This window comes from Thamnophis elegans, chromosome 1 (assembly GCF_009769535.1).
Source record: "Thamnophis elegans isolate rThaEle1 chromosome 1, rThaEle1.pri, whole genome shotgun sequence".
Taxonomy (NCBI): Eukaryota; Metazoa; Chordata; class Lepidosauria; order Squamata; family Colubridae; genus Thamnophis; species Thamnophis elegans.
In genome coordinates, this window is record NC_045541.1 from 69,175,455 (window position 1) to 69,319,633 (window position 144,179).

Consider the following 144,179-nt stretch of genomic DNA (forward strand, 5'->3'; position numbering starts at 1 on the left):
TAAGACATCCAAGACAGAGAACATACCTAATATTCCTTGTTCCTCCTACTTTTCCCACAACAGCAATTCTGTGAGACATGGTAGGTTAGGCTGAGAAAGAATAACTGGCCCTTAGTCTCCCAGCTATTTCACACCTAAGGTTGGACTAGAACTCACAATCTACTGGTTCCTAGGTCAACACCTTAACCACTGCACCAAATTTGTCATTGGAATTTAGAAAATTGCTGCATGTTGCAGTTGGGCTGTCTCTGTGTTAAAGCCTTTTCTGTTTTGTTTTGTTTGTAATATTTTAATTGTTATATTTAGCTTTAAATTGAAACTTTAGATGAAGCCATTTAGCGTTATAGTTAAAATCATGGAATACAGAGTAGAGTTACATGTATGGATGAAAGGGTACCTTAATGTTTGATTTAGGGATGTGTGGAATTGAAGCACCCTTATAAAGAAAAATACAATCAGGGAAATAGTGTCAAGTTTGCTTGTTTGTTTATTTATATCCCATCCATCTCCCCCACAAGGTGATTCTGGTTACATGTTGACTTGAGGAAGCTCATGAAAATAAGAGGTTAGTCATGAGATTCATGACTAATATATGCTCCATTGGTTTTCTGGGCTCTGTTTTTACCTTAATGAACCCCCCCCCCCAAATAAAATGTTTTTCACACAACTAAAATTATAACCAAATAGAGAAGCAAGGGATAATACATCAATAATGACTGCATCAAATATGTCATTAGATTCCATGAACTTATTCCATACACTTTTCCATTCTGTTCCCCCACCCCCAAGTAGCCTGTCATTGCTTTTCAATCCCAAGATGGCAAAAGAAATCCAGAGTAAAAATTGCCTGAAGGAGAGACACCAAAGAAGTTTACTTCTTCATCCTGTGTTTGCTATTTTTTTTGTCATTTCATTCCTTTATTCCTATCTACATTAAAATAAATAAAGCCTGCTTAGACATGTGAAGTTGCCATGTCAGAAGCTGGAGTTTTTTCTGCAGAGATTCCCCCAGGGACATCCCACATTATTTGGGGTAAGCACTAGACATGAGACTTTTAGAGGTTCAAGGACACACAAGTTCTTCCTCATACAACTTATCAGTATTATATGTCCTTGTCCAAATTTCCTGGGTGCAGCTAATACAAAAGTGTTCTTTGTGAATGACCTTGTTCAGTGAGCATCCCATTCCCTACCCACCTTCTGGTATAAGTTGTTATTCTTCTCCATGTTTTCTCTATACATGGAAAATTAAAAAAACCCACTATGTTTATCTTTTGCTTTGCAGGCTCCTCCAATCAGCTTTTGGAACCATCTTATTCCTGTCCCCTTGTGCTTATAGGGATGAGCTGGGCACGCATTTCAATTCAGCTGCAGTGGTGAGTCACCAGCCTCTGCTTCTCCTGCTCTTTGCAGTCTCTGAATCAGCAACAATGCTGTACGTTTTCCATGACCTTACTTCAACAACTTTATCTTTCAAACCCCACAAAGCTGGCCAAACGGTTCCACCACAAAATCGCGGAGGACAAAATCGCGCTCGACGAAAGCGCGCATTTGACGTCATCACAGCGCGACAAAAACATCGCGCTGTGATCGAAAAATGTAAAAATAAAGCTAAAACCTTACCCTAACCCCCCCAAACCTAACCCTAAACCTAACCCTTAACCTAACCCTAAATCTAACCCTAAACCTAACCGTTAACGTAACGCTAAACCTAACGCTAACCCTTAACCTAACGCTAAACCTAACGCTAACGCTCTAAACCTAACCCTAACCCTTAACCTAACCCTAACTCTAACCCTAAACCTAACCCTTACCTTTATGTGAATCGGCTTGCTTTAATTTTAATTTTATTTCAATTTTTAATTTTTTTCATCGTGCTGTGATGATGTCACATGCGCGCTTTCGTCGAGCGCGATTTTGTCCTCCGCGCTTTTGACGGGTCACGAACTTTGACAGCCTCCCATTTGGCTTTTCTACAATTTTTCATCTATGCATCATGTAAAACAGGGGTCCCCAACACCCCCCTCCCTGGGTCTGGGAACAATGCATGAAACTTCATTTGCCCATGCATGGGATTTACGCTGCACTCAAAACCATTCCCACCTCAACCACCAAAACCACTGAAGCTGCCACCGCAACCACCGGTCCACAGTACCAAAAAGGTTGGGGGGCCCTGATGTAAAACACATGCAAACATATTTCAATTTATGAGAGTAGAGACAGACAGCTGGGGTCTTGCAGTCCAACCAGGATGGTCCTCAATTCATTCTTCTCCCCCATAACATTTGCCAGCCAAAGGCCCCATTTTCAATCCTGCTGCCCCAGGAAACAGTTCAGGTAGCACATGATGAGAAAGACTCCTGAGACTTTGGCCAGCAAGCAGAGGGGATAGTATCGAATTAGCCGGACAATTGTTTTACAACTATGATGCAGTAACTTCTCTTGTTTCTACTCTTCCAAGGGGAGGGAATAATTCACAGGACTGCATTTGGACATGATAAATAAATACATAAGTATGCTTGTGACATTAATATCCACAATAACAAGCATTTCCCAACCTTGGCAATATTAAGACTACTGTACTTTAACTCCCATGGCTGGCTAGGGAATTCTGGGAGTTGAAGTCCACCCATCTTAAAGTTGCCAAGGTTGGGAAATTCTATCTTAAGGTATCTAAATAACAGAATTATAAGAATCCTTATAATATTACATAAATGTAGATCATATTTATTATTGTCAGGTGCAAGAAGTCATGGACCAAGATAAGAGTTCAAAAGTACTACACGTTTATTTCATGCTATTTATACACAAGATTCTGATCTACTCATGGTCAAGGGGAATTGGAGGCAGATAAGGTTCAGTGGACTTCAAGGTGGGGGACTGAACTTAGGTCTCTTATGGATTCCAAACTGATGATGCATTTGACCTTGGGCTCAGCCTGATTGTCTCCTAAAATTATTTTATATATGTAATACAGAGTATGTATACATTATAAATATAATCATTATGCTAAAATAATATATTGAATTAAAACTGAGAAAAGGGATAGCGTAATAGATCATCTAAATGACTAGATTTAATAATATGTTAAAGGCTGAACTAGCTGGGTATCAATACTCTATAGGTGTATCTTTTATTTCTTCAAATCTCTCTCATTTAATTACTATTTTGCACGTTATTTTTTATTACATTAGCAACATTATATTTTGGGGTGTGTTTCACTTTATCTTATAATTGTTATACTTAACCAAGAAAATATGTACATGTAAACCACAACTACGATTTATTATGTTACCTACCACTCTTCCTCCTCAACGAGTGTGCAAATAAATGCAATATAAATAAGTAGCTAATCATAACAGTGAAATGCCAAGCTGTTCAGGAATGAAGAACAGCTGTCTGGTTTTATGTGCTCACCCGCTGAACTGCTTGAAGCCTTTCAACTTCCTATCTCCGTAATGGGAGGGGACTCTAACTCCCAGGCTGCTGTTTTTATTTCCTAAGTTTTTGGATTTACTTTCCAAATAGTGTGTCACTGTTCTTCCTGAACAGGAACCTGAACATTCTGAGATCATGACAAGAACCAGACCAGCTCAGCCTTCCTTCCAGGGTGACAACTGCAAAAATTTGCTTCCATGCTCCGGTGTTCTGGTCAAAAAAAATGGCAACTTGGCAGGTCTTTGATTCTACTGTGGTAACCGCCATCTTGATTTTTTTGGGGATCAGAATTTGCAGATATCCTGATACATCAGTTCTCTGCTCAGACCCCTGTCTGTACTTAAGGTTTCATGTACTTCTTCAAGGATTATTTTTTTTAAAAAACGGGCATCCCCAGGAATTGGGAGGAATGGTAAGAAGAGAATTCTTAACCATGTGTCCTGCCTTCTCCCCAAACTCCAGTATTCCACCCCATCTGCATTTTTTATTTTATTTTCTTCTTTTAAAGTGCTAGAAATTGTTGGGAAGTTGTCACCAGGATTGTCCAGCCATATAAATGTATGGTAAGAAGATTTTTTTTTTAAAAAAAAAATCTGTTTAATCATGTCTGATTCTCAAAGACCACCTGGACAGGTTCCCCCAGTTTTCTTGGTGAATGTTTTTTCAGACATCGTTGGCCATTCCCTCCTTCCTAGAACTGAGAGTGAATGACTGGTCTTCATACCCTAGGTGGGACTAGAACTGACAATCTCCCAGTGTCTAGCCTGATGCCTTAACTATTATACCAAACTGGCTGTCCTAATAAGAAGATAGATGTTCTCATTTAGATCTTTGAATAGCAACTTGTCAGCTATTCTGAAGTCAGTGTTCGATTTTGCATAGGGGTCTTGAATCAATCACATTCTTATTCTTTTCATTCTTTGTCTCCAGCTGATTCTGGCAGGTATCCTCACCCTTGCTGCAGACAAAGCCAAAAGCATGAACTTGGTAAGTAAGTGAGGAGTAAGTATGTGAGAAGGCAAGGGAGGCCAATACCAGTCATATTGATCAAAACCTATTGGCCTTGTTCATTGAAGGTTACAGGGTAATCAGCCATTGTTTTCCAATAGCCCTTCAAGATATTTCATGTTATCTTCTCTCTGTTCTTACTATGTCTCGGTAACTTCATTAAAGAAGAGAAGAACAGTACAATGTCTTTTGACTGGACATTATCCAATCACCTATAAGTCCCCTTTGCTCCTCCTTAGAGAGTGGGGATTTTCAGATACATTGATAGTTCTCATGATACTGAAATGGTTCCACCTCCTATGTGATTCATATTTCCCCCTCCTGTCACATTATCAATTTCTTTGGAGGGAGATATTGCTGGCTGCTGTTCAGAAGCTCCCATGGTAGTTCTGCAGCCTGTCTACAGATCTATTTTCACATTTTATCTCAATTCCCTTTCTAATCTCAGTCAGCCAAATAGCATGATGTTTCTTCCTTGGCCTTGCAATACAAATTTAGTCGATGTGTATTCCTCCAGTCCTTGAGTCAGCCAACAAGTATGCCAGCATAATTTATGCTGTTCTGACAGCAAAGCTCTATTTTGCTTCAATTACAGGACAGCCAGAGGAATTCTCTGGAGAAATCTAACATGAGACATTTTAAGGAAAATGATGGGTGGATTACTCTCTTTAAGGTGTGCTGGCAGAGGTGGGAACATTCAGGCAAAGAAAGTTGTCCAGCTGAATTTATGCCTAGCACAGAGAGTTTGCCAGGACTCAGGACTCAGTTTGCCTCAGGAAAAGGCTGCTGGAAAAGGGTACAGGGTGAAGTGAGGGAGGGATCTCCACTGCATTCTCCAGAGGCCACTAGTTGTTTTCCTAAACATTGGTTTAAAAAAGAAGTCTAGCAAAACTATTTCTGTATACGTAAGAAAGCTATGTTTAGCACTTGGCAAAGGGTAGTAAAATCTTACTCAAGCAGAAGCCTCTGTTGCATCTAGGAATCTGGTCTCCCCTGCTGTCAGAGCCGAAATACCACTGCAGGGCGGTGTCCCCAAAGTTAGGAAGGGGCTTGCTTGCAACAGCATCCAGAGTTGAACTGTTCTCAGCTCCCAGATGCCCCATCACCGACTGGTCCGTGTGTTAGTCATAAAATGAGACTTGTATCAAGAGAAGATGGAAGTCATTGCTTTAAAAGGGCAACAGTTAATATGAACTTGGGCTGAGCCCAGAGTTCAGGCTAGGGATGAGAGAAAGGTGACATAATGAGGACGTGAGCTTAATATAAAAGTTAGAGAAGCATGTGGTACTGAACCATAGTAGGGTGAATACTGGTAGTCCTCAACCTACAGCCACAATTGAGCCCCAAACCTTTGTTGGTAAGTGAGACTGCTGGTAAGTGAATTTTGCTGCAGTTATTCAGTTAGTAACACGGTTAATTGAATCTGTCTCCCCCATCGACTTCTCTTGTCAAAACTTCACCAAAGGCGACCATGTGACCCCAATTGTCATAAATATGAGTGAATTGCCAAGCATCTGAATTTCGATGACATGATCATTGTGATGCCGCAGTATGAAAAACAATCATAAGTCACTATTTCAGTGCTGTTGTAACCTTGAAAGCTCATTAAACATGATCATGTTGTAGGTCGAGGAGTACCTGCAGGAGCATTAGCATTTAATATTTTTTTCTAAAGAGTTCCCTGTGCTATTTCACTTCACTTTTCCCCTAAAGGTGTCAGCATAAATTCTTTTCTTTCAGATGAAAGCATGCCTTGTCATCTACATTATCTGCATTGTGGTAGTAGCTATGGTCAGCATTTTCTATTTGATTGATTTGTTGTACAACTCCCGTTTCCAATGCACTCAATGCAATACTAGTGATGATTTTTGTCAACTGCTGCGGCAGATTGCGGTGAGTTCTCCTTGGGGCCAAGTTTCTGTTTTCTTTGTGAAGAATATCTGAATATCCAGGGCTAATACAACTGGCAGAAATTGAATTGAGTACTGGGTTGGTTGTTTTCACTGGTAGAATATTGAATGTCCTCATGGAGGATATTAATATCGAATTTATACATGGCGCACACACCAATTCTATAAGAAGAATATCCATCTATGGAAAGGACATACTATGGATTTTATTTTTTTATTTTTTTAGTGGAGCATTTCTAATTAGAACCAACCCAAGCTTAATAGACTCTGGCTACTGTGAAATCATTCTTCACATTTTCTGTGGTATCCATTTTATTTATTTATTTGTTTGTTTGTTCATTTATTTATTTATTTATAAAATGTATATTCCGCCCAATCCCAAAGGACTCCGGGCGGCTTACAAAAAAGAGAAAAAAAAGAAACATAACAAACACATAACGAAAAAAAAAACGGTTTAAAATAGCAACACCTCATACATTCATTCTAATCGGGGCTGGACCTCAACAGTGAGGTCAACAGCCACAGGCCTGCTGGAACAGCCAGGGTTTTACAGCTTGCCTGAAGGCCATGAGAGTGGGTATGGTCCAGATCTCTGGGGGTAGCTGATTCCAAAGGGTCGGAGCAGCCACAGAGAAGGCTCTCCTCCGGGGGCCTGCCAGCCGACACTGTCTGGCTGACGGCATCTGAAGGAGGCCCAATCTGTGGGATCTTACTGGCCGCTGGGAGGTGTGTGGCAGTAGGCGGTCTCGAAGGTATGCTGGCCCTAAGTCATGTAGGGCTTTAAAGGTAATAACCAACACCTTGAATTGCGTCCGGAGACCAGTTTTATGACTTTGTCACTAAGTACAACCTTATTCACATCACAGATCTTGTTCCCCAAAGCAGTTAAAGCCTGAACTAAACCAAAATGTGATTAAATTAAAGATAATAGGACAGTTAATAGGATTACTGCTTGTGTATTGGGGGGGGGCGGTAATCTGAGAGCTAGGGCCCTAGAAGTTGCATGCATAATTGCAACACTCTCTGTCCACTCCAGCCCTAAGTAGTCTAGAGATTTCCGGCAGAGATTGTTAACCCCGCTCAATAGATTTATATTTCTCAATCTTGTGAGAAGTTCTGTTTTGTGGAAAGATGGAATAAATGCTGAACTGCTTAATCATAATGTCAAGTGCCAGGGAAATCAGGAGATCCAGGCAGTTCAAATGGGTATAAACAGAGGTGTGCTACTGCCATTTCAGACCAGTTCGTCAGAACCAGTGATTCCGATACTGCGCTGTTCGGAGAACCAACAAATCAGACCACTGGCTGGCCCCGCCCCGCCTGTTTTTCAGGGTGTTTTCGATCATTTGTCGGGTAAAAAATGGCCTGAAAATGCCCAAAAAGCAGGCTGTTTTTTGGGTTGTTCTCAGGCTGTTCTTCAGGCCATTTTCTGACCAAAATCTCCACCACTTATATTTATTTACCTCTCCTCCTGATTCTTTCTATTTCAAATTCTGCAAGGGGAAAGCTTCCTCGATAGCCTCGAATCTCCTAGTTCAGACAAAATGAATGGACATGAAATTAAGAAATAGCTTGTCAATTTCTTCTCCAACAATGGACAAGAGGAAAATAGTAGGCTAGCAATGTGAGGGCTCTTTTTGGGGGGAACAGATTTCTATTGCTGCAGGAACGTTTGGCAAGCAGTAATCCTCACCCAGAAGTGAAGAAAACCACAGAACACCTGCACTATATTTTTGAAGCTTTCCCAGAATCTTCTTTTATCTCTCACTTGGTTCCCTCTCCAACGTCTCAAAGTTAACTTGAAAATGATCTGTGATCATTTTTCAAACCTGCTTGCTTTACAGTGGTGAGAATTGAGAGTTAAAGTGTAACCCTCCCCAATCTTCCCTAACATCCCATGATGGAAACATGTCTAATTACTTTTCCTCTTCTTACAACAATCTTCACTCGGGTTCTGTGGAACTACAGTATTAGAAACCACACACACAAATCATTCTAATCTAGGGCACTCCCACATGCACTTTGCAATTTATATCAGGATCATCTCTGAATATCTTTAATCCCATGACAGCTTCTCTGCTTAGTAGTTGAGCCTATTGATGCCTGGCTTTATAAATCTAAATTTACTTCCCTTGAACATATTGTTCCTTCAGGACTTAGGGCAGCTGGAACAGGAGAACAATTTTCATTCCTTGTTCTCAGAATATCTGTTTCAGCATCTATCAAGCCAATGGCAGGTCATCTAGCAATAGGGAAGGAAAAGCCAAAGTTGTGGTTCCTGGAAAAGGAAAGAGCTTTTGACTTAGCAAAAACCACTTTGTTTCAGTACTAATTAAACTCTGCTGTCAGTAAGGGGGCCTTCCTAAAATTTGTATTGTTTGCGACAGGGAAGGTTAAAGTACGATTAAAGGAAGAAAATATCTGCTTTGGGGATCAAACATTTCACTTAAGCAGATAAAAAGGGTTGAATTTGTAGTTAAATAGAAGGTAGAAAAATGGAAAGAAAAGTGTTGGGCAGGTTGAACCTAGAATAGAAAAAGGAAAGAGATGATTACTGATTGCCAGAATGCCTCCAGTTTGTTGAGAAATGCATACACATTAAGATTAGGAATCTTGGAAATATTTAAACCTTTGCTTTATTTCAAATGTACTGCAGCTGAGTTGGAAATAATAAAACTGAGTTCTCCTGAGCCAGTTTGATAGGATCTGCTTTTCAACTGCGGCAGAGTCCTCATGAGAAAGTGGCCAGAAGGTCATTTTTTCATATCCTGCCTTTGGGGATAGTAAAGAACAAGTCACATCCTTCTTCTATATATCCTCCACCCTCCTTCTTGGAACTAAAAAAGCATTGATAACTCCTCCAAATTCAGATATTTTTTTTCTCTTTGGCGCAACAACCAGTTTTTCAATCTTTCTTTGGAAGACTTTGTTCTCAACCCCTTGTGAAACTTCCTCTGAACCTTCCATATGTGTTTGAGTCCTTCTTAGGCCTAAAACCATGTTAAATCTGCACTCCGGCCCTTCATCTAAGTGGTAATTTATACTCAAAACAGGACTGGTAAGATCAGTTTTTTGGATTGGGTGTTTCCAGGTTTCACGTTAAAATGCTGTCCTCAGTCTCTACACCTTACAAGAAAAAGAGAGAATTTCCTTCTCACTGCTATTCCCTTTCATCTTGTTTGCTGGAGAGGCAACAGAAGACCACTCACAATGGGGCTAAAAAGAGAAAGCAGCAACAGCATTGTCTGCAAGCTCCAAAACTGATTTTTGGAAATGTTTAGGCCTTATGCAAATGCATAACCTCTGCAATTTATTAAAGTAGTCTGATTTTTTCCCAGGCTCTCACATAAACCTAGAAAATAAAGTGCTTTTGCTTTAAGAATTAAATTAACTTTAAAAAGCAGATTCTCTGAATAAGATTTCAACAACCCCAGGGAGATTTATGGCATCTTAAATGTAAACAACTTTATTGCCACAAAGACCTTGCTCATGTCATCATGCCTCTGGCCACCTGGGGTTTCCAGGTAGCCGTTGGAAACAAAATCAAGCTGTTGCCTGATTTTGTGCCATTTCTTGTTTGAGGAAAGCACAACAGCACACAATACATAGCAAAAGAAATTTATCAGCTTACTGTTTTGAACCATGTTCTTAAATCATGCCATTACAGCTTGAAAGAAAGGAAAGGAAAGGAAATATATATACTGAAGCTCAACTCTTCATGTATTTCTTTTCAGGGTAGCAACTTTTTGTCTAGGTGGTCACCCCCTTTTCTTGGAGGTTTGTTTCAAACATGAGATGATTGAGTAATAAATTAACTCATGGTTTACAGAACAAATACAGCTGCCTGGGCTGGCACTGCAGCATCTTAAATCATCAGGTAACTGCACTGAGCCATAAACTAACCCAACTACAGTATATTTAGTGTAGTGTTTATAGAACCCACCCACATAATAAGCAAGGATGAGGTCACTAGCACTTTCAAACCAGTTGTTATATTTTAGCCTGATCTATCTTACAGGTTTGCTGTGAGAATAAAATGGGCAAAGCAGCAAACTGGGTCTATTGAATCAGATGAAGGACAAAATAGTAGAATGATACAAAGTATATTACCCAATCAGTCTCCACAGTGTAGGAAACCAGCAGGTTTAGACTGTAGTCTTAAGTCTACAGAAATAAACCCTATCAAACTAGAACTTAATTTAAAAACAAATATACCGGGAGTCTGACACTATTACACAGATCTCTCCACTGCAACACTGCGAATATACTACCTGCCTACATTATTGGCCTACAACCAATGTCACATTTGTGTTTTATATATGTAGTCTTTATATATCAGCAGATTCATCCAACTATCATCTCATATAAGCAGATTTAGTCAAGTTTCCGAATGGTTGCATTACCCCAAGCGATAGGCAAACAACATAACATATACACAGTTGGCTAGGACCTCAGCCACTTCAGCATTTTTAGCAACTGCTTGTTGCTTTATGACAAGAAGGTGTTTTCAGCACTCACAGAATAATTGGAATAGCAGACATGTAGCTTAAATGGAAAGTACTAAAGGAGTTATTTAGAATGCATTAGACCTACAGGAATGTGTGATTCCAACAGGGTGATGAAGGCGTAACTAGGAAAGTCTGCAACTTGAGCACTAACTAAAACTGGGCAGTTTATTTGCCTTGGCTTCAGTCTCTATCTCCTTGAGCAGGAACGGAGTCAGTTCAGTTCAGTTCACTTTATTTGTATGCCGCCCTTTTCCCTGGGGGGGACTCAGGGCGGCTCACAGTTCAAAAGGGGTGGGGGAAGGACAAACAATTTACAACATAAAAACATTACATCATTTAAGAACTCAACAGTCATACAATTCGAGTAGGGGTTAGAATCTTTAACCCCAGGCCAGCCGGGATAGCCAGATTTTAAGTGTGGCGCTGAAGGTCTGGAGGGTGGTGAGTCTAAGAGAATTGTAACACCATTGCAAATCAACCTCAGAAATGGAACTGGGTCAGGGTGATCCTTTACAAAATGTAATTTTGTACCAGGATTTAATTTAAACACAAACTGTTTGACGCATACTGTCCTTGAATGGATAGAGTAGCAAGAATGGGAGAGGAAATGCTGCAAGGGACAAATTGCAATGCATTGCAGGCAATCATTCTGATGATCTTTATTGGAAAACCCTGCTGGAATATGTGGAGCCTAATTCTGAATAGACATTTGGTTCACTTACCACAGCTACCCTTAATTAGTCTGCTCCAAAAATCTACAGCATTCTATAGTCAGAGGAAAGGGTTTTCTAGTTACTCAAACATTAGTACTCTTAAGGATGGGGAAGAAGAGTGATAAAAGAAAGGAACTCTAATAAAGGTTTAAATATTTCCAAGATTCCCAATCTTAATGTGTATGCACTTTTCAACAAACTGGAGGTATTCTGGCAATCTATAATCGTCTCTTTCCTTTTTCTATTCTAGATTCAACCTGCCCAACACTTTTCTTTCTATTTTTCTACCTTCTATTTAACTACAAAGTCAACCCTTTTTATCTGCTTAAATGAAATGTTTGATCCCCAAAGCAGATATTTTCTTCCTTTAATCGTACTTTAACCTTCCCTGTCGCAAACAATACAAATTTTAGGAAGGCCCTCAGTTAGTGCTGAAACAAAGTGGTTTTTGTTAAGTCAAGAGCTCTTTCATTTTCCAGGAACCACAATTTTGGCTTTTCCTTCCCTATTGCTAAAAACTGAAACTTGTTTCTGGCAGGCAAGAGAAATGATTTGGAAAGGATGTAGTGGCTAACCCCATAATGTAGCATGTACCTCATTTTTGTGTGCCCAAGGAAGAAAATGTTGCTATCACAAATGCAGACCATTGAGTACCCAAGAGTCAGAAGTCCTACCCATGGAGACTTGGACCAGTTTTTATCCAGCATGAGAAAACTCAAATTTATTGGGGTGGCAGTTATACAGCAACTAAGACAGCTGGGTGGATTTTTTCAATCCACTGGCTGGATTGAGCAATGTAGTTGGTAAATCATGGTTTATGGTTTTGCTTATTGGGAAAATGCAGCCATAAAATATTACAATGCAATGGAATAATTAAATAGCCAGTTGGCGCAGAGTTCCTAAAAATGCTTAAAGATATTTTGATCCACATTACACCAAAACGCCAACAAATTATGGTACTACAATTAAGTTTATTAGTGCAAGCGCAAAGGTGTCCTGTGACCTCTTGATTCTTGACCATAATTTTGCTTTAGAGAATAAGCAAAACTGCAGTCAAACCCAAAGTGCAATCTCGCACCATGGGACAGATCATATGAGACTAAACAAGTCAGGAGGTTATCTACTTTCCAGTTCCCCAGAGTTTAGGCAGACTTGTCTTCTGCTGTCAGCTGAAGCTGTCAGGAATTTTGCCAGAAAAAGACAGCAGGAAAAGAATATTCCTCACCAAGAAGCAATGACACTAGCTGGGATTGAAACAATCATTTGATTACTGTAGCCCAGTGTTTCAGAGGTACTTAAAATCAAATTTATTTGTCAGCCTATGTTGACAATTAATAGAATATTAAAATCCCATTAAATAACCACAAGAAGCAGTAGTGGCAGAAAACACACCAATTTTAATTTTAATATTGTAAATGTTATCCGTAGAAGCAAAAACTCTTTTGGGGGCCTCCATAATTTTTAAAGCTTGGAAGGCATCCTGAGAGGAAAATATGTTTAAGAGCCACTGCTGTAGGGAAACAAATAGCTGATTAAGAAAAGAAATATAGTTCCCCCCCCCCCCCAGCATGGTTCAGTTTCTTCCTATATTTAATGTAAAAAATAAACTTCATTCTCTATCTCAGCGGTCCCCAGCCTTTCTGGCTTGGCTGTTAATTTAAGGAGTAGGATACTACCTGTGGTCTTTAAAAAAAAGCCAAGAAAACAAAACAATGGATCATCAAACAAATCAATGCAAAGTTCTTATGTGGCTTAGCTGCCCTAATTTGATTCAGTTTGGAGACCTGAGGTTCAAAAGACATGATTCAATTCCGGTTTGTGTTTTAAAATTCAAACCTAACCATTCAAGCCACTAAGATTCAATCCATAAAGTCTAATGAAGAAACACCAAATGCCTGGTTTATTTTTTTGATAGCATGAGATAAAAATAATAGGGATAAAAAGGCTCTTTACAGCCTGTTATTTCTATTGAGGATACCTTCAATTGTTTCATTGCAAGAAAGTTCAGAGGTAGCAGGAAAGTTAAAAAGACAGTATAACATTCTTCAAATTATCCAGCAAGGAGCCTCCTGTGCTATTTGAATTTCAATTGTTTAACTCTGCAACCCAAACTTCTATTTTTATAGTCACATCGGTTGTTGGAAAACACCTATTATCCAGAATTTAATTTTGGATGAAAGCATCGGCCTGGGTGCACAACAGAGATTTAGTTGATGGGGGGAAGGGGGAGGTTAAGCTCTTTCAATTCTGCTAGCTGGATTACTCCGAGATGCAGCAGGCTTGGGTGGAAGGTCAAGTTAAGAGATTGCTGCACTCAGTAGGAATTCCACCAGCAAAGGTTCTTTCAACAGTCTGCAATTATGTTTGCTGGTTGTACAAGTCTCTCTCCCTCAGCTAACTGGGATAAGAGCCACAGAGGCAATGAATGACCATGGGCGTTTTGTCTTGAAGCACCCCAAAAACTAGAAGGTTCCACTCAACCCAAGTGTCTCAGGGTCTCCAGCTTAACGTATTGGTCATAGACCTGTCCTTAATTTGTATCTTGCAACAGGCCTCTTTAAGTCTTCTGAGACAGATCACCCTTTGGTGGATTTTACACTAATAACTGCTGTAAACCTCTGGTAGGAGGGGAAACAAGCTAAAATGATCCAACCCAGGCACTTGATACAACTGGTTTCCTGTAGGCACTGGGGAGAATATTTTACCTCATTTGTCACTGGTGTTGTTGAAATCTTGGGTGATCAGTGAAACTTTGAAAGTCCCACATAGGCAAATTTCGCTGCAGCACAGCTCACTTGGCTCAACTAGTGGACCAAGTCCATTTCTTCCTTAAAAAGAAAAAAGAGAGGCAGAGGACTGCCTCTGAATATTAATGATGACTGCTATATATTAAATCCCATGTGTAGTAGAAACATAATTTCAGACAACCTTGGTGTCCTGATCCTCTTGTTACTTCTTTTTGTCATCGCTTTCACTTCTCCTTTGTGTAAATAAAATAATCAGGAGAAGCTGTATTCTGAACAAAAATGACAAAAAATATGGGTGACAGAGACAGGGAAAAAGGAACTGAGAACATGCAAAAATCACATTGGCCACCCATGTGATAACAGAACTAGTTAGTCACAAACTCTGTGATTCTTAGATTTCTATCCCCTTTCCACTCATGGCAGCTAGTAATTTTAATACAGAACACAAGGTTTAATAATTAAATAAAATATATTAAAATTAGTAGATACACATTTGACAATAACTGAACAGCGTTTATAATCTCTAAATCTATAGAAATTCAGACCAAATGCATTCTGTAGCCTGTCACTGAAAGTATAAGACATATTGACCCAAAAGTGCCTTTTAACAAAAAGGCAAGTGGACTTTTTATTTTTGGATGTTTCATTTTTCAACCAAGAAACTTCTTTAGTTCAGAACTGAAGAGGATTCTTGGATGAAAAGTGAAATGTTTTCAAAGAAACCCCCTCCCCCCCCCAAAAAATCCAGGTTCCCTTTTGGAAAAAAGCACCTTTGGGAACACTGTGACCTGAATGATTGCAAATCTCCCTAGAAATAAAGGCTATATTCTATGCTGTTTTATACTGATACCTGCCCATACTTCAGAGATTATTTGTGGAAAAGAATATTTTGCTAAAAGATTAGATGTTCTCTCTTTCTATGCCCCAGGACTGCAAGTTGTCTATTAATAATGTTTCAACTGCATTCTTCTCTTCATGGTAACAAAATTCATATACAGGATGTGAATTATAAGGCTGGAATCCATCATCCTAAACTGCACTTTTCAGTGACTCCACCAGAAATCCACTTAAACCACTATATAGTACAATTAAGCATCTTTATGCCAAATTTAATACTTTTAATGGGAAACAGTTTTAAAGATTTAAAATAAAATAATGAATATGCCTGGTGCAGAAGCCTGGCACCTCTGTTTGGTCAGCTCTTTTTATTACCTTCTTTAGCAGAAATAACAGCTTCCAGAAATTTTCTATAGCCGCATGAGCTAATTTAGTTTACTTGGGAAAAATTGGAAATGGCTCTTCTGAGATTCCGGAGAATGATGAACCTGCCCGTCCTTTCCCAGAGACAGAGAACATAGGATTGTTTTCAGAGACAATTACTGTGAAGAAAGTAGGATACCTGCTTAATCTCCAAAAATGTCAGGATTGGAATGAACTTTTGCTTGTTCTAGTATTAGCTCAAGCTTTAGAAATAGATTAGTAGTGCAGCAAATGTTGTGACGAGGACTTATCCCTTATTTTACCTTCCAATAAGGGGCTCATCTAATTGCAAATCATGGTTATAGGCTTGAATCATGGCTTCTTGGCTTTAATTTCTGAGGGTTTTTTATTTTTTATTTTCTGAAAGTTGTGCCAACAAAACTATTTGACCTCTGGAAGATCGTATCATGCAATGCTGCAGAGACTCAGAGCCCAAATGGTTGAATATCAGAAACCACAATGAGGGACTGGCAGGCAGGCAGTGAAGTAGAAAAGGTGAGTCACAGTGTTCCCTTCCCCCTCAAAAACCTTTTACATTTTATTTCATGGAGACTGGCTACATATTTTCTTCCCAGGTAACAGGTCTTTACCTGAGAATTGGTACAGAATGCTAGGGAAAGGTATGCAGAGGTATAGTGGGTCCAAGTAGCATGTCAAAAAGCAAACAACACAAGCTAAAGTGGACTGTTTCAAAGGGGGAAACAATTAACCTTGCTTGAAACTGAAACATTTAAATGAATCTCATGCTGAGTAAACAGAGAAATTATTTCAGATTGTACTAAAATTGGAAATTCTTTATATGAAACCTCATGGCACGCTTTCCTAACAAAGAAGCAGACGTTAGAATATGAGAAAGCAAACCAAGCACATAAAAACAAAGGCCATATGTTGCCAGACATTCTGCCAAGAAATGTTATTTTTATTGTTGAATGTGCTGACAGTCAATATTGCATTATTGATCCATGCATATTTTATACATGGATTTTATGTGTCATGATACAGCACTTTATGTGCATGAATGTGTGTGTGTACTGGCAACTGCACCTACTTCAGTTAGCATTCATCCCATCTTAGCGGTACCTAAATTCATTGGTTGAGATTTTTTTGAGTTTCTCATTTAATTTCTACGAATTTATATCTCAGCTTCCTTTAAAAAAAGGGGGGGGATATATTTTACATTTTGCTAATAATTTTCCCCAATACAGCTTTTGCAATACCACAACAATCATACATTTGCTATATGTTTGTATATTTCATTGGAAAATTGGGACTTCACTACTTAAACCTATCTTTTCTTTTTCATATTCCAGTTGGAGAACTGCAAAACAGATTATAGATAAGCACTTTTCCACCACACCCAGTTAAGCAGCTACCAGGTTGGGCAAAGTTTAGATATGCTTTGATAGAGGAAAGTCCCTCCTTTTCTCAGTATGCATGGGGAGGCTGGGAATGGTTGTTACCTTTCCCATTTCAGTGGAGAATGAAAGAGAAGTGAAAGTGAGTTCCTCCTTAAATTCCAGTCTTTTGCTATTGCTTTAATGTTTTACACACAAACACACAGAGACTTAAATCAGTGGGGCAGAATTTAGTTTCCTATTTTGGAACATTCATCTCTACCTAAAATAATGTTGAACTAGAAATCCCAACTGCTTCAAGACATTTACAATGTTTAATTCTTAAATTTTATTGTTTTGTGAACACATTGAAAGAACGCAAAACTCCCATTAAGTCCTCCAAAGCAGGGTTCTTCTTTCCGCACCTCTACTTCTCATCAATTCGGATACTGTGAAGCAAATCCCCCCCCCCCCGCCCACCCACCCAAAATGTCCAGAAAGGAAGTACAGATTCATCCTTAAACCTGACTCTCCTGTGCTCTCATTCCGGACACAATACATGCACAGAAAGGCAGTATCATGCAGATATCCAATGACCAACAAGGTATAGGCAGGATGAGGTAGAGGCTGGAGCAAGGCGCTCAGCCTCAGAAGTGAAATGGCCATGCTGGAATCCATATATGGAGATATATAGATATATAGATATAGGCAATTTTTCTGAACCATCCACCCTACCTTAAACTGGACAGGATTGTGGGAAGACTTGAGAAATTATGGGGGCCACTGCCTCACCTATGAACAGGCTGGGAGAATGGATATAACCCAGTCTTAACAGGCCTCACATTCTGAAAAAAAAAGGAATTCACGAACAACATAGCACGGTTTAAATAAGGGGAGAATATGAATGGATTCCCATTGCGCCCTTCCCCTCCACCCATCCCTAGGGGGCATGAGTTCAGGAACACTGGCTGCACTGTAGGTCAGTGAAGACCACAAACAGAAGCCAAGAACCGGGACCAATGGGAATGGAAAACTCTTTGGGATTGTACAGAAGCTCTCTCCTCATCGTCCTAGCGGCACTGTCTGCCAGCTTCTGGCCTCGACAAGGCAGAGCCTCTCTCTCTCTCTCTCTCTCCCTCCCTCTCTCTCTATCTGCATGGTGTTTTTAGCTTCTTTCTCTCCCATCTGTGGCCTCTACAGGCCCAATCAGAGCATCAGCTGCTGCAAGTAAGAAAATGCAGAGACTTTTCCTCTTGGGTTTACTCCTCACTCTCCAGCTTCAGACTGACACTCCGGATTTTGGCTCGGGGCTGGGCACTTCCGGTTCCCTCTCGTTCCACCTGGCTTTGTCCCCGGGAGCGCAACAGCTGGCTCTGCTTGCGCAGGAAGTCAACAGGAGCGGGGCAGCCATAACTGCCTTTGCCCAAGGTGGGCCTTGTGGTTCCCTTCGGTGAGTGAGCGAGGGATGCCGCTTCCAGCTGGGCTAGATGGGCAACATAGCCATCTGAAAGGAACTGCAAGGGAAAAAGATTAAGGCAGTTAATGCCTGCTTTTACCCGGCCCACCCATTTCTGAATGAGCCACAGCCTCTGCGCGGGGGCGGGTGGGGAAGAGCTTATCAAAATGTGGCACTTGCACATTTCAGTCCCTCTGTTAGTTGGGAAGGGCAGTAGCTGAGCCAACTCCATACCTGGCATTGGCTTTGCAGTTTCTTCACAGCCCGACCCACAATGTAGATCTGGGATGAAGGAAGCCCTAAAGAGCTATAAACTGAGATGTCCTTGGTGGAACCATATGCAGCTACAATAGTGACCTCTGCCTACAAGAAATAAACAAAGACATTTTAGAATTAATGTTAGGCCCTTCCTATTCAAATATACAAGTGCAATAATAATTAAAATACGTAAAGTACCAAATCCATAAATTAAAATGAATATTAACAGTAATTAGCCACTCAAGACCTGGTGAAATTAATGCACTGTTACACAGACGTTACACGTTACACTTAACATGCTTCAGATCTATTATGAACCAACCCACCTCCAGAGTTACACAGCCTGACTTGTGTATGTGAGAAAAGTCTCCCTCCCATATGCCATCCAGATAAGCAAGGCCATGAGGCCTCTTCCGCAGAATGTTATAGCAAAACCAGGGAAAGCTGTTCCTCTGAGAGTTGGGCTTTACTATGCCACTTCAGCACCATTGTTCCCTAACTTCCCTTTCTCCTGCTTCCACTTCTCCAGCTTCTTCCACAAGACCACTCAGTTACACCAGAGTAGAATCTCCATTGTATGCCTCTCCTGGTTGTGCAAGAACACAAGCGGCTACGTACCTCTTGTTGAAGGCCCTGTAGAAAGGCAGCTTTCTGGCGAAGAGGGTCATGTGTGAGGCCATCACAGAAAGAGACAATGCCATGTGGGAAATTATGCTGGGTAAGCCAAGCCACCACTCTGTGCTTCTGCATGTCTGGACGCCCTGTCACGTAGATGATCATGAAACCAGAATCTTGCCAATGCCTACAAAAGCAGAGGGAAAGATAAATTATCTCTGGAAAACAAACTAAAAATCTATTGTTCTCCAAATATTTCAGGTTACTTCTCCTTAGCACCGTCAACCCTAGTCATTCCCATAACCCTAGCAAAGTGTTTATAACATCTAAATTGCCTGCCCCTATCCAGAGTATGAAGATAGAACTAATTATGACAAAGCTTAAGAAAAGGGCATGCTGTGTTTATAGCATTTTTTGCATCTTAGTTCCTTAAAGAACGCACTGTTGAGTCACCAGACCACGGGCCCATCAATGCATGTTCAAAGAATACTGGTGAGACTGATGATAAATATGCGTTGCCTCTGGAAAAGTCACAACAGGTCAGGGAGGGAATAGTTATCACTAGAACCTTCCTTCAGGCTCCACTGACACTGAACAACAGAAGTTTCTGTGAGATGAAGAGTTACTGAGTGGCCCATCTTCCTCCCACTGTGAGTCTGCACAAATCCCCTCAAAGGCCACTAGCCATATCTTATAGCAAGCATGGGCAACTACAGGTACACTTCTCAACTTACAACCACAACTGAGCCCCAAATTTCTGTTGCTACCATAAACAAGACAGTTGTTAAAGTGAGTTTTGGTCTATTTTATGATTTTTCTTGACACTGTTGTTAAATGAATCATTGCAATTGTTAAGTGAATCTGGCTTCCCCGTTGACTGTGCTTGTCAGAAGGTGACTCTGAACCATCATAAATATGACTCACTTGCCAAATGTCCAAATTTTGATCATGTGATCTTGAGGATGCTACAATGCAGTGGTGATTCAAAAAACTACCAGTTCTGTGGGCGTGGCTTGGTGGGCGTGGCAGGGGAAGGTTATTGCAAAATCCCTATTCCCTCCCGATCAGCTGGGACTTGGGAGGCAGAGAATAGATGCGGGTTAACTACAATGATATTGAAAACAATAACAAGAATCTGCATTCTGTAACCAATGCTTATATTGTTGGTATGAATCCAGTCTGATTCATAGAAAACACTATCTATATTCAACTACCAGACTGTTTATTAAAGCTGAGAAAGTGAGCAGACATGCTTATCTCTTCCCTTTTCATAAAAAGAACAGGGATGGTTAGAATGCTACTTTAAAGTGGAAAAAAACATCCAGTTGCTTTTACAAAAGCTTCTTCCAAGAAATCCATTTTGACAGCATGTTGGCAAGGACAAATATGGAAGCTGGCAAGTGTGAAGGAAAACAGCAGAACTATTTCCAATTGGTGCTTTAAATAGCTTTTCTGTTACTGTGTTAACTTATTAAAAATATTTTCACTTAATAGAAAAAATTAATTAGGCTAAATATTGGGAGAAAAAGATTTACAGAATGTGGAAACATACTAGAGAGTATTTCAGTTGAGGAATGTAACGTATATAAGAATTTCTCTATAGTCCTGGGACAGATTTTGGAGGCCTTAAGAAAGAGAAACAGTCGATCAGTTGGTTCAAAGAAATACAAGGAGTCTCTAAGGAGGGGTCTTCACTTACCTTACCACATCAACAGCACCTGCTCGCACCTTGGGGTCACTGCCCATAATGGAGACACTAGCTGTGAAGGAGCCATCAATACTAAAGACGACACAAGGTGTGCCCTTAGCTACCACTGTCAGAAAGCATTCAGCATAGGTGTGATCACCTCTGTGGAGAGACAGAAAAGTGTCAGCCCAAAAGCAAATATTCCTACACAGTCAGAATCAGAAATGCTCAACTTCTGCATTCAAACAAGCCATGAAGATAGAAGCAAGTGAGGTTGTTTTTCCCCCCTATAGTGTAGAAAACCAAAGAAGGAAAAAGCCAAGCAGTTCAACTATTAACTATAAACCTGCAGAGATCCTGTGGTGAAGTACACCTCCAAGCATCCCCCACATCGGCCATGCTGATCGGGGCTGCTGGGAATTGCAGTTCAGCAACATCTAAAGAGCCACCAGTTGCTTACTTTCACTGGCAGGCAATTGGATTGTAACAATTGAACCTGTGCGCTAAATAGTTGTCAAGGCCAAATTTGAACCATTCTGGTCCAGAGGATCACATCCCACAATCAAGTGCTGCAACCAATATAATATCTGGCTCAGAGGCAGCTGCTCAAAAGATCAAGCACAGGAAAGGATCTACCATGCATTCACCTCACCACCATACGGATAGGGTACATGCCAATGCCCAGCATCTTCTCTTCAGGAAGGGTATAAGAAAGCCTCCCGCTACCACTTGTCACTTCTGTGCCATAATGTACCCATTTCCCTGACAATGGCTGTGCCATGATGTAGATATCGACCTGTAAAGAAAGATCAAGGTGGTGTTCACCTCATTGCATGTACTGTTATACTGCATTGCTAGCCACAAATAACACCTTGAAATTGCTAAATTACAGCTGTCAGAACACAAACCCTTCCTTCACTCCCACATTAAGTTGGTTTTTAAAAAATCCATATTCTTATAAGCTTTTCATATTCATTTCTCTGAAGGAGATAGGCAAAATTCTATTTTTTTTAAACTTTTACTTAATTTCTACTACCTTTTTCTTGTACTTCTGTCCTTCTGGAAAACATCTGTTCTTTGCCTTCTCCAGGGTCTGTGGCCTTTTCATATTACAACTCCAACTACATCTACTCCATTTTGCCTGCAAGTTATTTCCTGCTCTTAGGATACACTTGCTGTCTACCACAGTTTCAATGTGAATGGCTTCCTTCAAACAACCCCCACCCCCTTTGATTTTAGACTGCTAGCTCATATTATGGATGAGCTCCAGGCTCATATCATTAACGGCCTCAACACAGCTCTAACCCTGGAGAAATGAGGAATTCGCATTAAGATGATCTGAAAACTGGTTCTACGGTAGGTCTGACAACCAGGCAACTGTCTGGGTTACCTAAACAAAAGAACTAGGGAGGTTTTCCCAAAAAACCTAAGAATCCCTCTGGCGGCCACATTCTATCCCATGGTCTTGGCTCAGCTTTAAATATGCAGTCATTTGTCCTAGTAAATCAACCCTAGAATTAAAACCTTGGTTACCTTCTCTCCAGTGAGAGTTACCACATCAAGTGGACCATACATGAAGCGCCCACTAAGAACTTGGGGTCGCCCCTCACACACAACCGCATCACTGGCACGATGGTTTGCTGTAACATTCTGAGAAACAAAAAGCTAGACGTTATTATTAACCTCATCATTGCAAAACTGGGCAAAGGGAGAATTTCTCAAGATATGGATGACTGCAGTGAGATTGCAACAGAGCTGGTTGGAGAATTTAAATACCTTGAATTACAACTCATGAACGGAACTCATGCAACAATGAAGAGTTATTTAGAGCGGGCAGGAGAATCTTACTATATAATAGCTATCTGTTTTTCTAACTGCCTTAGAAGGACGTTTGTGGGACTGAACGGGTCTCCTTTTTCTTGGTTGTGTGCCAATTTGATTAACAATGTAATGCTATCTTTAATAATAAAATCAGCTGCCATAGGATTGATAGGGATATCTTGTATTGAGTTTTCCTTACTAACAAAATAACCATTATATTCCACTAGAGAAGGCAGCTTATCACCTTTTATGTACTATGAGTAAATTAATTTTCATCCTACATTTAGCAATATGACCCTACATTTAATTTGCCAAGAGCTCGTGTTTTGGGTGCCAGTGCTCATAACCATTACATCCCATACAGCTTGCTGAGGGGCCGAAACCTGAATTTAGAAAAATTCAAGATGTTATGAAAGTGAAATAACTCTCCCATTCAATAACAAAAACCTAATATATTATACAAATAATATTATCTAAGTAAAATCAGATTTTGAACTGCAACAACAGTATGTCTGTCATTCCTGCAGAATCAAAATGATTATTCTAAAGTTTAGGGGAGTTAAAGACAAACAATGTGAGGTCAACACTGGTGATGGATTCAGGAACATTATCAGCAGAAAATAAATAGGATCAGATTGTGTATCTTCCTACAAAGCCAGTAGAGCAACCTCAGCCAGACCTCAACACATGCCCTGAAAACTACAAAAAACAAAAACAAAAAAGACCAAAAAAAGCTGAGGGAAGCCACATCAGGTTCGTACCCGGATCTTCACTTGTGTGCGTTTACGCTGCCACTTTTCACGGGGAAATGCTGGGCTGTAGATCGAACTCTCCTCATTCTCGGTCACTTGATGCTGCTCCGTCTCAATTACCTGCAATCAAAGACTGTAATTTCTAGGCCTCGAAAAATATCAGGCAAAAAGACAGATTCGCCCTCCATTAATATGTGGCCATTATTTAAAAGGAATAATTCCTTAACTTTCGGCACCTAGATTGCTGCAAATGCGGACAAAGCAAGCACTTTTGCCATGCTTCTGCTAGCCTTGGAAGAATAGTGCTGGGATCCCTATTATCTCTGAGGCACTGCTTCCTGGTATTTTTCCAAATGCAATTTTTGCTGACTTGGCACTTGTTAATGAATGTGGCATTTAATCTATAAGGGGTAATACAAAATTAAGGGCCACATAGCAATGTACAAAATTGAAATTTTGGGAGAAGCAGCCAAAGTTTTAAAGGTCATTGATGTTTTATTATACCCAACGATGCCAAAAGGCACAGCATAATGGAGTACGTAGAGGGGTTGTTGTTGCAATGTATAGCTGCATGAACACCTGTAGAGTTATAAACAAATGTTGGCTTCAAAATAAAGCCAAGTAAAATGCTATAATTCTGTGAGCCGTGGGAGATTGTGCAGCAGTTTTATGCCCTATAACAGACTGTGCAATTACTGTATATAATACACCTACAATTATACACAGCAGAATCTAACTTTAAACATAAAATTGCATGCATATTGAAACCAACACAACTGTGTGGGTGTATGCAGAAAAGCAGCAAAACAGGGGTCCTCCTCCTCCCTGTAAGCGTTTTCCTGCCTGCAATTTTTTCCCCATTTGTGATTCAAGAAAAGAGGAAATACTAAAGGCATTATGATTTTTAAAAGATTTCCACTGATAATTATAATTTTATTAAATTAGAAAACAGGAAGGAGGAATAGAAATTCTGGTAGCAGGACGGAGTGGAATGTGTATCGTGTGTCTTATGAAGGGGGCACTGGAATAAAACCTAGGGCAGTTGGGCCATGGTTATTCTCTACAGATGATACTTAACTTAGGACCACAATTGAGCCCAAAATTTCTGTTGCTAAGCAAAATATTTGTTAAGTGAATTTTGCCTCATTGTAGGACTTTTCTTGCCACAGTTAAGTGAATCACTGCAGTTAGTAACACAGTTGTTAAGTGGCTTCCCCTTGTGGCTTGTCGGAAGGTCACAAAAGAGATCGATCACATGGCCCCAGGACACTGCAAAGTGTTATAAATACATGCCATCTGTCAAACGGCTGAATGTTGATCACGTGATGATGGTGATGCTGCAACAGTCATTAAGGGTGAAAAACGGTCATAAGCCACTTTTTTCAGTGCCACTGACTGCTTTGAACAGTCACTAAATGAATTGTTTTAAGTAGAGGACTACCTGTACGACTGTGCTGTTTCAGTTCTCCAGGAATTCAAACAAAAGTCTTTCTCTTTTGGATGGAGATGCTAAGAATTAAGTGTAGGACATTTGGAAATCTAAGCACATCATTTAGCAGCTAAACTCTGAGTCTCAGAACTCATCTAGACCTGACCTGTACAGATAAAATTTAGCCACCAAAGTACACTAGATTTCTATGCCTTCTACCTTAGACCGCTTCAAAAAGGATCCTGCATCATTTCAAAGGAAGTTTCAGGTTTCTATGATCCTATGATGACAGACATGGTCAAGAGATGAGCCCATATATTTCCAACTCAATAATGGGGTGTTTAAAAACTGAAAGAAAATTCCTTCCTTTATTTTTTCATGAGAAATACTCTTCCCCTTTTTGCATTTAACAAGGCATTACAGAGGCATCTAGGTGCATATGCATGCAAGCAATCTATTTCATTCTCCTTTTTGCCCAGAGAGGCGGGCGATGCGAGTTCTTTTCTTGCAATACCTATAGCAGTCTGGCAGTGGGGCAGTGATTCTTTGATTGATGGCCTGAAAGACAATCCCAGATCATCTTTAAGCTGCTTTTGAGGGAAGCTCCCTTAGTTGCCTCTGGTCAAATCAAGCCATTAAAGGAACCAGTTCCACAGGACATACACATGTAAATTTCTACCTTGCTTGCAAAACCCCACCTGGCGTAAGATGAAGGCAGCCACATCAGCACTTTCCCAATAGCTGGCATGGAAAAGGTGAGGCAGGGTGATGGTGGGAAAGGCCGTGAGTGCCTCGGGGCAGTAGAGAGAGTAGTCGATGCGTTTTGAACCCCACCAACGATCCAGAACTAGACCAAAGGGAAGGAGAAATCATATTAGCACAATCCCCTGAAGATGTCCCTATTTTTTTTTTCCTTTCTCCTCTAGAATAGATAACAAGGTCCTTGGCAGGTTTGGCTGCTTTTATTGGTCATCCTTTTCTTATATTTCTCTATATTTTACCCTTCAAAAACTAATGTAAATTTTTCCTTTTATGCCATGGCAAAGCAATGAATTGGCAAAGCAATTCAAAATTCTATTCTTCCACTTCAATGGAAACTATAGCCTTGTTTTTAATGATTAAATTCTGATACACGTCTCTCCCTACCTCCAACTAATGACTGGGGTTTAAAAGAAACACACAGACCTCACATGCTTAATACAAATATTCTTTTAACATCATATCTAGTTTGATGATAGTTATCAAAACGTCCGCAGAAACGTTTAAAGCTGTTTTATAACACTCTGTTCCTGCCAGAAATTGAAGTGGCCCCGGTCTGCCCAGAACTACATTCTTAATCACCATAATGGCCCTTGGATGTTTCTGAGCACTCCAGAAGTGACATAAAGTGGCCCAGTGTGGGCAAGCTATGGCAACACTGTGGAATTTGGGTTTTCCACTCAATGAACAAGTATTTTCTTGGCACCACAGTAAATTGCAATCTTTGCAAAATGTACTCGTTTGCTTCTCAGAAACAAGAACCTTTGTTCAGATTTCTGTTTGAATCGTCAATGAATCTATTCAAGGAACATTCTGAACGGCTGACATGAAAGAACAGCTTTATACACCAGCCTCAGGGATACAAGAGAGACACAGTAAAGATACATAGCTTTCCAGCACTTCAACTAAATAACTAGATGACACATTTTCTAATATTTATTGTTTGTAACACCTAAAGCAATCAGAACAGGACTCAACCTGCCAAAAATAAGAATATCTAAAAGAAAATAATGCTTTTTAAACGTAGAAAACTCATGGTAGCCTTTCCTATCAGCAAATGGATTCATAATACCAAATGGCCCACTAAGCTGACAAAAATGAACAATAGATGCATAGTCAAATCTGGTTTTGAGGAAATTAGTATAAAAAGGCAGCAAGTAACTCACTCTTGACAACTTCATTGGTGCTGGTTGCAGTGCTGTCACTTGCAGCTCCCTCATTTCCTTTCCAGAAGCCCCCAAATGCACCTGTTGGAGTGGGTGGTGTCACAAGGTCGAGCTCACTCACAAAGAGGGAAGAATGACTCTGCAAGGCGTCAGCTAGTTCAAGGAGAAACATAAGCAGAGGTGAACACAATGATGGCATATTTCCAACCCTCCATTACTGTACTGCAGCACCAGCCTTTCCTAAACTCATTGTTTCCAGCTGTATTGGAACTGTAATTCTCGTAATTTCTTTTGCGGAATTAACTTAGCAAGATGGCACAAGGTTGCCACTCCTTAAAAGGAAATCGGTACGTGTACACTACACACACCCCTCATACACACACAATATATCAGTAGTTTCAGTCATGACATGGATCCTGCGATGTAGTGGGGGAGAAAACTGGATTAGGATCAGAGAAACTCAGTTCTAGTCCACTCCCAAGCTCATCGGATGACTTTGGCCCAGTCATTCACCTCTCAGCCCAACCCTTTCAATGGGTTATTTGAAGGAAAACAAGAGAAGGGAGTGTCTTGAGCTGGTGAATGACCTGTTAATATAATATATGTATAATATTATGCAATATGTAAATATAATAAACACTCTAATGTTTCTATGGACTTTCTCCTACAATAGCACTCTCTCTCTCTCTCTCTAGGCTCCAATTCCTCAAGAAATACTCCTTGCTCAGCTTCCTCTCCGCAGTTGTCTCAATGCAACAGAGCATGGCATCAGAATGCATGACAGGCAAATGTGACAGGCTCCTTAGCATGGCAGATGAATGTAGAGGATTCCTCAGGAGCACTGGGGTCACCAGTCAAAAGCACATCTGCAGTTCCTCTTACTTTATGCAGCATTCTAAAAGTTCTCCCACACACATACACTTCCTTTCACGTGCATATTCCATCTACCTCTATTCAATTACACAGGAAAGTAATTAAAACATTAGTTCTAAAAAGAAAAAACATGGAATAAAATTAAAATAAATTACGCATTTCTACTCAGAAGTTTCAAATTTATACTGCTGACAGCTAAAAAAAGAAACAGAAAGGAAATTCCCCTCCTATCATTATAAATGACTCAATATACATTCTGAGAAAGGAAGTAAACTTCCTCCTTGGGCCTGACAGATAAAACCTTTCAAAAGTTGCTGGTTGATCATTTGCATACGGAAGAATTGTAGAAGAAGCTCCCACTGAACAGATCTGGCATAAAAGGAAAAACACTTCTTTGACATGAGTCTAGCTAAAAGGGCTTAACACTCCCTCACTCGTGGGCTGGGGTCCAAAGCAGGCAATGTCATGAGGACATTAAAAGCAATACAGATTCTGTCACAACATGTTTCTGTCTCGGTTAGCCTCAAGTGCAGAGAAGCCCCGCATATCAATCAGCACATGCAGCAGAATTTAGTGGTGGTTATCACATCAGACCAGAGATGAGAACTTTTATGTCCTTCCCTATAACATTCCCTAAAAATAGAAATCTATTATTCAGAGATGTCTACTTCACACCATTGCCATCAGTTCCATGCTGATTTTCAATGTAAGGATAAAATATTTTATTATATCCCTGCTGCAGGATAATAATAGGAAGCAAGGCTAATTAATGACTAAGTGATGAAAGACCAGCTCCATCGGGCTCCTTCTCTTCCTAAGCTGTTTCCCTCCCAAACAGTCAAGCACTTTCCAGTTGTAATTTCAAATGTGGTTGACCTTTTGCTTGCTTTCCTCTTTGTCCCTCTCTGTTCCCTTTTTCCATGTCAGCTTAAATAAACCACCCTGGGAGCCTTTCCACTTAGGAATAGAAATACAGCGGCTACAAATAAATAATATAAACATGTGACATCCTCCCAGCAAAGGGGTAAAGGGACACGGCTGCTCTATCAAACGCCTCTATTGAATTATGAGACTGACTCCAGAGAATTCCTCTTTATATATCAGAGTTCTGAAACTCCTGGATGCATCATGCGCTGGCCATGCCCATGCCCGGTTTAGCAAAGGCGGAAAAAAGTCCCGATACGTCACATGACACCACAGTGGCAATGTAAGTTTGACACTGTTCTGCAGTTCCCGAAGTGCAGAACCACATCTCAAACATCCTCCATCCCTTACGCTGCAGCCCCAGCCTTCCACTTTCATATTTCCAAAAGAAAAGAAGCAACAGAGCCCTACCAGGTCAGGCCAAAGCTCTTTCCAGTCCATTATTTAGTGCCTGGACTTCACCATTTTTCCTCACCTAATAAAGTGGACGAGCCATCTCCCAGGGGATACTTCTGATAGCGGGGGACCCCAAAAGGAGGCACAGCATGAAACTGTTGAGCTAGCAGAGGTTCCAGGCGGGAGGCACAGGGGTCAGCAGCATGAAACAAGTTATAGATCTGTTCGCAGGACGGTCGCATCTGAGCCACTGAAAGACACAAACAACTGTGTAGATTGCTGCTGTCTACAATGGATGAGAAAAGCAGAAAATGTGATGAAATGCAGAAAGATGGAAGAAGTAAACATTTCCGTACCATCGAGGGCGGGCATTACTGTTTTACGAAGTGCAAGTACCAATCCCAGAGGGGAGCCAAATAAGAAAAAGCCAGACACTTTAAATTCCAGCTTCCCAACCATGTTAGGGCCTTCAAAAGTCTCCACCATCGAAGATGAAGAGTTACTGCTCCGTCGAGGGTCTCCTTCTGTTTCTGAGGCAGGCAGACTAAAGACAAGAGGAGGGTAAAATCATGTCCCTGACAGAAAATACAAACAGCCCCCAACCAAGTCCAAATAGTCCACAAATTACATTTGTCCATTTATTTTAATTTCTAAAGAAACTAAGAATGCATGATGGTAAACAGAAAATCAATAACAATTAGTAAAAAGAAAGTGAAGAAATTTAATAAGTACAGCACTTATAGGGTGGAAATTAAAATTAATGACAGAAATGTTGCATTCCGAAGAAGCTTCTTCTCCAGCCCAATTGATTCAGAGTTACTGAACTACAATTTCCAGCATCCTTCTTATTGTTAACTATAGACATACAGCATTTGGATCTGAAGTGAGAAACAATACTGGGAAGCCAGGAGGGTCACACTTACTGTAGTGTTGTGTGAATGAGCTGTGTAAGCCCTAAAAATGCATGACTTTAAGGAACAGCCACCCAGCACAGCAAGAGCATCTGTGTTGGATCCAAAGCACCTCTCCTAGATCTGTACATTGCACAACTCCAGTGATCTTTACATTATTATTACCACAGCAACGTCTTACACAACCAAGGAATAACAATAGCTGTCTTCCAAAATTCTACCTTTCCAGGGAGAAAGGTAGCATGTATTATAAGTCTTCACGTGTTGCTGAATTACCACTCTCGGTTTTTCTTAATTACATGCCATCAAGTCAGTATCAATTCCTAATGATCAAATAAACAGATTTTTCTCAGGATGATCCTCCCCTAACCCGAAACCTTCGGGTCTTGCAATGGTGCAGCCATTGCCGCTGTACTTGAACCCATTCATCTTGCTCCTGGTCATCCTCTTCTTCTCTTTATTTCCACCTTTGTCAGCATTACAGAATATAACGCTTCTGGAGTTGGGATTCAGCAACTTCTTGAGGATTCTAGATTGTGCACCCATGATTTTACTACATTTACTCTAAGTGCGAAAAGTTTAACAGACCCCTTACAGTATGCTACTTAAGGTTAGAGAAATTCTTTAGAAGACTGAGAGCAATTCAGCTGACCTCCTGTTCTCATCTGGCAAACAAGCAGCTCAGATTACTGAAAAACAATATCTAATAAGTCATCTTGGCTTTATAGCCTTGGATTCCTTAATCTCTCACCTGGACAAGATTTGCTGCTGTTGTAAAGAGTCACTCTCTGGAGCGACACTATCGCAATATTTCAGAGTAGGAGGAAGTACTCCTGGCTCAGGACTGACACGGCCAATTCCCCCCGATGGTTCCGGCTTTTTGAGCAGTGGATCTCGTACCATAGAAGTCTCTGGAGAAAGGAGATCAGCATTCTGGAAAGAAACATGGAAGGTTGAGAAGTTTCTCTTTTGCTCAGACAATTAGAATGCCTTTTCTTTAGGCAAAAAGGGTAAATTGTGACCACAGGAAAATTACCCAGAATTTTATTTTTCCAGAATTTAATAGCAAGCTGCTGAACCATGATTGGTGGTGAAATAGTCACTAAAACAAGCAGCATAAAACTCCAACAGCCACACGATGCCTCTTTTAGCAAATCAAACTGTAACCATGACAAAGTATTGCCCCTCACTCTCTTATCAGCCCTCAGAATTTGAAACAGCTGTGCCTCCTGGCTACAAAAAAAATATTACCCACCCCTGCAGTTGATCTCAGCAAAAAGAAACAGGATGCTTGACTGATGTACTACATTGCATTCTAGAGCAGACATACGTGAGCAGTTCATCTCTAAAATGAAGTCGGAAGAAAAGATTTCTCCTCTTCATCTATTTTCAGTTCACCTCGTCAGTATGTAATCCCTCTGCCCATTTTACAATTCGGAAGGATAACATCGTCACAGGTAAGGAGAACTATCCCAGGGCTTGGGAACTGACCATGCTGCCACGACGGCTGCTCCCATGACTTCCTGATCCACCAGCACGACTGTGGCAAAGAGCATCAAAGGCCAGGATACCCCCAACACAGTCTCCAATCAGCAGCACCTGTTGGGAGAGATGAAGATGAATTGCTAATAGAAGAAACTCAAGGCATCAGCATTCTTTCTTGCTAAATTTTCAAGAAAACTAGAAAGGATCCAAAATATATATTCTACCTCTTTTCTATAATGGTTATGACTGGAGTAGCAGGAAAATATACTGCATATTAGAGCAGCATTTCCCAAACTTGTCAACTTTAAGATGTGTGAACTTCAACTCCAAGAAGTCCCTAGCCAGTCGTGGCATTAGAAAATTACTAATTTACTAATTACTAAATTATAAATTTTCTAATTTCTAACAGTAGAAAATAAATTTTCTAATTCTGCATAGTGCACAACCATTGCATGGTTATATGGGAATAGGCTCCAATCCTTATGGTTATAGGGAAATACATAACCTTGAAATCATAAGTGATTTGAAGACCTCAAGTGCTATGATTTTTATGGTGGACTCAATCATCATCAATTAACATTTGCAAATGTTAATGTTGCAAAAAGAATAGATCTCTGTAATGTATTATCTCAGTGTTTTCTGAATTACTTTTCCAATAAACATCACAGCTCTATTTCAAAAGAAAAAAAAAATGAACAGGATGCAGATCTAAATGTCTTTTCCACTGCATCATGTGGGCACATAGGAATTAAAGATCTTTCTTCCTCTGTTCTAGATTTCTGCCTTCAACTTCTTATGCAAGCTCTAAAAATTGCCAGCAATCTAACCTGGCCACAGAAGCCCAAGCCGTCAGGGGAATGGATGAAACTGGCATAAGCCTGGTTGGTGCGGGAAATGACCTTTGCCACGGCGCTCTGATAACTGCCCGAGGAGGTTGCAAGCAGAGGCAAAGCAGCGAGTGGGATGTGATCTTGGCTACTGGACAGACTGTCACCATCATGGCTGTAGGGGCTGAGTCTAGGAAAGACGAGTTGAAAGGAATATCAAGACACAATCTAAAACACAGGCATGTCTTTGTAGAGAGCTATGAAACTACCTCCCATGTATAATCACGCAATGACGCTTTTTAAAAAAATATACATGCTTGGGGACTAAAAGACCAATCATCTACCACGTCAATGACAAAAGAAGGCATTCTCCACATACAGCTTAAGAAATGGCCACGGGCCAGTTCATTTGAAATTAAGACCTGTAGTAAGAGTTTAGCCCAATATCCAGAGCTATGAGCACCTGAAGAAAGAGAGACTAATTCTAAAAAGATGAAACATAATTTTCTTGGAAAGTCCTGCCCAGAAGTCTCAAGTGTTGGCCCAAAGCACAGTTCACCTTCTTGGGTCTTCATTCTGAGTGGTACATCACATACTTCAAGTACTTTACCATACCCAAGCTAGTACAAAGATCAGGTCTCATATTTTTTTCTAGATCCCAGAACAAAAATAATATGGATGAAGCAGGTACCACTGCCCTCATTAAGCCCCTTCATACTCCTGGTGCCTGCAATTCTTGTTTTCTCAGGCAGACAGCCAAATAGCACTACTCGCATCAAGTCTTTAGCAACTCAAAAAAAAAAAACATGCTTCCTACTTGGAGACCATGACATAGGCAGCAGAGCAGATCGGTGGACAGGGCACTAGGCGTAATGCTATGTGCCCCAATGCTTCAGGAAAGTGCAGTCGGGTGACTGAGTCCAAGGTAGCAGTGAGTGTATGCACATCAGCCTGTTTGGAGCCTGGTTCTCCCACACCCTGGTCTAGGATGTTGCCACTGTGGAGGATCAGGAAAAGGGCATGAATACGGCAGGTCCCAGAGAGCCCTTCTGAGCCAACCTATGGAAACAAGGCAACAAGGCACTATGAGGATGAGATCTACTGATGGAGGTAGTGCGCATCATCCCAGGCCGGGGGGGGGGGGGGTTGTTAAATGTGGCCATGTATTGCAGCCAAGGATATGAAAAATTGGCTAAGGATATGGCAACAGTGATCCTGTAATCATCACAAATCCTCTCCGATTGCTTGGGGCCACAATAACTTAAGGCCATGAAATAGGAATGTTGTGTTGCAGGCATGGGTTTCCTCACCTCTGGTGGGCCAGGTACAGGGGCACCATCACTATCTGACTTGGTTGCTCCAGTCGCATCAACTGCAAAGGAAATTTATATTGCACTCAGTGCAAGGTGACAAAAGGCAAAAGACCAATAACAGACTCTAGAGGTCAGAAAGGGCAGAAGTCATAGAAGTCATGGAAATGTATTTCTCTCACCTAGAACCTCATCCCGTTCATTGGGTCGCTCCAGAGTATCAAGGAAGTCATTTGAATTCCACTTAGTGATTTCCTTTGCAAACACATCATCACTGTCAGACAAATCCTCTAAAATGAAAAAGGGTTACATGCAGTCTAGTCACTGCAAATACACTGAAATGCCCACCATGGTTAAAAATCTGAGTTAAGAAAGAAAGGATAATTTTTAAAGGAAGGCACATTAGATGAATGTCTCTAACAGTCCTCCAGATTCATAGGAAGAATTCTTTTCTAGCTTTGCAATCTATCATCTATGGAGACCTTGGTGCTCTCTGAGCTTGGTTATTTGCTTGCAGACATTCCATTACCCAACTAGGTAATAATATCAGTGAGAGTACTGTAGGTCATGCTCCCTACGTGTATACAGTAGTTTGCCTTGCCAGTTTTACTGAGGTATGGTATTCTCCTTAGTAATTCCTTGATTGTATTCTGCCTGATTGTCTGATGTTAATCTGCCCTACACAGTAGCAATCATAGTGCTTGTATTGAAGCTTGTAGATGACTCATTTTTAATTCTTGGGCTATTGCGTCTTTTTGTTTTCTTAAGATGTTTTGGAGGGCTCACAGGTAGTCCTAGGTAAAGAACTACTTGTTTAACAATGAAAGTTACAATGGCACTGAATGAGAGGTGATAACAATCAGTACTCAAAGTTCTGGCCATCTAAGCAATCCCACAGTCATATGATTGCCATATGGGCACTTGGAAACTGGCTCACTTTTATGACAGTTGGAAATGTTCCACAATTACATGATTACAATTTGCAACCTTCCCGGCTGGATGCCCACAAAGTGAATGTGGAAGATGGAAAGGAATGTTGCAATTTGCCTAGATACGCCTCCCCACCCTGCATATCCTGCCTCAGCCTCCTGTGCTCATGTCAGCTTACCCACACACCCTCCCTAAGCTTGTGGTGCATCTCCCTTTCATGCACCGTTCCCAAGCCTTCTTGTACTCATGCAGCACCTCCCCAGCCACCCTTCTCAACCAACAGCCATCCCAAGCCCCACAGCATTTGCGCTGTGCCTCCCTGCTACTTGCATACACTCCCCAAGCTTCGCTGCCTCAGAACAAACCCTGGCAACCTCCTTCCTGGCAGCAGCTGCAGCCATCCCAAACCCCATCATACTCAGGCCTCCTCGGCTATCCATACATCTCCTTGCTCCCTTTCTCACCTGGCATCAACCACTTATCTACTGGCTGGGCTGCTTGCAAGCCACCTGACAACTTTCTGCTGGGTTCCTCACTGAGTTTGCTTGGAAGATGGTAGGAAGTTGAGAGGTGGTGCCTGCTTAACAACCCACTATCCTCCCTTAACAATGGCAATGGGAACTACAGAGATTGCTTCTGCTTAGTGATGCACTCACTCTGTATGGGGTTTTAAAACCATATTGCTTAGTGATGGAAATTCCAGTAAAAATTACTGTCCCAACCTAAGGGCTACCTGTAGTTGGGCCATATGCTACAGAAGGTTGTCAGGTGGTTATTTCTGAGATGGTTTTGATGTATGCTAATGCTCCCCATTTTTGAAGCTTCTGCTGGTTATGCTATAGTGGGCTAAGTGGTCAGGCACCTTTAAACAAAGTTATGTGACTATTTTGATGTAAAGGCGGTTTGTTTCTTTTTTTTTGGTGTTGCTGCAATGCATTTACATCTGAAATAATATTCTTATATAGCTCCTCCTGTGAGATATTTTTGTACTGGAGAACTTGGGTTACTGTGGGTTGCTGTACAAAGATTATAACAGCTATTACGTAGGACAAACAGACAGAAGATTAGCAGAGTGCTTGATATTCAGATAACACAGCTACCAATAGATACATAGTGATAAACCACATTTACATTCAAAAGGGGCACTATAAATGCTAAGAAGAAAACAAAACGACTAGAATACTTCCTCTCCAGCAGCCAAAATCCAGATAAGGATTAACACCAGGCAAACAGGCAGAAAACAATACCCTAATCAAGGAATTACCAAGGAAAAAACACACACAACTGAACTGGCAGGGCAAGCTACTATATGTAAACAAAGAGCAACCCCCACAGACATTGTTAATGATACCTCGGTAGGTAATGAAATGTCTGCAAGCAAACAACTAAGCTTAGAGAGCACCAAGAACTCCACAGTTCAATATATGTGCTTATACATATATGTACACCTATACATATTCTACTAGAATCCATGATCTGTAAGTAGAAATTTTAAACGCTGGAATTAACCTTTGGGATTCACAAAATAGAAGTCAAAAAGATTTCTATCTAAAATTATTAAAAGTTATTGATCTACCTGTTGATAATAATGGATTGGGCACGTGTTGGTTTGATGGAAGGTAGTTTCCTATATTTCCTATGACACTTGATCACATATGCACACATAAAAAAGACCCCCTTGTACCTTTAACAACTAAGCTACGAACCGTCTTTTCATGTATGGACATGCTACCTCTTTTCAAAGAGTAAGGATAAGAGATTTTGACCATTCCCTCACCATATAAATCCATATAAACCCAACTCTCAATATATACACAAAGAATTAGTTCTTACAGGTTTGCTTCTGCATAACTGGAATCCCAAGTCTTGGAACCAAAAGTAGCTACTTGTCATCTATAAATGAGTCTGAACTCAAGTCTTCTCAGAAACAAAATACAATGTAGAATCATGTTACTCTATTCAGTATTACGAACCATGAGCATCAAAGAATTCCTCTTCGGAACTGTTCTCAGAGTCCCGTGCAATATTTTGCATCCGCCATTCTGATAAACTGTGTGGAGACACCACAACTGCAGTGGAGACATATCAAGTGAAATCATAATGACCAAGACAGCTGGGTAAAGACAAGTCATTCTCAGCAGCAACAGGAACACTGCTATGATCACTGGAATCAATAGTATCTTATTATGAAGTTTGTTTTACTATCTCAATTTTCTGAATTTGCAGAAAATTGCAGGAAGTCCTTAATTTTTTACAGACAAGAAAAGAGTAGGAAAAGGAAATAGGTCAGATTACAATTATTAATAGAACCAATTTCACAAAAAACTATTCTGCAACAGAACTTTCTTCCCTGTATATCAATATCTATTTTCACCTTTTCCTCAATTCTTTTCCTTCTTTAAGTTCCAAACACAAGAAAAAAAGTACAAAAGAAAACAAAAACAATGGTTGCTATAATTGATACTCTAATACACACCCTAACTAATCTTTATGTGTATCAATATTCATAATGCCATGCCTTTGCACAATGCAAATAAAGTAAAGTATTTCAAATGAGTCAAAAATCAAATGAGTCAAGAACTAGTAAGCGAAGAGACAAAAATCATTTGTAAAAAAAAACCTAAGCCAACATTACCATCAATACAGGAGTAGTTAGTCCTTGATTATAACCTAGAATGAAATGTTACTGAATTTCATCCTTTCTTACAACTATCGTTCCGCTGCAGCGAGAGTGTATTTTCATCAGTATATTATGTTCTATTCTTATAAAAGTTCCTTTCCATTTGTTGCAGTGGTCACTCACCAGCATGTTGAGAAGAGTACGAGGACCGAGAAGAAGATGACCACTGCTTTGCAAATGGGTCATCGGGAGAGGAATCGGGAGCCCTCAGGCTATCCACTCTGTCCTGTGTCTCATGGCCACCTAACTCAGCTGGACACTCAGGGCTGGGCACACCAGGATCTAATTCAGGTTCCACGCATGTAGCCATCTTCTGAGCCAGCATACGAGCTGTTTCCTCCTCCAACCTTCGAATGTCATCCATTGTGAGATCTATCCATTCGTCCTGCCAACACCAGGCCTGGCGATGAGCTCGCAGCATCACTTTCCGTAGACCTACAGTGGGAAGGCATTCAGGAATCATGATGGCATAGCCCTGCCCAGACACACCGCACTTTGGTTAGGTATAACTTCAGCTCCTTAATACGTTAAAAGAGATTAAATGTTATTTACTTAGTGAATGCTTCTTCCAATGCTTTTTAGTAACTTAAAGAATTACAATCCAGTTCAGCTTTAAAAGAAAAATTCAGTTTAGAGAATAAAAGGAGCTAACAGGATTGCAATTCTTTTTCCTTTTGCATATGAAGATGCAAGATTCATTTTGGCATTTTATTTACCTGTAACCAATACATGAGCATTTTTATTTATTTACGATATTTATGTAGTCCCCTATCTTACGTGAAAGTGGTTTTGGGAAGCATATAGCACTTAACAAAATAATAAATATATAAAAAGTCATACTTAAAAATAACTATTAAAAGGCAAACAAAAAAGAGGGGGTGATATTAAACCATAGCAAGGGAGTCATTGATAAATCTCCCTGGTTCCCCCCAGGGCTGATGACATAACCACATCTTGAGGGATTTATGGAATGCTGAAAGGGATGGGGCTAATCTTATTGGGATGTGGGGCTCTGCTAGATGTAATTACTCTGCTAAAATCACAAGACAATGTCAAACTAGTAGTCAGGAATGGAGATAATCCCTTGAGTTAAATTGAAACCATGGTCTCTAAATCAACCTACATTATTCACATAATGATGTTGTGGAAAAAGTGAAGTAAGGAATCTAAACTTCTACAGACACCTGAAACCAAAACATGCCGTACCACCCCATTACTACCACTTCACTACATCAAGCATGTCATTATACAGTTGTGGTTTAGCCTCTTTGTCTAATTTCATATCACAAAACTTTATCTTTAACTTGATATGACCATTTCCATCACATATGTTTAAATTGAAGAAGAGATCTCACATTTGTTTCAATCTAAACTCTTTCAGAAATCCAGAAATCACGCTCAAATCCAACCAAAAATTATTGTATCCAATTTATATTGGCATCTTGTCATCCTCATAATCTGCCACGTCAGCTACTGCATTCAGGGACACAGATTAGATGAGCAGACAGCACAGCGTAGGTCTTTTTTTTTTGTTTGAGAGTGCTGCACAAACTTGGATGACAATTCAGTTCATGTCAGAAGCTGATTTACATGGATAGTCATAAATGTCTTTAAGGCTCTACCCGTAGTATCTCATAATTCTAAACAAATCTCCCCAATCTAATATTAGGCTTAATTGGCAACCATTATTTTATATCATCTATGTTTCTGAAGTCTTTTGAAATCAGGCTGCTCCTTCAACTGTGCTGTCAACACAGTCTCTTTCTCTAATTTACTGGTTTCAGCCCTTGTGACTGTCTGAAGTCTTTCTCTTACATGGTTACTACCACTAATACTTCTGAGGTCACAGTAGCAAGAGTATCTCCCAAGCAACCAATCAATACATTAAAACCTTTTGGGTGAATTTTTACCCCAAAGGGTAGAATTGAACTAGAGCAGTAGTTAATCAGCAATACAAAGGAAGAAAATCCAATTTCTCACCAATTTCAGAGATATCATTTAGAGTTGCCATACACTGGAAGATTGTACAAATGCCTTGTAATTAGCAGAGAGCATGCCTCTGCCAGCACAAATACAGGATCAATCATCCTATTCCATATTATTGTGGCCTAAATCAACTAGCTTCAGTAGGCCAGAGTTAGGGGACCTGTAGCCCTCCAGATGTTGCTAAACTATTACAATTTACAATGTTGGATGGAACTGCTATGAGTTACAATTCAACATCAGGAAAAACCAAACCATCCACTACTCCCACGGATCTTTGTTTGCTGAGGGAAGATGAAAAAGAATGGCAATAAAGAAGATATCATGCTTACCTACATCATGGATGAATTGTTCAATCTTGGACTGCATGCCCCAATACCGAAACTCCACCTTACAAAGCTTGTAAGCACACATAAAAGGCCCAGTATTTCCACTGTCTAGCCAATCATCTCCCAGAGGTCCACGTCCTGTCTTCACCGAATGGTATAATCGTGGATCTTCCTCTATCTTGTATTCACTGGGTGAGATGAGATCCCGTACAATATCAATAGTATCTGTGGGTAAATAAAGGTTTTATAAAAAGTAATTGATTGTAGAAAATTAAGATAATCATACTTTGATTTCTCAAGTTGCTGTTCCTTCTTATCTCAAAATTGCTTCAGATGCTCAGCTACATTCCTGACTACTACCTTACATAGTGCACATATTTTGCCAGGAGCCTGGCTGTTCTTCCGCTCCTGTGTGTAACAGCAGCATCCCCTAAGCTATTGTCCTCCAGCTGCACTGGATTTCAACAATGGAATGATGGTTGGGAATTCAAAATGTGAAAGTTCCTAACATCTACATGGAGTGAAGCATTCTCAAGGCTGGTGAAGCTGCCTTACAACACAGCACTTTATATGCTCTGAGTGAAACAGATGTCCACTTATACCTCAGTCACTTACTGACCCTAAATATCATCAGATAACCATCATTGATCAGCCACTCCTGGACAATCAGTTGCTCAGCATAGAAGCATTCATGCGATACTACATACTGATAACTTAAAAGTGAGAGGAATGGGCCAGTTTGAGAACTTACCCACAATTCTTTGCCTGCGCTCTGTGGTATTTAGATTGAAGATATTGGTTTGCTTTCCAGCATCTGGTCGGTAGTAAGTCTCAATCTCAATTGAAAATTTCTCCACAAAGGGGCATGTGTATCTATGAAGAAGAGTATGAAACTCAGTTCCACCTTGGCAAACGCCAAACACATCTTCCAGCCCCCTATTGTCTTTCTCTCACCTGGTCCGTGTGTAGGGGTAGGCATTCCAAGATTCTTCCTCCACCTGCAGAGCAGCCTTGGGTAGGAGAGCACGGAACCAGCTAGGAATATGAGAGCCCACATGGTAGATCTTATGTGTATATTGACCACTTCCTCCTGGACCATCATCATATGGTCGGTTGGACAGGATTTCAACCCCGCTGCCTTCGCCACTGGATTCCTCACGGCTTTTTTTCTAAGGAGGGAGGGAGGGAGAGAGAGATCTTCAGCTTGCAATTTATATCTTTTGTTCTTTGCATCCCTCAACCTGCTTGGTTTTGGTCCTGTTAACCCCAAAACACTATCTGGTTAAATAAATATGCCTGCTCTATCTATCCAAATTGATGTTACCTGGATCATGTAAAGTTGGGCCACCTGGTATTCAGCCAGGCTCATGGGCAGCAGTATATGATATTCTTTGATCAGCATCTTGACTGTCAGATCCTGTGAGTTGAGACACAGTAGAGGGTAAATAAAGGCATGCAGCCAACACAGATGCCTATTTGTGGCTGTGGAAGACTTAAAAACATAGTATGAAAACGGGATCACAGAAAACATTAAAACAGCCTAAGAAAATTGTGTTTTGGACAACACAGCTTAGCCAATTAAAATATTTTTCCTAAATGCTCATTTCTATCATAAAGATATTTTTTTTGTATCAACCAGATTGGCATGTATTTATTTTTCTCATCATCAGAAAATCATCATATGTCAAACTGAAGCATTATATAAGTATGGAAAGGAGTTGCTGGTCAAAAGTAGTAGCTTAAACCACATTCTTACTTCCTCAAATGAGAAGCTGGAAAGAAATCCCCATTTGACCTTATTTCCAACCCACTGGGTAAGTTTCCATAGCAACTCTTAAGCAAATGAGAGGCTAGGGAGTTTCAACATAGCAAAAGGGGAATGTGGAAGGGAGTAAAATAATAGCATCTCACACTTTTTTATATCTTCCTGGACCATGTCAATGGTTTCCAACTTTGCCATATTATGATTTGAGAAAAAGAAATTCTGCCATCCCTCACATGTAAATAAATGTTTTCACTGGGACTGGGTGAGGCAAGAAACAAACCTAAACTTATAACAATACATAACAATTACATTTTAACCTATATAGCAAATAAAACAGTGGCAGAACTTAACTTAAAAAAAAAACGGTTACTTTGGAGAAAAAAACAAAGATACAATTTAAAACCATTTTTAACATGAAGAATGAATTGCTTTTTTTGGCCTAACATTTGAAATTGGAATTCCATTTTGAAAACCATTCTCTCATTTACCAAATTTGGGGGGGGGGGGGGATTGCCACCTTGTCCCAAAACTACTTCTCTTAAACTGTTCTTAAAATGCTATAGCTTGCAGAACATGGGCAGGTTATAATCTACTTTTGGTGCTCTTTGAATTAATACAGTCACTCTGAGATAACAGTCTCACACATCCCCTCCCCCAAGCCTTGTGCTTGTAAATCCTTCCCCTTACTGTTGCAATTTCCTTCTAGCTGCAGTCTTGCAGCTCTTCCTCTCAGAAGTGATAATTTCCTATGCAGAGTATTTGATCAGATGGTCAATTTTGCATAGAAGCTTCATGCCTTCCAGGCATGATTAACTCCTCCTCTAAAAGGCAAATGCAATGTGTTAAAAGCAAAGGTTCAGAGTTCATAGAGGGATGTGGAACTGAGGGTTACTTTGGATTCAGAATAATTTTGCATCAAACTTAATTTTTGTGCAAAAACAGCACAAAAAATACTTTGTGGAGATCCTCCTCCTCTCATCTCACAACCTCCTTTAAGAGTTCATTTAGAGAAATGCTGAAGTATGTAATTTCTTTGGTTTTGGCTTAACATAGTTTCAAAAGCCAATTATATAGCTTATTATGTTGTATGAAGCCAGCTAATAATGGCTTGTGCACCAAACAATGGCTAAATGAATCTTGGCTAAATAAGATGTATGAATTTGTTTTATGATTTACAGGCTTGTGTCAATCCAGCTAGACTAGAACATGGAGCTGCTAAAGCTATGTAAATAACTTGCTAAAATAAGGCTTTAGAGTTAGCCAAATTTATCAGAATCAAGGTTTCTAGATAAGTATGCATACAGTTGTGGTGTCAATGCTGAGCCTCCTTCTAATTCTCTACTTCTATGATTCTGTTTATGCAACACTTTGCAATCAAGGTTTCTGGGGATTTAAGGGGCGTCACTACCGCCCCTTCTCTCTTATACCAGCATGCCATGCAGAATTTAAATCATGCTTAACTTTGCTCAGCAGTGTTGTGCAGGGAAAAGCTACTAAATCTCTGCCCATCATGCATCTATTCAAAGCACTGGAGTACTTTCAAGAAAAAAAAGTATGCAGCCCTCCTAGAGAGCTATTATCATGAATATCTTTTGCCTTATGAGCCTATCAAATTGCTCTGGCCCTTGCAACCTACTGTTCCTGTAACATACCTTAAGCAATCATATAACTTTACATACATTATTACATCCTGCCATATCCTGAAAAGTCAAAAAGCCTTATTATCCTCATAAGGGAATAAGGAGGCAAGAACTGCCACTAAATTTACAATTTACCCATTGAATGTTATAAATTCTTGTGAACTCTGTATCTCATTTGAAAAATAAAGTACTATACTAGATGTGGCCATAATTGAAAGCAATACAACACAGGGGTTTACAGAGTTTTTATGAAAATACATCTGAAGAATGTAAACAATTAAGTTGTATGTTCTACTCACTAACTGGGAAACGTTAGTGTACCCTATGCTCTGTATTCCAGTATCAGTGTCTATGAAAAACCGTCTTTCCAAGTACAAATACATTAAACCTTTCAAAATTCTGAATGTGAAAAAAAGAAAGCCAAAACCTGTTGAGACTTTACAGAATAAACAACATAGATTAGTATGCTATGTTTTCCATTCCATGTAAATAGCAAATATGTAGGAAAAATATGTTAAATAAATTAAGCAACATTTATTGTCTACAGTACATTTGTAATATACGGTGAACTTCAGCACAAACAGATGAAAGATGAAATTCACTATTTCCCACAACATATTAGAAAAACTACTTCAGAATCTAACTCCTTATAAAGTCATGTTCTACAGAAATAGCTTCTAAAATAGTGTCTAAAATATTCCCATGTTATGGCCATAAATCACTCAGCCTGATATTCATTTAACATGCATTGTATTGTGTCTAGTAAGTAATCTTGTTCAAATGAGTTACCCAAATTCTTACAAGCACATGATGGAAAGCTTGCTAATTGCCATAACCAATTAAGCAAAGCTCCTTAGAGGGAAATACATGTAAGCTTCCATCCTAAAAACTTATTCAGGACATACATGTAGGATTTGGATACAAAGCTAAGCATACTTAGAAGAGAAGGAAACAGGCACACTGAGTAAACACACACACACACACTCTGAAGCCTTAGATTAGGCTATGTATTTTTGTTTGTTTCTTGGTGTATTTATCCTCATAGTCTATATCTAACTTTTTAAAAATAATAAAGGAAGCACCTCTCTCCCCAAAAACATGCTTGCCTCAAAAAAATAACACAAATTTAACTTTGCCTAATTCATCCACAAAGCTCAGGTTTCAATAGGTCTGCCCCATTAGAAGAAATTACCACTTCCACAAGAACAAAATTAAGCCAGAAGATGCAGTTTATACTTGACTTCCATGTTTTGGACGCTACTGAAGTGACTAAAGGTATGCTTCCCTTGCAGCCATTAACGGGCACAGGCGCCCTGTATAAATAAAACATGGCAACCTGATGGCTGAACGATGGTTGGTTCAAACACACCTTCCATCCGACCCAGACATTCAATACAGCAGTAAATTACCATAAAAAAAAACTACCGTTCACGCTAACTAAATTCAACCCACAGCACAGTCAGAAAGTCAGAAAAGCGTTGCTCGGTTGGAATAATCGGAGCAAAAGAGAACGCGAGGCGCTGTCATCAGCCCCGGCGCCTTTGCTCAGGTGAAAGACTGTTGCTTTTGGAGAATGGCGACCTGAGATGAAAGAGGGTGGGCTGGCACGGGGGGTCCCGCTTCAACCCCTATGAGAAGCCGCTGAGGAGGGGGAAAAGTGCTGGGCTGCTTGATTTCTTTCCGGGGCCCAAAGAGGGCCATCCCCGTCGTCTTCGGAGCGACATCCCTTCCCACCTTTCTTGCCACCTCCTCCAAAGCCCATGCAAGCGTTATTCTGCACCCCTTCCTTACAGCCCAAACCGTGTCCCAAAACCTCCCCTGCTGATACAGGGCTCCTGTCCCGCCCCGCCCGCCCCTTCCAGCCAGTGCAGCGCGTGCCTTTCCCCAGCCTCCGTCCCAGCCCCACGGCTACGCGTGCACACCGACACTGCCTGCACACACATACACGCGCCACCTCCCGGGCCCAGACCTGTGGCTCGATGTAGGGATGCCGGCGATGGAAGCAATGGTATGCTACGTCGGGGAAAGACGTCGGGGGGGCGGGGAGGGGGTGGTGGGGAGAGAAGGGAAAGAGACCGCCGACCTCACTGAGCCCTCCCTGAACCCGCCCTTTCTCTGCCTGGGGCTGCCCGGGCGCTGTCAGGGCTCGGTTGCTGCGCTGGCGGGAGCATGGTCTTGAGAAGCAGCGCGGCCGGGGAGGGGAAGTCCCACTGACTGGCGATGGATGGATCGACAGACCGAACCAGCCCGCTGCCTCTCGCGTCACCGCGGCGGAGAACCGCGTTCAGCCGCAGTCCTTGCGGGGGAGGGAAGGAGGAAGAGGAGGAGGCGGGAGTGCGATTGGGAGGGGAGCGGGCAGGGCTGCTCGTGTGAAGGAGCGTCGAAGTGGGCGCGCGGAGAGAGAGAGAGAGAGAGAGACGGGCAGCCGGAGGCAACCAAAACCTCCGGCGGAGCTGTGTCTGGACCTCGTGTGTTTTGAAGGATACTGACACGGCCGGTCTCCTGTGCATTCAGTGAGAGGCCCTCTACTGATCCTTAGGGGTCGAACGGTCGGTCCTCATTGTTATTTTTCGCCGCCTTTGAGAGAGAGAGAGAGAAAGAGAGAGCAGAGGATCGGAGGAAGGAAAGCTTAAAGGGGAGCGGGCTGCAGTTCAGAGGGAAGCCGCCTGTGCCGGCATCGGGCAAGTGAGGAGCTGGCTGGGGAAGCAAGTGCAGCCTCCGGGTTCCCAACACTCGGGGCTCTCCACCCCCCACCCACCCACCCCCACTTCATTCACAGAGTGCGAGGCCTCCCGCTGGCTAGTTCCTTTTTTTAGCGCGGGCATAGGTTTCCATAGAAACTGCGACCCAGAACTTGCAAAGTCTCGGCACCTCCGAGCGCGCGAACTCGCTCTTCCCCGCCCATCCTTCTGTGACTTCATTGCTTGTTACCACGGAAACGCCAGTGACGTCAGATCCCGGTGACATCAAGGACTCGAAGAACGGAGACCTTTTTTCGAAACCGTTCAAATAAGCTTGGTTGTTTTGTGTTTGGCGTGGCTGAACTTAAGACAGCCGGGAAACTGAAGTCTACTCCCACCTTAGGCATGAAAGCTTACTGGGAGATTGTGGGCCAGTCGTGCGCTCTCTCTCACATCCGATCCACTTGTGAGGAAAAGAGGAAGCAGTATTAGGCATCTTTGCCGCCTTGAATTACTTATATTAAAGGCGCGGAGGGGGGGAGGGAGAGATGAATAAATAGCAACTGGAACAGAAATATATTTGTATTAGACCTACATTCAAGGGACCTCTTCACCTTTTTTTTACAGAGAAACCTTACTGTCTGTTTAATTTCCCCAATAATGGATCCCTGTCAAACACTCAGCATCTCCAGACTCCAACCTACTGCAACACACTGGAATGAAATAAGACCAAGAAACATCAGCTTTAATTATGCTAGCCTTTGGGTGGAACTTCAGCTTTTGTCAGGATAAATTCTTCCTCAAGTTGAGCTTGGGGTCTGGTCAACTCCGTATTATTATCATGGCAACAGTAGGGAAATTGTTTTCATTGCTTTTTTTATGGGGCGTTTTCCAGTTCCTCATCTAGCCTGTGATTTCCCGGTAATCTATCAAAAGTATGAACTGGTCTGGCTCTTGAGTTTTTTCTGACAGCAGCCATACTGGTAGTTGGCTAAGCATGACTGCCTGACATGATGAGACTATCTGTTACATCTGTTAGCAAAATAAATAAATAAAATCTCAGATTAATGCTATTCAGATATTACATACAGTCAAAGAGATAATGTTGGAGAAACCACATGGAGCTTGTTACAACATGTTCAAAAACATCAGTTGAGCCTTAGAAATGGAATATGTTTGGAAAAGACACAATTGGACTCCTTGATTCTCCAGGATATAAGGGAAAATGCATTCAGGCTTGCAAGACTGATGTCAGACCTTTGAAATCAGGAAACAGGCTCCTCACTAGAACTATATTGATACAAGATATTGTGATAGAATCCTGCAAGCATGACTAAAAATACAACTATCTAGAATAGGGGTGTAAAACTCGCATCGTTACAGAAGCGTCATGTAATGTACCGGGACTTTTCCCCACTTTGCTAAACCAGGTGTGGGTGTGGCCAGCATGTGATGCATCCTGCCCGCGGGCTGCAAGTTTCACAGCTCTGCTCTAGAAGCTGCAACTTCTCTAGAACACAGTGGCACATTCTGGATACTCTGCAATTTGCCTATGTTGCATCATTCCTGTGCAAGCTGCACTGGCTGCCAGTTGCTTTCCAGGTCCAATTCAAGGTGCTGATGATCACCTTCATGGTACATGGCCAGTTTTCTGCTGGACTGCCTATCCTTGGGGGTATCTGCCCATCTCACTAGGTTAGAAAGAGAGGACACACCTCTAAAATTCTGTCATCGTGGAACCTCAGAAGGGCAGATTTTCTGTAGCCACCTGGGTTTTTGAAATAGCCTCTAACCTGAGATTGAGAGGGCCTCTACCCTTTTAACCTTCCAGGTCAAGAAGACCTGACTCGTCCACCAAGTATTCAGCTAGCAAGGAAAAGAGTTAGGTAGTCAACAAAATGGATGGTTCTGGCACCTTGGCATGAAGGGTACAGTTGCAAGAAAAAGTATGTGAACCCCTTGGGATTATATGGAGTTTTGCATGAATTGGTCATAAAATGTGCTCTGAACTTCATCTAAGTCACAACAATAGAAAAGCACAGTCTGCTGAAAATAATACTACACAAACATTAGATGTTGCCATGGTTTAATTGCACATAACATGTAAACATTCACAGTGCAGGGAGGAAAAAGTATGTGAACCCTTGGACTTAATAACTGGTTGACCCTCCTTTGGCAGCAATAACCTCAATCAAACGTTTCTTGTAGTTGCAGATCAGACCTGCACAACGATCTGGAGTAATTGTGGACCACTCCTCTTCACAAAACTGTTTCAGTGTGGCAATATTCTTGGGATGTCTGGTGTGACTCGCTCTCTTAAGGTCATGCCACAGCATTTCAATCGGGTTGAGGTCAGGACTCTGACTGGGCCACTCCAGAGGGCGTATTCTGTGCTGTTGAAGCCATTTTTGTGTTGACTTACTTATATGCTTTGGGTCATTGTCCTGTTGCATCACCCATCCCCTGCAGAGCTTCAGTTGGCAGACAGATGGTCATACGTTTTCCTGCAAAATGTCTTGATAAACTCTGGAATTCATTTTCCCATCAATGACAACAATCCGTCCAGGCCCTGAGGCAGCAAAGCAGCCCCAAACCATGATGCTCCCTCCGCCATGTTTTACAGTGGGGATGAGGTTTTGATGTTGGTGTGCTGTGCCTTTTTTTCTCCACACATAGTATTGTGTGTTTTTCCCAAACAACTCAATTTTGGTTTCATCTGTCCACAGTATATTTTGCCAGTAGTGCTGTGGAACATCCAGGTGCTCTTTTGCAAACTTCAAACGTGCTGCAATATTTTTTTTGGGACAGCAATGGCTTCCTCCGTGGTGTCCTCCCATGTACTCCATTCTTGTTTAATGTTTTCCTTATTGTAGATGTGTCAACAAAAATGTTAGCATGTGCCAGAGATTTCTATAGGTCTTTAGCTGACACTCTAGGATTCTTCTTTACCTCATGAAGCATTCTGCACTGTGCTCTTGCAGTCATTTTTACAGGACGACCACACCTAGGGAGAGTAGCAAGAGTGCTAAACTTTCTCCATTTGTAGACAGTATGTCTTACCATGGACACATGAACATCAAGGCTTTTGGAGATACTTTTGTAACCCTTTCCAGCTTCATGCAAGTCAACAATTCTTGATCGTAGGTCTTCTGAGAGCTCTTTTCTGCGAGGCATGGTTCACATCAGGCAGTGCTTCTTGAAACCAGTAAACCCACAACAGGTGTGTGTTTTTAAAGGGCAGAACAGCTGTCAGCAACACATCCAATATCATCACACTGATTGGAGTCAAGATTGGCTCACTCCTGGCTCCAATTAGCTCTTGGAGACGTCATTAGGCTAGGGGCTCACATACTTTTTCCTCCCTGCACTGTGAATGTTTACATGTTATGTGCAATTAAACTATGGCAACATCTAATGTTTCTGTAGTATTATTTTCAGCAGACTGTGTTTGTCTATTGTTGTGACTTAGATGAAGTTCAGAGCACATTTTATGACCAATTCATGCAAAACTCCATATAATCCCAAGGTGTTCACATACTTTTTCTTGCAACTGTATGATAGTTTTTAAGGCAAGAGATGTACAGTATATGATTTGAGGAGAAACTAGACTACAGTTGCTGTTTTTATTGGTTGCTGTGAACTGCCTAGGATTACTGTGTGAGGCCAGTGGACATGTTCATTTAAATTAAATAAAATGTGCAGTTTGGAGGTTATTCTCGACTCTCAGCTCTTGTAGTTGAAGAGCTTTTATACAACAGATGTGCCAATTGTGCCCTTTTCTGGATCAGAAGGCCCTACTCACTGTTATTCATACTTGATCAGCTCTCAAGTGGATTTCTGCAACATGCTTTACATAGATCATCCAGAATGCAGCAATGCGTCCACATCTCTGTGCCCACCTCTGCTCTGCAAATTGCACTGATTCTCTGTATGCTTCCAGGAGTGATTCAAGGTGCTGGTTGTCATCTATAAAGCTGTATGTGGCATGGGGCCAGGTTATTTGAGGGACCACTTCTCTCCAATTGATTCTACCTGTCCCATTTAATCTGATAGAAGGCATGTATCAGGTCCTGTGTATTAAGGAATTTCATCTTGCAGGACCTAGAGAGCGCCTTTTTTTGTCAGAGTGCCTGCCCTCAAAAACATCACAATCCTGCCTAAGATTCAGTTGGTTCCAACTCTGCTGGCATTTCAGAAAGCTTAAAAGCATGGTTGTTTTCCTGGGGATGGGGATTGGGAGTTTAATTGGCTTTGTGAGATTAACCAGTCACTTGCTAATGATTTATGCTGTCCTCAGTTGCCATTATACTGTATACATGACTGTTTATTGTGTCTGTGCATTTAACATTATGCCAGCCTCCAGAATCACTATTGTAAAATGGGCAGCCTTACAAATTGATTAAAGTAAATCAATCAATCAAAATTAAAAATACATTGTGTTCTTTATATTTTTTGAATATCCTTTGAAAAGACATTTGCAACTGTTCTTCAAATATTTGTTAATACACTAGATGGCAAGCAAATTCTAAGAACAAAAACATATTATACTGGATGAAATTTAAATAAAACAGTTCTAGTTTTGTTCCTGTACAACATGGCTTCAGGGAAGAAGTGTACTGGCCTTCCTCCCTCCCTCTTTTTTTGCCATCACTAGTCAGTAGGATCATAGGATGATAAATCTTGTGGTCTTATGTCAGTATCTCATTAAAGCAAAATCTACAAACCAGATTCTGCAAAATTTTCAGGCAACATTTTGCTTGTGAAACTAGTTAAATCCACTCAGATCTTAATTCTGAATGTGTCAAATTTATATTGGTAACAGAGGTAGAGTATTGCAATGAGTGATTTCATGAATCTTTAAGGATAGGTGCCTAGTAAGTATGAGTCTTATTACATGGAAACTGGAATGGCTGACCAGGCTCTTTAAGAAGCAAGTGGGTGAGTGATCAGCTGGATTTTAGGGGTGTGCGTGTGTATGTGAGTATCTCATTAAGAGAAGAGGCAAAGCCTACTTTGAACAAGATAGTAATATGGGCTATCCTGAAAAGACGTTACTTGAATCCGGCCATATTACTCATATCCAGGTTTGAATCTCTTAGGTGATATTTATGGAGAGGCTGGGGGGAAGGGAATATTTCAGACTTGTGCATTGGATTCAAATGGCATTGTTTGCATTGGTATTTGGAGATGTATCCCTGAATTGTGTCTGTGAAGGGGGAGGTGGTATGATGAACTACAGTGAAGCTGCTGTTTCCCAGGAAGGAGAGAGCACATTCCAAAGAGGGAGGTGACGTGAGACAAGACACAGACAACCCAGAGCTGGATCAGGGAAAGATTTCGGATAGCCACTCCCTAGAACAGTGATGGCAAACCTTTTTTGGCTGCCGTGCCAAAAATGGGGGAGCACAGGGGTGTCCTGTGCCAACATGACACACCCATAATGCTATGAGTGATCAGCGACACACACACACACACACGTTTTTGCCGCCGTTTTTTCGCCTTCCCCTGAAGCCTCCGGAGGGCAAAAAATGGACTTATGGGGAACCCGGAAGTTCGGGAATGGTGACTTCCGGTTTGTCCGTAGTGCTGATTTTCAACCTCCGGAGCCTTCAGGAGGCTTCCCTGAAGGCTCTGGAGGGCAAAAAACAGACCTACGGATAAACCAGAAATCATCATTCCCGAACTTTCAGGAAAGCCTCCAGAGGGTGAAAAACTGGATCAGAAGGCCCAAACAACCTCAAAAGAAGGCCAAAGTCAGCTGGCCAGTGTGCGCATGCGCGCTGGCCAGCTAACAGGGCAACACCTCGCGTGCCCTGACAAATGGCTCCACGTGCCACAGGTTCTCGCCATCACGGCCCTAGAATCTCATAGAACAGGGGTGTCAAATTCAAGGCCTGAATCAAACTCAAGGCCTGGATCCAGCCCGCAGGGTGCTTAAATCTGGCCCGCAGGGCCACCCCGGAAACAGCAAAAGACCAGCCCAAGGCAGCCCTCCTGAGCTCCATTTTCACTGGCAGAGGGCTGCAGGAGGCCATCGCAGCTGAAAACAGAGCTTGCCAACCAGTTTTTGCTGACAGTGCTCAGGTTGCCACAGGTGCCCCAACATAAGTGAGGTGGAGCTGGCCATGCCCACCCTGGCCACACCTACTCTGGCCATCCCCCAAGGTCAAATACAATCCTGATGTGGCCCTCAATGAAATCGAGTTTGACACCCCTGTCCTAGAATATATCCATTAGAGTTATAGGTAATAGGGTAATATTGGTTTAATCTGGCAAGATTCTGTCTATATGACAAATAAAGAATTGAACTTTAGCTGGATTGTGCTTTGCTGATCATAAACTGGGCCTGATATCATCCGTTTACATTTCTCTGTAACATTTGATAACAATGAATCATAGTTTTGTTCTTTCATCTCTTCCCCAATGCCTACAAGGGGCAGTCAAAGGGTTGGAAATCAGAGCCTATTTTATAATGGTTTGGTTTCATCCTGAGTGGTGGTTCCAAAGTGAAAGGAATGGATAATTGTCCATTGGCCTCTCCAACATAGATGCCATAGCATTTTTCTTTTTATTCCCCCAATACACCATGCACATAAAGTTATGTCATCCATTGATTTGGAGTGAGGTGTCATTGATATGTAGATGATGCACACTACAATCCAAAACTGAAACAATGATATGGTGCCCTTTTGTCTGGAAGCTGTAAGAAAAAGAATAAAGTACAAGGTTAAGTTACTCTTTGTCCAGCAACCTTATGGCATTCTAGCTGATTCAGTAGTGTCTCTGAACAGGGAAGTAAGTACTCCCCAAAAGAGATACTCCTAGGACCTAGATGCTTGGCTATTGTTGATAGGTCTGGTGGGGAATGCAGAAAGGTTGACTGGTTTTGGCTGCAGCACCAGTTGTGACCTTTCTAAAACAAGGAGACTCTAGTTTTTGTGACTTATCTTTGTTTTTAACATATTTTATTAAAAGTTTTACAAATAACATAATAAAGAATTAAACACTAATACAAAGTAAAAGAGCAAAGAAAAAATAAATAAAAAAGTGTAGAAAGAGAATAGACGAAATAGAAACAAAAAACCTTTGATTTTTTTTGCAGCAAATATAAATACAATTACACAATTATTTCTTACTCTATAATTGCAAAAAAGCTTACCTTTTACTATCATTCAGAGATCTTTTTGTAATCTTCAAAGCTACTAATCATTTCTAATCATGTGCATTTTTCCATTTAATGCAAAAAAATCCATAAAGGGTTTCCAGTCAACCATGAATGTAGAATTATTTTTTCTCTGAATTAAATATGTTAATTTAGCCATCTCTACAAATTCCATCAACAATGGAACAATTTCAACAATCATTCTTCTGTTGTGGGTGTGACTTCATCCTTGTCACCTATCTTTTAGATGATTGCAGCATAATCTATATGGGGTAGCAGCCTTCAAACACTATTTTCAAGCTGCAGTTAAAAGATCTTTGTTGGAAGAAGTGTCCTTCTGGGTTCAGTTCCAAGTGAGGAAAAAGACACTGGAAACATGGAGGCTGCTTGGAAAGATGGTTTAATGTTGGATAGGATCATATGACGAGCTCCTGAACAGAAAAGGGGGATCACAATGCTTCAAGATGTTGGGTAAAGAAGAAAAGAGTGTGAGATGCTGAAAGTCCCTGGTTTTATGCCCTCTTTGGCCTTTGATTTTGATCTTGCATTCTGATTGGTTGTCAGACTCCCATGGGGCCATGCAGGGGCAACTCTCTAGGCTGTGTTTTGAGTCCAAGTTTGGTTGAACATTGCTTCTTCCCAGGTGCCCCATGGTGAAATGGGTAAAGGGCTAATACTATCATGCCTTCATCCCATCACCCTGGAGATGAAGGGGGATCTTTGTTATGTAGAATAGACTGGCTCAGGCATTTTAATGGCCCATTGACAAAGGTGGGGTCTATTAAGAGTGTTTCCTACCTAAAAATATGTTTTTTTTCATTTCTTATCCAGGGAAATATAATATTCTACCTTTTCAATATTTCCCAGGATATTTCATTTTTCTAGGAGAGGGGTGGATTTTAATTTCCTACATCTTCAAACACAATTTCATTTCACTGGGCCTTTGACTCTACTTGAGAGCCAGTTAGACGTAGTGGCAAAGGAATCAAGCTAGAGAGTGAGTTCTAATCTTACCTTGGGCCAGGGATGTGCAGTCAGGAGAGGCAGGGGAGGCAGAGCCTCACCACTGTCATCATGAAAAGAAAAAAAAATGTAAAAGGAAAAAGGCTGAGCTAGTTGCTGCCAGAGTCACAGTGGATGACTCTGCTTAGTGCTTAACTGTTTAAAAAAGCCTCTAAAAAGCGCCCTCTACAGGAGGAGGCGGGAGAATGAGGTGCCTCATCTAGTCTGACTTTATGATCACTCAAGCAGAGCTAAGCAAGGGTTAAAAGCCGAAAAATTCCTGATGTAATGAGGCAGGTTGTTCTCCTGCCTCCTGTAGAGGGCGTTTTTTTAGAGGCTTTTTTAAACAGTTAAGCAGAGTCATCTACATGGTGTCTCTGGCAGCAACTAGTTCAGCCTGATCTCAGCTCTTGCCTTTTTCCTTTTACATTTTTTTTCTTTTCATGATGGCAGGCAAGAGCAGAGTTGAAATCCTCTCTGAAACAGCTGGAAAAGGTACGTGTGTGGGTTGGAGGGAGGGGGAGGAATTCAAACTTCATCCTCAAGTATAGATCCCTCCCCAAGTGTAGTTTGATTGCATGCAGAGCTATGTTGCTTTTACACACACACACACACACCTGGATAAAAGTATATAAGCCCAGCTTCACTGATTACAAGTTTGAAAAGGCAACGTGGCTCCACCTGCAATCAAAGGCTCAGATTGGAAGGCAGCAGGGGAATGAGGGGAGGAGTATGGCAGAGGAGCTGCTTTCAAGCCATTGGAAAATATATCCAATCCAATTTCTGTGTTTGTGTTTGTTTGAGATTGAGTGAGTGAGAGAGGGATCCAACTTCTCTGTGGGCATGTGTCTGTTTGAGAGAGGGGGGAGGGAGGGAGAGCGGGAGGAAGGAGGGGGAGGGAGAAGAAAAAGAATGAAGGAAAACTTTTTTGCAAAGGAGAAAAACAAATGCTGTCACTTTAAATCGGAACTGAGCATGCCTGGCTATGGAATTCTGGGAGCTGAAGTCCACAAGTCTAAAAAAATTTGAAACCCCAGTGTCAGTGCCTCACCAGCCATAAACCCCACCGCACATCACTGCCTTGGGCACAAAGCCAGTTGGATGACCTTAGGCCACTCACTTTCTCTCAGCCCTAGGAAGGAAGTAATGACAAGCCACTTCTGAAAAACGTTGCCTCCAAATTGGGCACAATTAAACAGAAGAAAATTACTCCAGTTAGGCTTGTTTTTGTCTCTCCTGGAGGATGATTGGTTTACAATATGATTTAGTCCCAATTCATTTATTACAAATATTGCTTTTATATTTTGATATGTTATAATCTGCTAAGATTCTTTGGAATTGGGTGGGCTAGAAAGACCTGTAAAGTAAATAACATTATAAAAAACAAAGCAACTCACTTTCAAACGTATAATATATGTGTTACGAGCACTGCATTGGCTGCATCAGAGTTCCAAGTACAATTCAAAGTTCTGCTTTTGGCCTAGAAAGCTATACCTGGTTAGAACCTGGGTATTTGCAGGAGCATTTGTTTCAAGAAAAATCAACATAGGTGCACATTATGGGGAGTACTTGGAGGTTTTTAAGTCGTAGTGCCCATCTTTTGGAACAGATTCTTGCCTGCCTTTGCTCCTGAGTTTTAGTAAAGCTGTGAAAATAGAATCTTTTGTATGGTATTTAGAGATCAACATCTGGTCATGAAATGCCTATTTATATTAATTGCAGCAATGTTGATGTACCTGTGATTTTATTTGTTTTGCTCTTGGCATATCATGCTGATTTACTGTTTTGTTGTTCTATTGTCTTTACTCTTCAAGGTTTTAATTGTACGCCACCATGAATCCTTGCAGAATGTAGTGATACAGAATATAAAAGGCATAAATAAATAAATGTTCGTGTTTTAAATACAAACCTCAACAATTGTATTTGTATCCAGTTCTGCCGCTCTATTTAGTTCAGTTCCAGATTTTAATACTGTATAGCTTATACAGAAATAGACCAATCTGATTTGTATTTTTTCACATTTTTTCATATGCATATTTAATTGGTAGTATTCATATAACATCCTAAATTACAATCTAGTTAATACATTTTAGATAGCATATTGCTGAACTCATCTCTGCAGTTAGCCTATTGATCAAAAATATGAGAAGCTGCTAGCAGACCTGTGAACTGTTGGGTCATTTCAGGGATATTTCCTTTCCTAAACAGAGAAGCAGAATGACCATGGTCAAAATAGCCACGAGAGCAGGAGTGACATCTGATTTCCTGCTAGCTTAATCTCCAATAGCCAATAATGAGACTGGTTTACTTGGCCTCCAGAGGGCTAAGACAAGACCACTTTACTAAACCTCTGGATGGCAGTGTGGTAGCACTGAAGCCCCAACAAATTTGGCCAAATTTAAATTTCATGAGTCATAGGTCCTGGATTTTGAATGCATGCTGTAAGTTAGCCCATTGGAGGTACCTTCATTCAATGAAAGGTTATAAAGAGTTTTAGAAGTATTTAGAAGACAGAGAGATAGATAATAGGTAGATTTATAGATAGATGATAGTGTGCAATGATACAAATAGAGAGGGGGGATGGATGGATGGAGAGATAGTAGATAGACAGACAGACAGAGAATAGGCAGGTATAGATAGATAGATAGATAGATAGATAGATAGATAGATAGATAGATATTCTATCTACCAATTATCTAGGTAGGTAGGTAGGTAGGTAGGTAGGTAGGTAGGTAGGTAGGTAGGTAGGTAGGTAGAAAGAAAATAAGAAGATTGATAGATGATAGATAGAACAATAGAACAATTGATAGAAGGTTCACTACATCTTCCCTCCATCTAGACCAGCAAGAGTATATAGAATTAATTTTGTTCTAAGGATCATAAAGCAGGATGGAAATTAAATCTTGGTGTCTCCATAATTAAAAATGAAAGCAACTGCAATGAGTGAAAAATCTTTCCCCCCCAATCGATAGCTGTTTCCAACCTCTAATGGGGTTGAAGCTAATGATGGATGGTGTCAGAATACAAAAGGGGCAGGGACCATTTTTCTTCCTCAGGGAATGTAAACACATTTACTGATGATTTTGCCAAGATTTTAAAATGTATTTCAATAGTTTTTATATCCTCCTTTTTGTACATAGCATCAGATTTTTTTTTTAAAAAAAGAACAACATATACACTTTCTTTGCCTAAATATATGACACACCTGCAAGCTTTGCTTCTTCCTAATTCCACACATTTCCTAATTCCACACCTTAGTATGATTTGGAAGTCAAATTTCTTCCATTATTAACTTCATCTTAATAATATTTATTTTAACAAAGCATTTCTTTAAAAAATTCACAACATAGGGAGGTCAATTCAATACCATCATTATTATTTAAAAATACTCAGCAACAAGTGTGAACCTCAACCTAATTCCAAAAGTAATAAGATTTTGGGGAAAAGTTTGTGTCCTTTCTTTATACTTTGCAATAGTTCATCCACCTTCAGTTTATTTCATAGGTCTGTATAAAGCAACTGTTCTTTAGAACAAACTCACTGGTTTTTCTGACTTTGCATCTCATATTTAAGCTGCTAAACTAACAATTACTTATGGGGATATTTCCAAAAATAAAATCTTACAGATTAATGCTACATTTCAGATTTAGAGGGCATTTGTGGGGTAAATCTATCCTGTGATATCCAACTGATACCTGATATATTCAGAATATCTGCTGACAAAAAAGATGATTTGCAGTTCTATATTTTGAGCTTGTGGAGTGCCATGTGGGGCTTTGCATTTTATTTAATATTTCTTGACCGCCCATCTCCTTCAGAGGAGCTATGTACAGTAGAACCTCTGGTCACGAACACTTCTGACCACGACCAAATTGGGTTCCGACCAAAAAATTCACATTTTTTTCCCCCATGGCCAACTCTGTATGATATTCAGAGATAGCAGTTAAGGGCTGAAGTACATTTTACATCTAAAGACATATACTTTTTATCTCAACAATAGTTAAAAAAGTTCCTCTGCAAAGGATCAGCAGGTAGGAGGGGATTATTTAATACATCCCACTCAATCACTTTTCTACAATTCCTCATCCTGAACTACTACTCTTCTTGACAAATATTATTTTTCAACCATCTATGAACTATCCTTTTTCTAAAAAAGGTAACACCGGGAAAAGGGAAGGTTTAAACACCCTTGTATCCTATTATACTTTCTAGACATATTGTAGGAAGCACAACTGAATCTTACATGCTTCACTAGTAATATCTAGGCCTCCTTACAACTAATACCCTCTCCCTGGGCACCAAGAAATTATTCTAAATAAAATCTGGGCGATTCCCAGTTCATAAGCCAAGCACGTTTAGAGTAGTTGCTCCAGGAAGAGCTGGTTTACAGTCTGGGGATTCTCCTGGACTTTCAATTCCCATTGGCACAAGTAAAAACTGTGCCTTGGAGATCCTTTGCCTAGCTTTGACTGCCACGGGAGACATGGCCAGGCCAATGCATGCTCAGGTCAATGTCACTTCCTACTTTGGATTACTGGAATTCTCTCTAAGCTTGTGGCCTGGTTATCTGCAACACCATATATCCAAGCAAAATCTGCATGTCCAAGTCAGGCTGGCGGAGTGTGTACTGAGAGTCCTAACCTCCACTAAGATGAGGTAAGAGAGGAATTGGATCAAGCATTTTCATTGGAGTTCCTTTGCTGTGGAGTATGATATCATCAGAAATAAAGAGTTTTACTGTCATTCCTAATACTTAGAAAGTTTTGCAAAATGTGGCATTTTCAAAGTGCATTTGAGAACCAAGTAGTGAGTTGAAAATATGCTTGGGATAGATGATGGTGTTTCATCATGGTTATAATATACATAACAACCAACACATTACATTAGCAATTTGTGTTCTCCTTCTAAGGCCACTTAGATCTGAATGGTTGAAGGGACATAGAAATACTTTAGAAATAAAAATCCAACTTCAAATAGATGAAACTACTTCATGAAAGCTTCTCGCCCCAATGAGAATGGGAAGAGCAGAAACCTAGTTTATTGGAAAAAATGTTTTAGAAATGAAATGTTAACATAGGTGTATCCCTAACATTGATACAATAACAGCAAAAACAAGTCATACAGGAGTAGAAACATTTTATTACAAGTTTTCCAATACAGGCTCAATGATCGCTGGTTGAGACTCTTGTTGCAAGAGGAAGACAGGGCCTCATACTGCTTTACTAAGGAAGCGTATCTTGCAGTACATGCCCTTCAGGAATATTTTAGTGAGGTAGAGAATATTTCCCTCACCACATTAAAAAAAAAATAGAAAAGCACAGTGAAGAAGAGATAATCCAAATTCTAAAGATTTTTATTTATTCCAAAACCCCATGTATTTTATAAAGATAAAGAACCTGTCACCAGCAATTATTTCGACTAGTAAACCAAGGATATGCACAACGGACGCTTTCTGTATATACTCCCAAAATGCCAATTGACGGGAAGTTCTGTGATGCAAGTGGAGATACTTCAGATTCTTAGATGCCAATTGGTATAAAGGTCTTTGAAGGCGATCACAGTTCTAAGACTTGAGACACTGATTGGTAGAAAGATTTGAAAGGAAGGGGAAAACTCCAGATTCTAAAATGTTGAGTAGCTGGAAAGTGCTAGGATCCTCCAAGGGTGGTGCAAAGAGGAAAGCGAGTGTTACGTGCGGGCATTGCGCTCTGTCTCTGCCAGACACTCTCTTACTAGGGCCCGAGCATGAATAATACCTGCAGAAAGAAAGTCACAGGAGTAAGATATGCTGAATAATGGATTTCAAAGTAGCAACACAAACCACAAAGAATGTGACATAATTTGCAACTGTAGTATCTTCCATATAAAAAGTATATATCTTATTAATTAAATTCAAGATCAATCAGAAGATGTAAGGCAAAATGCAGATAAGTGGGTTTGAATAAATCAGAAAGTACAGGCACTAACTGGCAGCAATGCAGTTTATACAACATGTTGCACAGCTGTCTTGCAGAAACAAATCAACGTTTCCCTACAAGCTAGGTTTATACTTGCTGGGTATAGATTCTAATCTAGCAGGTTCTACCTGTTCCTACTGTGGCTAGCTATTTGCACTAGTGAGAACTGATTTGGTGGAAATACTGAGCTCTGGCCTTAGGGTTAGGGAGTTCTTTTCATTCTTTCCTGAGGAAGACTAGAACTTTAAACTAACAATTACAAACTCAAAAGTCATGACTTGGAAGAGTTAAATGGAAATTGCCACATTAGCCATCTGTTAATCACTGTGCAACATTGTATTTGAGAAGAGGTAAGTTTGCAGAACTTCTGGGAAAGTCAGCCATATATATGCGAACTTATAAGGAACCTGAGAAATTTCAACTAGTGCCAGTCTCTGACAGGACAAATTTGAGTAACTGCCCAAAAGTGAGTAATTGTACTCATATACTATGATGAGGATGCTTCTTACCTCGCTTCAGTCGTTCCATAGCACTCTTGCTACCTGCATATGTAGGTCGTATCTCTTTGCCCATCTCTTCAATTACAGAAAGCAAATCTGTGTATGTGCTCTGGGAGCCTTGGGCACCTGGTGGCTTCATAGCCTGCAAGATCAACAGCAGAAATCAAAAACAGGAACCTTCTTCCATTATTTCCATCAATGGGCAAGACCCTTCTCATCCTTATGTGCTCACCTGAACGTAGCCCATAGATGGGGGCCCAAAATCGTTGAAGAGAGGTCGAAAGGGGGCAGATGTTCCAGGGACAGAACCAGATGGGGATGGAACACTGGTAGCTGAAAAATAAGTGATGGCATTAAGCTCGCTGCTTAATCTAAATTCTTGGGGCTCATGGACTTCTTGTAAGGGGGTAACACTGTAATTTTGTTATTTCTCTTTATGGAAACAACTAAGACAATAATGGAAGGATTTGTTTTGAGTAAACTAAGAGGTTGTTTTGTTTTTAAAAAATCCAGAATCAGATTTACAGTATAGGCCTTCTGAACTGCTCATGGGAATTTGATTTTCAAATGACAACATTTCTATTTGAACAATTATGTAGGACAGTTGTCATAAATCACACAACTGAAGAGTTTTATGGCAACGTCTATAATCTAAAATAGGGGAAAGGGAATTGGGTGTGACTATTTTTGTATAGATGAAAAACAATATATTATTTAATCTTGGAAATCAGTCACCAGACCTCAATCAGTTACATAAAGAGTTGGTTTTTGGTGTTCAAAACATTCATTTAAACTCAAGGATGTGATTAACCAATTTGCAATTTTTCATGAGTTAAAGGAAAATGTTAATTACATGATTTCTTCTTCCTATCATAAATACATAACAAAGAATTACACAATATATCTGAATATGTTACTTTAACTTTGGGGCACTTATTTGGAAATATTTTTTAATATTCAAAAATGCATGAATTAGTATAATATATTCAGAAGCTGAAAAGACTAAACCAAACCTGGAGCCACAAAAGGATTTTTATAATCAGCATCTAGTTAAAATATATTAATTTTGTATGGAAGATTTTTGATAGTCTCCCTAGAATAAGTACCATTATTTGAATATTAAGCATTTTATGATTAAATTGTTTCAAATTTAAATTTGGAGAATGTGGTCAAGTTTACGATGAGACTGAAAAAAAAATTATATTCTTGAAAGTGTAAACCATTTAATGTTTTCACCATTAACAAAACAGAATTTCCTTGGATTAGTACACATCTTGCCAAGCCAAGGTTAATATTTATGTACATTACACAACTGTATGTAGCTTACATTCTTTCTAATCCTAGAAAGTTTATTTAAAAATGCAAATATACTTACATACATTTTTAAAAAGCTGCTTATATGTGAATGCAGCTATTAGTTTATTTTAACTTATTTTACCAGTCTTTGAATAAAATACTTGTTCTTGCATGTTTACTATGTTTTATATCTTTGATTCCTTCGTTAGGATCGAAAGAAAAGAAATTTAATTTTAGGCTTCACCTTATCTTCTCTCTTATTTTAGATTCTAATATTATATTGACAGTGTAATCTTATCTTGAGTGACAAACTAATTGTCACCTTTACCTTGTGCAGAGGGACTCAGCTAATTCATATCTTCATTACCATCTGGCTGACTCCTGCAATTCACTTTATATGAGGTTGCCATCTTCCCCCCCCCCTTCCCTTTTCCCACACTTGTTATTTGTGTACATTTTGTTTTTGCTGGAGTTATATGAACTACTGATTTTGCCTTGCTTATCTGAGACAAGTTGCAAATTTAATAAATAAATGAATAAAATCTCTTGGAAGTATCAGCAAGCCTTCTTTAGGAAATGGAATTATAAAGATATTTATAATGTGAACAGACAACTTCCCCCTGGCTTTTCTGTCTTGACCACAGTAGCTTGTGGGTTTTAACTCAACTTCCGGCAGCCTAATATATAACTTAAAGCAGAATTTTATGGGTTTTTACTGAGAACTTGCTGCCCTATACTGATCTGAATTCAGCCATTATTCTTGGCTGTCAACTTCATCTTGCTTTTCTCATCCTAACCATGTGAGCCTGAAACTCTAAAAGTAGACCATAATTTCAGTATTTTATGAGTAATCCTGCGAATAAAATGATAGACACATAACAAGTAAAAAGTACAAATGTACACATAAATGGTAACTACTCATCATTCCTATATCACATTATGGTCTACTAAAACTATTCAACTCAGGACAAGTTTCTAAAAATAGAAAACTTGAAAATACAGAGTCCTTAATTGAGAAAAATGGGTATCATTATGCCACTTATAAAGGGTATGTTTTTAGTCTATGAATCATTTGGAATTAATGTGCGGTAGAAAGTAAGGGAGTAGGACAGCAACCCAATTACTTTGATCAGGGGAATCCAGAAGAATAACTACTTGAGGTTGGCCCCTACCAAGATTGCATACAATTTGGATATCTCTTCTGAACAACTTCACTTGCTGTTTTTAATTTGTGCAAATGATTCATCTATGGCTATTACAAAGTGAAGCAAACTATTGCAGATGTTGGTTTAGTACTGATTTCTTCACAAGAAATGTCCTTTCAAAATTGTTATAAATATCATATACAATTTTCTTTAACACTATCCAATAATGATGGCATCCATATACTTCTGATTAGCATAAAGGCAGTGGGTTTCTACCAAATGTCTAGCACTTTAAATCACTTACAAGCTTTTTATACAACCATATCAGCACAGTAATTACAGATATGCAATTAACTTCCCTGAATTGAAGATATAAGAATTAGAAAAGGAAAATGTTATAAAGTGAAAGTCTGCTGATTCGTTTCTTTGGAAACTATTAGTGTTCTGCATATATCTAATACAAGCATGTAGGAAATTCAGTTAATAATCTAATGCATGGACTAGAATACATGAAGTTTACATGATAGATTGCTCAAATCCAACAGTATTATTCTGGTTGCCTATGATTGTCCATGGTGTGGGTGATAATTTAATTTGCTATCTAAAATCTAACTCAAGAAGACTTCCATGGGAAAAAAAATGGCAAACTAAAGACTGTTCTGCTAGCAGAATGAAGTGACAGTGAGAACACCAGCATTTGTATCATTCCTTTCTGGATAAAGAGAGGACTTAAGATCACCCACAATTGCTCCAGATAGTTGTTGCTCTCATAAGAATGCAAGACAGCAGTTTCCAGCCCTGGGAATCGAGGGAAAGCCAACTTTGCTCAAACCATGGTCTGCACTTTAATGACACTGGGTTTCCATACTTCCTTCTCTAATTACTTTCAGAAATTGCTTGCTAACTGCTTTTCAGCTATTAAGATTCTTTGAATTGACCCTTTTTACAACACTAGGTGAATTTCTTTTAATCCCTAGCAAAATAAAATCTAAATACAAATTTAAGGACTTAAAAAAATATTGGAACAGTAAATGGGTGATTAGAACTTTGATTTAGGAGACAGGAGCTGACGTCGCAACAACACAACGTGTGATCTCGGAGCTCCGAGATCGCAGTCGATACTTTTGCTGCTGGATGGTCTGTTTGGACCTAAACCGTCCCGAAGAGATGGTGACAGGGAGGAGTATGTCTTGCTGATCTCAGGGACACCACAAAGTCCCTGATTGATCCAAGAGAATCTCTTGTTGCCGGCAACAGAAGCGCAGCCAAAAGCTGCTGAAGTTCGGACAGCTCCGGAACGGGAGGAAAGCGGTGTCCACTGGTGAGGAAATCTTATTGTTATAAAAGAGACTGCCTCAAAATAAAATTAAAGCTAAATTAAACAGTGTTATCCTTTTTAAAATTTTATTTTATGGATGGAATTTTTGCAAATATTTCCTATTTTTTAAAGTGAACGGATTAGTTTTTCTTCTACTACTACTTTTTTTACCTATGGATTAAAATCTTTTTCTTTATCTTTATAATACTGGTTTGGATGGGTTTTTTTTCTATTTTCACTTAAGAATTTTGTTTTTTTTTAGTCTGGGATATAATGAAGACATAAAAGGAATACAAATACAAAGAGGGTTGTAATATCAGAGGGAAACGAAGTAACACTGCCACTTGCAGGCTGGAGGCTTGAGTCCTGGAAACATTGCCCTTTCTTTTTTCACTTTGATCATTTTGACTTTGCACTTCAAGGTTCTTCAGTTTGTTTATAGAGAGTGATAAGGAGAAGAGCATGGGAGCATGTTCTTTGGGAGCTTCATTGGCAGCTGGAGAGAAATGGAAACAAAGCCTTATTTGAAAGATTATAAATGAACTTGTGTCAAATCTAATAAAAAGTTTTGAATGCTAGAGTGTCAGTGTTTACCAGTTGGAAGAATGGCACAATATCAAAAAGAAACCTTAACATTGCAAAAGATTATATTTGAAATTCAAAAATTATTAGAAGTAACAGAGAAAATAGAGAAGAGATTGGAAAACAGATTGGAAAACAGTAAAATTTGATGGAAAAATTGAAGATGTTCATCAATTGTAAAAAGTGGAGGTTAGAGTCCTAAAAACTGAAAGGAAAAATGAACAAAGAGACAAGATAATTGTTGATACAAACTGTGAACTGAGCATGGTTGGAAATGGAAAGAGTGGAATATGGAAAGGGGAGATAGATGGACAGGAGCTCTACCCCAGATTTCAAGGTATAGAAAGAGAAGAAAAGAATTGATGGATCTAAGGAGATAAATTTTGTCAAAAGCACTATTGATAACCAAAGATAAGCTGATTAAAGAAACAGATGGAGGGTTTCAACATTATATAAGATATGCAACAAGTTGCAAAGAGAAGTCCATACAAATCTGATTAAGGAAACAACCAGAAAACTAATCCCACAAATGGCAAAAGACATAAGATCGCACTATTACTGGAAAGACACAGGTTGATATATGAAAGCTTATATTAAAAAATTAGTCAAATTTAGAGCATTATGTAAAAAATGAAGTGATAATGGATATAGTTAGATAAATAATTGCTAATGATAACAATGTATACATATGTATTGATTTGATAAGAGGAAATTTGATATAAATTGCAAATTGTGACTACGAAAGGAAGTTTAGAAATTCTGTTATATATGAAAGCTTATAATAAAAAATTAAGTCAAATTTAGTTAAAAATAATGCATATATATGTACTGGTTTGATAAAAGGACATTGGATATAAATTGTAAACAGTGATTAAGAAAGGAGGTTTAGAACCTTTGTTATTAAATATAATCAATTTTTTATTTAGAACATGTCATAAAGATGTAACGTTACCGGATGATAATGGAAACAGTTAACGGAATGCCATTATGTGGTTTTTCTTTAAATTTTAGAATATTTTATATAAAAGGACATAAAAACAATTATAGTCAAATGAAGGTTGAGGTATGATGATAGTAACATATATAAATATATTTGATTTAAAATATTTAACTTGATATGAATTGTAGGTGATGACTGTGGAAGGGATGCACGAAAGTTTTTTGTAACCAATTGACACACTTTCTACAATTTGTAATGGAAGATGGTTTTGTGGTGTTTTTTGTGTTTTGTTTGTCTGTGTTTATTCAAAAATAACAAAAAAAAAACTTAAAAAAAAACTTTGGTTTTGGAAGTTACAAACAGTGTAAGGGTCCAGATAAATCTGAAAAAAAAATGAAATTAGTTGTAAGAAGTGTTCCCATGGGAAAATGTTTTTGTTTGAAAAATGATTTGACGGGACTTGAAGGTTACACTAGACTAGAGGGAACTAGAAGGGACTAAAGATTACAATTAAAGAACTAAATTTAACTTAATAGGAAAACAAAATATTGCATATTTTTGAAAAATGGACACACACATCTTTTTGTTGCTACATTCTTATTGTTTCTTTTCTATTTTTTTCTTCACTAATTTTTCATTTTATATATGAGTTTTTATCTTTTTAATTGTAAAATTTAATAAAAGTATTATGAAATCAAACTGGACATCATGGCCTAAAACCTGAATGTCCTTTATGCAAAGAACATACTTCATCACTGAGCTAAACAATTTCCTGTTGTGCTCTAGTTTACACACCTATTTATGAATAATTAACATCCTGTAAGTATACAATGAGGAAGTGAATCTCAATCTTTTTCAAGAATGTACATACATTCATTCCAATATTTATCTTCAAACCTATATAACAGACTCAAGTATGTCAAAAGAAGCATAGGAACATGGTGGAGGGTATCAGCATAGCTAATACCTCCAGGAACTTTCTGTACCCAGGCCAAGATATATACAAAAAACAGAGTTAGTAGTCTGTGTACTAGGAAAAAAGTAATTTCCGTTTCTAAACATGGTAACCAGATCCTAGGAAACACTCCAGAAAAACTGACAAGAAATGCAAACCCCAGGATCCAGTTCCATTCCTCATGTATATAAAATTGCTTCTTCCAGGCCACTGCCACTTATGCTATGTTCAAACTTGTTAGCCAGAGTTGTAAGTAAAATTGTAACTTGTGCTTATTTTTCAATTAAACTCTAGTGAACTGCTAACCTAGCAAAACGTGATTCACCTGATATTATGCAACCCTATATTGCTCAAACAGAAATCCAACCGGGTTTAATGGGGTTCCCTACTCCTGGCACAAACTGCAAATTCTATGCCACCACACCGAATATAATCAAGAAATCTCTGCAAAGATGCAGACTGAGCTTCCCTTCTGTTTATTCCCCCTGCTTTTACCATCCAGAAGTTAACTTTTCACTTTTCTGGGCGGGTTCGCTTTTCTTTTTAACCACCACCCCTTTCTTACCTTAAAGGAATCAGTGTGATAAAACACCCGCATATTTTATACACATACATATATATTAATCGCCTTAAATCCCCCTCCCCCAACTTTTGTTTAAAGTATACATTCATTTTGTTTCTTTCCTACTCTAATACAACCTGGCTTTTTCCCTTCTTCCCTTTCGTGATCGGCCTCCCCAGAGCCCTCTTGTCTTATCCAGCTGCTCTGGAAGGCCCTGGAAAAACCTGCCAGGAAAAGGGCGGAGGGGGTGGGGGGAGGGAGGTGAGGCAACCCTCTAGGGCCGGCCACTGACCCTAGGCGACTCCGCCGTGTAGCCTTCCGCCCCGTTCGGCTTCCAGCCGGCCACCCGTGGTCGGGCGCGGGAAGAGAGCAGGCGGGCGGGCAGGCGGGGGCTCTTACCGACCGGCGGGGCTCCGGGGGCGGGACTGGCGCTGCTGCTGCTGGTGCCGGCGGCTCCTGAGCTGGTGGGGGCAGGCGCGATAGGCTTGTAGGACATCCCCGACTCCGCGCTCTCTAGTACTGGCTGGGCCGCGATTGGCGCGCTGCTCCGGCTTCAGCCGCGACTGCCGCTGTTCCGATTGGAGGGGAGGCTACAAAAAGCACACGCCTCCGGGGCTGGCAAACTCTTTCCCCACCCCCTCCGACAGACCTGATTGGTTGGAGGCGTCCTAAACACCGCCTACCCAATCGTCTTCCCTCCTTTCCCCCCCTCCCGGCTCCACGCCTCTTCAGCTGCCTGTCCCGGCTTGGTTCCCCGGCGAGTGGGGGGAAATCTTTCTCGCGCCCCGAGGAGGCGCGCGCGCTTCACCCTTCAACCCCGCGAGCGAGCGGCGGCGCTTTTTTTCTCCCTCTTTCGCGCCCACGATTCTAGGTGGCCTCTCGGACCCTGTGAGAGAGAGCACGCGCGCCTTCTGGCCCCTTTCGCTCCTCTTCCCCTCGCGCTCGGAGCGCTCGAGTTCCGCGAGTGGCCGCCGCGGATTACGCCTTCATCTCGCGCCTACGTGTATCGCTCCCTCCCCCTGTGACCTCACTGCGTACTATCATACCCGTCCCGTCCGTTTCCATAGCGACGAAAGGGCCCGAACAGTGGCCTACTTGATGTCCCTTCGTCAGGCCTTCAGGCTCCGAAGGAAGTCGCTGCGGCCTCAGTGGCCTCTTTACTCCGCGCCTTCGTGTGGCCGCCTTCTACGTGTACTAGAGTGCCCTCTAGAACCGTTTTTTGCCTCCTAAAAGTTTGGGGCATTCTTTTTTGGGAGGGGATCTGTTACCCCAAACGTTAATATCCTACATTTTCACATGACCTATTTTTGCATTTTTATTTTTGTTTCTAGATTTTCTATGCCTGAAACGGATTTTTATTCGAAGACAGTTGAGAAAGTCAGGGATCAGAGGTCAAGGTTCTTTGGATACAGTATGGTTCACTAGTTGGATATTTTGCAACACTTTCCTCCCAGTGAGGTGCCAGGCCTTTCTGCCACAGACAAGTGTGCAGATATTTTCATTGCAGTGGACTTCCAAACCTTAATGGCAATTGAACTGCCTTTTTTCTTTGATATACTTTATAAAGAAAGGAGGAAACTACTTTGGACTGAGGGATACGATTTTTATTGTATGACTGCCTTTATAGTTTTGTACATTGATGATAATGAGGGTATAAAATTATGTTAAGAAACAGTTAAAAAATTGGCTTCACTTCAGGTGCTGAGTTGTTTAATGATGGATTCCATACTCTGGAACAAAAATAGCATTTTTTGTTGTCATCTGTAAAAACCTCAACTTATGGCAATAAGTTGAACAGTTTTTTTCCATCAGTAGGCATATGGGGAGTGGGCAATCCACAAACATGCAGCAAACTGCAATAGTGTCAAAATCATGATGGGTTGTCACATAAATTACAGCTATGCACTTACATCATGGGTAATTGAGCACATGGAAGAGAGAGAGAGAGTTGTATACCCTCTCTTGGACTTTCAACTTGCTTCCTGTTCCTGTGCAAAAAATGTATTATGATTGGTTGTCAGACTCCCATGGGGCCATGCAGGGGTAACTGTTGGTTGTCTTGAGTCCCAGGCTTGGTTGAATCTTGCTGGATGATGTAATGAAGGGTTTGGGCAATTCCTGTTATAGTTCAATGACTTTGTCCTGGTTTAGATCTTGACTGAGGGCTAATCCTATCAGGTCCTGGGGATGAAGGTCTTTTGTAGGTAAACTGGCCCAGCCTTTTGCCTTGTAGATAGATTGGCACCAGTCTTTCTGGGGCTATTAACAAAGGTGGGGGTTACTTTCCAAGAGCATGTTTCTCCTTTTCTCATCCAGGGAAGTATAATATTCTGCTTTTTAAATATTTCCTAGAATATTTCATTTTCTAGGAGAGGGGTGGGTGCAAACTTCCTACACCTGATAGAAGTTCATTATTTGCCTTTTTTCCTGTGAATAAAAGTGAGGTACAGCTAGTCCACGACTTACAACCATTTGTTTAGTGGTCAAACTTAAAACTGCACTGAAAAAGTGACTTAAAACCAATCTTCTCATTTGTGACCATTGCAGCAACTTCATTTGACAAGGGAAGTAAAAACAGCAATGTAAAAATAAGGCTTAAACTCTTCATGGAGCTGTAGTTAATGCCATAGGAGTCTGAATTTCAAGTCCAATGCTGCCTAAGAATCAAAGATTGGAATCCAATCTACTTGTAGAGCACCAAGCTAAAGAAAGTATTTTAAAGTTATATAAATATATGGCAGGTTCATTTATTTAAAAATAGCTCTTCCAACATGCAATAGAGATAGAAATACTATATACAATAGAATATCCATTGCCTAAATTTGCCAAATGGTTCCCTTTTGTTTAAAAAATGAGTGTAATTTTGTACTGTACTGATTTAGGCTATAAAATATGAATATTTTCTTTACTATTCATAATCCCTTGGAACTCATTTTCAGTAATCTATTAGTTAAGCATAATAGAGGAAAAATGCTTTGTTTAGGTAAATATGTCATGGACGATGTAAATACAACAAAAATTAAAAGCCAATTTCCAGAAACATTTTAATGTAAAATCTATTTAGAATAAGATTAGGATGATCCCTGAGACAACAGTAGGGATGCATTTGGAAAGAGAATAAAGTGCTGTGTCAACATTTGGTCCAAAAGTTTAATTTCTGTAACTGGGAATCATGCATAATGAGAAATTTTAAAATGGCTATGTTATTCATTACTCTTTCCTTAAGACTTCAGCCATTCACTTGTATGTCTAATGATATTGAAAGAAACACAATCAGAAAAAAAGAGAAAAAGGAGAAACCTAGGAATCATAGACCAGTCAGAGCTATATTGATTCTAGAGCAGATCATAAAAAGCTTTATCTGCAAACATAAAAATTACTCTTTGGATTTACCAAAAGAAATCTTACAGACTAACTTTAACTCTGATCAATTAACTTCTTTAATTTATCATGGAAATACTGTAGACATAGTATTATTTCAGCAAAGCATTCAATAAAAGCACTGAACAACATTCTAATTAGCAAGCTAGAAGAAATGTGGAGTAATAGCATAACAAATAGATTTATAACTACCTGAAAATTGTACTCAGAAAGTGTTTATCAAAGGTTCTTCATCAAACTAGGTGAGGTATTGAGGGGGCAGGAATAAGGTGTGTGGCCCTGGGTCTCAGTATTTTTATTAACAACTTGCATTAATAAAAGTTGTAAAATAAGTACTGTTTTATTAGTAACTTGCATATGTAGGCTGAATAAATGCTTATTAAATTAGCCGATGACACAAGGCTGGAAAGGATAATGCCAAAGAAAATAAAATTCCGAACAAACTTGTCAGATTAGAGAAATGGGCTGAGAATGAAGGAAATTTAACAGAGACAAATGCCAAAATTCTTCACTTCAAAGGCAAAATATGCAATTATAGAACAGAAAATTATTGGCTTGTTTATAAAACTTGTTCAGCAGTTTTTGGAACAGTTGATTAGAAGCTGAACATGAACCTGCAGTTCATCTGGTTATAAAAAGGCAAATGTATAACCAAATTATTATAGGTAATAGGAAGAAATTGTTCCCCTTGTCTGCATTTCCCCTGAAAGTTTCAGATAAACTGAAACATGTTCAAAGAAAACCAGCAGAGAAAGGCCAGAAATGACATCTGAAGAACAGGAATTGAAAGAACAAGGATGCTTAGCTTTCAGAATAAAAGGTGAGAGACAACATGACAAACTCTTCAAATATATTGCTAGTTCATATTCAGTTTCAGGGGTGAAATCTTCCCAGTTTGGCCGAACCGGTAGGGATGATTGTCCTTGGTTCTGCAAACCAGTAGTAAAAAAAAAAACTTCCAAGGATTGCGTGGCTCAGCTGTGAGCCACACAACTGTGAGCCGGAAGCTTTTTCTGCTTTTTAAAGCATTTTTTCTTTGCCAGTTCCCCTGGCAGGGGAAAAAATGCTTTAAAAAGTGAAAAAAAGTTGGTCACGCCCACCCAGTCACATGACACCCCCACCAAACCATGCCCACAGAACCAGTGGGAAATAAAATTAGATTTCACACTGTTCAGTTTATAATCAAATAAAAAATGGTACATATATAAAAATTCAAGCCCTGTTTTCTATTGTTATTGAAAATGAATTTAAGTTACAGGAGGGAGATTCTGATAGTTATAAAAATAGTAGCAGGAAGAACAGTTTGATAATGCAGTTACTTTTCTTTGCTCAATGTATTCAGAAAAGGACTATACATCTTTTGGGAATGCTTTAATTTGGATTTCTCTGGAATCCCTATCTTGATAGACTTTTATTTGTCTGCTGTGAAATCATTCTGAAATTGTGAAACATTTCGGTGCGCACTTATTTAGGACATCATGCTGGGTTCTGGTGTCTGAGCGCATCTTAAAGCTCATTCTACATTCCCCTTAGGCTGTACATTTTCAAAGACACAATAGGAAAGCTAGTTCAACATTTTTTTTGTATGGGAGTTCTAGCAAGCTTCCAAGAGTTTCTAGGGTTCTCCAGAATACTAAAAATTACCAATATAATACAAAATTACTAATAAAATAGATTAATGTATTTTTATCATAGGCTGGAAGGAGACATTTAGTCATTGAGTTTCCTCCATGCAGGAATCCAAGTTAAAGCATCTCATACAAATCATTGTCTTTCCTGGAGCACAACCAATGAAAGGGAGTCTACCTTCCTCTGGGTTATTAATCTGTTCTTACAGTTAGCGTATTTTTTCTAACATTCAATCAGAATTGGTCCTCCTGTGACTTATCCATTGTTTTGTATTTTGTACTCTGGCATGGTAGAGGGCAATTTACAAAGCATATGTTTTCATGGAGTGCGTGGAAGACATATGTCCTGGAATTAGACGAAAGAAGCAGTACTGTAGTTATATCCTTTAGCATTCCAACTCCATCAAAATAGATATACCTCTGGATCACAGCTGCTACTTCCTGTGGACTTAACATTTTTGTATCATCACTTTTATTCAGACATTAAAACTGAATTAAGAGTAACCAGCTGCCTATCTAGGTCCTAATAATTCTATTTGGGGCCATAAGTCAACCTCTGCATTTCTATCCTGTTTAGGAAGAAGAGTTTATGGTACAAAATTGAATTTGGGTCGGTCAATGGGATCAGAGATTTACTCTTTACTCCAGTTAGTAAATCTCTGGTTCTGGTGACCGACCAATTCGATTTCGCATTGTAATCATGGGACATGTATATTTTGCTTTCATTTATAAGAGTTTATGACATATGGCCTATCAGAAATGAGGAAATATTATTTATGCCACAGTGGAAAGCAAAATATATTTTGAAACAGAAAACAGCTGTTAGAGGAAGAACAAATAAAGAGAAACAGCCCTTCTTATAGTAGAACAGAGGTATTTGGAATATTTTCACAAATGCACAAAGAACAATTAGGGAGATTTGTTGGTTAAGCCTGCTTGGAATGAACAAAATAGAAGTTCAGTGTTACAGCAAACAGTTAACAAGATATGATGACATCTGAAATCTATGAGAAGTTGGAGTTAATGTTCATGGCCATGTTTAATACAGAAATCTGGTATTCCTCTGGTTAATGTCCACAACATCTTTAAAGTTGCTGAAGCTGGCTGAACTCTCTGGATGTTAGGAACAGCTGCTTGGTTCCAGGTGGAAAACAGGATATGCGGGAAATTCTTTGCTGCCTTCTCTCGCACTGGCAGAGTTGACTGAAGCTGGAATATATGGCAGTTGTCCTTCTCAAGGCACTTTATTCTTACATTGCTGCTTGCTTTTCTCAGCGAGACATCATCCGTACAAACTCTATATGGAGAAGAGCCAGGATGTCAGCACATTAGGAGAGAAGAAAGAATTTTTTTTAAAAAAAAAAACATTTCTGAGAAGTAGGAATGTATTAGTTAGCTATAGATACTCATTTTGTAAAAAATCACCTCATTTTTCTAATATTACAGTATTTCATCACACACTAGTTTGACCAAGAAACAGATGTATATGCATCAATGGACACCCTCCCTTAAAAAAAAGAATGAAAGAAAGATAAATACATTTCAAGAGGCAAGAGAGCTTCATGAGCAAAACATGATTTTGCCATTTTTCACTAACTTAAAAATCTTCACAGAGTAAAAATTTAGAGTCAATAAAAGAGGAGTTAAAGCTCAAATGAAAGATGATACTAAGTTTCTTTTTAGAATATCTTTGTTAAAGATTTATACCCTGTATTGGTTCTGGGAAGTCGGGGGGGGGGGGAAGGTTGGGGGGGGTTCGGGGGGGAGAGCAGGGGGGGTGGTAAACATTTGTAAAAGTTTTTTTTCTAAAATTTTCAATAAAAAAAAAGATTTAGAGTCAATCATTGAGTTCACATGTTTATCTTCTCCAATTGAAATATGCCTGCCAATAGGAAAAGATAAAATGTTCTATAGTAGTTGAGTTTAAAATTATGCCATGCTAGGCTTATAATATATAGGTATTCTGGTTAGTGTTTGTGCTTTGAAATAAAATAAAAATCATAGGTTTCAAACTGTCCCTTTTTGACTGTATTAAACAGAAATTGGTAAATCCCAATATTTTTCTGCCAGCCTGTTCAATATATTCCTTCCCAATATCAAGTTCCAAATAGTTTCTCGGCTTCAGTTCAGGCATCCTACCCTATTTGTAAAATACAAATTTTCATCCCAAAGGACTTTCCCTGTCATACCTTCGAAGTCCACAAGGCCATCCCCATTCAAATCAACATCCTGGAGAATCTCATCCATCTCTTGGTAGTTCAACTGTTGCCCTAGGAGTTTATGCATTGCTTCCCGTAGTTCAGCTATGCTGATCTGCCCATCACCATTTGTATCAAACTGGAAGGAGAAAATACACAAACACCTTATTTCACTGTTCATTTAGTTACCTCTCATACTTTTCCAGTCTCATTTGAACCCAGTATTGTTTTCTGTTCTTAGCTGATTAATGAACAATGGCAATTGGTCTAGTGGTTAGGGCACCAGATCAGAAAGGGAAACATGAGTTGAAGTCCGCCTTAGTCATCAAAGCCAGCTGTGTACAGACTTTGGACCAGTCACTCTCAGTCCAATCCATCTCACAGGTGGTGGTTGTGGGGAAAACAGGAAGAAGAGGTGTGTTGGATATGTCAGCCACCTTGAGTTATTTGTAAAAATAATAAAGGCAGGATATAAATAAGTTAAGTCAGTAAACAAATAGTAGATACAGTGCAATGTAATGCAATATAATACAATACATCCTTACATATGCATCCTGCCCATCCAAATGGGCTTGCATACAGCAGACATTTCAAGCAGCCGCACATAACAACATTACAATGTATACTCATGTGAATTTTGCAGATTCAAAACCAAAATCATGCCTGAAAAAGCATTCATTACATCTATGGTAGCTGCTGCAGATAAGAAGTATTACTTAAGAAGGATTCAGAGAATTTGGAATAGGCTCAGAACAGGGCCATGAGGATGATTGGGGATTAGAAACTCAATCTATAAAAAGAGATTGAAAGAACTGTGAATGTTAGTCTTGAAAACAAACAATGATAACACACTTTAAATTCCTAAAATACGTTAATGTGCACAAAAACTATTTTTCTCTCATCCCAAAGTCATAGACATGGAAGAATGCATTTAAATTACAGGAAGGGAAACCCTACCCAGTTTGTTAACAAGAAGAGCACGTTGACACTTCAATCATTCTGTGAGATGGTGAATTTTTGTTTGCTAGATGTATTCAAGCAAAAGCTTGACAGCTGCAGTATATGTGAAATAAACATTTGTAGGTTTCTGCATGTTGCAAGAGGATGATTCTTAATGGCTGAAAATAACCACTTGTAATTTTGCTTTCCCAGTTCAAAATGGCACCATAGTCTCCCAGTTACTACACTAAATATTTTTTCTGCCTGCAGACTCATGACTTGTTTTTGATGAAACCCCAAATATACAACATCCTTGGAGTCCAGCATTTCATTATTTCCTATATGATTCCAGTAAAACAGAGAATACTAAGGAGGATTCTTCTTAATTTCACAAGTATTTGATTAGTTTCTCTATTGGTTTTCTGCAATGCTTTGTTGGTTTTACTAAGAATTCTTTTAATACATAAAGAATATGCCCTTATATCAGTTTTACCTAAGGAACAGGGGAAAGTTTAAAGGTAGGGCCTTAGCATGACCTAGAAGAATGTCAAAAATAAATAGCAGTTAAAAATATGGAGGATATGCTTCTTAGTCAAGGATGAAAAATTGAAGAAAAACAATACCCCTGAATTTTCCTCAGAGTTCTGCAGAGAAAAACCTGGTGGGTTGAAGGTTTCTTATGCAATAACATGTCAAAAAGCTAAAATATAATCATAAAGCTATTTCTTGCCTAAATATCACATTAGAATCTATGTATATCAAGTGTAAGAGAGTTACTCAAAGATGCTTTACATAGTAAGAGAAATTTAATTTAAACAATGAAGATTTGTTTCCTTTACAAGTTAGCCTTAGATGTTTTTTTTTAAATAGTAAGAATAATCTCATATATCCTTAAGGAATAACGGGGGTATTTCTTTTTTACTTCTGCTTGTGGAACCTCTGTATTTATGTAAAGCTGGAGGAAAATATGAGTAATAGGGGCCTCTGTTTTTAGGAATGAGAATAATCTTCAGAGTCCTTGGTATTATTTGGCACATCTAGCAATGACTAAATCATTCACTCTTCACTTCGATGCTGAACCTAAAATGAAACATCCAGGACACAATTTCTGGTGTCAGTTTCTCACTTTTTGACTTGATTCTTTTTTTTTTTTAGGTTGATGAAACATTGATCTTGAAAGTACGCATACCAATTATTTAAATCATTTGATGGTTGTTGACACTGCCTAACTTAAAATTGTGAATATTCATTATAATGGGGGGAAATAATCAAGGCAGCAACAATTTAATCAAAATTAAACATCTACAATATATAGTTAACCAGCCACTGTTTGCTCACCGTATGTGATCATGCAATTTGTCACATATGGTTTTCCCACTCCATGATTCAGTGTGATTTGATTATTTATGGCTTAATGTGTTAATTCATCCAGAATTGTTTTGTAAGCAACAGTCTATGTCTGAAACTAGCCAAATGTGGTTTATTCAGTAAATCATTATTAACATATTCACCCATAATGTATTATGGGAAGATAGTGGGCATGCATATAATACTACTACCTCTCATCCTTATAACTGTAGCTCACCTCTCTGAAAGCATCCCGCAGCTCTTTAACCCCAATCATGTCTGCTGTCTCCGCCAACAGCTTAGGGCCCATCAGTTCCACAAAGTCATCAAAATCCACTTTTCCTCCAGCTGTAGACATATAAAGGCATGTTGAGAAGAAACAGGGCAACACAAAGTTAAATGTTTTATATCATGAGCCAAGGCCATCTCATAGTGGGAGAAACTGAATTTCACTTTTCTAAATATATCCTCCAACAGAATTCCCTTTTATGTGGATTCTGTATATTTATTTAAAATATACAGGAGTAAAGTGACTGTTACCAATCTATAATAGGAACCCTGCAGGTTTTCTAGTCCAATTCTCTGCTCAAGCAGGAAACCCTATACCATTTCAGGCAAATGGTTGTCCAATCGCTATTTAAAAACTTCCAGTGTTGGAGCATTCACAATTTCTGGAAGCAAGTTGTTCCACTAATTGTTGTAACTCTCAGGAATTTTCTTCTTAGTTCTAGGTTGCTTCTCTCCTTGATTAGTTTCCATCCACTGCTTCTTGTCTTGCCCTCAGGTGCTTTCTAAATAATCAAAATTTGAACCCTGTTAGAAAGTCTATTCAGTCAGTAGTTTTTCCTTAGAATAACCGTTTGCACATTCAGGACATCTTTAATGTGAGGCTTCTATCCTCATTTGAAAATGGTTTTGGCCCCTGCCATCCCATTCCATTGTCTATTTTCAATGAGTTCAGCCAGTATTTTCAGCTCAGCTGCAACTACAGCAAGGGTAGTATTACTGTTTCCAATGCTTTGAAACGATCTGTTTGTGCATGGTTCTTTTCTTCATTGATGGAAATTCTTGCCTCACCCCTTCTCTTGAATTCAAGGCAAACCTCCCACCTCCGTTTAACAGGTATCCTCTAAGGATCTTTTGTTTCAAGGCAATCACTGAGAAAAAAAGGTGGGGGAGAAAAATCTAAATAGCCCCCTGGAGCTTTGCAGTCTGCTTGTCCCTGCAGAAAAGAAGCGAAAAAGCGTTATTCTTCATTTCACATCTACTTGCTTTGCCTGGATTACGGGACTCCTGGGAATACTTGAAATGGTCTTGAAAAAGTCAAAACAAGATGGATCGATCTTGGCTGAATTCACCCATTTTAGCACAGCAACCAACCACCATGGTTCGAGCCCATTAGGAAAAGTGCCTTAGTTTGCTGCAAAATAGCTAACTTGCTGCCCTTGCAGCCTCACAGTTCACAATCTTTTCAGAAAAATCCAGGGGTCTCCACAGGGTGAGATTTTGATTACATAGCAGCGGCTGCCATCTAGACTTTTTTGAGACACACAAAGGCACCCACATACCCGTCGACACCCCTGACAGAAGCCGTAGAGACCAGAGTGGCTCGTTTTCTAGCAACTGTTCAGATTGTTTAAACAACAACATTCAGACTATTCATACAATTCAAACTGAACACATGGATGGGGAAATGGGGGTGCTAGCTATTTCTCTCTTTTTTATTATTGGAATTTTATTTTAACATTCAATAGTAATAAAGCAAGTTGAATATTATTTTATGACCATAATGACATCAAAGACATTTCCTTTCTTGAACTGAATCTTTAAAGCCAGCTCTGTTGAAGAGCATGTGATGCTCTGATACTTTCTGTGCTTTTCCTATAGTCTGAAGCAACAGTATCATACATATGGCATACATATGACTAGGAAAAGACCCAGATATTTCTTCATCAACAGTTGGTTCCACTATTTTTTTTAACTTTTTATTTTGTTTGTACAAACTTCACATCTTTGCACCACATTACATTTTTTACATATCTGTTGTGATTCTTTTATCTATACAAATAAATCTTATATAACTATAACTTTATATATATGCACATTTATATTATTTCATACATTTTTTTCATTCTATATGTAATATTCTATATATTCTATGTATAACAGCCTTTACTACATTTGAATCGTTTTGTATAATATTTATTTGCTACAATCTATCTCATATTTCTATCTTTTAATCATTTTCCGGTTTTGTAGTTGTTTATTAATTTGTTGATTTTTCTTCCTTTCTTTTTGGCTTTCCCGCTCCCCCCCTTTCCTCTAGCCAATTATATCATAAATCCCATATGGAGTAATATCCAGATTCTTCTTTCTCTTTTAGTTCTTTCATGAGCCTATCCATCTCTGCACATTCCAATATTTTTTTTAATTACATTCTCTTCTGTTGGTGTATAATTATTTTTCCAGTTTTGTGCTAATGTAATTCTCGCTGCCGTAATTATGTGTAGAATTAAGTATCTAATATTTTTTTTCATAATTTCCTTTTATAATTCTTAACAAAAATAATTCAGGTTTTAGTGCAATTTGGTGTGTAGTAATCTCCTCTAGCCAATCTTTTATTTTTTTTCCAATATTTTTTTGCAGATGTGCATATCCACCACATATGTTAGTATGTTCCATGTTTTTGGTTGCATTTTCAACAGATAGGTGAGCACTCCGGAAGTGCTAGCTATTTCTCATTTGAGTGGAATGTGTGTGTGAGAGAGAAGATTTCATTCCAGGAACTTCAGCAGTTTGAATTTTACTTGTTTGTTTGTTTGGCTTTTCCTTACTGGTCATCCTGAGGAAAAACTGATCAGTTCATGGCATTCTCTGCCATTCTCTGCATTTCAATGCTGGCAGAAGGGGAAATGATTGGGGATTGACTTCAAAGAGTTTTTGAGGGATTTGGGAAAGAAAATGGTACTGGTTTAAAAGTGACCTTGGTCTAAGCACTAACAAAACAAAACAGTAATGCTCTGTGGAGGTGAGAAAAAAGAACCCGAAAGGTTTCATGGATTTTCTACAATGACTCATATACCCTTACTTATTCCACTTAACTGGACTTCTGCAACATGGTTTATATGGGGTTACCATTAAAGACCACCTGAAAGCTGCAGTTAGTTCAACATGCAGGTACATTGCTTGCTAACTGGTGGTCATTGACAGGATAATATGACATCTATTTTGGAGACTTTGCATTTCTTACCATGGGTTTCTAGGTACAGTTCACAATGCTAGCAAAGATTTAAGATGCGGGGTTCTATTGATTTGTTTAATTTATATGCTATCTTTCATCTAGTTGCTTACAGATCTGTACATATTGTGCCCATCTGTCATTTTTCTCCACCCTGAAAATCCTTTGAAGTAGATTGGTCTGAGAGACAGTGATTGGCTCAACATCAATCTGAGTAATTCTTGACTAAGGAAGATCTTGAAAGTGAGTCTCTACGGTGCCAGGCCAGCATTTTAATTGCTAGACCACACTGGCTGTCATGTTTGTGCTGTTCTGGTTTTCTCTCCATTAATACCTCCATTAATACTTGTCAGCCTAAGTTATTCCTAGTCAAGGTAGCAGATAATTTTAAGGATGCTCTTCATAACAAGGTGGATGAAAGATTGGGAGGGATCAAGAGATGAATGTCAGTTTTAACATCTGTGCTGTAAAAGCAATTCAAGAATGAGAGGCAGCCAAAAGGTATTGCTGTTTATAATTCCAGCACTCAAAATAAAGAGGCAGGGTGAGGAAAAGCCCAGGATCTATATTAAATGTAACTGGAAGAGATTTCTTTCTATTTTATTTTTTTTAAATAATTTTTATTTTTTAAAGACAAACTTACACAAACAAAACATAAAATATAAAAACATCTTCCAGTTACATCCAGCGTGTCGGTTGGTTACAAAACTTTTGTGCATCCTCTCCATAGTCCTACAATTTATATAAAATCTCATATTATCAATCTTATATATATATATATATATATATATATGTATACATTATTATCATTATTAATCTTTTATTTGACTATAACTATTATTCCTTCATAATTTGAAGACATTTCTCAATGTGACACCCCTTATTGCGTAGTATTCCTTAGGCATTAGGTTTACTTATAGAAGAAGGTACCTACTGATTTGTTGAGATAATTCTATGAGTTCCATTTCAGTAGGCATGTAGCCCATGGTTCGCATACATTCTCCCAAGTCCTTATAACTGATGTAGCCATCACGATCTTTGTCAAATTCCCGAAAAGCCTCCTTGAGCTCTGAAAAGATAGAAGTTGTTATAACAAATTACAACTGATAGGCAGGTGAACCCCTATCCCCACCTTCTGGTCCACGGTTGCAGCCTGCCTGCCAGCCCATATACCAGGGACAAAATGTAGCCCTTCATATTATTGTTTAGTTCTTTCAGTGAGAGTTCCTTTTAAACTAAAATGTGTATTTTCAATAACTCTGTATTTTTATCTTATTTCTAATGTAATGGGCTGTGAAAAACCTTGGAGACAGAAGGAAGAATTGCAGCCTTGACAACAGTCTGATAAGAGAGAACTAAATCTAAAGGAAAGACAGAGGTGGAGAAAGCATCTCAAATGGGACCCTCCCTAGTTCTCTGGTAATAAAAGGCCCATGAGGGGCCAAGTGCCTTCAGACTTGCAAGCAGGGGTGGGATTGAAAAAATTTAGCAACTGGTTCTCTGCCGATGATATTTTACTAAACAATAATTCTTGATTTTGACTAGAAACAATTAAGTCGGTGAACTCTTATTCTTAGCAACCACGTAGATAATTTTCTTCACAACAATCTGTCCTTATCTTGGTCTTACAGATCTTTCAGCAATGCAGCCATCACCATTGCAACTGAATCATTACAAGTCTTATTATAATGGATAGCCTACACATCCTCCAGAGTCCAGATTCATGATAGAAAAGCAAACTTTTTTTATTTTAAAAAGATTTCCACTAGTTTTATTTTGTTAAATAAAAAGTATAAGCATTTTAGAAAGGGGAAAAAACTGATCTTCCCTGGGACTGTTTTTCCCACTTTGATGTATTTTCCTTTCCTCATCTTTAAAAATTGTGCTATTATTTCAACATTGCCATCTTTAACTGAAGTTCTGCAGGAGAAGAAAACGATGGGAAAAGTGGGAGAATTGCGAATGTCAGTTGGTCTCACAAAGTTTTATAAACAAGAGAGTGTAGCTGCACAATAAATTCTCATTTAGCAGCACTCCCCTTCTTAGCAGGCAGGTTGACTAATGAAGATTTAGATTCTAGGTCTTACAAGACTCCCTTTAGACAGCAATGTGTGTTACTTCAGGTGTGAAATACACAGTGAACATTTCTACCCATAACCATGATCTTTCAATGACTTAATTCTTAAAAAGCTAAACAAGACTGAAGCTGGGAGAAAGGTCCTCATACCAGAGAAAAAATTTCCAAATTATCATTAATTTATTAGCATTCATTAAAGGGTAACACCTCCTCCATTATAGCAACAAAATAGTGTTTGATTTTGCACTCCACATTTATTGAGGAATATTTGTTATTTATATTACCTGTACCATTGATTTAATCTGCTTCCCATTAAAAGTAATCTCAGTATAAAAAAAAAAAAGCTCATGAACCCAGGCAAAATGATAAAATTATACAAAATTAGAACTGTGAAACATTTTCACAGCAAAATGGCAAAAATGCACTACCATACAGGATGGTGATTCCTATGTCCTCCACCACATCCTTCTAATAGCAGTGAGAGAAGAAGGATGAAGGAGGCCTGGCATTATCTGGTAAGCTTTTTTTTTTTTGCCCTTCAGCTTCAGTTCTGCAGGAACTGTTGTGGGCTGTTCTGAGACTCCTTTGGAGGTGAGAGGTAGATTGAGAGGAAGATAAAAATACCTTAAATAACACTATGGAATGAATTCAGTCAAGGATTAAGAACTGTTTTTCAAAGCAGGGGGGAGCATATCAAAATCAAAAGGGGAGCATCACTAGTGTCAAGCCCTAGGCTGCCCACAGCTACCAGCTTATCTCCTGTTTCTGGATATGTCTTTGAAGAACCTTCTCAGCTGCCTGCAGGGCCCTAGATTTCAGAGCAGAGTGCAGCCTAGCCGAGCTTGAAAAGACCTAAAAAATAATTATGAGAAAGTACCGTATTTTTCATTTTACCTTCAATTTCTTCTGTTCGCAGCTTTCGGTCCTAAGGAGAGAACAAGAATAGAAGCCAGTAAAAAGACAAAAAAAGAAACAGTTTGCAACTGATGCTTATTTGAAGGCCTTTGATGTCTGATTCCCCCATCTGTTTGTAACCTTCAGTTGGGCAAAACAGTGAATCAGGAGGAGGACATTTTGCAACACGCTTTGAGTTAAGGTACCTGAGATGGGCTAATTTAAAGAATGCATGCAGAATCCAGGATCCATTATTCTGACGTAATTGAAATTTCAAGGATCTTTCACCAGCTGTATTAGCAAAGCGGTTGCCACTGTAGTGTTGCTGCTGATTGCCACAGTCATTGTGATTGTTATTTCCAACTACACATTCCTGAAAGCCATAGGATGCAAGGAAAAATGAGAGGGACATACCCTTTGCATCCAATTGGCAGCAAAGCCTGACAGGAGATTGGTAATTGGATGCTTTGGAAACAAGGCTGAAATTTTAATTTCTTAGTGGGTGGTGAAGGAAGAATGAGGAGCGAATCAGATGTCTGCTGGTGAAGAAGGGCTGGCAGTGGGGGGTGCTATTGGTCAACGTAGAGTGAGGAGCCCTTGGGGACACACCAGGATGAGGAGCACAGGTGCAAATTACATCACAGTTCAGGACAGTCTTTTTTCCCATTCCTCCTAGCAAAGTGGCAGATAATACGTGGGTTAGCCAAGGTGAAGGAGAACATTTTCCCAGGGTTCTTCTGGGAATCCTGAGGTGGGGGGAGAGAAAGAATGCCAGCCTATATTATAAGTGGAAAGAAGGATAACCCAATTGGTCATGGGTTGTAGTTCCTTTTAAAAATGGGTGTTTTGTGGACACTGACATTGAGCAGGTAAAGTATGGTAATATGTTAAAAGGGTTCATCTAGTTGGAGGATAGCCCCAAAGCTGCTATTAAAAGATTGATCTGCTCATTGTGGAGTCTCAAAATGGGAGATTGTTTTTGCCATGAATTAGCAAGTAGCCTTTAGCACAGTGTTTCTCAACCTTGGCAACTTGAAGATGTCTGGACTTCAACTCCCAGAATTCCCCAGCCAGTGAATGATTCTGGGACTTGAAGTCCAGACATCTTCAAGTTGCCAAGGTTGAGAAACACTGCTTTAGCATCTAACCCCAGTAACCTCACTTTCCTCTTTTATGGCATGGAGTAAATATTATGGAATTGTCAGGCATGCAGTAACACAATGTGCATGAAACAGCTGCATATCAATATAGCCTCATTAATTATTAATTAATCTCTCCAGTTTCCGAGCTTTTGACATAGGGGCAATGAAGGATGCTTTTATATATTCAGGGGTTTATAATTTGCATGCAGAAAAAGGTGCTAAGTGGGATTTCCAAGGGAGCAAGAAAACTCTGAAGGTTGAGCTAATTCATAATGGAGCAGTGGGGGAACTCCACAGAGGGTAAGAATCATACCAGCAGGGCAGAGGGTCATTGCGGAAAGTGGAGATATGGTGGCAGCTACAGGAGAAGCAGAGTACGTACGCTCAATGAGATGGCGATGCTCTGACGCAAGAAGATGCAGGCTGGCCCCACCAAGCCATGCAGCATTGAGTAATTCTGCAAAGATGGATACTGTTTGCCATCGACTATTTCATCCAGCTTGCTGTTAGAAGAGGTTGGGGAGTCAAGAGCTTCTGAAGGTTGCTTATTCTCCTTCCCAATAGCCTGCAATTAGGTATGTTTGATTAAAGTCCCTATCCTATCATGCCCGAGGGTTTAAGATTCCTGACTCTTGGGAAATTTTAGGAAAGGAAAGAATGTAATGGAAAGGAAAGAACAGACAGAAAGAAAGGGAAAAAAAGGACAAGAATACAAAAGAAAAACAAGGAATGACAGAGAAATATTACCAGCTGAGAAATACCTTAACATCTGCCAGTTGATGTCAGCCAGCTGATGGTACAGTATATTTCAATCTGCACAACCCTTCAGTGAATCCTTAATGGGAGTCTAAAGTGTTGTTTATAACACCAGTGCAGCAGGGTCCATGCTGGAGTACAAGCAAGTGTATTTTCCTAATACCATAAATCAGGGGTATCAAACTCATGCCGTCACGGCACCGTCACATGACGTATAGTGACCCCCCCTTCACTAAACCAGGCATGGACGTGGTGAGCACGTAACACATCCAGCCTATGGGCTACCAAGTTTGACACCTCTGCCATAGATGATACTCACGGCACCTACTCAATGCATACACAGGATTTTAGGGAGACTTAGAATACATATTCCACTCTTTCCAAAATGTCATAATGCTGGGATGCATACACCAATACCTCAAGCACAGAAATATAATCCTAACAATAACATCTTTAGAGTAGGTGTGCTCATTTTTCCTAATAATCTCTCTGCATTTTGTCCTACATATTGTCCCTACAGATTTAGATTGAATCTCAAAGAATTGTGGTTTGGCGAGGAGGGCAATGAATCTTTAACAGGGCTCTCAGCAAACTATTTTTTTTCCTAACCAGATGTCCTCCTTCATGTGTGTTGCATTAAAACATCTATACTTTCTATCCAGCATCAGATATAAAAGTTAAACAGAAGTAAAACTGATTTTTAAATTATGTAGTAAAATATTCCTTAAAAGCATTAAAACATGAGTGGTGTAAATGAATGCCCTAACTCTGAGTACATATTCTTTGCCACATAAGCATACAACTTTCAATTTTCCAAACTCTTCCAAAAATGTCCACCAAACCATATATTTCAATTTGACAAAAAGGAGATTATGAAATCATATAGTATGCATATTTACGCAATTCTATATTGAAACAACATAGACAGAGATAAAAACTGGGCTGACCTGTTCATGAGAGTTTGGGTACAGATCTCCCTCATGCTTTCAAATTTAAAAAACTTTTGGCAGTTTCTCTTTTTTGGTTCTTGTTTAGCTTTGGTTGAATGTCTTCTCTTTATCAAAGATTTTCAAAAGTTACAATTAAAGTGCTTTGGCGATTACATAAACATGACTCTGGACAACAGGCAGAAACATAAGCCTAGAGATGATGTTACCTAACATGGTAATGAAACATCTGTAGGAAAACAACCAAGAGAACTTCAAGAATCTAAAAATTCAGCCCTGAGCTACATAGATTCTCTACTATTAGACCTAAAAATTTTTTTTCAACATACGTTTTGTTTCCTTCACTGAACAATTCACAATACTCTCTTCCCCTCCATTCTGTTTTCAATGTCACCCTTTCCTTTATTTGATAGTCTAAGCAGTGTACAGAAATGGCACGCAAATACTGGGATACAGGCTGGTTCTTCTCACCTAATCATCAAGAATAGAGATGACCTACCTTGAGCAAATGCAAGAATGTGGGAGTGAGCATAAACAATGGGACCCATTTCCATGAACCAATATTTTCTGGTCCTGGGTTATAACTTGTTCACTCCCTCCACTCACTGGATGCAAGAAATAGATCTGGCTGTTAAACTAAGGATTAAAACATGGAGAAAGAAAAGGGCCATTTTCAGCCTCCTGAATTATTCTGCTGTAAAATATTCCAACAATTTGGAGAATTTTTACTTACAGCTAAAGAATCTTGGGGTGATACCTCAAGCCCCATTAGTCTGAGACAGGGCAAAGCAAAGAGTTTTTTCCACAAACACTCACTAAATTGGGACATTTTGCCGTATTTTCTAAGAGAATTCAGGCCTGAAATCCAGACATTGATTGACAGACACAGTGAAACAAGAAAAGTAGACAAACGTGCTGAAACAGCCACATGCAAGGAACCAGACAGAAAAATGGGAATGCAACAGGATGAGGGAGGGCCCCCCCCACCCCTCCATCTTTTTCTCCCTACCTTGGAGAGCCGCTTGCCAAGGGTTTTGGTGCAGTTGCCCATGGCTTCTAAAGCCCCCCCATCCCACAGAGCAGAGCATTGGGTTGCAGGCAGCTGGTGCGGATGGCAGTGGGTTTTTTATAGTAACAAGTGATTCTCTTCTAGGAGGTTTAGTCTCTTTGAGGATTTTCAGGGTTTTTATTGTTGAATATATCTAGAATATTAAGGGAAAGTAAATGGAGGGGGAAAGGCGTAGAGTAGTACCATAATCCTCAGGATTATGCAAAACTCAATAATAGATGGTGCTGAAACAGAGGATGGAGGGGCAAGCAGGCATCTCTTCCTCTGAGCGCAGCAGTATCCCAGGAAGGAAAACATTATCTATAGTTTGTTCCTCTAACCTCCTTCCAAAAACCCATCAGGAGAGTCCCTGTCCCATAAACTTCTCCCCCCCTCTCTCTGACAGAGTATATGTGGCTATAATCTTCTCTATGACAATTATCTATATTTTGAAATCTTTGCAATAAGGATGGACTACTTCCACTGAGTATAGATGCGGTAGCCCTATCAGCATCATTGGGCGTACAAGGTAGCACACGCATCACCAAGCGTGTCAGTCAAATGTATCAACTGGCACAAGATCCGAAAGAGCTAGTAAAATCCACTGTATTTAGACACTCAACTCAAGGCCATTCTCACTACAGCTGAACATCTGTTAGAAATAACCCTAATTCAGGACAGAAATTGGGAGAGAGATATTGCAAATGGAAAAGCAATATCTTGTCTAAACAATTCCACAGTGAGAAATAAAACTACAATTGTAGCATTTATGAAAATTGGTACAACTCAAGAGCTTATTTTAAAAGCATATTTGGGGTCATACAATCTGATCAACTTTTGTGAGTCATAAAGGCATGCAGAGAAATTCAGGCTTGTTTGTTTAAGTATTTAAGGCCTTTCTAACACAAAGTAGTCTTCCCCAGCTTATTGAAAATTTAAATACTGTATATACTCGAGTATAAGCCTAGTTTTTCAGCCCACTTTTTGGGCTGAAAAAAGCCGCCTCGGCTTATACTCGAGTCAGTGAAAAATTTGCCCGAAATGGAGGAGAAAAAGGGGTGGGGCCATGCCGCTGGGTGACACTCGTGAATGGCCCAGTGCCCCTGTGAGTTTCCCCTCCCTCTGTGTCAGTTTGCCGCGCAGCGCGCACCGCACCATCCCCCCTCCTCACGTTCTAATGTAATGCAGGGCTGTCTTACGATTCCCCTTCCTCCCCCTCCTGCCGCTCTGCAACGATGTCCCACCTCCTCCTTGTTATGGCAAGCAGCCACATAGCGATGTCCCACCTCCTCTGGTACAGTGATCCAATGATAGGAATCACTGTGCCGTGTGTCATAGGAGGCGGGACATCGCTCCCGCGGCTGCACGGGACATCATCATCACAGCGGGACGTCAGCATCATGAGGTGAGTGAAGTATTTCATTGAATACACCGCTAGTTTACTTTTTTTCTTTGAAATAAATATTCAAAAACATTATTGGTATCTATTTTTATTTTTGAAATTTACCGGTAGCTGCTGCATTTCCCACCCTAGGCTTATACTCGAGTCAATAACTTTTCCAGTTTTTTGTGGTAAAATTAGGTGCCTCGGCTTATATTCGGGTCGGCCTATACTCGAGTATATACGGTATAACACAGGTTTAGATTAGAAAAAATAGAAAGCTTTAAGGGTGGAAGTGTTATACCACAGCAATCACATTCATTGATTACATTCACAGCATTATAGCCTTCTCAAAAGAGCAAACATAATATAGCCAAAATATGATCATTTCAGCCAAATCACTTGTGCCTCAAGTAAGAAGTCTGGGTTGATTTGCTCCTGGTTTTCTCAGTAAACTTCTCCAACCACAACATTTAAAAGCATCAGTACTCTTTCTATCTTGCTTCTTCAAAGTCTGACTTTCATTTCCACAGGGTGTCACACAGAAAGCCATTGCCTTCTCAGTTCTAATCATTGCAGGTATAGACAAATCCTGGAATCTGAATAATTTTTATTCATAAAATAGGCTTTATTGCTACATTACCAAGGCTAGTTTGAGGCTGTCAGCCTTGTTAAGTTGATCAGACAGGAAACATGACCAGATGAACTAAGTCTAGTTTATTGTAAGGTTACCAGAATCTTGCACGTCTGAAAGTACAAATCTCCCACCATCTCTTTTACAGTCTGAGAAGTTAGGAAGGTTCTTTTACTAAGTCTTTTCACATTATGCAGTTGTGGGCTATGCCCCCTCTTATCTGATCATTCCCTAGACAGTATCTCTTCTCCAATCTCTCAAAGTCATTTCCTCATAAGATTACAGAGGCACATTTCTTAATTGTTGGATCCTTTACTATTGATTCAGTAGATCTTAGATTATTCATCAAAAAGTAGAATTTCAGATGTATTGGTATCCATTGTATTTGTATAGGAAAAGAATGAAAGAATATGTGCTTTTTGGAGATGTCATAAAAATTACATTTTATTGTGTGTTTTGCAATGCCCTAAAGTTAGCATGTTCTATGAGAAATAATCACATACATTAACTTGATTTTGAGACAACAGATCAATCAGTAATTCAATGTGCAGTCATTTTATTCAGATTTTAGATGAGCTTGTTCAAGTTTGGATATGTTTTTTTCAGGAGATGATATATGGTTTTCAGGAAGCATAGGACCCCAGGGGACGTCAATAAGGAAGCTTCACATATCACCCCATTATTAGACTGCATGAAGCAGGTAAATCTGGCTTTCCAAGAAAATCAAGAAACACAAGAAAACCAAGAAACCCCCCCAGCATGAATACATAAAGAACTTTTTGACCAATTGAAAGAAAAAAAGGGATAAGTACTAAAAATGGAAAGAAGATCAAATAACTAAAGCAGAGTACCAACAAATTGCCTGAACCTGCAAAAATGAACTTAGGAAAGCTAAGGTGCAGAAGGAATTAAACTTACAACAAATTTCAAAACAATAAAAAAAAAGTTTATTTCAACACATAAAAAACAAGAAAAGTGAAAAAAAACACCAATTGATCCACTAATGGGATGAATTGCAAGAAAGTAATAGGCAGTAGAGAGAAAGCATAACTGCTAGTTCATTCTTTACATCTGTCTTCACTCAAAAAGAAAATACAAACCAACTTACCAAAAACAAACCATAAAACACAGGCTAGGAATGCAAATTAAAATATGATAAGCAAAAATAAGATAAGAGAACACCCGTCAGCTCTAGGTAGATTCAAATCTCAGGGTCCTGATGGATTACATCCCAGTTTTTTGAAAGAACTGGCAGATGTGAACTCAGAACCTTTGAACCATATCTTCAGTGTCCTTGGAACATAGGGGAACTACCTGAGGGCTGTAAAAATGTTGATGTGGTTCCCATCGTCAAAAAAATTGGGGGGGGGGACACCAGATCCAGGAAATTACAGACCAATCAGCCTGACATCAATACCCGGAAAGATCTTGGAAAAGATAATCAAGCAACAAATCTCTGAACATTTAGTAAACGTAAAGTTATAATCAGTTGTCAACATGGGTTTATCAAAAACAAGACTTATTTTATTCTTTGACAAAGTGACTAAATTAGATGATCAGGGAAAAGCCATATAGTATATAGGTAAATTTTAGTAAGGCATTTGATAAAGGCATTTGACAACATATTCTTGGTAAGCTAGAATAGACAGCATCACCACCAGATGGATTTGTAACTGGCTGACAAACCATATTCAACATGTAGTCCTCAACAAAACTACATCCATATGGAAGGAACGAAGTAGTGCAGTTCCCCAAGGGTCAGTTTTAGGCCCAGTACTCTTCAATATCTTCATGAACAATCTAGATGAGGGAATAGAAGGGAACTTATCAAATTTGCAGATGACACTAAGCTGGCAGGAATAGCCAACACCCCAGAAGATAGGCTAAAGATCCTGTTGGATCTCAACAGAATTGAACATTGGGCCCTGTCTAACAAAATGAAATTCAATGTAGAGAAAAGTAAGGTTTACACACAGTCAAGAAAAAACAACTGTACAGGTAGGACTAGGTCAAATTTGGTTCAATGCCAGTAACTGTGAGAGTGATCTTGGAGTCCAAGTGGACAATCACTTAAAAATAAGCCAATAGTAGCAGCCGCATCCAGTTTTGGTCACCACAATATTAAAAATATGTTGAGGCTCTGGAAAGTGAAGAAAAGAGCAGCAAAGAGGATTAGGGAGCTGGAGACTAAGACACATGAACAATGGTTGCAGGAATTGGATATGTCTAGTCTAGTGAAAAAGATTAGGGGTGATAGGATAGCAGTGCTCCAGTATCTGAAGGACTGTCACAAACGGGGTGGGGGTGGGGGGTGGAGACTATTTATCAAAGCACCAGAAGGCAAGACAAGGACCATTAGAAGGAAACTAATCAAGGAGAGAAGTAACCTAGAACTAAGGAGAAATTTCCTAACAGAAAAATTCAGCAATGGAATGCCTTTCCTTCAGAGGTTGTGGAGGTTTCCATTGGAGGTTTTCAAGAAGAGATTGGACAGCCACTTGTCTGGAATAGTATAGACCAGTGATGGCTAACCTTTTTGGTGCCGACTGCCGAGTGCCCAAAGCGCATGCATACAACCCCAAAATGCAATGCAGGTGCCCTCATGAACACCCCCACACAAACACGCGTCCCCCACACATGCGCCCCACCTTCACTTTGTCCCATTTTGACTTCCAGGTTAGTGCAGCAGGCTTTCCAAGGCCAAAACAGGACATGGGGACGCCTTGCACAGCCCCCCCCCCTTGCCCTGTTTTGGCTTCCAGGTTGGTGCAGGAGGCCTTCCAGGCCCAAAACGGGGTGCAGGGGGAGCGCACACATAAACATGAACCACCAAAATGCAGTGCGAGCGTCCCCACACATGCATTCTGCCCCCCATGTATGTGCGCATGTGTTCCCCACATGCGCACTGCCCCTCGCACATGTGCTGCAGAGGCCCAAAAACCAGCTGGCCAGTAGGAGGCATGCGTGCATGTGCGCTGGAGCTAGGCTGGGGCGACGGCTGGTGTGTCCTTAGAGAGACCTCTGCATGCTACAGGTTCGCCATCACGGGTATAGACACTCCAGCTTGTGCAGGGAGTTGGACTAGGTGATCTCCAAGGTCCCTTCCAACTGTTATTCTATGTTCTAACTCTCTACCTGCTATTGCCAACCATTCACGAGTCATGTACTATTGATAAACTACAACCTGTTCATACCAGCACTGTGTCAATCCAGTGTCTAACAAGTCTTCTGAATCCAGCCCCTCTATTGCCCATTTAGTGCTGTAGCTAAATACAGGTAATCCTCATTTAGCAACCCCAATGAGACTGGTAACTTGGTTGTTAAGTGAAGTAGTCACTAAGTGAAACTGCAACTGAGTATATGATCAGCTTTCCTTTGTTTTATAGACCCGCAAAGGTCGTAAATGAGACGATTGGTGAAAAGTCACTTTTTCATCACTGTTATAACTGCAAATGATTGCTGTGTGAGGCAGTTGCTAAATGAGGACCATCTATACTACTTTCCCCTTTGCCTTAGTGTCATGTTGTTCATTTTAAAGGCAAAATTGTGACATGAATTGTTGATCTGACAGCCAAATCCACCACCCTTTTGTCATTGGTTTTATTAAATTATAAAAATTGATACAATTCCTCAGGTCTTATTAGGCCTACCTGTCCAGAGTTATATTTTACCATGATCTGCTCCTCAAAGAATAATGACCTTTTGCAAGCCTTTTAACAACCATGGCAGAATGGAAAGCACACTTCCAGTGCAACATTTTGGTTCCACTATGTAAGTATCCTTGTGGTCTGTTCTGTGTAATAGCTAGCCTATGCTCCAGGGATGGGTTCCGGCTTCTTCTACTGCCGGTTAGCTCAGGAATGCGCTTCGGTGGCTCACACGCTTCGGGCGTGTTCTACACACACATGCGCAGTAGGTAAAAAAAAATCCTTCTGCACATACAGAGAAGCAAAAAACCAGATAAGTGCCACCAATAGAACCGGTTTGGAGTCATGGCTGGCCGAGTTACTACCTACTTGGCAGAACCAGTCTGAACCAGTAGGAACCCACTTCTGCTATGCTCCCAGATCTTGGCCTCCAGACTTCTTCAGCTGATCTCAGAGTAATGAGTAACAAGTCTACGACTTCCCATATATGGTTAACTCCCCAGCCAATATAGCAAATGCTGAAAAACCCTGAACTAACTTGGGACATTGCAGGAAAACAAGATTTCTAGCTATGAAAAAAATAAAAAGAGGGGGAAAGCCTGGAATGGTTCTTTTTATATAAAAAGATAAAATATAAAAAAAAACCTACAATAATAGAAGGTGGAATATTGATACCTGGGGAATTTCTCTTATTTGAGCTTTTCTTCCATTGGACCTGAAATACAAATTCTCTGATTTTCAGCCCCCTCCACTTCCTGGATGGCCCACTCTTCTTCCTTGTCATGGCCTCCCCCATCCGCTCCCAGTTTTTTTAGTTACCTGCCCAAAGACAGAGGTGAGGCTAAGCTCCATATCCCCGATACTTAGGCATTTATCTTCTGCGTGAGCCAAGGTGGTCCTTCCGACAGCCTCTTGCGATGGCTTGTCCTCTGGCTTGGGTGCAGGCAAGGTTGCTCCATCACCCAACTGGGAGCGGGTATGAGAGAGGGGTCCAGAGGCTGTGGTTGAGGCAGGGTAAGAAGTGCTCCTGATCCTGGGCCGCTGCATGGATTGCCGGTCTTCTTCATGGGACCGACTGCTTGTCCTTCGGGAGAGTCCACTCTTAGACTGCCTTTGAGCACCATGTCGGGTAGTAGATGCTTGCAGCTGTGATGTCTCACTGTTCAGCCGGTGGGTCTCCCGAAGGAAAAAGAACATGCTGAAGACTGGCAAGGAGCTATAATCCTCCTTTAGAGCTCTTGCTATTTACTCACTCTTTGGGGAAGATGATCTATGGCAAGGACCAGCCCCCTTTCCCACTGCCGTGGCCTTCCTCTCTGGCTCCCATTCTCATAGGCACATTCCATGTGACATTGACCTATATTCCTAATTCTTTCTCACCTGTTTCCAGTTGCTCCAGTTCTGTTCCTTATGCTACCTGCTTGCCCATTCTATTGTGGACCACTCTGCTGTCCTCTCCAAAGGCACACACTCCTAGCTGGACTACCGTAGCGTTATATTTCTAGATCTGAAGTAATGCAAATATCTCAGAATACCTTTCAGCTACATATACCTTCCACTGTTTCACTCCTTTTCCCATTAATTTTTTCTCTGCAATGTTTTCCTCCTTCTGGGATCACTTTCCCTACCCACTCTAAACACCCTCTCTCCCTTTTTTTTCTTTCATTCTCCTGTTTCCTACCCTTTCTTCCCCTCCCTGATCTCCCTTATTTCCCCATTCTTTCAGGCATTTTTTCTCTTTGCTGTCCCTGCTTCGATTGGATCATCCCTTCTGTTTCCCAGGGCTGGAGACTGTCCCATGTGAGTAGGAGGGGACCTCGGCTTCTGTCACAGCTCACCCTCGCTCTCCATCAAAACCTAATCAAGTCATCTTATTATTGTAAGGAGCGAGATTGAAGCCGGAGGATGTAGAGGGAATCTGAGCTTATCAGGTCAGACATATGACCCGGTCCAGATTGGCTTTTCACTAATGATGCAAACAAGGTAAAACAACTCCCTGAAGTAGGAAACCCAAGAGGTCTCAATGCCTGCAGGATATGGTTTGAGTAACACTATGGAGTCCCTGGGCATTTAAATAACATCTATTTATTTTTGAAAGTAATGCAGTAAAGAAAAGAGACTGAAACAATACCCTGGGAATAAGATAAAATCATATGCTAGCAGAGTCTATTTTTTTAAAAAAAGAAAGTCTTTGATAAAACTACTATGTCCGAACCCCTGCTTGCTGCTTGCTACATCTGTTCAGGAATCAAAGCAAAGCAAAGCAAATCTTTACTATGGTCATAGACCAGCATAATGTTTAGTTATTTGCAGGGCTTTTTTCTCTTTGTTCTGCTGTCTCTGTTTCCATCCTCATACCTGCATTTGCTCCCTTAAGCCTTACTCTCCATTATGAATAACTCACACATGCGCCATCCCCTCTCTCAGCTTAGAAAGCAGATTGTATTTCAGCAAAGCTGGACCCCACCTGTGGCATTGGCTACCTTTCTGGCTCTTTGAATGGCAGAAGGGAGTGAATGCTCCACGTGGACTGTTGAGCAGACCATTCATGATTTATTTAGTGGAAAGTTGGCAACATTCCAGTTCAGGAGTAACCAGACCTCATCTAGCTCTTTCAGACAATGCCAAAAGTCCTGGATGAGGTCTTAATGTTCTGTGGCTCATCTAAGAGAAATCAAGAGCAGAAAGAAAGAACTAAAGAACAAGTCTCAATTGCTTAGACATTGAAGATTTCTCCTAACCCTACGAGCTATTTTCTTACCTAGACTGTTATCATATTTACAGGGATGGGATTTGTGTACTTTTAATTGCTTTAGGTACCAGACAAAGGTTTTCCATCACTACATCTTCTTGTTGAAGAGCATCATGTCCTCAATATCTACTTGTCAAGCATTTTATCCATCTTTATATGCTTGAATAATGTGTCCATAGATATATATTTATACGTATGCAGTTATTTATGGTTAGGTGACTGGGCTGCGAAAATCGGTATCATGGCAGCAGAGGAATAGAGAAAACGTCAATCTCATTGCCATCTAGAGATTGTCTAAATTTTTGTAACCTAGATCTGTTTGTTTTTTTACACTCCCCCCTTTTCCCCCTTAGGGCCTTTACCGTCACAACAATTTTGCAAGGAAGGTCAGGGAGAAAGAGATCGAAATCAAGTAGCTCAAGTAAGGTTGTCACAACACTTGGCTGTGTCTCTCAGATCTGGCCTGGTGATGTCTGTCAACTGTGGCAACTAGAAGATTCTCACCCTGCTTGCCTGTTGTCTTTCATTACAGTAGAGCAGTGGTTCCCAAACTTGGCAACTTTAAGACTTGTGGACTTCAACTCCCAGAATTCTCCAGCCAGCAGAGCAGAGCTGGATGGAGAATTCTGGAAGTTGAAGTCCACAAGTCTTAAAGTTGCCAAGTTTGGGAACCACTGCAGTAGAGCAAAATTTCCATCAGAGGTGTTGAACTGTGACTGGTCTTTCTTTCCATATTTGGTTTCTCTTCAGACAGCTGGCAAATACTCAGAGGTGTGTTGCTCCTAGTTGGATTGGATTGGATTGTTTATTTATATGCCGCCCTTTTCCCTGGGGGGACTCAGGGCGGCTCACAATCAAAAGGAAGGGGGGGACAGACTTTTACATATAAGACAGTACATGATTAAAACGCAACATTCATACCATTCGGGCGGGTTACAATCTTTAGCCCCAGACCTGACGGGATAGCCAGATTCTAAGGGCAAGTTTGGCTGAACCGGTAGTGGAATTGCAGCCTGGGTCGCAGAACTGGCAGCAACCCAGGCTTGCCATGCCCCCGAATCGTTTTCCCGATCTCTTATGCCGTTGCCGACATGTTTCTGTGCATGCACAGAACAATATTTAGTGAACTGCGCATGTACCAGCAACGTGCAGCCAGCAAAGCGCACATGCAGTGAACTGATACCGAGTATAGGAACCCACCCCTGCAAATACTGTAGGCCAGTGTTGCTGGGACTCCAGTGGCCTGGACTCGGGACAACCATCCCATCTCAAACACATGTCCCATCTGCATTTGTAGGTGTACCAGCATGGCTGAAACTATAAAGTGAAAGACCTGAGCGATCTCAAGCCCTGTGTCCCCGAAGTACTTGGAGACCTGGCACCCACAGCTTCCTCCCTTTCTATGTGGTTTCTATGCCACATTCTGCCTTCAAGGGAGTTGCCCTCCACTTAACAATCATTTATTTATGGACTGTACAGAGTTACAACTTCAATGAAAAAATTAACTTACGACGCGTCATCCTGCTTACAATGATCACAGAATCCACAAGGTCATGTGATCAAAATTTGGGCGCTTGGCAACAGGCACATATTTGTGATGATTGTGGTGTCCCAGGGACATGTGATCCCCATTTGCCACCTTCCCAAGTGAGCTTCTAACAAAGTCAATGAGGGAAGCCAGATTCATTTAATGGTTATGTAATTCACTTAAGGCCTGTGGGAAAAAGGTAACAAAATTGGCTATGACTCATTTTACAACTACCTTACTTAGCAACAGAAATTCTGATTCCAATTCTGGTCATAAGCCAAGGACTACCTATACTTGGCATCTTTCCCCCTTCCAGCAGCTCTCAAAGTATGCAAAGATAGGATACCTTCAGTCTGGGCATCTGACTACCAAGGAAAACGTAATAAAAATAAAATAAACCCTATAGCCCCATCCTATCCTTAAATCAGTGAGTATATGATTGGAGAAATCAGATCTTCTTTGCTCATCTCAGGGGTGAAATCCAGCAGGTTCTGGAGAACCGGTAGTGGAAATTTTGAGTAGTTTGGAGAACCAGCAAATGCCACCTCTGACTGGCCCCAGAGTGGGGTGGGAATGGAGATTTTGCAGTATCCTTCCCCTGCCACGGCCACCAAGCCACGCCCACCAAGCCATTATACAGTGGTGGGTTTCAAAAATTGTTCAAACCTACTCTCTGGGTGTGGCCTCCTTTGTGGGAGTGGTTTGCCACCCATATGACTGGATGGGAGTGGCTTGCCACCCATGTGACCAGATATGAAGATGCCGACGACACTTGTCAGAACCACCTTAAATTACCACACACACAGCACTGGCATGCATAAGAATATGATGTAAACTTGTTTTTTAAAAGGCATCTTTAAAAAACAACAACTTCAACACATGCAATGTTCTGATTGCACCACAAACGCAGTAGTCATCCTTACCTTTCACAGAGGCACTGAGTTTTATAAATATGAGCATGATAATGTAGAATAATCACATCCAAGGACCAGTACTGGGTTTCAAAAAAATTTGCAACCTCTTCTGTAGGTGTGGCCTGCTTTCCAGGTCCACTGGTGGAACCTCTTCTAACTGGTTCGGTAGATTTGACGAACCGGTTCTACCGAATAGGTGCGAACTGGTAGGAACCCACCTCTGAAGCCATACCACGCCACGCCAAGCCCACCAAACCACGTCCACAGAACCTGTAGTTAAAAAAAAAGGAATTTCACCACTGGCTCATCTCCTTTGTGGGGTGATAGAGAAATATCTCCACAGTTAAATAAAATCAAATCTTATTTTCAAAAAATGAAAAGAAAAAGCATAAAGACATCTTTTAACTACAAAATTCAGTGGCAGAGGGGAGAAAATAAAATGCTACTGAACTCGTAGGGCTGCAAGGAAGCCAGCATTTTAGATAAATGAATAGATAAAGATATAGAAAAGATAAGGCTTTCAGTTTAAGTAGATCCCAGGATGATCCCAATCTTCTCTATTTAGAATTACCTCTAACACAAAGTAATTCTAGTTTGCCCAAGATTGCAGAGAGATAATAATCTCCAGAAATTTAAACACTGACAAAGAAACTAAGTGTAGTCAGGTTTTTTTTAACTTTTTCTCATTCCTGTAGGGAATAGATGCACCTTGGAACAGATGTTGTCTTTGTGCAAATCTGTTACATGGAAAATACTTTTTTCTAAAAAAAAACCAAAAAAACAACTGTAATCAAGGTTAAAGGATAATCTTATCTCTCTCTTTATTTCTACTCATCTCAATGTACAGCGTTTTTACTTGGGTCCTTCCTGTTGCAGAATTCCTGGAGTTTTCAAAAGAACAGTTTCAAAGTACCAGTATGTAAAATTGGGTCTGTTTTGCCAACGATTCTGTTGACAGCAGAGTTGGGTAACTCGTAGGGGGTAGGATCAACTTGGCATTTCTTGGCCACAACAGACTGGTACAACCCATTTCCTACAGTTCTTGAGAATTCCCCAGTAACATCATTTTATTTTCTCCCAGAGAGCCATAATATAATGGCATGGGGCACTGCTCTGTTTAGTGGAGGGACAGAAGTTTGAAACCTGGTCTTTGGAATGGTAGGTAAAGCAGAAAAACTCAAGTGTAGTCATTTTTCAAAAGTTGAGAAAATGGATCTCAGTGGTGTGTCTGTGTGTGTGTGTGTGTTGTAACTCATTTCCCTTCACCCATGAGGTTCTCTTTGCAATCCATCCTATTCACTGCTCTTTGTATTGTCAACTCTGGTCAATAGTAAAATTGTAATCATATGATTATGGGGATGCTGCAATGGTTGTAAGTATAAATACCAGTTATAAGTCACTTTTTCGGTGCTGATCAAACTTCAAATGGTCACTAAATGAATGGTTGTAAGTCAAGGATTACCTATAGAGGGCTGCAACTTTTAGCATCACTGTTTACATTTATAGACAATACAGGCCATATGCCTAGAGATTGGGGAGTAGCAATTATCATACCAATTTATAAAAAAGAAAATAGAAATGACCCAGGCAACTACACACCCATTAGTCTTCTAAGCGTTATTAGTAAACTGTATGCCAAAGACTTAAATTATAAACTTCAAGATTGGCTAATTTCAGGGGGGCTAATCAAAGACGAACAAGCTGGTTTTAGAGAAGGAAGATCGACGGTGGATCATATCTTGGTACTCCACCATTTAGTACAAAAATACACACACACAAAAAAATCCTCTCTTTTTGTGGCCTTCTTGGATTTTAAACAAGCCTTCGATTCAATATCCAGGATCACCCTCTGGGAGAAGTTAAAATGCACCACTATCAATAAACGCCTCCTCTTCCTCATACAAAAAATGTATGCCAATTCCACCCTGAAAGTGAGGTGCAATCCCCAAGGGAGTTTAACCGGCTCAGTAAGAGTACAAAAAGGGGTATGGCAGGGTTGCATCCTGTCCCCCTCCCTCTTCAACTTCTATATTAATCCCCTGATTGACCTTTTACAGAACCTGGATTTCCATCCTCCTAACCTAGCACAACGCAAAGTGCCAATTCTTTTATATGCTGATGACGCCGCTATCATTTCACAAACCCCCATAGGACTGAAGAGAGCAATTAGGGCAACACTCGGCTATTGCAGGCAAAACAAGCTGGTCCTTAACTTCAATAAATCAAAAATTTTAGTTTTTGCTAAAAGACCACACCAATATTCCTGGCAAATAGAAGGATATAGTTTGGAACAGGTTAAAACATTTAGATACCTTGGTGTGGTTTCCCACTCGCTAGGGACATGGAAGGCACACCTGGATCACACATTGCAAGTAGCCATTAGGTCCTCAAATGCAATCAAACATTTCTTTTATACAGGTGGAGGTCAGTTAGTACCTGCTGCCTTAAAACTTTTTGAGGTCAAAACATTGGCGCAAATTCTTTACGGGGGCACAAACAGGAATCCTTGCAAAGAGAGACTTGTTAGAAACCATTCAAACAAAATTCCTGCGAGCCATCTTAGCTGCTCCCAATGGAACTCCAAATGCCCAGTTAAGAATTGAGACAGGCATGCCTCAAATTCAAGTAAGAGCCTGGAAGATGATGGTCATTTATTGGCTTAAAATGCATTTCTTTCCAGAGGGACTGTCCCCACTAATGTTGACTGACAATTTACCTTCCCCCTGGAAACAAGCAATTGATCACAAGCTAGGCTCTTATGGGCTTTCATCATTATTATTAATGTCCCTAGGCTTTGAGCAAGCAAAGCAAGTAGTAATCAATAGAATGAGGGACATGGAGTTCCAAGAAGAATTAAATAGTTTGCCTCTCCACAGTAGGGACAGAATAAAACAGGGTGTGTGGGAATCAGCAAGATATCTGAATGACCTGATCTCTCCAAAACAAAGAATAGCTTTCTTCAGAGCCAGATTTAACATTCTTCCCTCAGCACTCCTCCAGGGCAGGTATAAAAGAACACCTATAGCCGAACGCGTTTGTATATGTGGTAAAGGAGAAGTGGAAGATAATTCACATGTACTATTACACTGCAAGCTATACAGAGCTTGTAGGTCTGCATATATTCTCCCCTTATCAGAGAGATTGCCAGGGAGGGCAGACAATGTTTATCTAGGCTTTCTCCTCCAGGACACTAACCCGGCTACCATGTATGCAGTGGCAAAGTTCTGTGCTGCTGCAATGTCCATAAGAAAAAAATTGGCTACAGTATAGTACCATCTTGTACCAATTATCTGGACATACCTTTAACAATCTTTGGACCATAATGTTATTATCCACTTTTAATGTAAATACTTTTAATTATATTTTAATGTTAGTATTTTTAATATAATGTAAAGACAAATGTATATTGCTGGTCTTTGACCGTAATAAAGATCTTACTTACTTACTTACTGCGCTAGTAGTGGATGAGTAGTGTGCATGCCACTGGTGCAAATGGAGCTGCATGCACTTGCACAGAACTATCCCCTAGCCCCATCCCCCACCCCACCAGTCTGCAAAGCCGGAAAGGTTGGGAAATTCTGCTCTAAACCATTCAGGGATTGGATTTACTGTGTAATCTAAATCTGGAAAGATGATAACCTTGTGAATAGATGAAATGCCATTAAGCATTTTTTTTCTTGGAAAAACAGCTGAGCATAACTTGGTATGTTGTTTGAATCCAGACTAATGATCATCTTATGGCAAGGGTGTCAAACCCACGGCACATTGTTGTCACGTGACATAATGCAACTTTCCCTTCACTAAATGGAGAGTGGGAGTGGCCAGTGCGTGGCACAACCCGCACCTGGCTTATGGTAAAGTAGCAATTAGTCCCCCAAGAAATCAGCACAGGCTACAGCAGTAAAGAGGTACCTTTGCTGCCGAATTTGCTGTGCTCTGCTGCTCAGCGGCTTTGCTCAGCCGCTGCAAAGCTATGGGAATTTCTTTTGGAATAAAGGAGATGAGATGAGATCGACTTTCCCTTTCTATGTATCTCCCTATTCCTAGAATCGAAGCGGACTACCCCAGACTTTTAGCTGCTTGTAAAATAAATTTAAAAACTTTTTTTAAAGGGTACTAGTTCACTTTTTCTGGGTAAGTGTCCTTAAGCATGGTTATCACTGGACAATTCTTAAAACAAAGGTTGCCACTAATTTCAAAAGGATATATTCCTTGCCTTTAGGTTGAGGTGAGACTTCAAGCATGATTTACTGTAACTGCAGACCATAATTAATATTCTGACATAAATAGAAAACTACAACTAGATCAATGACCAACAAGCACAAAGTAAAAATGTCTATATACTCTATAGCATACACTTCTTCCATAGAATAAGGATCTAATTGAATCACTGGTTTGTTTCAGAGTTGGAATGATGCATGCAGATTTTCTGTGCATGTGATGCAATTCCCAAGCAGTTAAACATGTTTCAACACACTGTAACATTAAGATCTCAATTGACAATTGTATTTCAAAATCACCATCTGGGAACATTTCTTATTTCTTCATTTAAAAATTAAAAAAGGGTTGATTTTTAAGATCACATACTGGTCAAGTGACTCTGGACAGCTGACAAAGGAATAAAAGCAAACTGCAGAAGCAACATACCAACCAACCCCCCCCCCCCTAACCGTGATCAGATGGGGTTATGCAACATCAGGGCATGAGGCCTGAGGGAACAGCCAGTTTAAGGCTCATCCTTTGCACTCTTAATCTCAGCTATGAGTGATTCTCATTTATGAGTTTTATCCTCTATTAGTCTCTTCTGGCCTTATTTTGCACAAGGTAACACTTCAGTAGTTTCCCATTACTTCTTCTATCAGACACAATTGCTGCCCAAACCAATACTTTGTAATTGGAAGCAGCATTCAGGTTTGACAGCATTCAGCTATGGGGCTTAGTATGTTATGTGATTGTGATTTATAATCTATTTCCTCCAGCTGTTGCTCCTCTCTCTACTAATTGCAGTTCCCGGAAAAGGGGAAGGGACACCCTACTATTCGACGTTGTGAACCAACTTGGACTCTAAAAAAACAAAAGTCGAGTCTGTAAACGACCGCGCTGCAGTGCCAGCGCCGTGTTCCAAAAGACAACCGACTCCCCGTTTATTTAGGCATCATCGTTTTCCCAGGCACATTCCAGTGTTCGAGACGACCCAAAAGATTGCCATTGATTCCTGCTAGCGGCTAAACTGAGGCCAACTTAGGCTCGGATATAAGGAAGAAGCCAAGTCTAAGAAGCCCTTTCCCTCTTCCTGCCCCTTTAAGAAGGGATAGTCCAGAGGCCAGCTAGTGGGGCGTGACTCAGCAACTTTTGCCGAGCTTTGCTTTGTGCAGATGCTAGCTAGAGGATCTGTTCGATCAATCGCTCTCTGCTTTGGTTGTGTGCCTTGAACCGCAGATTTCCCGACAGTGAGTAATCCCCACGTTTCTGTACAGCTGGCCTGGTTCTCCTTCCCCTCCTGGGGTGATGGGCACACGCGAGATGCAATGGGGGCTCCCATCTCCTGGCAGAATTAAACGCATGCCGTCGCGGTGCGTTTAATTTATTATCTCTAGCGGGTGCTGCGGTAACAATCCTCTTTCCTTCTCGTGTTTTTTCTTCCTAGTGCCTGGCGAGTACACTCTCACCTACTTCCCTGTGCGAGGTGAGTACTGAGAAACGCGTCTCGGGTGGGGGAGCTTTTTAAAATAACGTTGCAGGAAAGAGAGCGGGGAAATCTTCGCCAATAGGACGAAGCTTGAAATATTCTTCAAAGCTCTTTCTAAACTCGCAAATGTGTTTGATTTGCAGCAGTTGCTCTATTCGTCTCCTTGCTGGTTTCCTCCTGCAAAACAGACTGCCGTTTTTACAAGGGCTTTATTGTTTCTCTCCGATCACTTTGATCATCTATTGGGGGGGGGGGGGTGTTATATTGTGCTGTTGCCAGGAAGTGAAGAATTCTGGCTGGCTTTGTTGCATCCCAGTTGACCAGCTTGGAGTCTTGTTGTTTGCAGAATTTTGAACCAAAAATCCAAAGACGAGTTTCGGAGTGAAAGAATAAAGTTCCTTTTATTCAAAGAATATTAGAGCTAATTTGAAAACGGTTTGCAAAGCGTTGGTGGGTCTCACCCTGACTTCACCTGAGTCACAAAGGAGAGCCACACCCTTTACAGAAGCGTAATAGCAATTATACCCTCCCTAACTCCTCCTATACCTACGTCAGCTATACCTGACGTGGCAGGTCACAAATCTAATTAAACAACACAATTACCCTAACTTTACCATGTAAACTTCCAATCCTTAATTAATGTTTGAGAGTTAAACAGTTGTAACCCCTGATTTAATCAACGCTTATAATTAAGAGTCTGTGATTGCTGATCTTATTTAGTGTTAAGGGTACTGATTTAATCAACGCTTGGAGTTGGACAGTTTGTCTTACTGATCTAATCATAAGGCCAATCATTGCTTTTAGTTTACTGATTTAATCATATGGTTAATTATTGCTTCTATACGTGTTTCAGCATAGCTAACGTATGCCTGCTGTTGAATAAGAAAATTTTAAACTTTTCTGGAACATCCCCATTCATTGTTTTGGAACCTTCTGAGCTGCCCATGGTGCTTAACCTGGCAGAGTCCCCTGGGAGAGGTTTATTCGCCCCACATTTATTATTTGTATAAGTAACTCAAGGCAGCAACGATAACTAATACTCCTTTTTCTCCTCCTATTCCCCACCACCACAACAACCACCCTATGAGGGGTGGTTAGGCTTGAAAGATTTAATGACTGGCCTGAAGTCACCCAACCAGCTTTTTAAACTAAGATGAGACTAGAACTCACAGTCTCTGACTTTCTAGTCTGATGCCTTCACCATTAGACTGAGCTTTAAAGGCAGCATGAGAAGTCCTCATAAATACACAGGACAAAAATGTCAAAATTATTTGCTACAAAAAAAAAAGTATGTGAGGAGGGAGTATATCAGAGTCCTTTTTGTAGTTGGACAAAAGCACATGTATTTTCTCATTGAATTATCATTCAAATATAACAGCAACATTTAGTTATTTAATCCTGTTAATATTCATAGCAGTATATGAAACACTGTATCTTTCATATACTACCCTGAATATTAGCAGTAATGTATTTCAGAATAAAGGATATATTTAGTTTAGGAAAAGGAGTTTTTAGCTCCATTAAGTCCTGGGGGGGGGGGGAAATGTAACTTTTTGTCTAAACTATAAATACATTCTGAACAGCACTGAAACTGTTCAGATAATAAACAAAGGAACATTGGAAAACCTTTTTCTCTCTATTTCCTCATCCATTTTTATTCAAGATCTCTCAAGAATTCTTCTTTTGCAGTTTGATCTAGATTGGCTTTAGATTTCTGTAGTATTCTGGGGAACGGGGAAAAAAATAGCACCCACCCATGAATTTTTTACCATTTTTCCATGGGGGAAAAAGTTTCACTTTCATCAAACTGAATATAGATAGAAAACAAATGCAGATATTTTTAAAAATTTTTGCAGAGCATTTATTGAGATGTATGCCCCCCCCCAACTAAATAGGATTTGCTGCATAATCAGTTGTATTAACATTCCATATCCATATAGAAGGAATGTTCTCTGGGTACCACCTGAGGGGCAGAAAGGCAGATCATATGGATTCTTCATCGTTGGAGCTCTCAATATTTATTTTAAAATGCTTTTATTATAAAAATGGGGAAAATATACAATCGGATAGGAAGAAATTAAAAACTCAAAAAAATTAATAGAAAGAGAATATATATTTGTTGCTCAGGGTTAAACTGAAGGGTCCTTGATGCTCTCTGAGGTTGCTTGTTTTATTGCAGATGCTTCATTATCTGCTGCTGATGTCGTGGATGATGTTACCTAGTTTGGGCAATGAAACGTTTGCAAGAAAACAAGCAACCTCAGCAAGCACCAAAGACCCCCTCAAAGAAAAATATTTTTGAATTAAATGTATACAAACAAAAAGTTCAAATTACAAATTACATCTTAACCACATGGAGATATACTGTTTAAATTTTGTACGATGCTGATAATTCCTATTCAGAAAGTGAATACATGTCTTCCATGCAGGTCTCTTAATAAGTTGTAATTGTTTAGTAGTTCACATATTTAAACACTTTTTCTACCCACATTCAAACAAGCCCAAAACATACAAGTTCAGGTCCAAAATATTATGTTTCCAATTTAGGTTAAACCCAAATTTTACTACACATTCTCTGGGGTACTCAAATACACATGAAAATAATATCACAGAGTATTAGTTTGATATTCATTAAAATATCAATCAAAAACATTGTTAAAATAAAATATCCCATTGCTTCCTTGTTTGCTTTTATTAACAGCTTTTGTTCACCTGCTCAGTCTAACCAACTCTGGGTGTAATGTACATGAGCAAGCCAATACAAAATATATCAACAAAAATTAGCTTTTAAAAAACACAATAAATTAATGACAGCAAAACAGGTAAGCATTCTAATTACTCTTGAGGCCCATGGGATATAATTCATGTTCTGTGTTGGCAAAGCAATTGGGGAGAAGATGGAAAAATAAGCCTGAGGGAAATGGCTGCTGTTATTCAGTAGTTATTGATCTTGCTATTTGGCTAAGAATCAGGTGTAGTTCACCATTATCTGAAGGAGGGTTTTTTTTGTCTCTAGATTGTTTTGAGCATACAGCACCACCAAATTTATTGTTTGGTTTAATGATTTTCTCAGATTTATTTACTGCACAATAGATAGGGTTTCCTACCTATCTATCACCAGGAGTAATTTGGCTCCTATGACTTCATGGGCATATTTTTCTTTTGAAAGCAAAAGATAGGTGCTTTGCTACTGCCACTTCTGGGATGGTTTTTGCCATACCAACCCTGGCTTTCCTCAGAGGACTCCCATCTGAATATTAACCAAGTGTGACACTTTTGCTGAGGTCACCTTAGCTATGATTTGGAAGATGGTGTATTTTAGTCTGACAGAGTTGGCTGCCATCAGAGGTTGCAGTTAATATGTGATCAATCCCTTAACTTTTGTTGTTTGCTTGCTTAGCTGGTATTAAGCTCCATTTGGGCAAGTATAAAGAGGCTGAGCTATATAAGCCGTCTATGGCTGCTTCTCCTTTTGGAAAGTAGTTATGTCTTGATTCTGAACATTTATCCATCAGGAGGAAGTCTTGGACTTAGAATGAATGCCTCATTTTATGACAATACAAAAAATGTACTTATTCAAATCCCAATAGCAACATTTTCTTTCTTTCTTCACTCAATCATACTTTACATATCAATCTGTTCCTCTCATTTTTCTGTTGGAACACTACTATTTTAAAGAAATATCTGGAGTTCCATGGATGAAGAAGCAGCCTGGGCAATGGATAGTGCACTACATGAAACACTCACAGGAAAAAGTGTAAAACACAACATTTTACATAAAACATTACCAGTAGAAGGAATTATTTGTTCCTCAGAATTGAACTGTGGGGACCTTCGTACTCCAAGTTTGGTTGTTTTCTTGCATTTCATTACCAAACTATGTAACATTATCAGTTCTAGTAGGGAGTGGGGTTTACTCTCATTCTATATACTAGTGGATTGCCCTGTTAGTGTTGGTAGGAGTGATCTTGGTGGTTCCTTGATTGGGCTGTTTTTTTTACAGTTAGCTTGTTGGCAGTGTAAAAACATTGCTGTATGACCTTCCCCTGAATCTAATGAGGTTGAATTCAAGAGGCCATAGAAAGCTGTAATAACCTTCACAGACAACTTCCTCCCGTTCCAATATTTGAATCAAGCATGTAACTGCTTCATTTTCTGATAAATCTCTCTCATTATTATCTGCATCAATTTTGTTCATTTTAAACTTCTTCCTTACCATTTCTTTGGCACATGTCATCTTCATTGCAGTGACAATGAGGTTTTCTTGAAAATACTGCTTCTCATCACAGAACATGCAAAATTAAAATGTGGGGGCTGAGTGTGTAACTTAGCATCTTGTGAATCCAAACAATTATAGTCAGTGACCCATACTTAAAAATTATGGTTGAGTGTGCTTAATAAATATTGCCACTAGATTTATCCATGTTTGAATTTTTTTTGTCTCAGGACGTGGAGAAGCCATACGCCTGCTGCTGGCTGATCAGGGACAGGAATGGACTGAGGATGTGGTGAATGGGGAGATTTGGAAGAAGGGAGATCTGAAGAAATTATGTGTGAGTAAAGCGGGCTTTGAGATACATTTTAGAAGAGAAACCTTTTTGCAAAATGAGCTCTTGCATGCATTCCAGCTCCCAATGTTGTACCATATTTTTTCAGAGTATAAGACTCACCGGAGTATAAGACACACCAAGATTTTGAAGAGGCAAATTAAAAAAAAAGTTTTTACACTCTGCAGACCTCCCAAAAAATGGCCTTTTTTTGTGAAAACGGGCCAGTTTTTCGCTCATTGCTGCCTTCCCCAACCCCCAAGGAGCACTCTGGAAGCCTCCTAAAGGCTATGCACGGCCATTTTAGTGAAGGGGGCAGGGTTTCGGGAGGCCAAAAATGCTGCATTCAGTGTATAAGACACACCCAGATTTTCACCTTCTTTTTTGAGGGAAAAATGCGTTTAATACTCCGAAAAATACGGTAATTTCATTAACCAGATTTCTGTCTTAGGATGCACAGCCTGTGGCTCTCCGGTTAGTTTACAAATTTCATTATCTTCGGTATTTTCAACACTAACTGGGTCTTGGAGGAGGTATTATTCAGCAATATCTTTACTTACTTGGAAATGCTATGGAATGTTCCATCACTAACCACTTTTCTCTCATTTCTTTTCTTTTCCAGGCCTTTGGCCAGGTGCCGAGATTCCAGGATGGGAATTTTATATTGCATCAGTCAAATGCTATTCTGCGCCACTTGGCTAGGAATCACGGTGGGATATATGGGCAAATCTGTGGGCATGTTGCCTTTTGGGGCTAGAGCATTTGTGTCTACATAAATGCTTATGTGTATGTAACATGCCTCTTGAGATGATCGCAATGGATTTCTACATGCTTAACTAAAAGACCAAGAAAAAAATATAATGGAATTTAATTAATAGCTAACAGAGATAGAGCCAGTTTGGTGTAGTTATTAAGGCACTGGGCTAGAAACCTGGAGACCAGGAGCTCTTGTCCTGCCTTAGATAAAAGCCAGCAGTGTCCTTGGGCCAGTCATTCCTTCTCAGCCCAAGGAAGCATGCAATGGCAAAGCATTTCTTAAATCTTGCCAAGAAAACTATAGAAATTTCTCCAGGCACTCACTAAGAATGAATACTGACTCAAAGCATAAACAAACAAAAGGGGATGATTTTATTATTCATAACAAATTTTTAAAAATATAATAAAAGGCAATTATCAGATGTGGCTAAAAATACATCAAAAATTGGAGAATAAGAGTTATGATTTGCATAAATACCGATAATAAAATAAAAACTGACTGGCCAAATACATCAATCAGATATATGCTTAGCAGTTGTAGATTGTTTTCCAGATGTTAGATGCATGAAGTCTCTGACTACATTCCCATACAATGCTAACCCAAATATAATTTGTTTTTGACTAAGTCTGTTTTTAATTCCACCCATTATAGATCGACTCGCTGTAGTTTATTCAGCAAACCATGATTTAGAAAAATCCTGGTCTAAACTTGCTATATCGGTGATGGTAGAAAAATGCAGTTTTAATTATCAGTGTTGTTATGATGATCCTCTCTAACTTTGGACTTGGCCACTTTCTTTCCCTCCCCATAGGACTCTATGGTGAAGATGCAAAGGAAGCAGCACTGCTGGACATGGTGAATGATGGTGTGGAGGATCTGCGAAACAAATATGCCCGCTTAATCTACCAGAACTATGTAAGCTGGATTATAGGAGACCTTGGTTTTATTTTTAGCTGCTGTATGGAGAGCTCAGTCCCCTATTTAATGATTTCTTGGTTTCTCTGAGACCAACAGGGTGATCAAATCATGGGATTTTCTGACAGTATCTAAGAAGTAGATTTTATTGGGAAAAGCTAATTTGGGTTTCAATCTAAAAAAATGTAACAGTAAACCTGATTAATTTAGTTCAGATGAACTTTTTACCCCACTGCAGATAGTAAAGCTTTAGCCAAAGGGGTTCCAGTAAAAGTGCCAGTGATGTTATCTCCACAGTCTCATTCGATTCCTACTAGCCAGAAGCCATGGTTGGGATGTTTCCTATTAAAAAGCATCGCTAGCATCCAGGTTCTTTGCCTGATTGCAGTGAATTCTTTTAGGGCAGGGGTGTCAAGCTCAATTGTATTGAGAGCCAGGTCAGTGTTGTGGTTGTCCTCTGTGGGTGGGGGAGTAGGGGGAGGAGAGGTGAGGCCGGGGATTGGGGGGATGTGGCCTGGATGATGATGATGATGTTGAGGTATATGATAATGCTGCTGCTGAGAATGGAAACTGGACTGGAGCTGCAGCTAGGTTTTCCCCTGTCAGAGCTTTTGGAAGAACCTGGGGGCAATGCACCCTTGGTGGCATATTCTGGGTCTTGGCAACAGGTTAATTGTCTGTCTGTCTGTCTGTCTGTCTGTCTGTTCGTACATACATACATACATACATACATACATACATACATACATACAGCTATGTGTGTATGTGTGTGTTCCAGCATAATTTTGGCACTAGAGGTGGGTACCTACCTGTTCAGACCGATTCAGACAAGTAGGTAGTAACTTGGCCACGCATGCCGCCAAATCAGTTCTATCGGCGGTGCCATAGGTGGCGCCATCTTGTTTTTTGCTTCTGTGCATGCGCAGAAGCAATTTTTTCACTATTATGCATGCGTGCACAGAGACTTACTCTCTGGAAAAAAAATATTGTGGGGGTAAGACACCCCTAACCCCTTGGGGGGGGTGTTCTGTTAAGATACAGCCTGTTGTGCCTTACAAAGGATTTTACTGTACTGCCGTAAAATGGATTCTACTGTACAGTGCAGTGGAATTGCTGTGGTAATGGCTTCACAGTATTCCACAAGGGGGCTTCCTCTGGTAAGGGAGAAAATCCAACCTTAGAAATTACGTTTGGTCTGGACATTTTCAACACGGTGATTTCATTTTTATTGACGCTTCTGGGGGCAGAGGAAAAACATTTTTAACTAATTTAATTGTCACTGAAATCAGGGCTCACGGAGAAGTTGCTCTTGCCATCGCCTCTTCAGGAAATGCGGCAACTTTAATGGAAGGAGGGAGGACAGCCCATTCCGCACTTATAATTCATTGCTTTTCCTGTCTAATACAGGATTGGGAACAAATACCAGGGCAACACCGGGCTATCAGCTAGCCAGGTATAACAATAGGCAGCACATCATCTAGAAAAGGCAAGATGAAGGCAAGTGGAACATGAGAACCAATGATTAGCAAGAGAGGTTTGGATTAATCAGAAACCCTGATCAACGGGGGTTGAAAGAATGCTAAGTGGTGGAGTGGTCCATTAAAGGGGAAAATGTGCATTTTATGAAGAGTATGGACTCAGCCCAGTGACTAGGGCAGTGATGGCTAACCTTTTTGTTGTTGGGTGCCAAAAATGCGAGGGCATGCGCACGATAGCATGTATGCATGCCAGCACTCAATGTAAAGTGTGCCTCCACATGCACATGCATGCACAACCACCCCACGCTCCCACCACGTGCGCTGCACTGCTCGCCTCCAAGCTTCCTACGTGGGAGGCTGTTTTCTCCCTCCCCAGGCTCCAGGAGAGCCTCTGGAGGGGAGGGTGAAAAAACTCCGGTAGGCCCGTTTGGGCCATTTTTCACCCTCTCCAGGCTCCGGAGGCTTTCCTAAAGCCTGGGGAGTATGAAAATGACCTCACTCAGTCCTCCAGAAGGCCGAAAATCAGGTGCCTGGCAAAAAATCATGCTGGAACTGATGACTTGCGTGCCGGCAGATATGGTTCTGCGTGCCACCTGTGGTATGTGTGCCATAGGTTCGCCATTATGGGACTAGTGAATGCTAGCTGCTATTATATTGGAAGTAAAAACTAGATTTATTAAGAAATAAATGAAGATTAGAAAAACCTCCCACCTACAGAGGTCTTGGACAGATGGGATAAAATTATCCTTGTTGGTTGAACACAAAGACATATGTCAGGTGAGAAAGATCCTGAGTTCTGTTTCTCCTTTTACCATGGGCTCCTAGGTGTAAAGAGATCATGCCATCTCTAACAATCAAACCCTTTTTTAAAAAACGAGGCATGATTACCTCCCCCCCCTCCCCCCCCCCCCCCAATAACAAGAGCTCAAGCAAACGGAATCCTTCATTTTGCATTATTGGTAGAAATGTCTTAGTGCATTCCTTTCACCCTAATTCTTCTCCCAGGAGGGAAAGGCAGACCTGGGGGAGGAAAGAGCTGACTGTTTTTCTTTCACAGGAATCTGGCAAAGCTGCTTACATTGAGGCCCTGCCAGCTGAGCTGGCCCCTTTTGAGAAGCTCTTGGCTGAGAACGATGGAGGGAAAGGCTTCATTGTAGGCAAACAGGTAATCAAACCATCACAGCTTCCTGTCGAAGACAGACATCTGGACTGGCCATTAATGGTCTTCCGGAGATGGAGGCAATTACTCTGGGGTGAAATTCATACATTGTTGTTAATGTGTGTTCACTGTTAATAAAATCACAGCAGTTTACTATATTGCAGTCACCGCTGTCTGGTTCATGCCAGCCATTAAATCAAAGCTAAAGCAATCAAGTATTGCTAATGTGCTAACAGCAGGCTTCTGCTTTGTCTTGTCTATATTAATCTTGATTTTAGATAAAGGGGGAATACCGACTTGTCCTTATTGTATAAATGGAGTAATACATTTAGAATCCCACTTCTACTCCCAGTTGATAGTATTTCTTAAAACTCAAGAAAGTTGCTTCTTTTAAAAAGGAAAATCAAGGTTTTTCTGACAGTTGGGGTTTTGTACTGTGTTCTGTGCTTTCCTGCAGTCCCACAGAATTGTTATAAAAATAAGGGCAAAAAGCCCCCCTTCCCCATGGGTGCTTACCTTTCAAAGCCTTTTCCAGCAAAGGCCATACCAGGTTTGGTGCTTTCTTCTGTGACATAAAGCAACATAATGCATCAGTGTATGTGTTTCTACTTTCCCTCATGTTTTCTGAGCATATTTGTGTATGAGTGAGTGAAAACTGAGCAACCCTGAGCAGGTTGATTTCCCTCTTCCTGCCAGGGTTGCTCTTATTCCTGGGAGGGAGGGGGTGTTTCCTAGACGATTTACTGGGGGTAATTTTGACATGGCTTCTCTTATTGAGTGGTCTATGCAGACCAGAGGTGGGTTCCTACCGGTTCAACCAGGTTCAGCCGAACCAATAGTGCAATGCCACTGTGGGTCACAGAACTGGCAGCGAGCCAGGCTGGTCACGCCACCCAGTGGTGGTTCCAGATCCCATTGCAACCGGTATGGTGCAACGGGGCTGGGCATCCACCAAATGCACGCAGCAAGCGCATGCTTACTTACCGCCCACGATGCTCCAGCTGCTCGATGGAGCGTTGTGCAGGCTCTGTACGCACCATGCGCTTAAGCCCCGATTGGCTCAAATATAGGTAAGGAGGGTGGGCGGGCGGGCCCTACGGAGCACCGTACTGGAATGGTACCTGGTACTCCCAGCAGGCACCGGTACACCCGTACTGGGGCATAACATTCGTATCCCACCACTGACATGGCCGAATTGGTTCCCCGCTTCTTCCGAACTAGTTCCCCAGTCGCCACCTTTTTTTTTAGTTCTGCGCATGCGCAGAACAATTTCCATTGAACTGCGCATGCATGCACAAAGCGTGCACACGAGCGAGCCAGTAGTAATGCCAGCTGAAACCCACCCCTGATGCAGACCAAGGGTTCTTGGCTACCACGGATCTTGCCAACTTACTGAGGGGGCGACATGCGTAAGGGGTGATATATTGGAGTAGATATGATATGATTTGAAATGAGGGACATTGACTCCGCCCCTTGTCATGGACATATCATTCTCTGGTTGCTATGGAGTTTCACTGTATATCCCCCTCCCCCCCATTTTCTTCCTCTGGAGAAACTTAAATTAGTCCAGATGATTTTTAAAGGACAACTGGAGAGTTTCCCATGGGCAGGATGGATCATTTGATTGAAACCCTGATTTTCCACTTTAAATAAGGTGGTTATGGCACTTGATCAGATTACACTGGAATGGCCATCCCTCTTACAGTTCCTTAGTAGACCAAGATGTTCCTGGAGATGAAGTAGCAAAGGAAAACCCATCTTAAGTCTAAGAGTGGTTATATAAGATCTTATATTCAAGCTTACACTATGGGGAAATAGGCAGAAAAAAGATCATACTGTATTTTGCTGTCCTCATTGTGTCTATTGAATGCCACCGAGTAGCCCTTTTTTTGTTCCCCTAAAAAGCAACCTTCAGGTATGGGTAAAATACAAATAGATTAAATGCGTAAATATGCTCCACTTGGAATCATCAGCACATTGCGAGTGACTGCCAGACTGCTCCCCCCCCCCAAACACAATTGGAGGTTTTTTTTTCCTGAAATATTTTTCTCCCTTGATCTCAGCCAAATCCAGCTCATTTTTAAACAGAGATTCTGTTTAGTTTTTGCAGGGTTGTTCTGATAGGTAGAGATTCAAGTCCCTTTATGTGATTTCATCTCAGTATTCCATAATTCTGTAGGTTGCAGGAAAGCACATAAACACATTATCGAAATCCTGCTATATGAGAAATCTCAATTTTATTTTATTTCTAAAACTGCTTTCTTGAGTTTTGAGAAATGCTATCAGCTGGAAGTGGAAGAAAATGCCAGCTTTACCATTATAGATATTTAGCGAATATGGTACAGGTAGTCCTTGAAATGTTTGATATGTATTTAGGAGGTGGGGTGGAACATCTGTGTATAGTGTTATGTACAAAAATGCAAAACTAAACCTGTTTTGCAAAGTTAATGATGTTTTTTATTTCCATTGCTCTCTTCTGTTGCTGGGTTCCACTCTTCTCCATCTTCTTCAGATTGGCTTTGCAGACTATAATCTGCTTGACATTCTACATGTTCATTTGGTCCTGGCATCCAATTGCCTGGCTTCCTTGCCTTTGCTGGCTGGCTACGTGCAACGCCTTAATGACCGGCCACTTCTCAAGAATTTCCTGGAATCAGATGCCCGTAAGAAACGCTTCATCAATGGGAATGGCAAGCAGTGAAGCCATTTACTTTCCTAGGATGCAAGTTTGTAGTTTTGTACCTTTGAGATCTAATAAAGCTACCGTAGTTTTTAAAAAGGCCTCTGTCACTCTGCTGGGGAAGGAAAATCATGAAAACCATGGAGATGGAAGCCTTTTACAGTCCAGAAAAGATGGTTTTGTATTTGGTTTTTAGTTGTACTAAAGTAGCAATAATGCTAAAGCATTTATTAATGGCAATGGTAGATACACTTTAAAAAAAAGAATAAATGCAGTTCTGCAAAGACTGATTCATGGTGTGGCTATGACACAGGAGTAAGAATGTATCATTCACCCATGCTCTTTTCCCATTGGAATCCAGTCGTCGTATTTTTTTTACGTCAACAGTTCCTCATAAATCAGTCAAACCCCCCCCCCCCTTTAAATATATTCTGGTCTCTCTTACTAGCAGCGTACATTTCTCTTAGCAGTAATCTGCATTTCAAGTTCCAAGATTACAGTTCCAAAATTATGGTGTACACTGCATTTCAGGATTAAAGATTGCTAAAACTGCTGATTTTTTTTGTTTTTATCAGGATCTGATATTGAACTCTACTACAAATTGGAGAAAATATCCTATTAGTCACTTTGATTAAAATAATTTCAGCAACCATTTCTAAGGTAACTTATTTTCAGACAGTTGTCTATTAAATAAGTGTCAAACCATTTTCTGCCCCGCCTCATCAAACATTCTTCCATATTTTCAACGGGTGCATTGCCCAGTCGCTTCTCTTTTCTGTGTTGGATCAAGTTATTTCTATTTATTATACATTTAAAATAGGTCATACTGCTATTCTGCTTGAGATTCTTAGGTATTTTCATTATATAAGTTCATCATACATACCTTGTACCTATTCTGCAAATGTATCTTTGAAAAGAAAAAAAGCTTTTCTCAGACTTGTAACCAGAATTGTTTTAATAAACCAGGATATCTGAAGAACCATCTCACCCCAAAGGGATAGGCTTCCCTATTCATTCTAGCATGGGGTGGGCAGCTATGCAACTTTACAACTTGTGGACATCAACTCCCAGAATTCCTAAGCCAGCCATGGGAGTTGAAGTCCACGGTTATAAAGTTGCCATAGTTGCCCACTCCTGTTTTAGCAGAAGGGGACCAACTGCACACTCCATCAGCCAAGGAATTTCAGCCGTGAAGTCTAGATAGGAGGAGAGTCTTTTCTGCTGTGGCCTCTGCCCTTTGGAACATCTTGCCAGTGGAGATGAGTTTCACTCCCCTCAATCCTTCTGGCTCTCTAGAAAGACCTTAAAACTTGGTTCTGCTAGTTGGCTTGGGGATGCTCTAGGCTAAAGGTGGTTGGTGCAGTGACAGAGAAGACACTACTTCATCCCCACATGTTTTGCCTGTATTTAACTCTTGTAATTTTAAATGGTTTTTTATATGTATTGTATTGTAGGCCACCCAGAGTCACATTGGAGGGTGATATGAGCAGCATATAAATTTAATAAGAAATTTTAAAGGAGGGGACCCATTCTGATTTGTCATAGATGAAAGATGATTTTAACTCCAATTTTAAATATTTTCTTTTACAAGGGAGCCATTATTTGTTTTTTAAAAAAAGAAATCGTCTCTAGGGATACAAGCATGAGAGAATGACAATGTCTTCTAGGGTGGGGGTGGGGGTGACGGAACGGGACTCAAAGCTGATTATACTTGCCTCGTTTATTTTTCTGTGTTGGTAATTTTACAGAAAACTAAGCAAGTTAGTCCTGGAGAAATGAATGTTAGCCCCTTTTTTTTTGGGGGGGGGGAATCAATTCTGCCATAAATTGCCGGATTGTAAATGAATTTCAGTAGGGTGATGCTAGACTCAGGGCCATTATATGGGTTGAGGGCCACATGCAACTCTTAAATGATACTATTCCTATCTTTTGAACATATAAATAGGGAGGGACTTCTATATGATTTCACTGAAAATCATGGGCATGCTTGTTAATCTTTGTATTACCATCACAAGCTACTATTACTAGGAGCTCAAGACATTTTGCTATGTGAGACAGTGGACAGAAAGGTATTCCTCTGCTAAATATATACTAACAGGTTAACTTTACCTTCAACACTGGCAGTAGAATTGTGTCCTTCACTCTACTTGAGAAGGGTGTACTAATTTGATGGCATAAGCTCCTCCTCCCCTTTTGTCATTCAGTACCTTTCCACTTCATTTCTCCATACGCCAATGTGTATCATATGGTGATGCCTCACATTCATTGATCAAAATTGCCCTTTTTGCTTACTTGGTTAGGTGTTTGGTTGGTGTTTTGTTCAGCCATACTGCCTGAGATATTGGTAATGCAAGCCTCTAGCTTCTTGCTACCCAGGCTAGCAATGTGCAAGCAGCAGTACTAGCTCTGAAAGATGGGAATGCTCATAGAACAGAGAAGCTAGGGTTAGGAGAGTCAAGTGGAGTTGAAGATACTGCTGTAATTCCTCCCTGCATCTTTTGTCTGAGGTAGGTACTTCACTGTCTAATGGCTGGCCTGGCCTCTCTATAAATGGGGATTCAAGATCTATGTATGATTGATGATCCCTCTTTAGAATTTTGGAGCACTTCCATGCAACTGCTATCCTAAGAGCACACTCCAATATAATGGGATCATCCTTCTCGGACCAAGAATCAACAGGATCAGAGAGATCAGTGATGTAATCCTCCCTGGCAGAGCAGATTAGCAGCTTTCTGAAAACTAGGTAAACTGGCAAAGGCAAGCACCAGTGGAACTAATGGAAACGGAGGGATCCCGAATCTGTGGTCCTTTGTGTACCAGATAGAGACAGAAGCATAATCAGAACATTTCATATTTAAGAAGAACAAATTATAGAAAACAGTTTATGAAATTATATATTATTTAATTTCAAAATGAAATTGTTTTCCTCTTCATGCCATGCCATGATGCTGCAGACTGCAAACCTATGAGCATTTAAAAAATTGATTATACTTACATTCTAAGAATATGTTTGATTGAAGAGCAGGATAAATCCTTACCAACTAACTAAAATAAGTAAATAAAGCAAGCCAGTAGAGGACATTTTTGTGAAAAAAAGCACTATTATATCATTTTAGAAGATAGGAATATGTAGAATGGTAAATCCACAAAATTATAAACAATATTGATTAAAACTGGAGACATCTAACAACATGCATGTGGGATTTATAGCCACTGTATAGCCCAGTGTTTTTCAAACACTGTGCCGCGGCACACTAGTGTGCTGTGACATAGTGTAAGGTGTGCCGTGGGAAAAACACTTTATATATAGTCAATATAGGCACAGAGTTAATTTTTTTTAACATTTTCTAATGGTGGTGTGCCTCGTGATTTTTTTCATGAAAAAAGTGTGCCTTTGCACAAAAAAGGTTGAAAAACACTGGTATAGCCCAACGACTAGTTACATAAAATACATATACGCAAAATACATACAACATATTTGAAGCAGTAAACAGCCCATTGTTAATTGGATAAAATAGCAAATTGCTGCATCTTTAGTCATGCCCATCTTATGAACTTTCTTAAAGTACCTGGTTGACTATTGCCCAGCTAACCACCTATGAAAAATCCAATAGATAATAAATATTCTGTAGGGTTTTACGACTGCAATGATTATTTTACATAACTGTGTAACAATTTCACAAGCAGGCTATCAAAATGTGTCCAGCCATCTTCACAGATGGAATCCTAAAATTTGTAAAATCTTTGACCTAACCTGACAAAGAGAAGCCAGCTAATTATATGATCCAAGTTTTACTATGAGTTGCATTTGAAAAGGCTCCAGAAGGTTGTGCAGTTGACTGCAACAACCAAGACTAGATGGGAAAGATGTCCAGTGCCTAGTAAAAGATGGTTGATTTTGCTACAAACATTAATTTATTGCAATCTTTTAATTATAAACTTCTGTCTTAAGCACATAGGGCTTTAATAGTTAACATATGTGAAATCTCACTCCTTGTATTGAAAATAGACTTCGGAATAGTCCCTTGCATATCCGATAATATTTTTTTAAGGATCCTAAATATTGTCATACATGTTGCAAACAAATCCGAGAGGAAAATTTACCCTTATAAATATATTTTATCAACCACTATGCGACGCACATATACTGCTTTATTCCACACCCATCACCTCTTGCTCCAAAAAAAAACCCGAACTTTCGCTGCAGTCTGTCATTTATTCGGCCTTAAACACGGGTTGGAGATCACGTGCACTGCCTTGTGGAACTTAAACTACAATTCCCATGATCCCAGACGCCAAAGGAAGTTGCCCCGCCTCTGGTCTTTCGGGAAGAGCGAAGAGAAACATCGTGACGTATTATTATTGCGCCCGACAGGTGAAGGTGACGAGGTTAGGAGCTGCAGCAGGGGAGACCCCCCCTTCGCTCTCCGCTATGTTGGGGGCTCAGACCTTGCGCCTCCGTCCGATTTGCACCCAGGGTCGCTTTTTTTCCGCCGCCGCTGCTCCGGAATCGGTGACTTCTACTTGCCCTTCTTTTATTTCTTTTTCAACAAGGGAAAGGGGAGAAGGGATGGGGACTTATACAACTGCAGCAGTGGTTCTCAGCTAGCTTGCCACAGCGCATAGGCATGCCATGGGCTTGTTTCTAGTGTGTCTCGAGATTTTTGTCTTATGTTATTTTTTTCTTCTTTTTGTGCTGGGCATATTCTGTGTGATCCGTATATGCAGCACAGTGCAGATATTAGTATAATAGTTTTAACTTCTTAAAACATGTCTTATACCTTTAAAAATATTATATGCTTTTCATAATTTTCCGGTGTGCCACAGAACTACCATTATGTTCAATGTTGTGCTGCAGATTCAAAAACAGGATTGAACTAGAGGAATAAGGGAAGGGAGTATGGATGATGGAGATCTCCAAAGTCCTGCTTTTTGGACCTCATCGGTTCCTCCAACATGCTTTTCAGTTATTTCTATGTTTAGCATGAACTCCTGTTTTAAAATATATATTCTTGGGGGAGAGTGAGAGTGCTTTTTCCTTGCATATAATGAAGATGGCTCAGTTTCTGTGCTTAGCTTTTGGAAAGAGATATGTTTGCCCCTTTCGTTTTCTTGCTTTTGTTCTATTTTTGTAGTATAACTATCAAAAACTATTAAAGCTATTTCTTTTTGTTTGACAGGCACCCCCAAAGAAAACTCAGTTTGGTCCGCTCAAAGATGAGGACCGCATTTTTACTAATCTTTATGGACGTCATGATTGGAGGTGAGAAACAAAAATGTAGAATATATTTTGCTTGCTGACAGGAAAATACACAGTTTTCAAATCTTTTTTAGTTAGTGGGAAAAAAAAGGTTATGAAGGAAATGGAGGCTTAAACATTTAACTAGTGTATGAATTGTAGGCTGGCAAAAATATTTTTCTACTTATCTAACAGTTGTGGTTTATTTAAATACAATGTAATTGTTTTAAATTTCTCTAGTTGTGTGTATTCATTGGTTGCTTGCAAAATTGCTATCTTGGCAATTAAATTTCTCTGATATTTTGGCACTGCACAATTTTGTGATTGTGCATTTATTTGTGCAGCTACTACTTTTTCCCCCTTTACTATTATTGTAAAGGAAAAGAATGCCAGGATATTGTCATGTCCTGTCTTCTACTTCTTTGCATAAAATAGAAAATAGAGAAGAAAAATCCGCAGTAATGTGCTTGGTGTCAGCATGACCATGGATAGAATTGGAAGTCTTACTCAACCCTATATCTTTCTGCTTCTTTTTAGTCTCTTCTGACTCTGGGGAGTGAATTAAGAAAAACAGAGATGAAAAGCTAAAGGAAAACCTATTTTTCTTGCATTTTCTTAGATTTTTACCATTGTTTTATAATAGCAAAGTGAAGGCTAATGCTTGTTAATTCTGTAACTATCGGTTTTCATACAGGGGCTAAGAGAATAAGCAATGAAACATGCAGTGTGATGCAAATTATGGCTTTTACTTACTTGTGCTACATATACCATAGGACAGTGTTTCTCAACCTTGGCGACTTTAAGTCCTGTGGACTTCAACTTCCAGAATTCCCCAGCATAGCTGGGGAATTCTGGGAGTTGACGTCGTTCACAGGACTTAAAGTCGCCAAGGTTGAGAAACACTGCCATAGGACAAGGCTCATGTCATGATATCACAATGCATGTTTTATCATTTTGTCATTATTGTGGTTAGAAATGAAGACTCTCAACTCCATTTACAAGAGGAAGATATATTTCCTAGTTACAAACATTTCCAAATTCCCATGTATTTAGATTGCACCTATTGGTACAACTCAAGATAGATTCAAAATGCTCCTGCCTCCTATTTTTCTATATTCTATATTAAGAACCCTTAATGTAGGGTGAGTTGGGCCAAGAGAGACCAACTGGGTCAAAATCATGATTAAATCATATTCATGCTGAAAGGAAGACTTGCAGCTTCCCAGTTTTTAGTCCAGTATCTTAACCACTACATTAAACTGCTATCATATTCTGAGATACCTGAACAACCCCAGATGGGAAAAGCAGCTCTAAATTTATTTACAAAATGGAGTTAATATGCATGACTTTTTCTTTTTTGTCTCTAGGTTGAAAGGGGCTTTGAGCCGAGGTGACTGGTATAAAACCAAGGAAATCCTGCTGAAGGGTGTTGATTGGATCTTGAATGAAATAAAGACTTCAGGCCTGAGAGGTCGTGGAGGAGCTGGCTTTCCAACTGGCCTCAAGTGGAGTTTTATGAATAAGCCTCCAGATGGCAGGTGTGGTACTAATTATGAACATTGTAGTTTCAAACGTTAGACTCTTATTGTCTTCTTATGCAGAACCAGTTTAAGCCATAGTTTTTCCTTCTATTTTTGGGTTGGAATGCCATTTATTATTAATTAGAATTTGCGACTGTAGTTTCCATTTCAGTCTTTTATATTTAAAATTGTGCATCTCAACTTTGAAGAATGATTTATATCTATTTCAAAAGTTTTAAACCCATCTTTTCTTCTCTCTTTTTCAAAAAAAAAGTTGTGTTCTCTAGAAAGATTGGCTCTGTGAAGCAGCCAGATTTATAGATTTTTTATCCAGAAGAGCTGCTATAAGGGGGATAGTTAGTTTGACTAGCTAGATAGATGGAGTGTGAGATTCATACTTGGAAAAGTCAGCTTTAAATATCTCTGTGTGTGCTCTTATTCAAAATCCACCTCTTTTCAGTTTTGCTATATGGCTAAAATATTATCATTTGCTGTGGCTGCAGAAATACAAATATAGTTTCCTCAGTAATACTTAGGATGTATACTTGTATGCTCAGGTTTTCCTAAGCTTTGATTTCCTTGCGGCTGAAGTTGGACACTATGATCATTGACTGAATGAAGATCCTGACTGAATAGATTAGTTATGTAGTCTGTCTGTAAACATTAGATAGCATTACTAACTGGAGCGCATACTGATGGAGAGGCTTTTCTTTTTGTTGATGAATATAATTATTTCTGTGTTTCAGGCCTAAGTACTTGGTAGTGAATGCAGATGAAGGGGAACCAGGCACTTGTAAGGATCGGGAGATTATGCGTCATGATCCCCATAAGCTAATAGAGGGCTGCCTAGTGGCAGGAAGATCTATGGGGGCTCGAGCTGCCTATATCTATATACGTGGAGAGTTCTACAATGAAGCATCAAATTTGCAGGTAAGCTGCTGTCTTGTGGTTACCTTAATTTTGTCTGCTTGATTGCCTTTTTTATGGTCAGAAATCAAGGTCACCGGTGTTTGGGCTTTGGCTGTAGTAATTAATGCTATCTTCCTTTATTAGGTGGCAATTAAGGAGGCCTATGAAGCAGGACTGGTGGGCAAGGATGCTTGTGGCTCTGGCTATGACTTTGATGTCTTTGTAGCAAGAGGGGCAGGTGCCTATATATGTGGTGAAGAGACTGCACTTATTGAATCCCTTGAGGGCAAACAGGGCAAACCTCGCCTCAAGCCTCCTTTCCCTGCAGATGTAGGTAAGGCATTTTAAATGCTCCTACGGGTGTGTGTGTATGTGTGTTAATTTTTAATATGCTTCCTCAAGTCAACATGAGACTCTCATTGTCTATATATATATAAGGCCATCAACATACTTTTTTTAGCCTAAAATAACTTTTAAGTCCCTACCAAATATCCCATTAATAGTACTAAAACTCCCGTTTTAATTATTCTTGTGCCCATTCTCCTTTTTTCATCTTAAGATTGTTCAGAAACGTTATTCATGTTAACCCATTTTCTTTCTTTCTCTAGGGGTGTTTGGGTGCCCTACCACAGTGGCAAATGTGGAAACAGTTGCGGTAGCACCTACAATCTGCCGTCGAGGAGGTACCTGGTTTGCTGGCTTTGGACGTGAGCGTAACTCTGGCACTAAGCTCTTCAATATCTCAGGCCACGTCAATAACCCTTGTACTGTGGAAGAGGAGATGTCAATACCATTGCGTGATTTAATTGAACGACATGCAGGTGAGAGTGACTTACTCACCTTAAAGAATGAGCTGTCACTTTAATTTAGATACCTATATTAGTGGCATCAGCTTTTTAGTTCCTTTTGTTCCTCTTGTATGTTGACCTGATCCAATCATCTAAAGAGCCAGGCCTCATGGTGTGTTTCTGCCTTCTGATCAGGCGGCATTAGAGGTGGCTGGGATAACTTGCTCGCTGTGATTCCTGGGGGCTCTTCAACTCCGCTCATCCCCAAGTCAGTATGTGAGACAGTTCTGATGGACTTCGATGCCTTAGTGGAGGCACAGACTGGGCTTGGGACAGCAGCTCTCATTGTCATGGACAAATCGGTAAGCAATGTTCCCTAGAGTTATTTCTCTGGGTTTTGCATATGATGTATCTTCATTTTCTTCTCTTTCTCTCCAGACAGATATAGTTCGAGCCATTGCCCGCCTAATTGAATTTTACAAGCACGAAAGTTGTGGGCAGTGCACACCTTGCCGAGAAGGTGAGTGTTCTTATTCAAACCTTTTGAAGTATTAGCAAAATTATCCCACAATTCTCTGAATTAGGGTTGGGATTGAAAAAATAGTGTGAAAAAACATTCACATTATTTTTTTTATCCCAGTGTTATTTAAAATATAGTGGAAACAGATATCTGAAAATCCCTGAGGAGGGAAATTGACAATCCAAGGTCAGGAAAAAGACCTGTAACCTGGGCAGCAAACTCAATTTACACTTCTGTATTAAGTATTGTGTTGCCTTGCTGATTTTCATGAGGCTTTGTATTCCACTTTTAATGTTGATTCCTTTCCTACAGGTGTTGACTGGATGAACAAGGTCATGTGGCGATTTGTGAGAGGCAATGCACAAGTGACAGAAATTGATGCACTCTGGGAAATTAGCAAACAAATTGAAGGTCACACTATCTGTGCCCTGGGAGATGGGGCTGCTTGGCCTGTGCAGGTAATTTCCTTTTTACTTCAGAATGTACTGAAGAATCACGCAATTTGCTTGACAGAGAGCTAGAAATGAAATGATTTTGTAGGGAGGCCTCAGGTTGGAGTACGGGGAATGCTACAGATGTATTTAATGGGTAACTCCTGTGCTTGATTTTTTACAGGGTCTAATTCGTCACTTCCGTCCAGAACTGGAGGAACGGATGAGGCAATATAATGAATCTAAAAAGCAGGCATCTGGATGAACAGTTATAACGCCCACCTCAAAGAAGTTACACTGTTCAAATAATCTTTTCTAGCCCACATGTACCTTTGCTTGGGCTTCAGTAACTGAGTTTCATTTCTATTATTTGTGACAACCTGCCTCAACTACAAGTTTTTCTTTTTTGCTTTCTTCTTGGGCAGTTTATTAAATACTTTAGACTGATATGTGTAATTTCTTACAGCAAGGAGAATGAGGTGAATACCTGGATGTGATCTTATTTGATTATTGGATTTATATGGCCATCTGATTCATAAGCGTGACTCTGGATAGCATTAGAAATAGAATACAATATGCCCCATGAAAGTAACTTAGGAGTCAAACCACATAGGAAGTTCTAGAACATCTCACAGAACAAGCACAGCAACATCCTGTGTCTGAGGCCTTGAATTGCCTTTATATATTACTTGGAGTGATTGATTATGAAATGAAGCAAAGAAGTCTTTACAAACTATATGAATTCATGAGAAAATAATTGTCCAAAATGACCAGTCAGGATTCCATAGTACATAAATATAACTTTGATGAACTCATCTAAACCTTTACTTTCCTGTTCCTAATTCTTCTTATGCAAGACCTATAAATGTGCAGATAAAATGGAAAGCTGATTGTACTATTAATTTGCAAATATTTTAAATTTTTTAAAGTAGTAAACATCAGGATGAAATGGTTTAATGCAGCACATCTGGCTCTGCAGATATATTTCACTTTTGACTTGCATATGTAGTTGGATGTGCAGTTGGCCATGTCATGGGGGAATTTACTGAAGAAAGCAATTATGTTTGGAAGAATTAGCTGCAAAAAGAACCCAAGCTGTGAAAACACGATGGATGGATACTATCAAAGCTGACACCAGCTGTAGCATAGAAAAACTCAATGAAGTAGTGCAAGATTAGAAGGTGTGAAGAAACCTGACCCAGAGAATCGCGAAGGGTTGGACTTGACTGAATAAATAACTTCATGCTGTTGGATGAGCAGTATCAGTCATCTTTAGAAACTGGAGGCTTAGTAAGAAAGTAGTAGTGCAGTGTAATAAAAGATGCCTTTCATCCGTAACTTCTTGAACTAGCTTTTTGAGCAATGTAGTTTCAGAATTCACATACTATGCTCAAAAGCCAAAAGTGTAATCATGGCTTAGTACATTATGTAATTATTGTACTCTTGCCTCTTTGGAAGAAATTAAAAGGGACAAAATGGAGTAGTTTGGGCTGCTTATGATTTCTGGTATTCTATACTGGTTTTTAAACTATTTGCCACCTAGAGTTGTTCAATGGCCTCTAAATTGCTTAAATGCCGTATTGTAATACAAAGTCCTATTTCATCCACTGTGAGAAGAGAAAAGCACAGGATGTTTGGAGAACCTAGAGGGTAAAACATAGTGTTATATATCAGGGCTCCAACCTCACTTAGGAATGTTAAACTGGGACCTGCCCTCTTATCTACTTTACATCGTTATATTCAGCCATGGTGGCATTTGAATTATTTTACATATTTTTCCATAGTAAATAGACCACAATTTTTGTCTAACATTAAGACTAGCGGGCATACTTAAAATAACTTCCTGAATAATAGGTGTTACTACTACAAGAGATTCTGTGGGCTATTTATCAGTTTATTTGTACTTATAGATAAATGATTATGACAAGTCTGGGTGCATTTATTTATTTGCATGCTGCCTTTATTACTTTTACAAATAACTCAAGGTGGCAAACACATCATTTGGGGGATTAATTCCAGGGCAGAAAACCCCAAATAAATTTTACATTTTGTCATTGATGCTTCATGTGGTTTAATACCTACCCTAAAGTAAGGATTTTTAGAATTACTGTTTGATGATTGTCTTAAAATCTCATAAAAGCAAGCATCAACCTTGAGTTAAATAGATCTTTTTGCATCCCATAGTCTACGAATACATGTATATTGGGTGGAGTTCAAACTTGTCAGGGTATGTCAGCACAAAAAGGTTTCCTGTGTAAATCATTGAAATATGATTTAAAGATGCCCTTAAAGAGCCGTTTAGTCCTCTAACCTTTCCGGCCATAAAATCCTAACAGCCACCCTCAAGGTCTCTTAAGGGGCGAGGGAGCTCTCGCTGCACCGCCCAGGCTCTCAGTTTGGGGCGTGGCTTTTACCACTCTCCCATCTCATTGGTGGAGGCGGCGTTCTCGGCTGTCGCTTTTAAGCTGCTGTCGGCGAAAAATTTCCTCTTTTGACGGAGGAACGTTTCTACGAGGTTAGAATGGCGCTTTCCATATTTCTGCCTGGCGGAAGTATGCCCTAACTGACATTGCCCTTCACCCCCAACCCCCATTTGTTGAAAAGCAGAAGTTGGGAAGCTTTTCAGTCCCGCCATGTTTGTTGAGGGGAAGGGCGAGGCTAATAGGAAGAACTGTAAACTGGGATTCTCGGCTGGGTTTTTGGTTGCTCTGAGTAGCTGGTTGCGTCGCCGGGTAGTTGCGGGTAACTGTGGGAGCGGACCGACGACCGTCTTATGCCTTTCCTTGGTGGTTGCTCTCGAAAGAACGAACCTCCTTTCCCTTGCCCCCCCGTTTTCTTCTGGAGACTTTGAATGGGACGGTTTCAGAAGCCCCGGCATCTCCTCGATGGGATGGACTACGGCTCCCATCTCAGGCTGGCTGGCCAAGGATAATGGGAGGTGATGTCCAGCTCTCATGGAGAACCCTGGGTAAAGCTGATAAGGCAAAACAAAAACACCCAAGACCTGCACCCTTGATTAACCACCCTATAATAGTTCTCGTTTTCTGACTATGGAGGACTTTAAATTCCTGCCTGCTCTGGGCTTGTCAAATTCCCTGTGTGTTTTCCGGGTCTTTGTGCTTGTTTCCTGACATGACAAGAAGCAACTGTCGCAGACCAAGAGTAGTTGGTCCAGATTTGACAAGGGAGATGAAATGTTGACCCTTGTGTTTGGATTCCAAACTTTAGCCCTCCCTGCCTCCCTTGCACAACAAGTTGGGATTAGCCTTAGGAACCATGCGATGAGGCTTAAGGAATTCACTGAGTCTCAAGGTGTGGGGTGCCATTCAGGTGAAATTCTTCCCTTTCTCTCTCTCTCTCCCCCCCCCCCCCCCCAATATTTAGGGCACTATGCTTCAGTCTCTGCACTACCTCTGCAAGCATACACTCTGTATGCCCATAGCCAGCGTGGGTCTGGTACGTAGATATTTATCCTGGGAAAACGAGCAGCGGTGCAGAGGGCTGCTAGAAAAACCCACCAGCCGGTACAAGAAAGAAAATATGGGGGCAGCTGTGCTGGTATCTCTGTGCTCTGTGGCTGGGGACCCAGCGATCCTGTACACTCTGCGTTCCAGCACTCTGACCGGTTTATACAAAGGGGAAGTCAGGTACTTGACAACTTAATCTTCCTCCTTGGTAAATGCAAAGATAAATTACAGAATACGCAGATGGGAGTCATTAACCCCCTCTTGTTGTCTTTGGTGGACCTCATAAGTTTTCTAAAGAACAGTTGAAAGGCTGAGTATAGAGAAGATTAAAGAGAGAGAAGAGGAACAATAGTTGTCTCCAGATATATGAGAGTCTTGCAAAAGGCAAGACCTAATTGTTCTAGAGTTGTTCTAAAGAAAGTGACAGGGAAGCATTGCTTAGAAACATTAGAAATTGGCACACAAATGTTTAATAGCAATATAGGCTGGGGGGCGGTATTTGAAAAGTAGGATGGCAATTCAACAGGATGTACCTTCATTGAAGAACTTGGCACAACATTAGTGGTTGAGCCAGAAGATGTCCAGGAAACTTTCTGACTTTTCCAGTCCCTCTCAATCCTAGGTGATCTTAATTAAGTTTTTCCGTCCCAAACTTCCCTTGCGCAATAACGTATTTGTCTTTGCAGTTTCCCAGGTGGTAAACGTGATGACTCTGACGAAGATGCTATCTCCACAGCACTGCGGGAGACCCATGAAGAGCTGGGCATACGGTTAGAGGAGGACTGTGTCTGGGGAATCATGAGGCCTGTTCCTGATAGGGTAATTCTTAATGTAGCCCTTTATCTTCAGGGATAAGATGAACTTTGAAATAGGCTTCTGTCGTGGAATCATGATGGATATGCTGTTTCGTGCAAGAATTGGGGGAGGGGAGGGGGGGACCGAGCTTTTTTTTTTTGTAATTGCTGTCTGCAATGAGAGAAATGGAAAATTTCCAGGAAACAGAAAAGTCTGGGCTAGGGGATTAACATGCCACCTGTGATATGCTTTGCTTTATGGTTTTCTTTGAGAAAGCATGTGATAGTGAACGACTATCTGTTTAATTTTGCATTTTTTTCCCCAGACTAATATGATGGTGGCTCCTGTACTAGCAAACCTGGGACCTTTGGAGAACCTGACACTGAAACCTAACCCCCAAGAGGTGAATCAGAATATTAACTGGAACACAGTGACATAGTGTATCACATATTTTTATTCAATATATGTTTCTATAAAGATGGGTATGATAGAAAATTCTCAGACAATTAGTGATATTCTAGTGGCAATTTCTTCCTGTGTTAAGCACTAATTCCCTTGGAAGTAATCTCTTGAGTGGAGCATAAGTGGCCTGTGGTTGGAATCTTATGGGTGGGATGCAGCATTTTCTTTCTTTTTGATACCAGATGTTTCTATTTCTGAGCCTCCCCCACTTTTTTGCTTCTGTTTATTTCTGATCCTCTTTTTCCCCAATATTACAATTTGAGATTTGAACTAATTACATCCAAAGGATTTTGAAGAAAGAGAAGTTATCTCATAACCAGTGACGTGCGGTGAGGTTTATGGCTGGTGAGGCACTAACACAGTGGTGGGTTTCAAATTTTTTTAGACTTGTGGACTTCAACTCCCAGAATTCCACAGCCAGGCATGCTCAGTCGTGATTTAAAGCAACAGCATTTGTTTTTCTCCTTTGCTAAAAGGTTTCCTTCATTCTTTTTCTTCTCCCTCCCCCTCCCTCCTCCCTCCCCCCTCTCTCAAACAGACACACGCACACAGAGAAGTTGGATTGGACTATCTCTCCTACCCCCTTCCCTATCTCACTCACTCTCTCAAACAAACACAAATACAGAAGTTGGATTGGATATATTTTCCAATGGCTTGAAAGCAGCTCCTCTGCCATACCCCCCCCATTCCCCTGCTGCCTTCCGATCCGAGCCTTTGATTGCAGGTGGAGCTACGTTGCCTTTTCAAACTTGTAATCAGTGAAGCTGGGCTTATATAGTTTTATCCAGCTGTGTGTGTGTGTGTGTGTGTGTGTGTGTTTGTGTTTGAAAAGGCAACGTGGCTCTGCCTGCAATCAAACTACACTTGGGGAGGGATCTACACTTGAAGATGAAGTTTGAATTCCCCTCCCTCTGACCCACACATACCTTTTCCAGCTGTTTCAGAGAGGATTTCAACTCTGCTCTTGCCTGTCATCATGAAAAGAAAAAAAATGTAAAAGGAAAAAAGCAAGAGCTGAGGTCAGGCTGAGCTAGTTGCTGCCAGAGTCACCATGGATGACTCTGCTTAACTGTTTAAAAAAGCCTCTAAAAAAGCGCCCTCTACAGGAGGAGGCAGGAGAATGATGTGCCTCACCTATGTCAGGAATTTTTGGGCTTTTAACCCTTGCTTAACTCTGCTCGAGTGATAATAAAATGCCTAAAGTCAGACCAGATGAGGCACGTTGTTCTCCTGCCTCCTCCTGTAGAGGGCGCTTTTTAGAGGCTTTTTTAAACAGTTAAGCAGAGTCATCCACGGTGACTCTGGCAGCAACTAGCTCAGCCTGACCTCAGCTCTTGCCTTTTTCCTTGTACATTTTTTTTCCTTTTCATGATGACAGTGGTGAGGCTCTGCCTCCCGTGACTGCACGTCCCTGCTCATAACTAAATTGGACAAGTTATGCTTCCACTCAATCTTTGTTGTTCAATTTACAGGTTGAGGCTGTCTTCACACTGTCTTTCTCCCACTTGCTACAAGAAAAGAACCAGGGCTACACCCACTTCTGCCGTGATGGTATCTACAGCTACACATTGCCTGTCTTCTTGCATGGTCCTCACCGTGTATGGGGTCTTACAGCAATCATAACAGAGCTGACTCTGGAATTGCTTGCACCAGGAAAATATTGCATGCGGACTCATGTCTTGGGTCGGACTCGGCACTGACTTTTGACTCAAATTCACACTTGGATCTCTTAAGATCTTTTCTGTTTTCCACATTTGTCAAAGGACTTTATAGAATTGATGATCTCATCAGCCAAGTGCTGCTCCTTTTCTTTGTCATAAGAATCTTCAAAACTCCGGTCAGCTCAGTTCTGAATTACAAGAAAAAAGCTGTTTATCTCTCCAGCTCACTACCTCAGAACACTACTATTACATTATTGCAAAAAGCAATGATGAAACATCTATCTACTTCACTGATGTTACCTGAATAAACAAGGACACTTGAAACCTTATGCAGGTTTCTGTTTTGGCAGGTATATATGTAGTAAAAATGAAACATAGGTTTTATTCTCAAAGAGATCGTAGACCTGCATTTTAGGTTTGCTTGTTTTGTAATGGCAATAACTGCATAAATGGATGATAAAAGAAACATTTGCCAAAAAAATCACTGGCCTTTAAGGTACCCAAATAATGTGCCAGCGATCCAGGTTAGAATACAAATTTGTGAAATGAATATTGATCCCTATTTCTTTCACATCTCCACTATTTTCTTATCATTGTGCTGATTTAACAAAATTTGCATTTCAAGAAACATACATACATACATACATACATACATATAAAAGTTGTGTACAAGAAATAGTATTTGTATGTTGTTAAATCAGAATAAACCTGAGATTGTTTGGAATATAGGGAGTCTAATCAATTCCTAGTTTTTTGAGACATGGAACATTTTTAGTCTGCCCTTCCTACTCCCTAAAATAGGAGCATGAATCATATATTGTTACCCTAAGAAAACATAATTCTCATTAGGGCTATGGCACATCTTGTAGAACAAGGCATCTTACAAGACACTTGTGAATTGGTAAAACTTTGTTGGTTGTATGGCAGTCTGAATTCTGCTGTTTGTGTGTGTGCTTTCATACACAGGGATGCTGATTTCACCTTAGCCTTTTCCCAACACGTAGTGGACAATGATATAATTGGAATTAAACTGGTTCAAATATTTATTTGGTGTAACAACATTTCAGAGTTGATGGCAGGAATTATGGAGAAGATGCACATTTCTGGATAGAGGTTCACACCAAAAATGTTAGTATCCTTGAACAGAATGTTGTTGAGTTCAGTGGCAGCCTATAAATAAAACGATGGAAGACTATAGGCCTGAAAGGATGTTGCAGTTTAAGACACAGAAACTGATTGATTATAAACAATGTGGCTTGTGGGGGGAAAAAATAATGAGTGTATGAGATGGGCAGTCTTGTTTTACAGTAACCAGGCCACCAGCAATTTCCCTATGCTGAATATGGAAAGAGGAGAGTCTTGCCTAAAAAGAGACAATAAAAATGTTCTATTAAATTTAAATTTGTTTAATAAATAAATGCCCTGAGGTCCCATCTATGCACTGAGAGTAGAAACATGGCCAGGGGAAGTCTCCACAAATAGGCCTCCCTAGTAGATGATTGCACTGCAGTCCCAAAACAGTCTGTATGTGGATGCCCAGCACTGTCTGCAGGGCAGGGCAAAACGACAAAAAGAACCCTGTAAGGTCACAAGAAAAGCCCCACCCCTTTTGTGCATGTGTCAGGACAGGTCGTGCATTTCTAGAGGGCTTGTGGCAGGCCCTGCTTCAGTTGTTTGGTTAAAACCTGGCTGATACTTTGTGGCAATATCTGCCTGCAGAGCCTTCCCTTATAGCAATAGCAATAGCAGTTATATACCACTTCATAGGGATTTCAGCCCTCTCTAAGCGGTTTACAGAGTCAGCATATCGCCCCCACAATCTGGGTCCTCATTTTACCCACCTCGGAAGGATGGAAGGCTGAGTCAACCCTGAGCCAATGAGATTTGAACCACTGAACTGCAGATAGCAGTCAGCTGAAGTGGCTTGCAGTACTGCACTCTAACCACTGCACCACCTCGGCTCTATGAACATTAGACAACTAAACAATGGTATGGTAGATGCCTCTCTTTAGAACAGAATCTTCTCTTCATGATTTTTAACATGGACAGCTTAATTTGTCCACTTAGCATGAAATTTGGATAGAGGATTTTCAGAATTATGTCAATAGGTTGGGGGGGTTGTTGTTCTAAAGAAACTCTGTATATTCTTGCCATTTGGTTCTCTTAAGATGATTGCCCCAATTAGCTATTTCATGAGGAGTCCTAATCTCTTGCTTCAAAGCAGAAGCTGAATTCGCACTAGTTGGGAGCAATTTGTATTGAGTTACCTGACCTAGCATGGTATGTGAACCAGGGCCTATTCTGTAAACTGAAACAGTAAACCATAGTTTTATCAGTTTGTATGGTAAGGTAAAATTTACGAAGCTTTGGGGACCCAGACAGTGCAAAAGAAGACTAGTCCAGCAGACAAACGCAACTAGAATTTAAACTGCTCTGTTGAGAGATAGATCTGCAATTTTTTTGCTTCCTGTATGAACATAACTATTTCTAATCAGTACAGAAGACTATCCATGAAAGAATTCTCTTTTGAAATGTTACTAAATACAACAATCTAAACTCACCGATAAATACCAAGGTTCTTTCTTTCCAGTTCTATCAGTAATGTTTATAAAAATGCATTCCATAGATGGCGCTGTTGCTTTAGACAAGTATTTTCAAACCTGTTAAGGCCAGGGAACTTGTTAGGTTTAAAAAAAATTACAAATTTCTGACCAAGAGTTAAAGCTAATTAAGAAAATTGGCTGCATTTGAGTTAACTTTTTGTTTGATCTTAGCCTCTCACAAAGTCTCTCAAGGTTCCCTAGAACACAGTTTAGAAAACTAGGGATTTCCTTCCAGTTGAGCAGCCTGAAATTTTGTAGTGTCGGAGGAGGTGATACTACAAAGAGCAGTTCACTTTTCCTACTTGCATTGCCCTCCACCACCCCCACCACACCAAAAAAAAAGAGTAAGACCTGTTTGCCTCCTGCAGGCTGGTCTTCTGGAATGAGGAAGTCTGCAGAGGTCAGGAGTAGAAGTGCCCCTGCCTGGGCTAGATACAAAAATGCACTGCTTAATTCCAAGCATGAAGTTCTTTCCGAGTGCAAGGGATGGGCCCTTTCAAGGTTATTGGAGGGAATGACAGAACCAGCTTCTGTCTCCAGAAAGGAATTCTTTTCAAAGTATATTTCGCTCTCTCTCCCACTCCCTCCCTCCCTCCCTCTCTCTCTCTCTCTCTCTCTCTCTCTGAATCAACAGCAGCTGCATATCAGGAATCAAAAAAATGCCATTGCACTGATTTTCTTCTGAAACATTTGTCTTTTGCTGTGGTTATCACTGATCAACTGCTGGAATATCATCTTTTTAAATGGGAATTTTTTTTAGAAAGGCAGTCATCTTTTTTAGTGTATGTTTCCAGGTAATTTATATGGTACTGATAACGATTTATTTATAATTATGCTATAGTTTTCTATGCTTGTTCTTACAAGTAAAATCGTTTTTTGGAACCCAACTCAGTCTCCTCCACTTGTTTTTGTCTAAACCAGTGTTTCTCAACCTTGGCGACTTTAAGTCTTGTGGACTTCAACTCCCAGAATCCCCCAGACTGGCTGGGGAATTCTGGGAGTTGAAGTCCACAGGCCTTAAAGTCACCAAGGTTGAGAAACACTGGTCTAAACAGAACAAAATGGGGTTGCGGTGATGTTGCAATGTGCCAGTGTGCGATAGATGTGGGCCTGGAAAGTTGTTTGGGAAATGAAGCAGAGGGACTTTTGAGGATCACGTTCTGCTTCCTCCAATAAAGATTCTTAGGTCAAGGGGCCAGACTGACATGCTAAATAAATAATTGCCATGCTGGTTGAGGGAATCAAATAAAGCCAAATAGTTTTGTATTTTCTTGTATGACAGATGAAGGCTTGGCTAAGAATAGGTTTTTCCAGAATTGAAAAAGGTACAGGTAGTCCTCGACTTACAACCGTTCGTTTAGTGACTGTTCAAAATTACAATGGCACAGAAAAAAGTGAGTTAGGGCCATTTTTCACATGATCATTGCGTCATCCCCATGGTCATGTGACCAAAATTCAAATACTTGGCAACCGACTCAGAGTTATGATGCTTGCAGGGTCCTGGGGCCATGTGGTCCCATTTTGTGACCTTCTGACAAGCAAAGTCAGTGGGGAAGCCAGATTCACTTAACAGCCGTGTTACTAACTTAACAACTGAAGCGATTCACTTAACAAACGTGACAAGAAAAGTTGAAAAATGGGGCAAAACTGAGGTAACAAATGTCTCACTTAGCAATATAAATGCTGGGCTCAATTATGATCGTAATTCAAGGATTTTCTGTAGTTTTTTCTTCCTGGTTAGTCTCACTGTCACTATACCAGTGTTTCTCAACCTTGGCCACTTGAATGCTGGCTGGGGATTTCTGGGAGTTGAAGTCTGGACATCTTCAAGTGGCCAAGGTTGAGAAACACTGCACTATACAATGGAAGGTTAAAGTCCAGAAAGGCCCAGGGAAAAGTCACTTCTAAATCATGAAACTCACTTTTAAGGCCACAGACTGCCTCTCAGCTCAGCCTACTTCACAGGACTGGTATGGGAAAAGATAGGAGGAAAGAGATACTACCTTGAACTTCTAAAGGAAAAGCTGGATATACAGTACAGGTAGTTCTCAACTTACGACTGCAATTGGGCTCAAAATTTACATTGCTAAGCGAGACAGTTGTTAACTGAGTTTTGCCCCATTTTACGACTTTTCTTGCCACATTTCTTAAGTGAATCATTGCAATTGTTAGGTTAGTAACACGGTTGTTAAGTGAGTCTGGTTTACCCATCGACTTTGCTTGTCAAAAGGTTGTGGAAGGGGATCACATGATCCCAGGACAGTTCAACCGTCATAAATATAAATCAGATGTCAAGCATTTGAATTTTGATCACGTGACCAGGGGGTTGCTGGAACGGTCTTCAGTGTGGAAAAATGGCCACGAGTCACTTTTTTCAGTGATGTTGTAACTTTGAACAGTCACTAAACAAACTGTTGTAAGTTGCAGGACTACCAGTAACCAACAAACAATAGCATGGTTATGATTAATGGAATATTAGGAGAAGATGTTTACACTGGAACTGTTTCAAATTTAACAACTCCCATTGCCACAACTGCTTCCTGCAAATAGCAGCAAATATTTACATACTCGGAGCCAGTTACAAATAGAGTAGATCTGAGTATTGCCCAAAGGGTTGAATAATTTGCTGACAGGTCATTCCTTTAATTAGGGGGATTTAGGATAATTACACTTGAGAACTTCTTGTATTAATCCCAACTGCCTTTTACTAAACATTCCACACAATTTTCTCACAAGAAGTTACCTAAAATTCTTACTTTTCTAAAAAAGCTCCTATGTAGGGTTATCTTGTTACTTAAAAGTGGATGAAAGGGAACCCAAAAAGCAATTCCCCTGGTAACCAAATAAAGATTAAACATATTTAATGGCTACAGAATATTGGAAAATTAATGCAGGTACCGTAGTTTCCAGTTTGATCAGCATGCTGCTCATGTCTATACAATGCCTATATCCAGATCAGAGCAAGTACAGACACCACTCAAATCAGCTAACAAAGATCTAAGGTGATGTTGATTAAACAATCACTAAGATCAAAACATTTAATTGGCAAAGCACGATAAAAAGCAGACAAAAGCAAGGTAAGAGACATGAAGTGAAGCAAGAACTGACATCCAAAGAGGCTGAATTTTCCAGAGCCATTGGAGACAATTCTGTGGGTCACTCACATGGGCAGTCCTGAAGTCTTTGGTTGGTTATTCCAATCTTAATCTTTTTATGAATGGGATAGGGATGGGAAGGAGGGCACCAAATGTTCCTTCCTCCTTTCTCTATCATGAAAGAAACCATTTGGTGGGTGAAGATGATGTATCTAAGACAGATGACAGTACTTAGTCTTCGTGACCCGTCAAAAGCGCATTCCACAAAAGCGCGGTCGACGAAATCGCGTATGTGACGTCATCACAACGCGACGAAAAAGATCGAAAAATTGAAATAAAAATTAAATTACAGCAAGCCGATTCACATAAAGGTAAGGGTTAGGTTAAGGGTTAGGGTTAGGGTTAGGTTAAGGGTTAGGGTTAGGGTTAGGGTTAGAGCGTTAGCGTTACGTTTAGCGTTAGGTTAAGGGTTAGCGTTAGGTTTTTCGTTACGTTAAGGGTTAGGTTTAGGGTTAGGTTTAGGGTTAGGTTAAGGGTTAGGTTTAGGTTTAGGGTTAGGTTTGGGGGGGTTAGGGGAAGGTTTTAGCTTTATTTTTACATTTTTCTATCTTTTTCGATCTTTTTCGTCGCGCTGTGATGACGTCACATACGCGCTTTCGTCGACCGCGATTTTGTCGTCCGCGGTTTTGTGGTAGAACCCTTAGTCTTTGCAGCCATGTGGGTGGATGTAATGCAAGCTGTTTGAAAGGAAGCATGGCTGGCTTGAATTTAAGCATTCGTCGTAAAATATTGTTAGAATTTTCACATGAAAACTGTTAATGGCAATACCTCAAATGCCATTCCTTGTGTAGCCAGAACTGAACATTTCCTTCACTAATTCTCTGATGCTTTTACAGGTAATCATCGACTTACAACAGTTCATTTAATGGCCATTCACAGTTACAAGTGAATTTATGACTGCTTTTCACACTTGTGACCGTGTGTTGCAGCATCCCCATACTCATGCAATCAAAATTTAGATGCTTGGTTCATATTTATGGTAGTTACGATGTCCCAGAGTCATGTTGTAGGAAGTTAGCACCCACCCTCTCCTAGAAAAATAAAATATCCTGGGAAATATTGAAAAGGAGGAATATTAAATTTCCCTGGATAAGAAATGAGGAAACATGTTTTAGGCAGGAAAGAGACTCACCCTTAATAGCCCCCACCTTTGTTAATGGGCCATTTAAAAAGCCTGGGTCGGTCTATTCTACATAACAAAGATCCTTCCCCTTCAGCTCCAGGGTGATGGGATGAAGGCATGATAGTATTAGCCCTTTACCCATCTCACCACAGGGCACCTGGGAAGAAGCAATGCTCAACCAAACCTGGACTCAAAGCACAACCTAAAGAGTTGTCCCTGCATTGCCCCATCGGAGTCTGACAACCAATCAGAATACATTTCTTACAGAGGAACAGTAAACAGGGAGGTGGGGCCAAACAGAGAGTATAAAGCCAAGAACTTTCATCCCTTCTCTCTCTTTTCTTCTTCACTCAACATCTGGAAGCATGTGATCACCTTTTTCTCCAGGACCTCAAGCCATGCGATCCTGTCCGCCATTAAACCATCTTTCCAAGCAGCCTCCATGTTTCCAGTGTCTTTTTCCCCACTTGGAACTGAACCCAGAAGGACATTTCTTCCAACAATGTGATCAACCTTCTGACAAGCAAAGTCAATGAGCCCAATTCACTTAAGAATTGAGTTCCTAACTTAACAACTGCAATGATTCACTTAACAACTGTGGCAACAAAAGTCGCAAAATTGGGCAAAACTCACTTCAACGTCTCACTCAGCAGCATAAAATTTGGGCTCAACTGTGATTGTAAGTCAAGGACTACCTGTACTGTGGTTATCAATGCTCTTGGCCTTGGACTCCTCTCACTAGAGTGGTTTTTTTTTTGGCCACATGGACAACTACCTCAATGGCTATGAATTCTGTGGGTGCAAGAAATATGTAGATGAGAAGTACAAGGGAAGCTGTTTACCATATTAGGCTCTAATATCATATTTCACCACCTGAGGAATGAAAGTGCTGATCAGTGGTGGGTTCCGGATCCCGTTCCAACCAGTACGGTTGGAACAAGCCTGGTGGTGTCCACATGGGCGTGCGCAGTGCGCAGCGCATACATATATCTTAGCGCCTCTGTGAACCTCCACAATGCTCTAGCTGCTCAGAGAAGCGTTGCGCAGGCGCTGTATGTGCTGTGCACATGCCGGAAGCACCAAAGACTTAAAAGACTGGTGAGCTTGGGTGGGCACATGGGCCCTCTGGAGCACCATACCGGAATGGTATCCAGTGCCCTGGGCAGGCTCCAGTACGCCCGAACTGGGTGTATTGCCTGCAACCCACCACTGGTGCTGATGCAAGAATGAGCTAGATATACTGTATATTTTCAGCAATAAAATGTCTTCCAAGACCATTGGGAACTATATCCATGAGCCTTCTGCTCAACAAGGCAATTCCTCAAGAAGGTTCCAGAGAGCCCAAGATCCACAGCTGGTTAAAGCCTGACCCTTCTTGGTTAAGACATCTATACATAGCCACCAGCTTGTCCATCAATCCTGAAAATCACACTTCCACTGCTCCATAGGCATCTTGATAGTTGTCTGCCCAGCACTCAGTATTCCCCATGTGTTTTACAATGACCAGTAAAAGATTGCAAAGTCAACTTCCCATTCCCATTCCTTCCTCATAGTCTCACTATTTTGGTGTGTGTGTGTGTGTGTGTGTGTGTGTGTGTGTGTGTAATTATTACATAGCTTCAAAAATGTGATGCAGTGCTGGCTGGCCATCATGATGCCTTGACTATACTAGAGAGGAGGAAAAGTACTCAGTTTAAAAAGTGCAGTGAATAATAGCAAGAGGCAGCAATGTCTTGACTTCAGAATGGAGTGGTTGAATGAGATGAAAGCTGTCAAAAGGAAAATCTGCCTTGTAGCAGAACACTTCTTGCAATATGTGTTCTTTCACTGCAATTGAACTAGAAATTAATCAGCTCAGCTGTGGAAGAGCAGTGAAAGATCAGTAATGTCGTGAGAATACTATAACGCAACATCAAGTCTTGGTCTAATCAAACCCATGAGCCCAGCCACAAATATCACACATGGAGAGAGGTCTTTAGAGCCATTCCATTTGTATAGAGCCAATGCATAGACAATGTGTTTATGGTATTCACAGCTGAAACTTTTTACTTAGAATACATTTCTTTCTTCCATGTTATCTTAATGTAATACCACTTAATAATAGAAGGCATCAGAAGAAATTAAGCATGAGTACAATTTAATATAATAACCAATCAAATACAAGCATGAGTACAATTCAGAATAATAACCCTAAGTTAAATGTGAACTACATCTAGCATTGCTATGGATCAATTGTTAGAAGTTATGGTTCAAGGATGATATATAATAGACTATAATATGTTGCTTAATGGAAGTTTCTTTATGTATCTGTAAATCAGTACCAATTTTGAGGGTTAATATTACATACTTCGATAACAATATATTTTTGCTTAAGCAATTAATAGTAGCTCATATTAATCAAGATGATGATTCCAAGTGTTACTAAAAGCCAGACCATTTGTGCAAAATGTATCCACATAAAATTATATACGAAATTTGAAACAGGTTTAGTTCCAGACAATTTTCTTGATTGTTAGCAGTTTAACTTTCTCCCCAGCTCCTTCTGCCTATACTGTCATTTTTCCTATAACATAAAATTGTTGAACAATAGAACTTCCATACTACTAAGCTATTGTCCTCACTTGACAAGGAGCAAACTTATGCAAAAGTTTCTTCTTGGACAACAGAAGAAACAAAAGAAAACAGAAATAGCAGGATCTCTATTATGTTGGATCTGTGTTTTCTGAGGCTGAATCTCTAAACAACTGTCCCTAAACCATTGGGTGGGGGGGATAGCTGCAAAAGGAAGGATGGTCAAGAAGCAATTTGCATCAGGGCTAAGGCAGGAATCAGCAGTTCCCAGGCCTGAGATGGCTGTTATGTAAACATATGATGAATGTTTATTATCAAGACCACCAAGCACTGCACCAAGTATCTGTTAATTCAGAAAGGCAGGAGAACAAGTTATGAATCTTCTCCCAAGAGTATATAAATAATTTACATCTTCTCATTGCGACAGTGGGCAATCGACTGTTTAGCATAGCTTTATTCTCTCCTGCAATGAAAATTCAAATTTAGTCCAGTCGGGTCTGTGATTCTTAAGAGCACCCATATTTGTTGACATTTTTAATAATGGCTAGAGGCCAAGTATTCATTACTAATTTGAAATTTAGATTGCGTACGTCAAAATATATGAGATCCAGTTTCCACAGACATCTGTTTGTTTGTCAATTTAGTTTACTCATTGCCAAATTGGGTATTCTCCAAAGTTTTTAGCTGTTCTAACAGGAGTACTACAGTTCTGCTTAGGGATGAAGCCTTTTTGACTTCCCAGTTCAGCCTGCAGCTCCTGATAGTCTCCCACCCAAGCACTTAACCTGCCTGTGCTTAGCTTTCTGAGATCAGCCAAGATCAGCTTGGATACTGAACAGATACCATCTGTTGTGGAGAGCCATACATTTTTATGGTTATGTAAGAGGATATCTGATATTTGTTACTGGATTTGAATTTATCAGAAGTATGTTTCCGCTCGGGACAGACCTCAGGTATCAGCTAACTGATTTCTATACAATATAAAGAACTGCATTAGGCAGTTCACATATTTGTTAGACCAAAGGAAATATGGAGATAATTGTATGATTTTCATGGGTAGCTTTGCCTTGGAGAAGAGTTAGACAGAATGTTGTACAACATAGTAACTTGTAGAGGATGCTGGTTTCAACAAAACTAATTTACTTATAAAACTGCTGAATACTAAGGCCCTGATCACATTTTCCCTAGATAATATGGTCCTAGCTATAAGTTCATGTATGTATAAGTTCAAAAGGGCATAGTTTGCATGTGAACCTTCTTTTGCTGCAACCAATGGACCAAAATGAAATCAGGATTGTATCTCAACTTTCCCATACTGCATTCAAAGTAATTGATATGTTTCTGGCCTGGAAAAATACACAGTAATGCATTTCATCACATGGTATTATTTCTAAATCATCTGTCTCTTAAAATCCAGACAGTAAAGAGCTCAATTTAACAAAAAATGCATCAGTATCTTATGTAAGTTTAATCTTAATATAAGAGTCCTATGGGCTCAGTAACATTAGCTATATTTAAATGGATGTATTCTGCGGAATCCGGAACTTGTTTATCATTTGAGCTGCTGGACAGAGTGCTCCTAATCACATATCTTACAAATGACTCTACCCAGTTTATAATACTTAATGCCTTTAAAATTTTCAGTGTTTCATTGTCTGTGGGGCTAAAACATTAGACTTTATTGGAATACAAACCAATAAAGTTTGAGTAAACTTCTGTATGCATATTTCTGAATGCAGAGGATTTTTATGTGGGGAAGTACAATGGGAGGGTGGATAAAGTTGGGAAAACCACATGAACTACATGGGCAAGGCCAGGATTTTCTAAAGCGGGGTGATGCAACTCCTACCTCCCTTTTAAAAATGTTAATACTGTGATCTCATGTGTTAATCTTATTATATATATTTGTGGGATTTCTGCCTCAAAACAATAGGAAATCACTGCTTTTGGGAAGTTGTATCTTTCAAAATTCAATTGATAGGGTTTCCTGGAGCCCCACATTGTTTCTAGCTTTAGCTGAGGTTAGGAAAAGAATTATTGTCCCCAGCTCTGCTCTCATCCCTATTGTTATTTCTGCAGTTGCCATTTGTGAACAGTTTGGTACAGGCCTACAGGGTCAGAGTATTATATGCTCATTAAATGAAAAAGCTGTAGAGGAAGAGATTTGGGATGAGTGTGTGTTTGTGTGTGTGTGTGTGTATATACACATACACACGCACTACACCACACCACACTTTTCTTTGAAACTTTTTTAGATAGCTCTTTGGGACCAAGCTGTGGGCTGAGCATAATGTTTCTATCGCACTGCAAAGCTTCACCTTTAACAGCAGACCACACCAGCAGTTAGTAAATTGAGGGGTGGGAAAGTGGAAGAAAGTATTTCCAGATTGCATTTCAATTTTCTTAAATAAAGGGTAACTCATACTTTCCATTAGCACCACGATTTTCAAATAGTTTTACCTCTCCCACTTTTCCTTCTTTTCATTAACTTGCATAAACAAAATTGGGGAAGATACAAAGCCCGGATATTAAAAAAAAACTGTTTATTTTTTTTCTTCATATCCCAGCACTTTAGATGATTCCACATGGCAGGCTGCACTTCTTCCAACTATGTGGATATATGGAAGCAATTATGGCCAGAAATAATAAAGTTTATATGGCCTCACACATGGAGGTCCTGCTTGCCATACTAAGCGGAGAAAAATAGATACAGAATCAGATTCTTCTATCATACAATGTGCAATGAGGTAAGTACATCTTAAGGCGTTACTAAGAGACCCTTTAAGAGATGTAGGGCAGTTTATTCTGGTACGATGCTCATCATCAATATTAAATATTGACTTATTATTTTGTAGTGTTGAAGGTGCTGACCTAGAAATTATGCAATGGTGATTTCTAGGTGTGCTTTAGACATGAAAACAGGGTTTTCAAGGGTTACAAAACTATTGGTGACTTTGGGGATGCTGTTGGACAACTCAATCCAACTCACAGGGTTGTTGTTTTGTTGTGGGGAAAATAAGAGACAGGAGTTGTTAGCTATGCTCGTTGCCTTGGCTCACACATAAAAAGATGGGATAAAATGTAATAACAATATTGTCTACAGGTAGTCCTTGACTTACGACCACAATTGAGCCCAACATTTATGCTGCTAAGCAAGACATTTGTTAAGTGAGTTTTGCCCCATCTTATGACCTTTCTTGCTACAATTGTTAAGTGAATCCCTGCAGTTGTTAAATTAGTGACATGGCTGTTCAGTGAATAGCAATAGCAGTTCGACTTATATACCGCTTCATAGGGCTTTCATCCCTCTCTAAGCGGTTTACAGACTCAGCATATCGCCCCCAACAACAATCTGGGTCCTCATTTTACCCACCTCGGAAGGATGGAAGGCTGAGTCAACCCTGAGCCGGTGAGATTTGAACCGCTGAACTGCAGATAACAGTCAGCTGAAGTGGCCTGCAGTACTGCACCCTAACCACTGCGCCACCTCAGCTCATATTCTGAATCTGGTTTCCCCATTGACTTTGCTTGTCAGAAGGTCACAAAATATTATCACATGGCCCCAGGACACTGCAACCGCCATAATTATGAGTTAGTTGCCAAGCACTCTGGAGATGTGAAAAGTGGTCATAAATCACTTTTTTCAGTGCTGTTTGTAACTCTGAAAGTCACTAACTGAATTGTAAATTGAGGACTATCTGTATTTGCTATCCATGGATATAGACAATAATTACCATTTATACCATTTAACTCTTAATGATTTCATGACTTACCATCCTGAATTGTCTCCAGAAAATATCAGCAGCTTCTCCAGGGATTTGCCATTGATTCTCTTGAACCCACTGATCCATTCTATTTGTTGGCTTTGACTTTAACTTCTCTCAACTTTGTCAGCATAATCATTTTCCCTAGTACATAATTCATTCACACCACATGCCCAAATTATGTGAATTTCTGCTTCCTAATCTTTGCCTCAAAGGAGCAGTCAGCCTTTATACGGCTGTTGGGTTCCCTTTTTTTTCCCCTCCCTTGAAGTTTATACTACTCTTAGTAACCATCTTCAAATCAAAGGCATCTATCAACAGATCAGTTTTCACCAACTTAGCTGTATAAAAGGAATATAGAGTGATAAGTATTTTCAAGCTTCCTCCACAAGATCCAATCCTAAGAGATCCCCCCCAAAGCATGTCATCACAAAGACTGATTTAATAAGTGATGGATATATACATTTTAATAAAGACATGA

The 144,179-nt window shown here is 40.1% G+C and overlaps 6 protein-coding genes across 12 annotated transcripts; 3 read left to right on the plus strand and 3 right to left on the minus strand.

The window, feature by feature from the left end:
* Positions 1-17,408: 17,408 nt before the first annotated feature.
* PITPNM1 (phosphatidylinositol transfer protein membrane associated 1) lies at positions 17,409-45,207 on the minus strand. 2 transcript variants are annotated; one of them, XM_032231239.1, is made up of 24 exons: positions 44,884-45,207; positions 40,834-40,926; positions 40,464-40,678; positions 40,261-40,382; positions 39,513-39,734; positions 37,321-37,632; positions 36,491-36,586; positions 33,770-33,877; positions 33,588-33,649; positions 33,095-33,336; positions 32,278-32,467; positions 31,457-31,564; positions 30,717-30,898; positions 29,411-29,598; positions 29,134-29,304; positions 26,862-27,014; positions 25,635-25,783; positions 23,517-23,627; positions 22,468-22,584; positions 21,582-21,730; positions 20,947-21,096; positions 19,251-19,434; positions 18,609-18,737; positions 17,409-18,432 (listed from the first exon to the last, which is right to left on the minus strand). In XM_032231239.1, exons 2-24 carry the CDS (start codon positions 40,909-40,911, stop codon positions 18,178-18,180), a joined length of 3,693 nt encoding a protein of 1,230 aa, XP_032087130.1. In that variant the 5' UTR covers positions 40,912-40,926; positions 44,884-45,207; the 3' UTR covers positions 17,409-18,177. The 2 variants fall into 2 exon arrangements, with proteins under 2 accessions (XP_032087130.1, XP_032087122.1); XM_032231231.1 differs by lacking the exon at positions 44,884-45,207 and having other exon boundaries at positions 40,834-41,769.
* Positions 45,208-58,878: 13,671 nt separating this feature from the next.
* CDK2AP2 (cyclin dependent kinase 2 associated protein 2) lies at positions 58,879-68,005 on the minus strand. 4 transcript variants are annotated; one of them, XM_032223382.1, is made up of 4 exons: positions 67,414-68,005; positions 60,449-60,549; positions 60,226-60,358; positions 58,879-59,515 (listed from the first exon to the last, which is right to left on the minus strand). In XM_032223382.1, exons 1-4 carry the CDS (start codon positions 67,508-67,510, stop codon positions 59,448-59,450), a joined length of 399 nt encoding a protein of 132 aa, XP_032079273.1. In that variant the 5' UTR covers positions 67,511-68,005; the 3' UTR covers positions 58,879-59,447. The 4 variants fall into 4 exon arrangements, with proteins under 4 accessions (XP_032079273.1, XP_032079288.1, XP_032079296.1 ...); XM_032223397.1 differs by lacking the exon at positions 67,414-68,005 and adding an exon at positions 67,307-67,407; XM_032223405.1 differs by lacking the exon at positions 67,414-68,005 and adding an exon at positions 67,152-67,249.
* Positions 68,006-73,078: 5,073 nt separating this feature from the next.
* CABP2 (calcium binding protein 2) lies at positions 73,079-86,612 on the minus strand. Its single transcript, XM_032231104.1, has 7 exons — positions 86,571-86,612; positions 84,241-84,411; positions 82,717-82,747; positions 80,680-80,814; positions 76,746-76,855; positions 74,213-74,360; positions 73,079-73,320 (listed from the first exon to the last, which is right to left on the minus strand). The coding sequence occupies exons 1-7, from the start codon at positions 86,610-86,612 to the stop codon at positions 73,295-73,297; spliced, it is 663 nt and encodes a 220-aa protein (XP_032086995.1). The 3' UTR covers positions 73,079-73,294.
* Positions 86,613-102,853: 16,241 nt separating this feature from the next.
* GSTP1 (glutathione S-transferase pi 1) lies at positions 102,854-115,242 on the plus strand. Its single transcript, XM_032219407.1, has 7 exons — positions 102,854-102,915; positions 103,113-103,151; positions 107,601-107,707; positions 108,324-108,411; positions 109,270-109,373; positions 111,909-112,016; positions 114,523-115,242. Coding segments are annotated over exons 1-7 (636 nt in total). The 5' UTR covers positions 102,854-102,914; the 3' UTR covers positions 114,712-115,242.
* A 3,792-nt stretch (positions 115,243-119,034) lies between these two features.
* NDUFV1 (NADH:ubiquinone oxidoreductase core subunit V1) lies at positions 119,035-124,544 on the plus strand. Its single transcript, XM_032219393.1, has 10 exons — positions 119,035-119,203; positions 119,871-119,953; positions 121,297-121,467; positions 122,196-122,379; positions 122,503-122,692; positions 122,967-123,179; positions 123,342-123,508; positions 123,585-123,666; positions 123,979-124,124; positions 124,282-124,544. The coding sequence occupies exons 1-10, from the start codon at positions 119,123-119,125 to the stop codon at positions 124,360-124,362; spliced, it is 1,398 nt and encodes a 465-aa protein (XP_032075284.1). The 5' UTR covers positions 119,035-119,122; the 3' UTR covers positions 124,363-124,544.
* A 1,985-nt stretch (positions 124,545-126,529) lies between these two features.
* On the plus strand, positions 126,530-131,206 carry NUDT8 (nudix hydrolase 8). 3 transcript variants are annotated; one of them, XM_032238417.1, is made up of 5 exons: positions 126,530-126,612; positions 127,482-127,744; positions 128,251-128,383; positions 128,685-128,762; positions 130,294-131,206. In XM_032238417.1, exons 2-5 carry the CDS (start codon positions 127,488-127,490, stop codon positions 130,519-130,521), a joined length of 696 nt encoding a protein of 231 aa, XP_032094308.1. In that variant the 5' UTR covers positions 126,530-126,612; positions 127,482-127,487; the 3' UTR covers positions 130,522-131,206. The 3 variants fall into 3 exon arrangements, with proteins under 3 accessions (XP_032094308.1, XP_032094299.1, XP_032094313.1); XM_032238408.1 differs by lacking the exon at positions 126,530-126,612 and adding an exon at positions 126,693-127,065; XM_032238422.1 differs by lacking the exon at positions 126,530-126,612 and adding an exon at positions 126,703-127,035.
* The last annotated feature ends 12,973 nt before the right edge of the window (positions 131,207-144,179 follow it).

Excerpts from the sequence above, each read along its gene's own strand:
- NDUFV1 (XM_032219393.1), top strand. The coding sequence starts at position 119,123 with ATGTTGGGGGCTCAGACCTTGCGCCTCCGTCCGATTTGCACCCAGGGT. Across the intron at positions 119,954-121,296 it reads TATGGACGTCATGATTGGAG|GTTGAAAGGGGCTTTGAGCC; the intron begins GTGAGAAACAAA and ends TTTTGTCTCTAG. Across the intron at positions 124,125-124,281 it reads GGGCTGCTTGGCCTGTGCAG|GGTCTAATTCGTCACTTCCG; the intron begins GTAATTTCCTTT and ends GATTTTTTACAG.
- CABP2 (XM_032231104.1), bottom strand. The coding sequence starts at position 86,612 with ATGGGCAACTGCACCAAAACCCTTGGCAAGCGGCTCTCCAAG. Across the intron at positions 80,815-82,716 it reads GCGAACAGAAGAAATTGAAG|AGCTCAAGGAGGCTTTTCGG; the intron begins GTAAAATGAAAA and ends CTATCTTTTCAG. Across the intron at positions 74,361-76,745 it reads TGCGGGATGCTTTCAGAGAG|TTTGATACAAATGGTGATGG; the intron begins GTGAGCTACAGT and ends TTCTCCTTCCAG.
- NUDT8 (XM_032238408.1), top strand. The coding sequence starts at position 127,039 with ATGTCCAGCTCTCATGGAGAACCCTGG. Across the intron at positions 127,745-128,250 it reads TTATACAAAGGGGAAGTCAG|TTTCCCAGGTGGTAAACGTG; the intron begins GTACTTGACAAC and ends TTGTCTTTGCAG. Across the intron at positions 128,763-130,293 it reads TGAAACCTAACCCCCAAGAG|GTTGAGGCTGTCTTCACACT; the intron begins GTGAATCAGAAT and ends TTCAATTTACAG.
- GSTP1 (XM_032219407.1), top strand. Across the intron at positions 107,708-108,323 it reads GAGATCTGAAGAAATTATGT|GCCTTTGGCCAGGTGCCGAG; the intron begins GTGAGTAAAGCG and ends TTTCTTTTCCAG. Across the intron at positions 109,374-111,908 it reads GCTTAATCTACCAGAACTAT|GAATCTGGCAAAGCTGCTTA; the intron begins GTAAGCTGGATT and ends TTTCTTTCACAG.
- CDK2AP2 (XM_032223382.1), bottom strand. The coding sequence starts at position 67,510 with ATGTCCTACAAGCCTATCGCGCCTGCCCCCACCAGCTCAGGAGCCGCC. Across the intron at positions 60,550-67,413 it reads CCCCGGAGCCCCGCCGGTCG|CTACCAGTGTTCCATCCCCA; the intron begins GTAAGAGCCCCC and ends CTTATTTTTCAG. Across the intron at positions 59,516-60,225 it reads TATGGAACGACTGAAGCGAG|GTATTATTCATGCTCGGGCC; the intron begins GTAAGAAGCATC and ends TTCTTTCTGCAG.
- PITPNM1 (XM_032231231.1), bottom strand. The coding sequence starts at position 41,040 with ATGTTTTCTGTGATCCCGTTTTCATACTATGTTTTTAAGTCTTCCACA. Across the intron at positions 29,599-30,716 it reads CAGCAGCAAATCTTGTCCAG|TCTGCCTGCCTCAGAAACAG; the intron begins GTGAGAGATTAA and ends TCTTGTCTTTAG. Across the intron at positions 22,585-23,516 it reads GCACACAAGTGAAGATCCGG|AATGTTACAGCAAACCATCG; the intron begins GTACGAACCTGA and ends TTTGTTTCTCAG.